At 41.0% G+C, this 144,179-nt stretch overlaps 2 protein-coding genes, 2 long non-coding RNA genes and 1 pseudogene across 9 annotated transcripts; 1 reads left to right on the top strand and 4 right to left on the bottom strand.

The window, feature by feature from the left end:
* Positions 1-2,233: 2,233 nt before the first annotated feature.
* On the bottom strand, positions 2,234-16,954 carry LOC147033211 (uncharacterized). The gene is made up of 3 exons (XM_085859238.1): positions 16,736-16,954; positions 16,368-16,589; positions 2,234-2,712 (listed from the first exon to the last, which is right to left on the bottom strand). The coding sequence occupies exons 1-3, from the start codon at positions 16,875-16,877 to the stop codon at positions 2,519-2,521; spliced, it is 558 nt and encodes a 185-aa protein (XP_085715364.1). The 5' UTR covers positions 16,878-16,954; the 3' UTR covers positions 2,234-2,518.
* A 17,027-nt stretch (positions 16,955-33,981) lies between these two features.
* On the bottom strand, positions 33,982-61,460 carry LOC147033212 (uncharacterized). Of its 6 annotated transcripts, none has more exons than XR_015055489.1 (8): positions 55,558-61,460; positions 55,216-55,442; positions 54,844-55,027; positions 54,563-54,758; positions 35,290-35,457; positions 34,948-35,174; positions 34,576-34,802; positions 33,982-34,480 (listed from the first exon to the last, which is right to left on the bottom strand). XR_015055489.1 is itself a non-coding variant. In XM_085871366.1 (8 exons), exons 2-4 carry the CDS (start codon positions 55,355-55,357, stop codon positions 54,565-54,567), a joined length of 414 nt encoding a protein of 137 aa, XP_085727492.1. In that variant the 5' UTR covers positions 55,358-55,442; positions 55,558-61,460; the 3' UTR covers positions 33,982-34,480; positions 34,576-34,802; positions 34,948-35,174; positions 35,290-35,457; positions 54,563-54,564. The 6 variants fall into 6 exon arrangements, 3 of the variants coding, with proteins under 3 accessions (XP_085727492.1, XP_085727494.1, XP_085727493.1); XR_015055488.1 differs by having other exon boundaries at positions 33,982-34,477; positions 54,844-55,070; XM_085871366.1 differs by having other exon boundaries at positions 54,844-54,921.
* A 307-nt stretch (positions 61,461-61,767) lies between these two features.
* LOC147033213 (uncharacterized) lies at positions 61,768-95,812 on the bottom strand. The gene is made up of 3 exons (XR_015055491.1): positions 95,622-95,812; positions 78,303-78,560; positions 61,768-65,523 (listed from the first exon to the last, which is right to left on the bottom strand). It is a non-coding gene; the product is annotated as an uncharacterized LOC147033213 (long non-coding RNA).
* An 18,811-nt stretch (positions 95,813-114,623) lies between these two features.
* Positions 114,624-115,433, bottom strand: LOC147033214 (uncharacterized; annotated as a pseudogene).
* A 17,720-nt stretch (positions 115,434-133,153) lies between these two features.
* Positions 133,154-141,430, top strand: LOC147033215 (uncharacterized). Its single transcript, XR_015052297.1, has 3 exons — positions 133,154-133,222; positions 135,107-135,158; positions 139,673-141,430. It is a non-coding gene; the product is annotated as an uncharacterized LOC147033215 (long non-coding RNA).
* The last annotated feature ends 2,749 nt before the right edge of the window (positions 141,431-144,179 follow it).

The raw sequence follows: 144,179 nt of genomic DNA on the forward strand, positions 1-144,179 counted from the left end.
AGGTTGAAAGGCCTCAAAACGTCGAAATTGATCCAAAGGGTGGAAAATAATCTGAAGTGTCTAAAGGGTGTAATTTAAGGTCTAAAGTCGGAATTATCTAGAGGAGTCTAAAGGGTCTTAAAACGTCTCAAAAGGGTCTAAGGTTCGAATGTGTCTACAAAATATTAATATATCTGAAAGGTGTGAAAGTCTAAAGGTTTAAAAGGGTGTAATGGGTGGAAAGGAGTCTAAAGGTCTTTGGGGTTTTAAATGGTCAAAGAGGATCTAAGGGTCTTAGAGGTCTTCAGGTTATAAAGGGTCTTCAGGGTCTTCGGGTTTAGGGGGTCTCAGGGGTCATTCGACCAAATGGAAAAAAATTATCTCACGTCCTCTAACCTTGAATGAGTCGAGTCAAAGGTGAGAAATTATCCCTCTGTCTCTCTGTGTGTCTTTATGTCTTTGTCTCTCTCCCTCTGTCTTTATCTCTGCCTCTGTGTGTGTGTTTGTGTGTGTATGTGTGTGTATATGTGTGTATGTGTGTGTGTGTGTGTGGATATGTGTGTGTATGTGTGTGTGTGTGTGTGTATGTGTGTGTGTGGGTATGTGTGTTTGTGTGTGTGTGTGTGTGTGTATATATATGTGTGTATATGTGTCTGTGTATATGTGTGTGCATGTGTGTATTTGTGTTTGTGCGTGTGTGTTTATATATGTGTGTGTGTGTGTTTGTGTGTGTGTGTGTGTTTGTCTGTGTGTGTGTGTGTGTGTGTGTGTGTGTGTGTGTGTGTGTGTGTGTGTGTGTGTGTGTGTGTGTGTGTGTGTGTGTGTGTGTGTGTGTGTGTGTGTCTGCCTTTGACTCATTATTATTATTATTATTATTATTATTATTTCAGTTTAAACACCTGTCAGAATGAACCAAACACACAACTTAATCTTCTGGAGGAATCTGACATGACACTATCTTCTGGAGGTAAATGTTATATTTATTGTTATATTAATATCAAAATATAATCATCTTCATATACCCTAATTGTTCTTCACTCTTTATTTTGAATAGAATATATTGATCGAGTTTCAAAACCAAAACAAACCATCAGACTCCTGCGAAAGAAGATTTTGTTCAATGTTGTTACTTTTGTTTAATTTTAAATGCTTTCCTTATACTTATCAGATTTTGAATTACAAGAAAATAATAAAGGAGATGGAAAAATAGGGGGGGGTAGGTGCACTCCCCCAACGACACACCACCCCCTCATCCCTCTCCCCTTCCCTCCATGTGTGTGTGTGTTGGAAGCGTGGTGGGTGGGATGAGGGGGGTGGTGGGTCAAAGGTGGGAGAGCACAGGTGGGTGGGGCTTGTGTGGGTGATTGGGGCTTGTGAAGGTTGGTGGAGCTTGTGTGGGTGGGTGGTTGGGGCTTCTGTGGGTTGGTGGAGCTTGTGTGGGTGGAGCTTGTGTGGGTGGAGCTTATGTGGGTGGAGCTTGTGTGGGTGGGGCTTATGTGGGTGGACCTTTGTGGGTGGAACTTGTGTGGGTGGGGCTTGTGTTGGTGGGTGGGGCTTGTGAGGGTGGGGCTTGTGAGGGTGGTTGGAACTTGTGTGGGTGGAGCTTGTGTGGGTGGGGCTTGTGTGGGTGTGGCTTGTGAGGGTGGGTGGAACTTGTGTGGGTGAGGATTGGGTGGGTGGGGCTTGTGTGGGTGGGTGGAGCTTGTGTGGGTGCGGCTTGTGTGGATGTGGCTTGTGTGGGTGGAGCAATTTTTTAAAATTACATAAACATGTGTGTGGGAACTAATAAAGTAATCACTAATTAGGCCTTAGTTATTTCATAACTTGGTTTATGCAGTTCTTCAGCGAAAATGTAGGGTCGGTGGGTCGAAATATAAATATAAATATAATTTCAATTTTTAGAAATTATATATTTTTATGATTTGTTTTTCGGATGTTCCATGGAAAAGTCAAGGGTAGGTGGGGGGAAAATAAATATAAATACCGGACCAGAAGGATCTAAGAAAACATTGAAGATGGAAGACCATTAAAATGCAGGATGCCCATGTTCACTGTATCATCTGATGTGAAAAACAATAAAGAAGGATTAAAACTTGTTTTTACAATATAGTCTGGCATGTTTTTCTTAGCGAAACCTGTTGGATCATCAAACAAATGGTAACAATGCTGAGAAAATTACCGTCCAAGTCGTAGACTGAAAGATCATTCTCGCAAAGCAAGATCTCATACAGGTTTTGTAAAAATTTGTCTGTTTTATTCAAAACAATGGCTATGAAAACACATCTTTAAGAAAAATCAGAAAAGCAGGAATGGTACCTCAAACACTAAAGACCACCAGGAATAACACATCCCGCTGCAATATAAAGCCATTGGCAAAAAAACAATTTGAAAAATAAAAATAAATTCAATATCTCATTGTTCATGTCGTCCAATCTTTCAAGTGTTCAACAACAGTTCACTGTGACATCAAGCACATGGGGATACTTCAATGACATCAGAACCCAGGCTGCTACACATAGCATCACCACAGTACATACCGTTATTTCTTGCGATTTTTCTGTCCATTGACCTTCCTCTGGTTTCGCACTTCTGGTTGTTTCCCTCTCGCCAAGCAAGCTGTACATATCGGCCACACAATACCATACTCCTGCAACTTCCTCATTTCATCACTGTCGTCAAGATCTTCGTCATCACCACAGTGATAGCAAACTGGATCAAACCTGCTGGTGATACCTGAAGTTGAAACAGCATCATTTAAAAAAGGAAGATTCACAAGACAAGGAATGGGCAGAATTATACATGAGTAGGGGAATATACTGGTTCTGGCTCACTTTTCCCCATGTAAATGAATGGGGGATTTTCAGCGATTCATTTTTTTTTCCCTAAAAATAAACCCCCTTTTTATCCCAAGGTATATTTATTTGTCTCCCCTTTTAACCTGGGGACACTTTTTTTTTCAAATAATCCATACAATAAGATAAAGATTTGTTCAAGTACTAAAGTGGTAATGTGATTTGTTAAAGGTGATTCTAAAGAAATATCTGAAACGTCTAAGCCTCGGGACACTCTTTATCAAATAACCGATGCATATTGTTTAGCTCACTCATTGAACCTATAAAGATTTGTTTATTCTCAAATTCCTTCAATAGTTTAATTTTCTTTGCACAATAATCCCCATCTAAAATATTGAAAGACAAAACATTTGAATCTTTATATTTTTTAAGATACCCCTTTTGTGCCATTACGAAATGATAAACTTCTCTTAATGCTCTTGTTTGACCACCGCCTGAGCCACATATCATTTTGAGATTATAGTAAATTGTTTTTTCATTGTTCAATTGATGACCATCAAAGTTTTCAGTCCATTCAAGGATATTCATTTTTTTCTTTACATCCTCTAACTTACTACTTTTTAAATTGATTCGCTTATTTGTTTTATTTACCTTTGTTTTAGTTATTTTTTCAATAAGACTTATTTGATATTTTTCACATTCATTATGTTTTCCATTTATATACCAAGACTGAGATTTTCTCCACTCTTTAGTTTGATTAATACTTAATTTGACCATTTATATATTGCAAAAAAACGCGGCGGTAGCCCTTAAAAAACCCTAACCCATCTTCCCATCGTTAAAACGCAATCTATTTTATTCACTCTATCATACAATATCCATATGGAACACAATCTATTCCATTATCTAAAATAAATCTCTTATCATCAAAGGCTCCTGATGCCTTTTTATTTACTTCTTCACTATATATGTTATGTTTATAACTTCTTATTGTATTCATTTTCCTATATTCTTCTTTCTTATTCATCAAACAATTATAATAATTTCTAAAAGTTATTGATTTCTTTATTCGTCTTTATTCCCTTTAACCTCTTATCAATCACCATACTTATAAGCATATGTCTTTGCTCTCAATCCAATAAACTCACTCATTACTTTTCCACCCAACTCATCCTTAAACTTACCAATAACCTTTTCATTCTTTTTGGAAAATTACTCACTCTTCTTGTTGAAATTACTTGTATCATATACTCCAATATTTTTCTTCATATCTTTATAAACATCATCAGTTTTTATATCGAGGATAAAACTATCAGTGTCCAGATGCAACAATGAAACATTTCACCATACTCTTTCTTTAAGTCATTATACAAATAATCATACATCAATATCTTTGATAAATCAAGAACTGCTGTTCTAATATAAATTGGTTTATCCATTACAATACTTTCCTTTTTCCATTACAATACTTTCCTTTCCTTTTTCATATGAATTGCAGAAAAGTTCTCTGAAAAAACCTCTTCTCTCTCAAAACTTGGTTTATTTATCAATCTCGAAGCTTCTTTCCAAGATGTTGCGAATCTAATGTTTTGCCTGTTTCTAACATTTTCCATAGTCTTTCCAAATACAGCATTATTCATTAATTTATAAAAGTCCCCTTCAATTTTTACTTTTGTATTTGCTCTCATATCTGTATTGAATTGAATATACTTTTTCACCCAAGGACTTTGTTTAAATTTTAAAACTATGAATTTTAGCTACTCTCAATCCTTTTCTCAAAAACTGTTTCAAGCTTCTCTGATGCAAAACATATCCCTCTTTATCATAGAATGTTGTTAATAACTTTTCTGTTGATTTGCCTTTAATATTAAAACTTTTATGATAATCACTGAACCATTCCTTCTTTGGGGTTTCTTTCTCACATGCAAAAGGAAGGTCTTTATGCTTCTTATGAAGATCACTCGGGTACCTCAAATCAACTTCAAAATAATAACCTTCTTCTTCGTCATTCAATTCCTCTTGAGAAGAAATAACAATATTCATCAAAGCCTTTTCATAATCCTTTTCTTCCACCCACTCTAATTTACCATAAGGCAGAGATTGAGACATTGCCCATCCATACAAATTATTAGCATCAAAATACATCAAATAATCACTATCGTTTTCACTATCATAATTTGGAAGATATTTATTATTTGCTTTAGCATATCTTTTTGAACATACTTGTGATATTCCACCTCACTTGGACTTCTCAATCATCAAAAGCATATCAACATCACTGATTAAATCTATATCTTGTTTTGTCATTTTCAACATTGTACTCCAAGCTAAACCAGGAGCTGTGAAATAGTGGGCAGGATCTAATCCTAACAATTTTTATTATGACAGAGTGATCTAAAAGCTTCAAACACATCAGCTAACAATAAAACATCTGTTTTTAGATATAAATCATGATATTCTCCAAGGTTCTTTATCTTAAATATTTTCCATATTTCTTGTGCGTGTTTATATTCCTTATCACTTATCTCTTCTTCATAAAGGTTATTGTAGAAACTTTCTTTTGAAGGAAGTTGTGTTTCTTTAAATCTCATAAATGAATCAATATAATCATAAGGATAAATTCCCTTACTTGTAAGAATGTTCTCTTTACTTTGAATTTCATTCCTTGTTTGAATTTCCTCTCTCGTGAGAATTCCTTCTTTTATCAGAATTTCATCTTTAATCAGAATTTCCTCTTTAGTTAGAATTTCATTCATTGTTCGAATTTTCTTTATAATTAGAATTTCATCTTCAGTTAGAATTTCTTCATTAATTTCCTCATTAATTAGAATTTCCTCTTTACTTTGAATTCTCTCTTTAATCTGAATTTCCTCTTTAGTGAGAATTTCCTCTTTTGGAAAGAATGAATTAAGATTTGGAAAAGAGTCCGTGGAGCTTAGATTTGATGCGAGGTAGGCGAGTGGTGTTCCCATAAACTTGTAAGAATCTAGAAACCTAATACGAGTTAAAGGTTTTGTGAATATCATTTTTGTAAATGAAATATACTTTTGACTTGTGTTTGTTATGGCAGAAATATTCCCTGGTGTTTTTGAAAGTTCATTTACAAATAGATGTGTATCATAGTTGGCGCTGTTGTGAAGAAAGACTGGAATAAAAGAAGGTAATTTATAATTAAGATTACAACAGGAATGAGCGGGACCTCTATATTTACCAGTAAGATGACAATGATCCCTAACTTTAGACTCCTTAATTTAATATGACAGATATTGTTCTTTCTAAATTCTAATTTTTCTTCTTTGGTTAATTTCATCGGTTCATTTGTTTCTTTCATTAATTTAGTGAGTCTTATACAATCCTTTTCTAATCGTTTTACAAACTCTTGTGAAGCTTTTTTTCCACTAATCGATTTGTTATTTGAGGAATAGAAAGATTATTCTTTTTTCTCAAATTTAGGAATATCTGTTAGTGGCATTGGGAATTTAAAATCTTTAATGTCCAAGGTATTCTCATATTTCATATATTGTTTTACTCTTTCTGAATTACATTTTGGTGGATGAAAGTGAGCAAGAACAGACCAGAGAAAACATTTATTATCATTGTTCTTAATATTAACAACTGCCTTCTTTAGTTTTATTTCTTTTGGTAATTCAATATAAGAAGAAGCTTTAAGAGGGTTTGATTTTAGAATGTGTATATCTAAAAAGATGATTTTTTAAAATATTGAATCCACTTCCTACCACTGTATTATCAACATCCTCCTATTGTTTTGATAGTTCTTCATAAACCCCACTATTTAAAAAATCTTGAAATGATGTTATAAAATGAAGATCTGTTCTCATATAAGGACTTTGTTCTTCATCTTGTCTTTTCATATTCATTTTCACTCCCATATAAAACTTTAAAGTTTTCATTTCTTTTAATGTCTTTTTAATAACTTTTTCAACATCAGGTTTCACTATTTCAATTGATTCAGCTATTGATGATGGACCGGGTTCTCCAAATTGAAAAATCCTTATTTTTATATACCCTTTAAATGCCCCATCAGTGTTTTCAATATAATAGTCTGCCTTTACTTTAAACTCATTTTCTTGTGTTTTTGTGATTGAAGATGTTTATTATAACTTCTCTTCAAAACATCCTTTGAACAGATATCACAATGTTTTCTTTCCAACTCAAGAGGAGATATTTTATGAAATAGATTAAATGTGTGTTTGTTGGTTCGGAGGTGTTTTCTATAATGTTTATATTTGTGATTACAAACATCGCAGTATGTTGTATTCACCATATTTATATAATAAATCTTTGCTTAAACTAAAATTTTCTTAATGAAAATTTCGTTGATTTTACAGGTGAATCTGTGCCTAAAACCATTTTATCCTCCAACTTTTTCACTTAATAAATACAATGTTTCAAGACACAAAGGACAAGTTTCAATCAATCTCTTCATTTGTTAAAGATACTGAGAAATATGTCAAGGATGTAAAATTGAACAAAGATAAATATAACAACTATTGGATAAAAACAATTATGGTAAATAATATGAGTTCTTCAATTTCCTTCAGTGGAAGGGCTTTTAGTATACCTGGTAGAACATCAATTAAAGTATCTCGAACAAAAGTTTCTCCTCTCCTTCTGGTAACATATTCAAAACTAGAAAAAGCAATGAAACAAGAAAAAGTATCAAAAAACAAAAACCTGATGGATGAAGCTTTAGAAAGAAAAGATAAGACCATCTGTAATATGCAAGGAGAAATTTGTATTTTTTTCAACAACCCTAAAGATGTAAATCCTGATGAAATAAAGGATGTTAATATATCAGGTGAAATGACATTTCGTTCAATGATAGTTAACGATCATTTTAAAATTACCTTTAATATAAAAAATGTTGTCGTTGAATCTGGTAATGAAAAAAAGTATATCGATATCGATGGTAATATTATGAAATATGAGTCAATATACAACAGAAAGTATAGATGAATTTCAGTTTAAGTAAAGTTTTACTTTATAAATATGCCAGACTTTCCTGATTCTCCATATGACAAATTTGAGAATTGTCCTGCGTGTGAAAGACGGGGATTAAACACAGAGTCAAAAGCCTATAAACAATGTATATTCTGTGATTATCTTCTAATTAATGATAATAAAAAATATAAAAAGGAAAATAATTCTTTTAGATTTGCACCAAAAATGAATTACTTTACAAGATTGATTAGAGAAATGAATGTAAAGTATGAGGGTGATAACACACCTTTCCTTACAAGGGAAGAAACTGAACGTATTCGAGAAATGTTCAAAGGATTGTTGTTATATATTATTCATGGATGTGATTTTCAGGGAAATATCAACACAAGATATTGTATAAATAAAATAATGGATTATCTTGAAATTAAACCTGAACTAAGGATATAATATAGAGTTTCCAAAAAAGCCAATAATAAATTAAATAACCTGTTTTCCAAATATATAAATGAATGATTTTTTACCCATTTGGGAAAAAAGATAAAATTTAACAACCATAAAAATCTCCCAAATTCATTAAGATGTCTCATAGTTGGTTCAAGTGGATGTGGAAAAACCTGCTTACTTTTTAAGATGCTCCTCACTCCCAACTTTTTAGATTATGATAATTTAATAATTTTCACAAAGTCGAGTTTTCAACCAGAGTATCAACTACTCTCACAAGGTTTTAATGCTGCTCTTCAAAAAGAAGATATAATCGGTTTATTTAAACATCAAAAAAACCTAAATGATTATAACATTGAAGATATAATTCAACTATTTTGTGATACACAGAGATGTAAAAAGAAATCAAATCTGATAACTTGTATTCTTAGTGATAATACGGATGATATACCGTCTCCCCAAGATTTGGATAAATCAAAAAAGAACCTCGTTATCTTTGATGATTGTGTTAATGAGAGAAACCAAACGGTAATGGACAGCTACTACACAAGATGGAGACATTCTTCTTGAAATTGTATTTATCTTAGTCAATCGTACTTTCAACTTCCTCGTCGTTCCATCAGAAACAATGCTAATACTTTTATTTAAAACAGAAGAGATGTTGAATAGAAGACTTAACTCAAAGAAACCACTCAGTGTATCATACCTCAAACGAAGATGTCAACACGTTAAACTCAACCAAACTACTTACACGTGGAATTTGGCTGTTCTGGAAGGAAAGCCACGATATCTGTGGATCATTTTTAAAAAGCCAGATGGTGATACTGCGACTGATAAGAATAATGCATTGAGTGATAATGCTAAGGTGAAAGAACTTCGCGTTTCTCTCGATGGAACATTTTATCCACGAGATAGATTGGAAATTAATTGGGAAAAAAATGATTTTGCTGAAGCATACAAGTCTTACCAAAAGGTGTGTGAAAGTAATGGAAATAAAGAACCTATTTTGGATATGACAGCATTTAAAAGTTTGTATACAATCTATGCGTTTGACCTGAGCGCTCAAAAGGAAACTATAAAGTCTAATCGAGTGGATACTTCCCTATACATTGAAAGAGGAGAGAGTGAAGAAGTTGATACATATTGTTTGCTTTTGGAAGAAACAGAATTACAGATTAATACAGATAATGGTGTGATGATTAGTCTCACATAATTTTTTGTTAAATAAATGAGTGGCAAAGTACCAACTGGGGTATATGTTAATCAAATCAATCTTCATAAACTATCATCTTGTGTTCAAAATCAAAAGCCTTGTACGATTAACGTTAATACAATTCAGAGAAAAGGAGCAGTAAGAATTGATGTTTTGCTCACAAGAGAACAGGTTAAAATCTTGAATGACACTGGCTCACTTAAAATTAAAATGACAAAACCAATGTTGAAAAATATTCAATAAGAGAGACGATTGGAGGATTTCTCCCATTTCTAATTCCTTTATTTGCTGGTTTAAGTGCGGTTGGAGCATTGACGGGTGGTATTTCAACAGCGGTGAAAACTGCCAACGAAAAGAAGGCTCCACTCCAGGCTCAAAAAGAATTGGAAAGACATAACAAAGAGTTGGAGAAACAAATTAGTGGAAGTGGTGTAATTGTAGATTTTGCTGAAAAACTTGAAGGTCTGCCTGATAAAGCGAGATTGTTAGTTGGAGATATGCTTTCTTCTATAGCACAAGCAGGTGTAAAATTAACGAAAAGAGGTAATGGATTATATCTTTCTCATAAATAAATGAGCATTGATGAGTGGTTTAAAGAATTTGGAAAGAATACAACATCAAATTTACAACTTGTCAAATATTGTAAGAAATTAAAAATTCATCATGTGGTTATTTGTATGAGAGATGAATTAACAAATGTGCCAAAACATACAAAGAATATTATTATGAACTTAGAAGATAATAATGGGAACGGTTCTCATTGGGTTTGTATTTTTAATAGTCAAGACAAATATTATTTTGATAGTTTTGGTCTTCCACCACCTGTTGAAGTCATAAAATTCTTACAGAATGGTGTTTATCAAACATTTCAAGTCCAAGAATTAAATTCCAAGTGTTGTGGTCAATTATGTCTATATGTGTTATTTCAACTCAACAAAAATAAAAATTTTTTATGATATTATTTTTAATCTAATATAAATGACTTATGTTGGTAAAGATGGTTCTATCTTTGGTGTATCCCAAGAACTGGACATTGATTTATCAAATTATTACACAAAGGCACAGGCTGAACGACATAAATATAATATAACCAAAAATATTAACATGAAAAATGCTAATAAATTAAAAAATTATCCAAGCCCGACTGACGCGAATGACTTGGTGAGATTAAGCGATTTATCACAATATATATCCTTAAATAAAACGGCCGTGTATTCCAAAGATACAGAAGTGTTGATATTATCTCCAGGTCATACAGAATTCACAGTTCGAATTAAAATAAATTTTTATAAAGAAGGGCGTATCATTTGTGTGAGAATAGAACAATGGGGGTATGATATGAATGATTTAGGGTATAATTGGTCATTTGAAATTAACCTCGAAGACCTGGAACAATTAAATCAGTCTCGTAAGGAAGAATATTATCCACTTGGTATCGAGAATGAGTTTTGTGGGGCCATGATTAGTAAACAACAAATAAAAGAATTTAATAAGGGTAAATATAATAATGGTTTTGCCCTTGCTTATACCATCAAAACAGAAAAAAACAGGATTATATATAATAAGTAAGCAAATACAAAATGATTTAACTATGGGAAGATGGGGAGGTGTTTCGTGCCATAATATTATTCTAACATATATTTCTAATACATAAATGACAGCAAGAAGGCTTCAAGAAAATTATCATTTCTGTGTCCAAGCATACCTTCAAGAAAAGGGTATTCGGTATTTTAATTAATATGTTCTACAACATAAGAATGAGGTATTTTCAATAAAAGATTGGCATGCTGATGTTGAGAAACCGACAACTTTAGATTTAATTAGAATGTTAAATAATGAAAAAATTATAAGATTAAGAAAAGGTAAGGCTCTTTTAGAAACTCAAAAGAAATTTTATTGGTTTCCTGTTGTAAAAAAAATTATTTTGGATCCAGGAATAACAAGAAATCCTGATGAATATATGTACGATATTCTATGGGGTGTAAGCGATTCAAGGATAATAAGGGATGAGGAAGGAGTTGAAGAAGAGAGGGAAGAGGAGGAAAAGGAGAATAGAGAGAAGGAGGAGAGGGAGAAGAGAGAGAAGGAGATGGAGGAGAGAGAGAAGGAGAAGGAGGAAAGAGCGAGACAAAATAAATATCAAAATATGGAAACCAGTGAGATTAAAAAAAGATTGGTGGTATTACAGAAAATTACTCAACCCACCGAGGAGGAAAACAAAGAATTGACAAGTCTATTTGAAATATTTTCTACAAGACTATTGACATCGACAAGATATTCATTTTAATTAAAGTTTTTCATTTTTTTTTTTTTTTAAATAAATGGAGGAGAGAGTGAAGGCATTTCTAAGGATTCTTTATGTTTTAAAAATTAAGATTCAAATGTGCATGTTGGAAACTAAAAAGGTTTTTGCACTCTGCAGGAATTTTTCACATAAATAAATGAGTTATTGTCTCAAATGTAAAAAGAAAACTAATACTAAAAATATTTCATATATTAAAAGTAAAAATAACAGGGTTATACAAAAAGGTATATGTTCGGTGTGTGGTTCCAAAAAAAAAAATTTATCTCCAAACACAAACGAGGAGGAGATATACAAAAGTTTTTATCAGGAAGTAAATTTACAACTACTGGAATACCAGGGGAATTACATCTTCCAGGGTATTCTTTCTGTGGTCCAGGCACAAACTTGGATAAAAGATTAGATGAGGCAGACAATCCTAAATCATGGAGTAAACCCATCAATAGAGTTGATGAAGTGTGCATGAGACACGATATTGATTATGGGAATACCACAATGTTGGAAGAAAAGCATGAAGCTGATAGAGAAATGTTGTATAAGTTGTCTCTGATACAAAATCCAACCTTGAGAGAAAAAGTTGATCGGTTCATTGTGAAGAAGATGATCAGTGCTAAAATGAAACTTGGACTTGGAAATTCAAAAAACTTCTAGGCTCTAATGATGTCATTAAGACTGAAGAGCAATTAGCTGATGAATTACATAAACCAATATTCACAAAGTTTCAGAGAAGGTAAGTTTATTCCAAGGAAGTAGATTATATCTGGTCTGCTGATTTGATTGAACTCAATAATGATAAGGGGTACAAGTATGCTTTAACCGTTATTGATTTGAGGAGTAGATACGCATGGGTTGTACCATTAAAAAACAAAACAGGTAATACTCTTATGTTAGCCTTTCAACAGATATTTAATAAAAGTAAGAGAAAACCTAAAAAATTGTGGACTGATGAGGGTAGAGTTTTATAACAAGACATTTATGAATTTTCTAAAAAATAACTGTATTACATTATACAGTACCTTTAATGAAGGGAAGGCAGTTGTTGTTGAACGTTTTAATCGTACCTTAAAAGAGAGATTATATAAAATATTCACACAACTCGGTTCACAACAATGGTCATCTTTTATTCAGGATATTGTGGATAAGTATAATGACACGGTTCACACGTCAACAAATATGAAACCATCAGAAACATTTACAAAATTAAAATATGAAAAAGAGATTAATGTCAGAAAACCTAAGTTCAAAGTTGGTGATATCGTAAGAATATATAGGTGGTAATCTCATTTTGAAAAGGGTTATATTAAACGATGGATGAACGAACTTTTTAAAATTGTTGATGTAATAGATACGGTTCCTTTGACTTATAAGATATATGATTTGGAAGGGGAAGAGATTTTAGGTTCATTTTATTCACAGGAATTACAAAAGACAAAGATAAATTGAAATTTTTGGACTCCGCCCCTTTTTGACTCCGCCCACACAAAACCCACCCACATAAACCCCACCCCACACAAGCTCCATACAAACCCCACCCCACACAAACCCCACACAAACCCCACCACACACGAACCCCCCACAAGCTCCACACAAAAACTCCACCCCACACAAGCTCCACACACACAAACCCCACACAAGCTCCACCCATATTCATCATATTCACATAATTAGTGATTAGTTAATTAGTTCCCCACACACAACTTGTTTATTTAATTAAAAAATTATCCACCCATCCACACAAGCTCCACTCATCCACCCATCCACCCATCCATTTATCCACACAAACCTCATCCACATAAGCCTCATCCACATTCACCCCTCCCACATAAACCCTGCCCACACAAGCCCCACCCACAGAAACCCTGCCCACATAAACCCCTCCCACACAAGCTCCACCCACATAAACCCTGCCCACACAAACCCCACCGAAGCCCACCCACATAAACCCCACCGAAGCCCCGCCCACACAAGCTCCACCCACCAACACAAGCCCCACCCACACAAGCCCCGCCCACACACGCCCCGCCCACACAAGCCCCCACCGAAGCCCCGCCCACATAAACCCCACCCACACAAGCCCCGCCCACACACGCCCCTCCCACACAGCCCCGCCGACACACGCCCCGCCCACACAAGCCCCGCCCACATAAACCCCACCCACACAAGCCCCACCCCTCATCCCCCTGTGCGCCCCCACCTTTGACCCACCACCTCCCTCATCCCACCCCCACCCTTCCCCACACACACACACATGGGGAGGGGAGGGTGGGATGAGGGGGTGATGGGTCATTGGGGGAGCGCACCTACCCCCCCTCCCTCCCTCTCCTTCCTGTCTTGATCCTTTTTTTGAAATTCAAAATCAAGTAATTGTAAACAAAACAAATATAATTAATCAAAATTGAAAATATTAAATATTCATTTGCGAGAATGTATAATCTTTCCCAGCAATCTTCTTCAGATGTCTTTTGATTTCGAAACTCAGACACCATATTCTGTTTTGAAACAAAAAGTGGATAATAATTAGGTTTTATAAAGATAATTACATGGTAATATGAGTAAGCCTGGTGTTGGTTCTAAGTTCAAGCCTCGTTGACCACTGAATTAACACACCAGGAGGCCGACTCAGCCTGTCATCCTTCCAAGGCCAATAAAATGAATTCCAGTGTACTGACAAAACTGCGTCCAAACTAATGATGCAACCAACATAAGGCGACATTCCAAAGAGAGAGTGATATTAATAAACAAATAACTAAATAATAAATCAGAAACATTTACCTCCAGAAAATCATGTGTTGTACCAGATTGCTTCAACAGCTTATGTTGTGTGATCGAGCTGAAAAAAAATAAAATAATGAGTCAAGGGTATAGATGGAGAGACAGACAGAGAGAGGTAGGTAGAAAGACAGACAGAGAGATACAAAGAGACAGACAGGCAGAGATAGAGAGAGACAAACAGACAGGGAAAGAGACACACACACACACACGCACGCACGCACGCACGCACTCACGCACGCACGCACGCACGCACGCACGCACGCACGCACGCACGCACACACACACACACACACACACACACACACACACACACACACACACACACACACGTGTCTCACCATTGGTTTAATTCATTCGAGATCAGAGGCCGTGATAAGACTTCGTACCAGTCATTATAAATGTTTTTCAATTCTCTTCTAAAATCATTGACCTCTTCAATCAGAGCATTCATTTGATGCACCTCATCGTGATATGTAAACTCCACTTCTTCCAAGGACCTGCCAGGAAAAAATATATATTTTCGCATTATCACGATTTAATTTATAATCAATTGCTTCATCGTTCAAAGAGGAAACCATACACAAACTTACCAACTTTGTAGTGAGCTGTTATCTTCATCGGAAGAGAGTGAGTCCATGTCTCAGTTTTTTTTTACCATTGGTACAAGATGGCAAAAAGATCAGAGGCCGTGATAAGACGTCATGTCAGTCATTAAAAATGTTTTTGAATTCTCTTCTAAGATGATTGACCTCTTCAATAAGAGCATTAATTTCATGCACCTCGTCGTGATATGTAAACTGCTCTTCTTCCAAGGACCTGCCAAGAACAAAAAAATATCAGAATTATCACGATTTAATTTATAATCAATTGCTTCATCGTTCAAAGAGGAACCTATACACAGGCTTACCAGCTTTGTGTTGAGCTGTTTTGTTCGCGGAAGAAAGATCGCTCATGTCTCAGTTGTAAAAATGAAAATCCCGTCTGGCAGAAACTTTGTCTGGCGAATCACTTATAAGGCAACGATGAGGAGATTGCTTAATCATTGGGTGTGGCCACAGGAAATGACGCTTCGAGCGAGACAGCTTGGAAAAAAACTGGGCGATATATTCTCAAATTGTATGAATCATTTTTAAAACATACTTAAAATGCCCTAAAATGATTTTGATTAAACTTATGTTTAAAAGCCTGTTCGTGTTCTGAGATAAAATATAAACACGAGGCTTTGTCTCACAGAATAGTTCCTATTTTTTCACAGCATGACTGTCCAAAAGCACTTCCTCTTTTTCACAGCATGACCGTGCCAAAAAAACACTTCCTCATTTTCATGGCACGAACTGAAAACATTTGAAACAAAACTTTTTTATGGCGTGGTTTATACACAAAAATGATTTGCAACCCAGGCGGTGGCCAGATGAGATCATTAAGAGAAGTTTATCATTTCGTAATGGCACAAAAGGGGTATCTTAAAAAATATAAAGATTCAAATGTTTTGTTTTTCAATATTTTAGATGGGGATTATTGTGCAAAGAAAATTAAACTATTGAAGGAATTTGAGAATGAACAAATCTTTATAGGTTCAATGAGTGAGCTAAACAATATGCATCGGTTATTTGATAAAGAGTGTCCCGAGGCTTAGACATTTCAGATATTTCTTTAGAATCACCTTTAACAAATCACATTACCACTTTAGTACTTGAACAAATCTTTATCTTATTGTATGGATTATTTGAAAAAAAAGTGTCCCCAGGTTAAAAGGGGAGACAAATAAATATACCTTGGGATAAAAAGGGGGTTTATTTTTAGGGAAAAAAATATGAATCGCTGAAATTCCCCCATTCATTTACATGGGGAAAAGTGAGCCAGAACCAGTATATTCACCCTACTTACATGATACAAAGAAACACACCAGCATAGTAAGCTGCTTCCATAGGAATTTCACAATTTTGAGCTTCCTTCACAATCATCTTGTGGTAACTTGAGTCTGGAGGGAACAGTGTGCCACAAGAGTATGAAAGTTCTTCCTTCAGGCACTGAAGGGCTCGCAGATCACCACCAGTAACTTTCTTTGGACTGTAAACCAACCTTCTGCGGCCACACTCACAGCAATTGATAGTTTTACGAACTTTGGCTGCAAAAGAAAAGCCCGAAATTTTATACAGCAGGCTTTGTTAAAAGTTGAACCAAACAGAAATAAAAGTATGTTGGGGCAGATTTGACAAATGCTGATACCACTGAACCAATAAAAAAAATCAAATACCATCATATTTACAATACCTGATATCAGAATGGCCTTGTTTTTCTTGTCATTTTCAGTCACTTGTGCTTTTCCCTTCAAAGATGGCCTTGAACTGTCATCAGTCGGTGTACCATACACTTCCACAAATGACATAAATTCTCCACTGTCTTTGTTCAACATAGGATCTGGCAGGAAATGAACTTCATTGAAGTCTGTCAGACTTCATGGAGCAGTAACCACAGTTGTCATCCGTGCATTTCTTCACCTGAAATGAGGAAGACAGGTTTAACTATTGGCTTACTCTGCTCTGCTTAAGAGAGGACAATATTTAAATGAGATTTTAATTTTTCAGCCTCACCCAAGTTTGAGATTATCCTGACCTGATAAGTGTAATATAATGTCTCTCCTGGCAATGTTGCTCCATGAATGCCACAATGTCCTTGGGGAGGTTCTTTTTGGCACCAAAACTGTTGAAGCCCTCACAGATTACATCCAACATCAAATGAAAAAGGTCGAGTTCTTCTTCAGAAGCTGGAGAGTGTGTTTTGATGATCTGGTGAGAGAAGGCGATGAAACTACTCCCTATATGAGAACAAACCCTCACTTTATCTTATCGTTTCAAGATTTTGTAAGATGTGATGTTTATGATGATTCCAGACAAGAACAAGATGTTGATAACACTGTAGTTGGTAGTGGATTTGCTATTAAAAATTTTTTTTTTCGATGTACACATCTTAAAATCAGATCCTCTTCAAGCTTCTTCTTATATTGATTTCCCAAAAGAAATAAAACCTAAGAAAGCGTTTGTTAATATTCAAAACAAAGATAATAAATGTTTTCTATGGTCTGTTCTTGCTCACTTACATCCTCCACAATGGAAACCTGAAAGGGGTGAACATTATAAGAAATACGAGAATACTTTAAATGTTAAAGATTTAAAGTTTCCAATGTCATTGAGAGCTATTCCTAAATTTGAGAAAATGAATAATCTATCTGTTAATGTATATGGATTAACGGATACAAACAAAGTTCAGATATTAAAAATTTCAAACAACTATAAAAATGATGAAACACACATTGACCTTTTCAACTTTAGTTCAAAGGAAAAATCACATGATGTTTTCATCAAAATTTATCAAGATTAACCAAATCACATCTATATAAGAAAAAATGTAAAACGTTTCCTTGTAAGAAATGTCTCAACTCCTTTAATACAAAAGAACGATTAAATCAACATTCGAAATATTGCAGTGATCATAAATCAACCGAAATCAATTTACCAAAAGCAGGTTCAAACATATCATTCAAAGATTTTAAAAATTCTATAAAACATCTGTTTGTGATACATGCTGATTTTGAAAGTATCCTTGAAAAGATAGATACTATTTCTCCAAATCCAAATAAATCATACACAGATAAATATTAAAAATATACTCCTTGTGGTTTCTGTTATTATATCAAATCATCTGTTGGTGATGAATTCAAAAAGTTAGAACTTTCTCGAGTGGAATATGCTCAATAGGAATTTGTAAGACGATTGGAAAAAGACTGTAGAAGACGAAGAGAAATAATGGTTAAAACCTACAAACCAATGTCATGAACAAAAGGAGAGAAAAAGGAATTTAGAATGAACAGTATCTGTCATATTTGTGAGGAGAACATTGAGGGAGAGGTCAAAGTTCGGGATCATTGTCATCTTCCTGGAAAATATAGAGGTCCAACTCATTCCCGTTGAAATCTTAATTACAAGCCCCCAAACTTTATTCCTGTCTTTCTTCACAACAACGCCCACTATGATACACATCTATTTATAAATGAACTTTCAAAGACATCTGGAGAGATTTCTGCCATTCCTAACACAGATCAAAAATACATCTCATTCACAAAAACAATTCATACATCCCCCATAACCCATATCAGATTTTTTTTACACATACAAGTTTATTGCAAGTCCATTATGTAACTTAGCATCAAATATTAAAAGCTTACCGAATCTGAAATCACATTTCTCAAATCAAGAAGAGATTGGTCTCTTATCACAAAAGGGGATATATCTGTATGACGAGATGGATTCATTTGAGAAGTTTAAAGAAACACAACTTCCTTCAAGGGAAAGTTTCTTTTGTAAGTTGAATAAAAGTCATATTTCCAATAGAGATTATACACAAGCTAAAAAGGTTTGGGAGAAGTTTAATATAAAGAATATTGGAGAATATCATGATTTGTTTCTTAAAACTGATGTATTGTTATTGGCTGATGTGTTTGAAACTGTTAGAACAGTCTGTCATAATAAAAATTCTCATTGATTAGACCCCGCTCACTATTATAACTTATTATAACTTAGAACAACCATAAATTACACAGCCCTGAGTTTGGCTTGGAGTGCTATGTTAAAAATGACAAAACAGAATTTGGAATTAATCATTGATACAGATATGCTTTTAATGATAGAGAAGGCTAAAAGAGGAGGAAAATCTCAAGAAGGTTCTTGGAGATATGCTAAAGCAAATAACAAATATCTTCCTGATTATAACAAGAATGAGGACAACTCTTACCGGATGTATTATGATAATAACAATTTGTATGGGTGGTCTGTGTCTCAATCTTTCCCTTATGGAAAACTTAAATGGGTTAAAGAAAAACATTATGAAAAAGTTTTACAAGACATTGTTGTCTCCTTTCAAAAATATTTGGATGCAGCTGAAATTGGATATTATTTTGAGGTTGATTTAAAATATCCAGAAGAACTTCATCACAAACATAAAGACCAACCTTATGCTCCTGATAAAGAAAGTCTAAGAAAAGAATGGTTGAGTGATTACCAACAGTCATTTCAAATAAAAGGTAAATCTACAAAAAACTACTTATTACATTAAATGATAAAGAAAGTAATGTTTTGCATCAAAGGATCTTGTGACAATATATATCTGCTGGATTGAGAGTGAGGAAAATTCATATGATTTTGAAATTTAAACAAAGTCATTGATTAAGGAAGTGTCTTGATTTTAATAGAAAAAGGAGAAGAGAAGCCAAAAGTTATTTTGAGAAGGACTTTTATAAATTAATGAAAAAATGCTGTATTTGGAAAGACTATGGAAAATGTTAGGAATCGACAAAGCATAAGACTTGCTTCATCTTGGAAACAGGCTTCAAAGTTAATTAATAGACCAATTTTTGAGCGAGTGGAGGTGTTTTCAGAGAACTTTTCTGCTATTCATTTGAAAAAAGAGAGTATTGAAATGGAAAAACCTATTTATATCGGAACATTAATTCTTCACTTGTCAAAGTCGTTAATGTATGACTATTACTATAATAATTTAAAATCAAAGTATAAGGATAATGTGTCATTGTTATGTATGGATTCAGATAGTTTTATATTAGAAACTAAGACAAGTGATGTATATGAGGATATGATTGATAATATTGATATATATATATATATATATATATATATATATATATATATATATATATATATATATATATATATATATATATATGACACAAGTAATTATAAGTCAGGTGATGTGTTGTTTTCATCAAAGAATAAAAAGGTTATTTGTAAGTTTAAAGATGAACTGGGTGGGAAGGTCATGAGTGAATTTATAGGATGGAGATCAAAGTCTTATGCTTTTACCTATATTGATAATAATAACTTTGAAAGGTGTGATAAGAAGCTAAAGGGAATAAAGAAAAATGTAACAAGGAAACAATAAACTTTAAACATTATAACAACTGTTTAACCTTAAAGAAAGAAGAGTACAGAAAAATGAACACAATAAGAAGTTATAAACATCATTTATTTACAGAAGAGATAAATAAGAAAGCATAAGGAGCTTTTGGTGATAAAAGATATATTTTAGAGAATGGAATCAAGAGTATCCCTTATGGTTATAAGTGTAAGTGTTAAGGGGTGTCTTTTTACTGATTTATAAATTATAGAACCAAGCAATAACCAAACCAAAGAGTGGAGATGTAATCAGCCTTGGTAATGAATGTGAGATGGGAAACATAAAGAATGTGAGAAATATCAAATAAATCTTATTGAAGAAATATCTGGGGTAAAAGTAGATAAAACAAATATACTGATAAATTTAATGACAAATAAGATGGAGGATGGAAAGAAAAAAAATTAATATCCTTGAATGGACTGAAAACTTTGATGGTTATCAATTGAACAATGGAAAAACAATTTACGACAATCTCAAAATGATATTTGGCTCAGGAGGTGGTCAAATACGAGCATTAAGAGAAGTTTATAATTTCATTTCTGCTCAACAAAGACACTTATCCCAAGAACCAAATTCCAAGTTATTCTTTGTGAATATACTCGATGGAAATGAATGTTATAAGAAAATTAAGTTATTCCCGAAAGTAGAACAGGTGCAAATATTCGTTGGTTCGCTCTTTGAGTGGAATGAAAATATGAAAGGGAAGAAGTGCTTTTATCAGTAATTCCCAATCTTTCATTGTCTCAATTTTACATTTGCTTGTATGGGAGGGAAGGGGATAGGTGGGGAGAAAATCAGTGTCCTATTTTGAGCTTTTGGGGCCTGAGTCAGAAAGTTTTTCCCTTTTCCCCCATTCATTTGAATGGGCGTCCCAGAACCTCCATTTATCATGTACTAACATGTGGACTGCAAAAGGAAAGGAAGTCTGCGAGCCATCGATGGTGATTGCCTTGGATAACATAGCAAGAAGTTTGGTGTGCAATGCAGGGTGCCAGATCATATCAAAAACACGTGATATGTCGAGGGAGATGGCACTGATCTCATGTCTGGCATTGAGGACATTTATCCATTGTTGGGAAAGCAGAAGCAGCATTTCCAAGGTAGAGTGACCAGGTCTGAATCCAAATTGATGATCAGAAATCAAGCCATTGGAGAATAGAAATGATTTGATGTCAGAAGTGATGATGGATTCCATGACCTTGCTGATGATTGGGAGCAGGCTTAGTGGTCTGCAGTTGTAGGGATCTGTTTTTGTACCTTTTTATGCAGAGCAGTAATGTTTTCTTATTTCCAAGCAGATGGCAGATGACCTTGAATAAATGAGAGTGTGAATAGAACAGAGAGGGTGAGCAAGAGCAGCGAGCAGGTTTTTCGGGCATGAGGACTGATGCTGTCTTGACCGGTTGCAGAATATGAGTTGAGGTTTGACGGCAAGCTCTCCACCTTGTCAGGAGAAAAGTACACAGAGTCCAGGAGCAGCTGAGAGTGACTGGGTCACGTGGGTCCAGAAATCCATGGGTTTGGGACTCTAGATTTTGAAGGAAACACAGAGTTTAGGCATTCAGCCTTTTCACGTGCAGTCAACTGTGCAGCCAGTTGAGGGAAGGGAGGGATGGAGGGGGAACATACACTAGAAATAGACTTAACACGATGCCATCAGGATTTGGAGGAGGGGGACAGATTTGAGAGTTCATACTTGAGATTGGAAAAATGTTGTTTCCTGGCTCTTCTTATGGTAGACATATACTTGTTCAGAGCTTTGTGGAAGGAAATGAGATTGCTTTCGGTAGGATTTGCCTTCCAAGAGGCAAAGGCAAGTTGTTTTAGGACTACTGCCTCGCACCATGCTGTTCATGGTCAAGGGGATCATCAACTGCATGATGGAGGACCACGATGTTTTTGTGAGGGTGACAAGCGATATGTCTAAGGATGAGTGGTTAGGAGCTTTGGTGTGTCATCTCCAATGAATAGTAAGAGAAGAAATATTTTCATTATAAAAGCAGTACAATGGGTGGGAGGAAGGGTAGGCCAACTGAAGATGAGATGGGATAAATCTGTGCATGAGAGGGAGCAAATTTTGTTGAAAAATTCCCAGGATTGGTTGATGTCAGAGAGAGTAGAAATGGGAGACCAGTCTAGAAATTTGATGGCTGCTTGAAGTCCCTGCCCATCGGCCTGAGAGAAATGCCAGACTCATTGGCACTGAGGTGGTTCTCTAATAATGGCTATAGACATGACCACTTTAACAAGGATATGGTCAGATGAACTGATTGGAGCAAAAGAAGAACAACAGAAATTTTCTTTGAAATTTGTCAAAATCAAATCCAGAAGAGATGCAGTACCATTGGCTGAGAACTGGGTCGGGAAGTTGACCGATTGTGTCAGTCCCCATGAGTCAAAGAAATCCTTTGCTGAAGTGCCATCGAAGGTGAGAGGGGTACTCATACCCAGCCAACTGGCATGATGGCAATTGAAGTCACCACATATGAGGAAGGGAGAGTTTGGATGAGTGTATAGAATTTGGTCCATGTTTTCAACGAGGGAGATGTAAATGGAGTCATCACGGTTTGGTGTATGGGACAACAAACATATAAACAAGAGGTGGGAGCAGAGGGGAAGCAGGAGCCAGAGGTATTCCTGGGGGTGTGGAGGAGTGAGGGTGGTGCATGTAGAGTGAGGTGTAGAGTTGTTGATAAAGAGGGCAACTCCACCACCAGAACCATGCTCAGGTCTATCACACTGGAGGATGGAGTAACCAGGGTGATAAACCATGGAATCAGAGATGCCTTGAAGGAGGAAAGTTTCTGTTAAGCAGATTATGTCTGCTTTGTAAGTGACAGCCTGGATGGAAAGATCACTCAAGTTAAAGTGAAGGCCTCGGATGTTTGAGGTCCACACTGTTAATGAAGAGAGAAGGGAGGCGGCTTTAGGTGCAGTGGAGGGGCGGGTGAGGGAAGGACAATGGAGGAGAGGTGGAGGTAGGGAGAGATGTTGACAGTTTGTTCAAGATTGCAGAAGAGGTAGGGGAGAGGGTCATATGAGGAAGAGGACAAAGGGCTAGGTGGTGAAGGGATGAGTCACAGTGTGGAGTAATAAGAGAGGGGGCAAAGGGAAGTAGGAGGATGTGGGAGAATGAGTTGGAAGAGAGAGGGTGGGGGAAGGAGGCAGCTTTGTGGATATAATCTGGGGCAGCTTTGAGAAGGGGGGGTGGAGAGGGCGAAGATTTGAAGGGTTGGGTGAGGGGGAGAATTGAAGGAGAAGGGACAAGGTGGAGCTTTTGAGAAGGGTGATGGGGGAAGGGAGGAAAGTAAGCACTGAAGAGGGAGCAGGTGGCTGATTTGAGAGAGAAGCGTTGAGGGAGAGGGGAAACGATGAGAGCAGGCAGGCCATGGGGGAGGAGGAGGAAGGGAGTGGTGGGAAGAGGGGAAGGAGAGGACTTGGTCGTGGTATGGTGAAGAAGGGAGTGGTCATGGGGAAGCACAAGATTTGAGTTTGGGAGAGAGGGGAGGTGTGATGAGATTTGACAAGTTGGGAAGAGGGTGATGCAGCTTTGAGAATGGGGAGTGATGGGGGAGATTAGAAAGTGAGTGGAGAGATTTTAAGGGGAGGGGTAAGGGGGGAGAACTGAGGGAGAAAGTTGTGGGGGAGCTTTTGAGAAAGGTGGGGGGTTGGGAAAGAGAGTGAAGATTGCCTTGAAGAGGGAGAAAGCAGCTGAATTGAGATGGAGGAATGAGAGGGAAGTTTTGAGAGGGAGCAAAGATGATAGCAGGCACCGTCATGGGGGAGGAGGGAGAAAGGAGGGGTGGAGAGAGGGGAATTACGCGGAGTAGAGATGTGGTAAAACTGGGAGCGGATGGGTTGAGGAACAAGTTTGGGGGGGTGGGAAGAGAGGGAGGTGTGATGAGAGGAAAGAGAGAGCATGTTTGAGATATTGAGGAATTTACTGAGTGACAGAGTGAGATACTTATTTGGTTGGAATGGAGTCCACAAATGTTTCAAAAACCATAGAGTTTGGAATATCAGAGGGGGAACTGTCATTAAAGGAGAGAACAATGGAGAGGAGTGAAAAGAGGATGTAAGGTGGGGAGCAAGAGGGATGGAGTAAGGAGGGGTAAAAAAATGGAGGAGTTCAGAGAAGGTAGATTTAAGGAGGTGGAATGGTAGATTTAAGGAGGTGGATTACTCAACATTCTGTGTTGTGCCTTTGTGTGTGCAGCTGTTCTAACATGAGTTTTTTTACATCCCGACAGGAGGTGACTTGTGCTTTCTACTTCGACCTTACAAAACTTACACATGTCTGCCATTTTATTAAACTGTGTGTGACTTGTATGAACTCCTAAACTGCTGAATGGGATGAGTAAAACTTGGTGTTTGTACGTGGGGTGTGCCAGGGAAGGTTTTTGGCACGAAAAAATTCAGTCATGTGGCTGAGGAGGTGGGGGGGGGGCGAGGTGGGAACACAACAAATTCTCTGTAAAAAGTGTCCCATATTATTCTTCATCGTGGTGGTTGGAGAGGTTTTTTCAAGTCAGCTTTGGAGATGACTTGCAATTTTACACTGTACATGTGGCATCGTGCAAGTGCTTAACTAACTTTGCCAGAGCGAGGGGTAATTACACTACCGGAGGGAACAGGTGTTCAGATGAAGTACAATTTTTGTGATACAATTAGAATATATAGGTGACATTACTTTTACAAAGCAAGAGTCGACCATGAAACTTTCATTATTGTCAGTAACAAAAAGCAAATTCGATTTTAGGATCTTTATAGTCCTGGATGGACAGGTTATTGAACATGATACTTCAATGATCAGTTCTTTTTCTGGAGCTTGAAAAAAACATAAGAATTACTGCTGCTGCTCTCAGCCAAAGTTGAAGCTTCAACCATTAAGATCCAAAAATGGTGTTTATCCTTTTTAGATTCTCGTCAGAGGATCTCTCAGTCTGACTCACGTTGTTGTTCTTGTTTTCTTCTTGTGGACTTTTTTGTTTCACAGCCTACAGTTTTCATCGAAACTTCTTGAAACTTGGCATATATATGTAAAAAGAAACTGCGCAGAGAGTAACCATCTTCGATTGTGAAAATTCATCCCAGAAAAAAAGTTATGACGTCATAATGTCTCCGCTTATGGAAATCGCCCTAAAAAATTATCTCTGAAACGATGAAAGCTTTTTGAATTCTGTTTACGAAAATGGAACGGGGTATTAGCAGAGATAATTTAACGCACAAATAATACATCATTATGACTTCATATCAGTTTTTATGACCTCATTCCTATTTTTCACATTTTTTATTTCACAGTCCAGAGTTTTCATCGGATCTTCGTCAAAAGTGGCATGTATATGCATACAGTCCATGCACAGACAGGAGCCATCTCCGATTTAGAAAATTCATCCTAGATAAAAATATTATGACGTCATAATATCACCGCTGATGGAAATCGTCTATAGCATTATCTCCGAAACTAGGGAAGCTTTTTGAATTCTGTTTGTGGGAATCAAACGGGGCATTTGCACATATGATTTATCGCAAATCTGATACATCACAATGACGTCATATTCGTTTTATGACGTCATCACTATTTTCTGAAATTTTTTGTTTCGCAACCAAGAGTTTTCATCAGAACATCTTGAAACTTGACATATTCATGCAGAAAGCTCGCACGCAGACAGTAACCATCTCAGATTGAGGAAATTCTTCCAAGAAAAAAGTTATGACGTCATAATATCGCAATGGAAATCGCATAAACAATTATCTCCGAAACAACGCAAGCTTTTTGAATACTTCAGATGGAATCGAATAGGGCATTAGAGATAATTTACCGCACACCTGAAACATAACTGATAACGATGACGTCATCACGAAGAAGACGAGGATCTTAGCTCATTTGAGCTTGTTAATCATAAGTTCAGTCGACTCAAGTTCAGTGGAATAATTTCTTCTTAAAGGTTATCTTGTTTTTCCCGAATTGCTAAAGGTCTGTGTGGGGCAGGGAATAATCTCTTTCGAAACTTGGTAAATCTTCAGAGATCAAACTTCATTTTTTAGAAGATTAGAACAAAATCTTGAATGCTATTGGCTTTAGACAAAACGAAACCAACAACATTTGAGACACCAAAACAGCGTCTTTACCATGTGATCAACAGTCCAGGACTCATTAAATTACCTTAAAATTATCAAATTATGCTGCAGCGCAACTCCGTATTCAATTCTTAATTGTTTTTGTGACTTCACAAACATGTAATGTCAAACTGACTCTGCAACACTATCTTTACATCATTTAAAGATGGTTTCTTCGCAATGTCAGCAAAGGTGGGTTCTCAGTCTCAGATGAACAAATTCTTCATTAAGGTAATTAAAGAGTCTTAAACTCCATGCAACAAGTGATCATCCAAGTATTGTGCCTGACCCTCCCTCACTGCCCAGCTTATTCCATTGTCCCAGGGCATTATACTTTTAGCTGCGAAATAATTCCCCTTGGACTTGAGTTTCATTTAAATAATGCAGAATAGGGCAGGTGTTGTATGCTCCACAGGCCGTGATTCCTCTATACTTTATCAAGTAAGTGAGAGAAAAAAGACTGGTCCATACATAATATTACCCACTTGTGCAAATTTGTTCGCTTTGTGTTTTGTTGTCTCCGGAGTTATGTTTATCAGTTGAATTTGTCTTGTTTGTAGAAGCAGTAATATGGTTTGTCTTCTTAATGTCTTTACACAATGCAGGTGATGTGTGTATATATGTATATATATATATATATATATATATATATATATATATATATATATATATATATATATATATGCACATACACATGCATATATTTAATTGTTCTACGAATATGATTATTGAAATTTTCCAACCTGGACAAATGCCGTAATATGACCATGACTTCGTGAATGTAAACCCAGAAGTGCCTCCAGCAGTGCAAATATGTCAAACCCAGAAGGGCCTTTTAACATCTTTGCACTGCTGAAGGCCCTACTGGGTTTGCAGTCATGATGTCATCACGACACTATCATCACGACGTTTGTCCAGGTCAGAGAACTACAATAATTATCGTTCACGAGGCGTTTTCCATCACAATCAATTTATTATTGTCCAGCAAGGCAAAGAATGGTTACGGTATGTCCCAAAATAATTTTCAGGTGTCTCGTGCCCCAGAAAACATAACTTTCTGGAAATTTATATTTTTGTTGCATTCTATTGCACAAAATCATTACAGTATGGTCCAGCAATGCCAAATATGGTTGCAGTACATCCCAATTTTTTTTTCCAAGTGTACAATGTGTTCCAGAACAAGTATCACTGTGGAAATAACACCACTTTGAATTGCCCACATAAGGTAGGCCGAGATGGGAATTCCCGCCCGGAGGGCCCGCATGACGGGATTGCCGATGTTAGTAAGGATTCATGGAGGATTGCCTTGCCAATCAAAGCAGTGGAAATAAAATTAGTAGTCTGTTAAAATATCAATTGAACTGACTTTACTCGAATAAACAAATAGACACAAAAATGATATGATGGATGGAACACAGTGGACAAGGTATTTCAATTTGAGAACAGAACGATACGTTTTTATCAACTAAAGGTTGCAAAGGTAGGCTAGCCATTCTGGAAAGCAAAGTCATGCTGCCATTTCAGCCATTTGCCCTTTTTTGAAGCAAGAGGGATTGGCTATAATGACATGCAAACAGACATAGTCGAGGGATAAGACTTGGTGTTGGTGTGGTTGCAACCACATCTCCCTCAACCAAATCTGATAATAAATGTTATGAAAATAAAGGTGATGATTCTGCACTGCAAAACAATAATTTGGATCTTTCTTTATTGAGCGAGCATGGCACAGACTGCAGTTAATTATGGATGTGATGAGGGTCTGTGAGGTTCCTTTGAGTGTTTCTCAAAAAAATGAATCTCTGACTTTATGACCCAAATGTTCATCGTTGTTCATGAATTTTGTATCATCTACAGACAAGTGCAATGCAGGCACACAAACACAGACACATCATTGTTTTCACAAGTCTGTTCCTACCAAATCCTATTGTTTTTTAAACACTTAATGGATATTCCAAGAGCATTATATTTACACTTAAAGGATGTTATAAAAATGATACCAGTTATACAACACTCCATACTTAACTTTATCGAAATGGCAACCCTCAAAATAGCTGTTTAGCTAAAATAAGAACCTTATTTACTTGTACACAATTAATAAATATTTACTCCCTCGATCACCAGCTGGGTTATATTGTTCATCGAGGTTTCTACCATTTCACAGCACAGAACCACTCTAATCTTTGGGTCCACAGCCTCGAATGAGAATCTACATTAGTAGAGGTATTCGCCCCAAGTGTTTCATAATTTGCTTTGCAAAGACTGACATTCAACTGAAGGTAACAGGAATCTGGAATTTAGCCAGGATGTCGGCAACAACTTGCAAACTCCTCCTGAATATGAACATGCGATTTTAAATGTCCATTGACAGACAGTGGCAGATGAGTGATCTGGCTTAACGTCCATCCAAGGGATGGAGCACACATTGATGCCTCCCCCTTCCTGCGAAACATGATAGTGACTGTTTATAGTTGGATTGAGATTCAAACTGAGGTGCGACACCTCAAAGGTGAGTGCCCACCCCTCCAAGGTATCCTGCCAACCCTGAAATCCAACAAAAATGTAATAAACAGGAAAAAAAAAAAAACAGGAAAAGAGAAGAGAAAGGAGGGGAGGAAAAACAGTAATCCAACTTCAGTATTAACATTGACAACTGTTAAATCAATGTTGCAGCAATCAAACTCTTCATGATTTGACTGAACCAATTTTGTTTCATGGATTTTAAATGTATCAATGACTTGTTTGATGTGTCACATTTTGGTGCAAATCACTGCAATTGCAGCAAAACCATAATGTTAGTCTGTAATTAACTTTACTGACTGTAACAAGATAATGTATCGAAACTTTTAAACAATAGATGGATTGTGTTTCAACAGAAATTATGAACCAAACAAGTCAAGGCTCTGTGCCACTAAAGGTCACGCTGGAAATCTCAGGCTTCTCAACAGACCAGGGTGGACAAGTTGTGGTCTTGATTTTTACGGTCATTTTGGGCATTTCTGTCTTTCTAAACTTTGGGGTCATTATGGCTTGTGCTTATAACAGATTTAGTACACCGATGTTGTTGTACATTGCTCTATCGTCACTCAGTGATACTTTTTGGGGAATTGCTGGTGTTTCTTGCCATTTCAAAAGGATAATAACACTCCGACAAGTAATATCGTTTAATGGGTGTTTAGTTCAAATGTTTATTATCTATTTCTCACTTTTTCTGCAGTTTCTTACCACATGGTTGATGTATGTTGACCGACATTGGGCTATTTTCCACCCTTACAGTTACATTGCTCTTATGTCCAACAGAGGTGGTGCTGTTAAGCTTGCGATTGCGGTTTCAATATTTGGATTGTTACTTAGTATCAGCTATGTTTTCATAACAACAAGGCTCATGTTTTGTAGCCTGTCCCTTGTGATTAAAGATGTATGTTGCACTGCTTCAGCGATTGCAAAGTCAGCTTGTGGAAATGTGTATTTTTCAATCTTATTTTCCTTGGCTGGTTCATATTTTGTTTATGGCTTAACAGGTTTAACTGCATTTTACTCCACCTATTGTATAGTCAGAAAATGTCGTAAATCTTCAACGGAGGCCAACGTGAAAGCGTTACACACCTGTTTCACTCAACTTTTTGCATCTCTGTCGCAGTTTCTTTCACTTGTTTTCATAGGTCTTCTGAAAAGATTTGTTCAACTTCCCACAGTCGATTTCTTTGCTGGTATGATTACTGTGGTTGCACCAGCTGTTATGAATCCACTGATATTCGGCCTCAGAATTCAGGAAATACGCCTGACAATCATTCGAGTCTTTCATGAACTGCATATGAAATGCCGCAAAAAGTGAAATTTTGTGTTAAACGATTTACTGACTGTACAAAAGTGATTTAAAGTTTTATTAAAAGTAAGTGACAACTCTATGCTTCAGCATGATGTGCTTGTGTAAAATATGCTGCAAAAGACGAAGTACATTTCTTGTGACTCCATTAAAACACGGGAATTTCGAGACGACTCACGAACACAAGTGAGGCCATTCATGCATGTGCTGTATTTGAGCTTTCATCGAGTCACTTCCACTGGCCGGGACAGTTTTAACTTCTCTTTGCTCTGGCAAAATTTGTAGGAGTAACTTTATTATGAGAATAGTATATATCAAATTTATGGAGAAATCACTGGTCATAAATGAGTGATATTGCGATGCTAATGCAAAAGTATTTCAGTGGGAAGCAGAGTTACTTCTCCGGACAGGATCTATATCCCGCCAGTCTCTACAAATGAGTTTTTTCCATAATATTAATTTCCCCTGGTATTTCCAAACACTGAATCGTTTTAGCGTGTGTGGGAGATGGGATTCAGGTGAGCACGTATTCTTAGTAAAAAAAGAAGGTTTATTCAAGAACAAGCCAACAAACACAGAGAATCTAAGATGAAAGGTAGATTGTAATAAATAATAAATAAATAAATACACATTTATTACAGGTATCATCGAGCAAAGGCACCACAGGCACTCACACAATCATATTGTATGAGTGCCCGTGGTGCCTTTGTCTCTTCATTCCTCTTTTTCCCTGCCTTTGGAACACATTTCCACATATTCTTCGATCCCACTCTTCCCTCAAAGTCTTCAAAACAGCTGTTAAACACCATCAACAACATCTCTTAAACAAAAACAACACTCTCTTATCTTCCCCCATCCAAAACCATGATTTTTTCTACCTCCGATAATCCACCCCAAACCAACCTCCATCAAATTTTCTGCTTTCCTTCCTGAAAGTCCCTGTCGTGTAAGGAGGACCTGAAAGTGCCTGCAGTGTTAATCTTGTTTACCCCATGTACCCTGCCCCATCCCTCTTAATTCCACAGATCTCCTCATGTTTCTATTCCACACTGTGTTTAAATTCCCTCTCCCGCTCCCCTTGTTGGGCATTCTGTGTGTTCGCTCTCATACGAGCCTCGACATTGCATTAAAAAAAATGCATGAAGGAGTGTCCAGGCAAGGACATGAGGATATGCAGTGGGCAGGGCTACAGTTCAGGCAACATGGGAGAAGATCTAATGAGGCAGGGAGTAAACTCTCCTACCACAAAAACTCTTTTCCACACAGACTCTTCCTAAACTCTTCAGTCATGACAACTCAAAAACAACAACTGTAAAGAGCAATCAGAGATTGCACACCCAAACCAGGACTTGGTTTGTGTGGTGTATTTTTTGTGGCAAATAAATGGAAGGATGGACTAAATGAAAGGTCATTGATTTCAAATGAAAGGTCAAAATGGTATCATTGTAAATGTTGAAAGGCCAAAGTCTGAAATGGTGGAAAGGTCAAATGATCTGAAAGTCCAAAGGTTGAAAGGCCTCAAAACGTCGAAATTGATCTAAAGGGTGGAAAATAATCTGAAGTGTCTAAAGGATTTAATTTAAGGTCTAAAGGTCGGAATTATCTGGAGGAGTCTAAAGGGTCTTAAAACGTCTCAAAAGGGTCTAAAGTTCAAATGTGTCTACAAAATATTAAAAGATCTGAAAGGTGTGAAAGTCTAAAGGTTTAAAAGGGTGTAATGGGTAGAAAGGAGTCCAAAGCTCTTTGGGGTTTTAAATGGTCAAAGAGGATCTAAGGGTCTTAGAGGTCTTCAGGTTATAAAGGGTCTACAGGGTCGTAGGGTTCAGGGGGTCTCAGGGGTCAAATGGAAAAAAAATTATCTCACGTCCTCTAACCTTGAATGAGTCGAGTCAAAGGTGAGAAATTATCCCTCTGTCTCTCTGTGTGTCTTTATGTCTTTGTCTCTCTCCCTCTGTCTTTATCTCTGCCTCCGTGTGTGTGTGTGGTGTGTGTGTGTATGTGTGTATATGTGTGTATATATGTTTATATATGTGTGTATATATGTGTGTATATATGTGTATATGTGTGTGCATGTGTGTATTTGTGTTTGTGCGTGTGTGTTTATGTGTGTGTGTGTGTGTGTGTGTGTGTGTGTGTGTGTGTGTGTGTGTGTGTGTGTGTGTGTGTGTGTCTGTGTGTGTGTGGGTGTGTGTGTCTGCCTTTGACTCATGATTATTATTTTTATTATTATTATTATTTCAGTTTGAACACCTGTCTGGATGAACCAAACACACAACTTAATCTTCTGGAGGAATCTGACATGACACTATCTTCTGGAGGTAAATGTTTATTTATTGTTATATTAATATCAAAATATAATCATCTTCATATCCCCTAATTGTTCTTCACTCTTTGTTTTGAACAGAATATATTGATCGAGTTTCAAAACCAAAACAAACCATCAGACTCAGGCGAATGAAGATTTTGTTCAATGTCATTACTTTTGTTTAATTATAAATGCTTTCCTTATAATTTTCAGATTTTGAATTACAAGAAAAGAATAAAGGAGATGTAAAAATAAGAGGGGGGGGTAGGTGCACTCCCCCAACGACCCACCACCCCCTCATCCCTCTCCCCTCCCCTCTCCGTGTGTGTGTGCTGGAAGGGTGGTGGGTGGGATGAGGGGGGTGGTGGGTCAAAGGTGGGAGAGCACAGGCAGGTGGGGCTTGTGTGGGAGATTGGGGCTTGTGTAGGTTGGTGGAGCTTGTGTGGGTGGGGTGGTTGGGGCTTCTGTGGGTTGGTGGAGCTTGTGTGGGTGGAGCTTGTGTGGGTGGGGCTTGTGTGGGTGGAGCTTGTGTGGGTGGAGCTTGTGTGGATGTGGGGCTTATGTGGGTGGACCTTTGTGGGTGGAACTTGTGTGGGTGGTGCTTGTGAGTGTGGGGCTTGTGAGGGTGGGTGGAACTTGTGTGGGTGAGGCTTGGGTGGGTGGAGCTTGTGTGGGTGGAGCTTGTGTGGGTGTGGCTTGTGAGGGTGGGTGGAACTTGTGTGGGTGAGGCTTGGGTGGGTGGAGCTTGTGTGGGTGGGGCTTGTGTGGGTGGGGCGTGGGTGGGTGTAGCTTGTATGGATGTGGTTTGTGTGGGTGGAGCAATTTTTTTAAAATTACATAAACATGTTGTGTGTGGGAACTAATAAAGTAATCACTAATTAGGCCTTAGTTATTTCATAACTTGGTTTATGCAGTTCTTCAGCGAAAATGTAGGGTCGGTGGGTCGAAATATAAATATAAATATAATTTCAATTTTTAGAAATTATATATTTTTATGATTTGTTTTTCGGATGTTCCATGGAAAAGACAAGGGTGGGTGGGGGGAAAATAAATATAAATCCCGGACCAGAAGGATCTGAGAAAACATTGAAGATGGAAGACCATTCAAATGCAGGATGCCCATGTTCACTGTATCATCTGACGTGAAAAACAATAAAGAAGGATTAAAACTTGTTTTTACAATATAGTCTGGCATGTTTTTCTTATCGAAACCTGTTGGATCATCAAACAAATGGTAACAATGCTGAGAAAATTACCGTCCAAGTCGTAGACTGAAAGATCATTCTCGCAGAGCAAAATCTCATACAGGTTTTGCAAAAATTTGTCTGTTTTATTAAAAACAATGGCTATGAAAACACATCTTTAAGAAAAATCAGAAAAGTAGTTATGGTACCTCAAACAGTAAAGACCACCAGGAATAACACATCCTGCTGCAATGTCAAGCCATTGGCAAAAAAAAAACAATTTGAAAAATAAAAATAAAGTTCAATATCTAATTGTTCATGTCGTCCAATCTTTCAAGTGTTCAACAACAGTTCACCGTCACATCAAGCACATTGGGATACTTCAATGGCATCAGAACCCAGGCTGCTACACATAGCATCACCACAGTACATACAGTTATTTCTTGCGTTATTTCTGTCCATTGACCTTCCTCTGGTTTCGCACTTCTGGTTGTTTCCCTCTCGCCAAGCAAGCTGTACATATTGGCCATACAATACCATACTCCTGCAACTTCCTCATTTCATCACTGTCGTCAAGATCGTCGTCATCACCACAGTGATAGCAAACTTGATCAAACCTGCTGGTGATACCGGAAGTGGAAACAGCATCATTTAAAAAAGGAAGATTAACAAGACAATGAATGGGCAGAATTATACATGAATCAAAGAAACACACCAGCATCGTAAGCTGCTTCCATTCGCATTTCACAATTTTGAGCTTCCTTCACAATCATCTTGTTGTGGTAACTTGAGTCTGGAGGAAACAGAGTGTGCCACAAGAGTATGAAAGTTCTTCCTTCAGGCACTGAAGGGCTCGCAGATCACCACCAGTAACTTTCTTTGTACTGTAAACCAACCTTCTGCGGCCACACTCACAGCAATTGATAGTTTTACGAACTTTGGCTGCAAAAGAAAAGCCCGAAATTTTATACAGCAGGCTTTGTTAAAAGTTGGACCAAACAGAAATAAAAGTATGTTGGGGCAGATTTGACAAATGCTGATACCACTGAACCAATAAAAAAATCAAATACCATTATTTTTACAATACCTGATATCAGAATGGCCTTGTTTTTCTTGTCATTTTCAGTCACTTGTGCTTTTCCCTTCAAAGATGGCCTTGAACTGTCATCAGTCGGTGTACCATACACTTCCACAAATGGCATAAATTCTCCACTGTCTTTGTTCAACATAGGATCCGGCAGGAAATGAACTTCATTGAAGTCTGTCAGACTTCATAAAGCAGTAACCACAGTTGTCATCCGTGCATTTCTTCACCTGAAATGAGGAAGACAGGTTTAACTATTGGCATACTCTGCTCTGCTTAAGAGAGGACAAGATTTAAATGAGATTTTAATTTTTCAGCCTCACCCAAGTTTGAGATCATCCTGACCTGATAAGTGTAATGTCTCTCCTGGCAATGTTGCTCCATGAATGCCACAATGTCCTTGGGGAGGTTCTTTTTGGCACCAAAACTGTTGAAGCCCTCACAGATAACATCCAACATCAAATGAAAAAGGTCGAGTTCTTCTTCAGAAGCTGGAGAGTGTGTTTTGATGAGCTGGTGAGAGAAGGTGATGAAACTACTCCCTATATGAGGACAAACCCTCACTTTATCTTATCGTTTCAAGATTTTGTAAGATGTGATGTTTATTATGATTCCAGACAAGAACAAGATGTTGATAACATTGTAGTTGGTAGTGGATTTGCTATTAAAATTTTTTTTTTTTCGATGTGCACATCTTAAAATCAGATCCTCTTCAAGCTTCTTCTTATATTGATTTCCCAAAAGAAATAAAACCTAAGAAAGCGTTTGTTAATATTCAAAACAAAGATAATAAATGTTTTCTATGGTCTGTTCTTGCTCACTTACATCCTCCACAATGGAAACCTGAAAGGGGTGAACATTATAAGAAATACGAGAATACTTTAAATGTTAAAGATTTAAAGTTTCCAATGTCATTGAGAGCTATTCCTAAATTTGAGAAAATGAATAATCTATCTGTTCATGTATATGGATTAACGGATACAAACAAAGGTCAGATATTAAAAATTTCAAACAACTACAAAAATGATGAGACACACATTGACCTTTTCAACTTTAGTTCAAAGGAAAAAATCACATGATGTTTTCATCAAAATTTATCAAGATTAACCAAATCACATCTATATAAGAAAAAATGTAAAACGTTTCCTTGTAAGAAATGTCTCAACTCCTTTAATACAAAAGAACGATTAAATCAACATTCGAAATATTGCAGTGATCATAAATCAACCGAAATAAATTTACCAAAAGCAGGTTCAAACATATCATTCAAAGATTTTAAAAATTCTATAAAACATCTGTTTGTGATACATGCTGATTTTGAAAGTATCCTTGAAAAGATAGATACTATTTCTCCAAATCCAAATAAATCATACACAAATAAATATTAAAAATATACTCCTTGTGGTTTCTGTTATTATATCACATCATCTGTTAGTGATGAATTCAAAAAGTTAGAACTTTCTCGAGTGGAATACGCTCAATAGGAGTTTGTAAGACGATTGGAAAAAGACTGTATAAGACGAAGAGAAATAATGGTTAAAACCTACAAACCAATGTCATGAACAAAGGGAGAGAAAAAGGAATTTCGAATGAACAGTATCTGTCATATTTGTGAGGAGAACATTGAGGGAGAGGTCAAAGTTCGGGATCATTGTCATCTTCCTGGAAAATATAGAGGTCCAACTCATTCCCGTTGAAATCTTAATTACAAGCCCCCAAACTTTATTCCTGTCTTTCTTCACAACAACGCTCACTATGATACACATCTATTTATAAATGAACTTTCAAAGACATCTGGAGATATTTCTGCCATTCCGAACACAGATCAAAAATACATCTCATTCACAAAAACAATTCATAAATCCCCCATAACCCATATCAGATTTTTTGACACATACAAGTTTATGGCAAGTCCATTATGTAACTTAGCATCAAATATTAAAAGCTTACCGAATCTGAAATCACATTTCTCAAATCAAGAAGAGATTGGTCTCTTATCACAAAAGGGGATATATCTGTATGATGAGATGGATTCATTTGAGAAGTTTAAAGAAACACAACTTCCTTCAAGGGAAAGTTTCTATTGTAAGTTGAATAAAAGTCATATTTCCAATAGAGATTATACACAAGCTAAAAAGGTTTTGGAGAAGTTGAATATAAAGAATATTGGAGAATATCATGATTTGTTTCTTAAGGCCCGGTCAGACCTTGACGTTTTAGCCAACGTATGCCGATTTTTGAATTTTTTTCTAAAACGCTGGCACACGTTGAATACGTTATGGGTAAGTTTTGATAACATTGAGAGCACGCTGAAAAACACTGCCATACGTCGTTGTACGTTGGCTTTAAACGTTGTACTTTTCGGTTGCCCTCAAATTTTTTCATGCTTGAAATGCTTTTTCATTCACGACGTATGCCGGCGTATGACTCACACGTTCCGCTATGCTGGCCACAAGTTGTATGCACGGTCTGCGATCGTTGACAGACGTCAACACATGCTACTTGTAAGTTAATCATAAGTTGAAACACGCCGAGGTAATGTTTAGCGTACCCGAAACTTATTTCTAACCTATGATTAACGTGTTGTTGGCACGTTACGCGATCGTTGCCACACATCGACAGACGTTACTTTTAAGTTACTCATAGGCTGAAAGACGTCGGTATAATGGATCGTCCTTGCGTCAGCGTCCACGGCCACGGCCAGGACACTTATTTGCAGCATTCTTCAAACTTTTTTCGGCATGACGAGGATGTTCACACTTCGATGTCGAGCTTGGCTATGATTCCAATTGTCCATCGGCAGCGTCTATTTAAAATAGTCGAGTTTGAGCGTTTTAACACGTTCAGAAGAAACGCTTCAAATTTCAAAACTCCAGCGTCAAAAAACAAAGGCGAGTGACAGCAATTTAAATCGTTCATTGTAAACAATGAAAATGGCTGAGTGGTACCGTTTAAAAGTCGTTGAGTGTAAAAAAAATCCAATTGTTGAGCGCAAGCGTCTACTTTCAATAGTGGGGTTTGAGTGATTTAGCACGTTCAATAGAAACGATTACAATTTCCGAGCGCCAGCGTCAAAAAACAAAGGCGAGTCACAGCAATTTAAATCGTTCATTGTAAACAATGAAAATGGCTGAGTGGTACCGTTTAAAAGTCGTTGAGTGTAAAAAAATCCAATTGTTGAGCGCAAGCGTCTACTTTCAATAGTGGAGATGCAGCCATTTAAATCGTTGAGTGGCAGCCTATGAACCTACCCGTGGACACGCGGACGCAAGGAGGATCCATCATAACCCACACCCTCCCCCTCACACTCAACTACTACTGCCAACATGAACAAACTACTACTAAAACTAATACTGATACTGATACTGATACTGATACTGATACTGCTGACATGGACATCGACTCAAAAAGGAACTCGAAAACACTGTTGGGTTCCCTTTTATGAGCAGCATTTTTATATACCAATTCCCAAAATCGCTGGGAACACGTCTTTATATGGCAGTTGTAACCTAGAAACACGTTCATTTTTTTTTTTTTTTGTCGACCGGAAGACGTCATTGGAATACGTCTACATACGTCGATGTGTGTTGGGACTACGTAAAGAATTGGCTCAAAGCACGTCAAACACAAGTTAGAAATAAGTTTCGCATAAAAAAGACATTACCGCGATGTGTTTCGACTTATGAGTAGCTTATAAGTAGCGTTTGTGGACGTGTGTTTTTGAACGTGTGTTTGTGGACGTGTGTTGACGTGTTTTACACACGATATGTGGACTCTTATAAGCGTCCACATATCGTGTGTAAAACTTATCCCCATCGCATGCGGAACGTGTGTCATACGCTGAGTACGTCGTAAAATTTTGAACATGTTTAAAATTTCTTGACGTACTCTACTTACTACGACGTATGATAGCGTACTTTAGCATTCTACTCACGTATACCAAACTTACTCATACCGTATTTGACGTGCCCCAACGTTTTAGACACATTTTTCTTAGGTCGGCATGCGCTGGCAAGATCGCCAAGGTGTGACCGCGATGTTGACACTTCCATTTCTACGGCAGTTATGATTCGAATCGTTGTGCGTCAGCCTTTTAATAGGCTACGTCATGACATCGTCGGCGATGTGTGCAACGCGCTATGCCGAAGTTAGACTATCGTTGGGCATCGGTTGTGTAGGCCGACAACAGGTCAGCATTCGTTGGTATAAGTTATCTATAATACAACGAAACGTTCTGTGTCCATTACTAATATGTTATGCATACGACCAACTCGTTATGAATACGTCCGAATCTTAAAAAAAAAACATCAAAAGTTCAACGTCAGCCAGCGTTTTACATACATTTTAATACGTTGCCATCGCTGGCTAAAACGTCAAGGTGTGACCGGGCCTTTAAAACTGATGTATTGTTATTGGCGGATGTGTTTGAAACTGTTAGAACAGTCTGTCATCATAAAAATTCTCATTGATTAGACCCCGCTCACTATTATAACTTATTATAACTTAGAACAACCATAAATTACACAGCCTCGAGTTTGGCTTGGAGTGCTATGTTAAAAATGACAAAACAGAATTTGGAATTAATCATTGATATAGATATGCTTTTAATGATAGAGAAGGCTAAAAGAGGAGGTAAATCTCAAGAAGGTTCTTGGAGGTATGCTAAAGCAAATAACAAATATCTTCCTGATTATAACAAGAATGAGGATAACTCTTACCTGATGTATTATGATAATAACAATTTGTATGGGTGGGCTATGTCTCAATCTTTCCCTTATGGAAAACTTAAATGGGTTAAAGAAAAACATTATGAAAAAGTTTTACAAGACATTGTTGTCTCCTTTCAAAAATATTTGGATGCAGCTGAAATTGGATATTATTTTGAGGTTGATTTAAAATATCCAGAAGAACTTCATCACAAACATAAAGACCAACCTTATGCTCCTGATAAAGAAAGTCTAAGAAAAGAATGGTTAAGTGATTACCAACAGTCATTTAATATAAAAGGTAAATCTACAGAAAACTACTTATTACATTAAATTATAAAGAAAGTTATGTTTTGCATCAAAGGATCTTGTGACAATATATATCTGCTGGGTTGAGAGTGAGGAAAATTCATATGATTTTGAAATTTAAACAGTCATTGATTAAGGAAGTGTCTTGATTTTAATAGAAAAAGGAGAACAGAAGCCAAAAGTTATTTTGAGAAGGACTTTTATAAATTAATGAAAAAATGCTGTATTTGGAAAGACTATGGAAAATGTTAGGAATCGACAAAGCATAAGACTTGCTTCATCTTGGAAACAGGCTTCAAAGTTAATTAATAGACCAATTTTTGAACGAGTGGAGGTGTTTTCAGAGATCTTTTCTGCCATTCATTTGAAAAAAGAGAGTATTGAAATGGAAAAACCTATTTATATCGGAACATTAATTCTTCACTTGTCAAAGTCGTTAATGTATGACTATTACTATAATAATTTAAAATCAAAGTATAAGGATAATGTGTCATTGTTATGTGTGGATTCAGATAGTTTTATATTAGAAACTAAGACAAGTGATGTATATGAGGATATGATTGATAATATTGATATATATGACACAAGTAATTATAAGTCAGGTGATGTGTTGTTTTCATCAAAGAATAAAAAGGTTATTTGTAAGTTTAAAGATGAACTGGGTGGGAAGGTCATGAGTGAATTTATAGGATTGAGATCAAAGTCTTATGCTTTTACCTATATTGATAATAATAACTTTGAAAGGTGTGATCAGCAAAAGGGAATAAAGAAAAATGCAACAAGGAACAATAAACTTTAAACATTATTACAACTGTTTAACCTTAAAGAAAGAAGAGTACAGAAAAATGAACACAATAAGAAGTTATAAACATCATTTATTTACAGAAGAGATAAATAAGAAAGTATAAGGAGCTTTTGGTGATAAAAGATATATTTTAGAGAATGGAATCAAGAGTATCCCTTATGGTTATAAGTGTAAGTGTTAAGGGGTGTCTTTTCACTGATTTATAAATTATAGAACCAAGCAATAACCAAACCAAAGAGTGGAGATGTAATCAGCCTTGGTAAAGAATGTGAGATGGGAAACATAAAGAATGTGAGAAATATCAAATAAATCTTATTGAAGAAATAACCGGGGTAAAAGTAGATAAAACAAATATGCTGATAAATTTAATGACAAATAAGTTGGAGGATGTAAAGAAAAAAAATTAATATCCTTGAATGGACTGAAAACTTTGATCGTTATCAATTGAACAATGGAAAAACAATTTACGACAATCTCAAAATGATATTTGGCTCAGGAGGTGGTCAAATACGAGCATTAAGAGAAGTTTATCATTTCATTTCTGCTCAACAAAGACACTTATCCCAAGAACCAAATTCCAAGTTATTCTTTGTGAATATACTCGATGGAAATGAATGTTATAAGAAAATTAAGTTATTCCCGAAAGTAGAACAGGTGCAAATATTCGTTGGTTCGCTCTTTGAGTGGAATGAAAATATGAAAGGGAAGAAGTGCTTTTATCACTAATTCCCAATCTTTCATTGTCTCAATTTTACATTTGCTTGTATGGGAGGGAAGGGGATAGGTGGGGAGAAAATCAGTGTCCTATTTTGAGCTTTTGGGGCCTGAGTCAGAAAGTTTTTCCCTTTTCCCCCATTCATTTGAATGGGCATCCCAGAACCCCCATTTATCATCTACTCACATGTTGACTGCAACAGAAAAGGAAGTCTGCGAGCCATCAATGGAGATTGCCTTGGATAACATACCAAGAAGTTTGGTGTGCAATGCGGGGTGCCAGATCATATCAAAAACACATAATATGTCGAGGGAGATGGCACTGATCTCATGTCTGGCATTGAGGACATTTATCCATTGTTTTGAAAGCAGAAGCAGCATTTCCATGGTAGAGTGACCAGGTCTGAATCCAAATTGATGATCAGAAATCAAGCCATTGGAGAATAGAAATGATTTGATGTCAGAAGTGATGATGGATTCCATGACCTTGCTGATGATTGGGAGCAGGCTTAGTGGTCTGCAGTTGTTGGGATCTGTTTTTGTACCTTTTTATGCAGAGCAGTAATCTTTTCTTATTTCCAAGCAGATGGCAGATGACCTTGAATAAATGAGAGTGTGAATAGAACAGAGAGGGTGAGCAAGAGCAGCGAGCAGGTTTTTCGGGCATGAGGACTGATGCTGTCTTGACCGGTTGCAGAATATGAGTTGAGGTTTGACGGCAAGCTCTCCACCTTGTCAGGAGAAAAGTACATAGAGTTCAGGAGCAGCTGGGAGTGACTGGGTCACGTGGGTCCAGGAAGCCATGGGTTTGGGACTCTAGATTTCGAAGGAAACACAGAGTTTAGGCATTCAGCTTTTTCATGTGCAGTCAACTGTGCAGCCAGTTGAGGGAAGGGAGGGATGGAGGGGGAACATACACCAGAAATAGACTTAACAAGATGCCATCAGGATTTGGAGGAGGCGGGCAGATTTGAGAGTTCATACTTGAGATTGGAAAAATGTTGTTTCCTGGCTCTTCTTATGGTAGACATATACTTGTTCAGAGCTTTGTGGAAGGAAATGAGATTGCTTTCGGGAGGATTTGCCTTCCAAGAGGCAAAGGCAAGTTGTTTTAGGACTACTGCCTCGCACCATGCTGTTCATAGTCAAGGGGATCATCAACTGCATGATGGAGGACCATGATGTTTTTGTGAGGGTGACAAGCGATATGTCTAAGGATGAGTGGTTAGGAGCTTTGGTGTGTCATCTCCAATGAATAGTAAGAGAAGAAATTTTTTCATTATAAAAGCAGTACCATGGGTGTGAGGAAGGGTAGGCCAACTGAAGATGAGATGGGATAAATCTGTGCATGAGAGGGAGCAAATTTTGTTGAAATGATTCCCAGGATTAGTTGATGTCAGAGAGAGTAGAAATGGGAGACCAGCCTAGAAATTTGATGGTTGCTTAAATCCCTACCCGTCGGCCTGAGTGAAATGCCAGACTCATTGGCACTGAGGTGGTTCTCTAATAATGGCTATAAACATGACCACTTTAACAAGGATATGGTAAGATGAACTGATTGGAGCAAAAGAAGAACAACATAAATTTTCTTTGAAATTTGTCAAAATCAAATCCAGAAGAGATGCAGTACCATTGGCTGAGAACTGGGTCGGGAAGTTGATCGATTGTGTCAGTCCCAATGAGTCACAGAAATCCTTTGCTGAAGTGACATGGAAGGTGAGAGGGGTGCTCACACCCAGCCAACTGGCATGATGGCAATTGAAGGCACCACATATGAGGAAGAGAGAGTTTGGATGAGAGTATTGAACTTGGTCCATGTTTTCAACGAGGGAGATGTAAATGGAGTCATCACGGTTTGGTGTATGGGACAACAAACATATAAACAAGAGGTGGGAGCAGAGGGGAAGCAGGAGCCAGAGGTATTCCTGGGGGGTGTGGAGGAGTGAGGGTGGTGCATGTAGAGTGAGGAATAGTTTTGTTGATAAAGAGGGCCACTCCACCACCAGAACAAGGCTCAGGTCCATCACACTGGAGGATGGAGTCACCAGGGTGATAAGCTATGGAATCAGAGATGCCTTGATGGAGGAAAGTTTCTTTTAAGCAGATTATGTCTGCTTTGTAAGTGACAGCCTGTATGGAAAGATCACTCAAGTTAAAGTGAAGGCCTCGGATGTTTGAGGTCCACACTGTTAATGAAGAGAGAGGGGAGGGGGCTTTAGGTGCAGTGGAGGGGCGGGTGAGGGAATGACAATGGAGGAGAGGTGGAGGTAGGGAGAGATGTTGACAGTTTGTTCAAGATCGCAGAAGAGGTAGGGGAGAGGGTCATATGAGGAAGAGGACAAAGGGCTAGGTGGTGAAGGGATGAGTCACAGTGTGGAGTAATAAGAGACGGGGCAAAGGGAAGTAGGAGGATGTGGGGGAATGAGTTGGAAGAGAGAGGGTGGGGGAAGGAGGAACCTTTGTGGATATAATCTGGGGCAGCTTTGAGAAGGGGGGGGAGAGGGCGAAGATTTGAAGGGTAGGGGGAGGAGGGAGAATTGAAGGAGAGGGGACAAGGTGGAGCTTTTGAGAAGGGTGATGGGGGAAGGGAGGAAAGTTTGCACTGAAGAGGGAGGAGGTGGCTGATTTGAGAGAGAAGGTTTGAGGGAGAGGGGAAACGATGAAAGCAGGCAGGCCATGGGGGAGGAGGAAGAAGGGAGAGGTGGAGAGAGGTGGGGAGAGGGGAAGGCTGGGACTTGGTAGTGGTATGGTGAAGAAGGGAGTGGTCATGGGGAAGCACAAGATTTGAGAGTTTGGGAAGAGGGGGAGGTGTGATGAGATTTGACGGGTTGGGAAGAGGGGGATGCAGCTTTGAGAATGGGGAGTGATGGGGGAGATTAGAAAGTGAGTGGAGAGATTTTAAGGGGATGGGTAAGGGGAGAGAACAGAGGGAGAAAGTTGTGGCGGAGCTTTTGAGAAAGGTGGGCGGTCGGGAAAGAGAGTGAAGTTTGCCTTGAAGAGGGAGAAAGCAGCTGAATTGAGATGGAGGAATGAGAGGGAAGTTTTCAGAGGGAGCAAAGATGATAGCAGGCACCGTGATGGGGGAGGAGGGAGAAAGGAGGGGTGGAGAGAGGGGAATTACGAGACGTTGTAGAGATGTGGTAAAGCTGGGAGCAGATGGGTTGAGGAACAAGATTTGCGGGGGGGGTGGGAAGAGAGGTAGGTGTGATGACAGGAAAGAGAGAGCATGTTTGAGATATTGAGGAGTGCACTGAGTGACAGTGAGATACTTGTGTTTGGTTGGAATGGAGCCCACAAATGTTTGAAAAACCATTCAGTTTGGAATATCAGAGGGGGAACTGTTATTAAAGCAGAGAACAATGGAGAGGAGTGAAAAGAGGAGGTAAGGTGGGGAGCAAGATGGATGGAGTAAGGAGGGGGTAAAACAATTGAGGAGTTCAGAGAAGGTAGATTTAAGGAGGTGGAATGGTAGATTTAAGGAGGTGGATTACTCAACATTCTGTGTTGTGCCTTTGTGTGTACAGCTGTTCTAACATGAGTTTTTTTACATCCCGACAGGAGGTGACTTGTGCTTTCTGCTTCTACCTTACAAAACTTACACATGTCCGCCATTTTATTAAACTGTGTGTGACTTGTATGAACTCCTAAACTGCTGAATGGGATGAGTAAAACTTGGTGTTTGTACGTGGGGTGTGCCAGGGAAGGTTTTCGGCACGAAAAATTCAGTCATGGGGCTGAGGCGGTGAGGTGGGGGTTGGGGTGGGAACACAACAAATTCTCTGTTAAAAGTGTCCCATATTATTCTTCATAGTGGTGGTTGGAGAGGGTATTTCAAGTCAGCTTTGGAGATGACTTGCAATTTTACACTGTACATGTGGCATAGTGCAAGTGCTTAACTAACTTTGCCAGAGCGAGGGGTAATTACACTCCCGGAGGGAACAGGTGTTCAGATGAAGTACAATTTTTGTGATACAATTAGAAGAAATAGGTGACATTACTTTTACAAAGCAAGAGTCGACCATGAAACTTTCATTATTGTCAGTAACAAAAATCAAATTCGATTTTAGCATCTTTATGGTCCTGGATGGACAGGTTATTGAACATGATACTTCAATGATCAGTTCTTTTTCTGGAGCTTGAAAAAAACATAAGAATTACTGCTGCTGCTCTCAGCCAAAGTTGAAGCTTCAACCATTAAGATCCAAAAATGGTGTTTATCTTTTTTAGATCCTTGTCAGAGGATCTCTCAGTCTTACTCACGTTGTTGTTCTTGTTCTTCTTCTTGTGGACTTTTTTGTTTCACAGCCTACAGTTTTCAACGAAACTTCCTGAAACTTGGCATCCATATGTAAAAAGACACTGCGCAGACAGTAACCATCTCCGATTGTGAAAATTCATCCAAGAAAAAAAGTTATGACGTCATAATATCTCCCCTCATGGAAATCGCCCAAAAAAATTATCTCTGAAACTCGGAAAGCTTTTTGAATTCTGTTTGCGGAAATGGAACGGGAATGGAAGTAGCAGAGATAATTTAACGCACAAATAATACATCATTATGACATCATATCCGTTTTTATGACGTCATTCCTATTTTTCACATTTTTTTTTTGTCACAGTCCAGAGTTTTCATCGGCTCTTCGTCAAAAGTGGCATGTATATGCATACAGTCCATGCACAGACAGTAACCATCTCCGATTTTGAAAATTCTTCCTAGAAAAAAAATGTTATGACATCATAACATCACCGCTGATGGAAATCGCCGATACCATTATCTCTGAAACTAGGGAAGCTTTTTGAATTCTGTTTGTGGGAATCAAACGGGGGCATTTGCACAGATGATTTATCGCAAATCTGATACATCACAATGACGTCATATTCGTTTTATGACGTCATCACTATTTTCTGAATTTTTTTTTTTTGCAACCAAGAGTTTTCATCAGAACATTTTGAAACTTGACATGTTCATGCAGAAAGCTCACACGCAGACAGTAACTATCTCAGATTGAGGAAATTCATCCAAGAAAAAAGTTATGACGTCATAATATCGCAATGGAAATCGCATAAACAATTATCTCCGAAACAACGCAAGCTTTTTGAATACTTCAGATGGAATCGAAGAGGGCATTAGAGATAATTTACCACACACACGATACATAACTGATAACTATGATGTCATCACTAAGAGGACGAGGATCTCAGCTCATTTGAGCTTGTTCATCATACGTTCATTCGACTCGAGTTCAATGGAATAATTTCTTCTTAAAGGTTATCTTGTTTTTCCCGAATTGCTAAAGGCCTGTGTGGGGCAGGGAATAATCTCTTTCGAAACTTGGTAAATCTTCAGAGATCAAACTTCATTTTTTAGAAGATTAGAACAAAATCTTGAATGCTATTACCTTGAGCCAAAATGAAACCAACAACATTTGAGACACCAAAACAGTGTCTTTACCATGTGATCAACAGTCCAGGACTCATTAAATTACCTTAAAATTATAAAATTATGCTGCAGCGCAACTCTGTATTCAATTTTTAATTGTTTTTGTGACTTCACAAACATTTCATGTCAAATTGACTCTGCAACACAATATTTACATCATTTAAAGATGGTTTCTTTGCAATGTCAGCAAAGGTGGGTTCTCAGTCTCAGATGAAGCAAATTCTTCATAAAGGTAATTAAAGAGTCTTAAACTCCATGCAACAAGTGATCATCCAAGCATTGTGCCCGACCCTCCCCAACTGCCCAGCTTATTCCATTGTCCCAGGGCATTATACATTTAGCTGCGAAATAATTCCCCTTGGACTTGAGTTTTATTTAAATAATGCAGAATAGGGCAGGTGTTGTATGCTCCACAGGCCGTGATTCCTCTATACTTTATCAAGTAAGTGAGAGAAAAAAGTCTGGTCCAGACATAATATTACCCACTTGTGCAAATTTGTTCGCTTTGTGTTTTGTTGTCTCTTCGGAGTTATGTTTCTGAGTTGAATTTGTCTTGTTTGTAGAAGCAGTAATATGGTTTGTCTTATTAATGTCTTAACACAATGGAGGTGATGCGTGTATATATATATATATATATATATATATATATATATATATATATATATATATATATATATATATATATATATATATATATATATATATATATATATATGCACATACACATGCATATATTTATTTGTTCAACGAATATGATTATTGAAATTTTCCAACCTGGACAAATGCCGTAATATTACCATGACATCGTGAATGTAAACCCAGAAGTGCCTCCAGCAGTGCAAATATGTCAAACCCAGAAGGGCCTTTTAACATCTTTGCACTGCTGAAGGCCCTCTCTGGGTTTGCAGTCATGATGTCATCACGACAGTATCATCACGACGTTTGTCCAGGTCAGAGAACTACAATAATTATTGTTCACTTGGCGTTTTCCATCACAATCAATTTATTGTGGTCCAGCAAGGCAAAGAATGGTTACGGTCTGTCCCAAAATAATTTTCAGGTGTATAGTGCCCCAGAAAACATAACTTTCTGGAAATTTATATTTTTGTTGCATTTTATAGCACAAAATCATTACAGTATGGTCCAGCAATGCCAAATATGGTAGCAGTACATCCCAATTTTTTTTCCAAGTGTACAATGTGTTCCAGAACAAGTATCACTGTGGAAATAACACCACTTTGAATTGCCCACATTAGGTAGGCCGAGATGGGAATTCCAGCCTGGAGGGCCCGCATGACGGGATTGCCGATGTCAGTAAGGATTCATGGAGGATTGCCTTGCCAATCAAAGCAGTGGAAATAAAATTAGTAGTCTGTTAAAATATCAATTGAACTGACTTTACTCGAATAAACAAATAGACACATAAATGATATGATGGATGGAACACAGTGGACAAGGTATTTCAATTTGAGAACAGAACGATACGTTTTTATCAACTAAGGGTTGCAAAGGTAGGCTAGCCTTGTGGAAAGCAAAGTAATGCTGCCATTTCAGCCATTTGCCTTTTTTGAAGCAAGAGGGATTGGGTATAATGACATGCAAACAGACACAGTCGAGGGATAAGACTTGGTGTTGGTGCGGTTGCAACCACATCTCCCTCAACCAAATCTGATAATAAATGTAATGAAAATAAAGGTGATGATTCTGCACTGCTCAACAATAATTTGGATCTTTAAATATTGAGCCAGCTTGACACAGACTACAGTTAATTATTGATGTGATGAGGGTCTGTGAGGTTCCTTTGAGTGTTTCTCAAAAAAAACGAATCTGACTTTATGACCCAAATGTTCATCGTTGTTCATGACCTTTGTATCTTCTAAAGACAAGTGCAATGCAGGCACACAAACACAGACGCATCATTTTTTCACAAGTCTGTTCCTACCAAATCCTATTGTTTTTTAAACACTTAATGGATATTCCAAGAGCATTATATTTACATTTAAAGGATGTTATAAAAAAAACCAGTTATAAAACACTCGATACTTAACTTTATCGAAATGGCAACCCTCAAAATAGCTGTTTAGCTAAAATAAGAACCTTATTTACTTGTACACAATTGATAAATATTTACTCCCTCGATCACCAGCTGGGTTATCTTGTTCATCGAGGTTTCTACCATTTCACAGCTCAGAACCACTAATCTTTGGGTCCACAGTCTCGAATGAGAATCTACATTAGTAGAGGTATTCGCCCCAAGTGTTTCATAATTTGCTTTGCAAAGACTGACATTCAACTGAAGGTAACAGGAATCTGGAATTTAGCCAGGATGTTGTCAACAACTTGCAAACTCCTCCTGAATATGAACATGCGATTTTAAATGTGCATTGACAGACAGTGGCAGATGAGTGATCTGGCTTAACGTCCTTCCAAGGGATGGAGCACACATTGATGCCTCCCCCTACCTGCGAAACATGATAGTGACTGTTTATAGCTGGATTGAGATTCAAACTGAGGTGCGACACCTCAAAGGTGAGTGCCCACCCCTCCAAGGTATCCTGCCAACCCTGAAATCCAACAAACATGTAATAAATAAGAACAAAAAAAGTTTTTTTTTCATTACTCATGGAAGAGCAAGTTGACGCAGTGTAAGAACTGACAGTGGGGCAGCAGATCAACAGTTGTACACAAGAAGTAAGAGAAAGGCCGAACAGGAAAAGAGAAGAGAAAGGAGGGGAGGAAAAACAGTAACCTAACTTCAGTATTCACACTGACAACAGTTAAATCAATATTGCAGCGATCAAACTCTTCATGATTTGACTGAACCAATTTTGTTGAATGGATTTTAAATGTATCATTGACTTGTTTGATGTGTCACATTTTGGTGCAAATCACTGCAATTGCAGCAAAACCATAATGTTAGTCTGTAATGAACTTTTCCTGACTGTCACAAGATAATGTATCGAAACTTTTAAACAATAGATGGATTGTGTTTCAACAGAAATTATGAACCAAACAGGTCAAGGCTCTTTGCCACAAAAGGTCACGCTGGAAATCTCAGGCTTCTCAACAGACCAGGGTGGACAAGTTGTGGTCTTGATTTTTACGGTCATTTTGGGCATTTCTGTCTTTCTTAACTTTGGGGTCATTATGGCTTGTTTGTATAACAGATTTAGTACACCAATGTTGTTGTACATTGCTCTATCGTCACTCAGTGATACTTTTTGGGGAATTGCTGGTGTGTCTTGCTATTTCGAAAGGATAATAACACTCCGACAAGTAATATCGTTTAATGGTTGTTTAGTTCAAATGTTTATTATCTATTTCTCACTTTTTCTGCAGTTTCTTACCACATGGTTGATGTATGTTGACCGACATTGGGCTATTTTCCACCCTTACAGTTACATTGCTCTTATGGCCAACAGAGGTGGTGCTGTTAAGCTCGCGATTGCGGTTTCAATATTTGGATTGTTACTTAGTATCAGCTATGTTTTCATAACAACAAGGCTCATGTTTTGTAGCCTGTCCCTTGTGATTAAAGATGTATGTTGCACCGCTTCAGTGATTGCAAAGTCAGCTTGTGGAAATGTGTATTTTTCAATCTTATTTTCCTTGGCTGGTTTATATTTTGTTTATGGCTTAACAGGTTTAACTGCATTTTACTCCACCTATTGTATTGTCAGAAAATGTCGTAAATCTTCAACGGAGGCCAACGTGAAAGCATTACACACCTGCTTCACTCAACTTTTTGCATCTCTGACGCAGTTTCTTTCACTTGTTTTCATAGGTCTTCTGAAAAGATTTGTTAAACTTCCCACAGTCGATTTCTTTGCTGGTATTATTGGTGTGGTTGCACCAGCTGTTATGAATCCACTGATATTCGGCCTCAGAATTCAGGAAATACGCCTGACAATCATTCGAGTCTTTCATGAACTGCATATGAAATGCCGCAAAAAGTGAAATTTTGTGCTAAACGATTTACTGACTGTACAAAAGTGATTTAAAGTTTTATTAAAAGTAAGTGACAACTCTATGCTTCAGTATGATGTGCTTGTGTAAAATATGCTGCAAAAGACGAAGTACATTTCTTGTGACTCCATTAAAACACGGGAATTTCGAGACGACACACGAACACAAGTGAGGCCATTCATGCATGTGCTGTATTTGAGCTTTCATCGAGTCACTTCCACTGGCCGGGACAGTTTTAACTTGTCTTTGCTCTGGCAAAATTTGTAGGTGTAACTTTATTATGAGAATAGTATATATCAAATTTATGGAGAAATCACTGGTCATAAATGAGTGATATTGCGATGCTAATGCAAAAGTTTTTTCAGTGGGAAGCAGAGTTACTCCTCCGGACAGGATCTATATCCCGCCAGTCTGTACAATTGAGTTTTTTCCATAATATTAATTTCCCCTGGTATTTCCAAACACTAAATCGTTTTAGCGTGTGTGGGAGATGGGATTCAGGTGAGCACGTATTCTTCGTTAAAAAAAAGAGAAGGTTTATTCAAGAACAAGACAACAAACACAGAGAGTCTACGATGAAAGGTAGATTGTAATAAATAATAAATAAATAAATACACATTTATTGCAGGTATCATCGAGCAAAGGCACCACAGGCACTCACACAATCATATTGTATGAGTGCCCGTGGTGCCTTTGTCTTTTCATTCCTCTTTTTCCCTGCGTTTGGAACAAATTTCAACACATTCTTCAATCCCACTCTTCCCTCAAAGTCTGCAAAACAGCTGTTAAACACCATCAACACCATCTCTTAAAAAAATAACACCATCTCTTATCTTCCCCCATCTAAATTTTTTCTACCTCCGCTTATCCACCCCAAACTAACCTCCATCAAATTCTCTGCTTTCCTTCCTGAAAGTCCCTGTCGTGTAAGGAGGACCTGAAAGTGCCTGCAGTGTTAATCTTGTTTACCCCGTGTACCCTGCCCCATCCCTCTTCCTTGCACAGATCTCCTCATGTTTCTATTCCACACTGTGTTTAAATTCCCTCTCCCACTCCCCTTGTTGGGCATTCTGTGTGTTCGCTCTCATACGAGCCTCGACGTTGGATAAAAAAAATGCATGAAGGAGTGGCCAGGCAAGGACATGAGGATATGCGGTGGGCAGGGCTACAGTTCAGGCAACATGGGAGAAGATCTAATGAGGCAGGGAGTAAACTCTCCTACCACAAAAACTCTTCCACACAGACTCTTCCTAAACTCTTCAGTAATGACAACTCAAAAACAACAACTGTAAAGAGCAATCAGAGATTGCACACCCTCACCAGGACTTGTTTTGTGTGGTGTATTTTTGTGGCAAATAAATGGAAGGATGGACTAAATGAAAGGTCATTGATTTCAAATGAAAGGTCAAAAATGGTATCATTGTAAATGTTGAAAGGCCAAAGTCTGAAATGGTGGAAAGGTCAAATGATCTGAAAGTCCTAAGGTTGAAAGGCCTCAAAACGTCGAAATTGATCTAAAGGATGGAAAATAATCTGAAGTGTCTAAAGGGTGTAATTTAAGGTCTAAAGTCGGAATTATCTGGAGGAGTCTAAAGGGTCTTAAAACGTCTCAAAAGAGTCTAAAGTTCAAATGTGTCTGCAAAATATTAAAAGATCTGAAAGGTGTGAAAGTTGAAAGGTTTAAAAGGGTGTAATGGGTAGAAAGGAGTCTAAAGGTCTTTGGGGTTTTAAATGGTAAAAGAGGATCTAAGGGTCTTAGAGGTCTACAGGGTCTTAGGGTTCAGGGGGTCTCAGGGGTCATTCGATCAAATGGAAAAAAATTATCTCACGTCCTCTAACCTTGAATGAGTCGAGTCAAAGGTGAGAAATTAACCCTCTGTCTCTTTGTGTGTCTTTATGTCTTTATCTGTGCCTCCGTGTGTGTGTGTGTGTGTGTGTGTGTGTGTGTGTGTGTGTGTGTGTGTGTGTGTGTGTGTGTGTGTGTGTGTGTGTGTGTCTGCCTTTGACTCATGATTATTATTATTATTTCAGTTTAAACACCTGTCTGGATGAACCAAACACACAACTTAATCTTCTGGAGGAATCTGACATGACACTATCTTCTGGAGGTAAATGTTATATTTATTGTTATATTACTATCAAAATATAATCATCTTCATATACCCTAATTGTTCTTCACTCTTTGTTTTGAACAGAATATGTTGATCGAGTTTCAAAACCAAAACAAACCATCAGACTCCTGCGAAGGAAGATTTTGTTTAAAGTTATTACTTTTGTTTAATTATAAATGCTTTCCTTATAATTATCAGATTTTGAATTACAAGAAAAGAATAAAGGAGATGTAAAAATAGGGGGGGGGTGGGGGTCGGTGCACTCCCCCAACGACCCACCACCCCCTCATCCCTCTCCCCTCCCCTCCCCGTGTGTGTGTGTGTTGGAAGGGTGGTGGGTGGGATGAGGGGGGTGGTGGGTCAAAGGTGGGAGAGCACAGGCGGGTGGGGCTTGTGTGGGTAGTTGGAGCTTGTGTAGGTTGGTGGAGCTTGTGTGGGTGGTTGGAGCTTGTGTGGGTGGGGCTTGTGTGGTTGGAGCTTGTGTGGGTGGAGCTTGTGTGGGTGGAGCTTGTGTGGGTGGGGCTTGTGTTGGTGGGTGGGGCTTGTGAGGGCGGGGGGTACTTGGGTGGGTGAGGCTTGGGCGGGTGGCGCTTGTGTTGGTGGAGCTTGTGTGGGTGGGGCTTGTGTGCGTGTGGCTTGTGAGGGTGGATGGAACTTGTGTGGTTGAGGCTTGGGTGGGTGGAGCTTGTGTGGGTGGGGCTTGTGTGGGTGGGTGGAGCTTGTGTGGGTGGGGCTTGTGTGGGTGGGGCTTGTGTGGGTGGGGCTTGGGTGGGTGGAGCAATTTTTTAAAATTACATAAACATGTTGTGTGTGGGAACTAATAAAGTAATCACTAATTAGGACTTAGTTATTTTATAACTTGGTTTATGCAGTTCTTTAGCGAAAATGTAGGGTCGGTGGGTCGAAATATAAATATAAATATAATTTCAATTTTCAGAAATTATATATTTTTATGATTTGTTTTTCGGATGTTCCATGGAAAAGACAAGGGTAGGTGGGGGGAAAATAAATATAAATCCCGGACCAGAAGGATCTAAGAAAACATTGAAGATGGAAGACCATTAAAATGCAGGATGCCCATGTTCACTGTATCATCTGATGTGAAAAACAAAAAAGAAGGATTAAAACTTGTTTTTACAATGTCTGGCATGTTTTTCTTATCAAAACCTGTTGGATCATCAAACAAATGGTAACAATGCTGAGAAAATTACCGTCCAAGTTGTAGACTGAAAGATCATTCTCGCAGAGCAAAATCTCATTCAGGTTTTGCAAAAATTTGTCTGTTTTATTAAAAACAATGGCTATGAAAACACATCTTTAAGAAAAATCAGAAAAGCAGTAATGGTACCTCAAACAGAAAAGACCATCAGGAATATCACATCCCGCTGCAATATAAAGCCATTGGCAAGAAAACAGTTTGAAAAATAAAAATAAAGTTCAATATCTAATTTTTCATGTAGTCCAATTTTTCAAGTGTTCAACAATAGTTCACTGTCACATCAAGCACATGGGGATACTTCAATGGCATCAGAACCCAGGCTGCTACACATAGCATCACCACAGTACATACAGTTATTTCTTGCGTTGTTTCTGTCCATTGACCTTCCTCTGGTTTCGCACTTCTGGTTGTTTCCCTCTCGCCAAGCAAGCTGTACATATCGGCCACACAATACCATACTCCTGCAACTTCCTCATTTCATCACTGTCGTCAAGATCTTCGTCATCACCACAGTGATAGCAAACTGGATCAAACCTGCTAGTGATACCTGAAGCGGAAACAGCATCATTTAAAAAAGGAAGATTCACAAGACAATGAATGGGCAGAATTATACATGATACAAAGAAACACACCAGCATAGTAAGCTGCTTCCATAGGCACTTCACAATTTTGAGCTTCCTTCACAATCATCTTGTTGTGGTAACTTGAGTCTGGAGGGAACAGAGTGTGCCACAAGAGTATGAAAGTTCTTCCTTCAGGCACTGAAGGGCTCGCAGATCACCACCAGTGACTTTCTTTGGACTGTAAACCAACCTTCTGTGGCCACACTCACAGCAAGTGATAGTTTTACGAACTTTGGCTGCAAAAGAAGCCCGAAATTTTATACAGCAGGCTTTGTTAAAAGTTGGACCAAACAGAAATAAAAGTATGTTGGGGCAGATTTGACAAATGCTGATACCACTGAACCAATAAAAAAAAATCAAATACTATCATATTTACAATACCTGATATCAGAATGGTCTTGTTTTTCTTGTCATTTTCAGTCACTTGTGCTTTTCCTTTCAAAGATGGCCTTGAACTGTCATCAGTCGGTGTACCATACACTTCCACAAATGGCATAAATTCTCCACTGTCTTTGTTCAACATAGGATCCGGCAGGAAATGAACTTCATTGAAGTCTGTCAGACTTCATAGAGCAGTAACCACAGTTGTCATCCGTGCATTTCTTCACCTGAAATGAGGAAGACAGGTTTAACTATTAGCATACTCTGCTCTGCTTAAGAGAGGACTACATTTAAATAAGATTTTAATTTTTTAGCCTCACCCAAGTTTGAGATTATCCCTACCTGATAAGTGTAATGTCTCTCCTGGCAATGTTGCTCCATGAATGCCACAATCTTCTTGGGGAGGTTCTTTTTGGCACCAAAACTGCTGAAGCCCTCACAGATAACATCCAACATCAAATGAAAAAGGTCGAGTTCATCTTCAGAAGCTGGAGAGTGTGTTTTCATGAGCTCTTCCTTGTACACCAGACGAGAAAATGCTCTGACAGAAGTTGCATGACCGGCTCAAGTGATGTCCCTTGGGCAGCTTTCAAGTTGGACTTCTTTTCTGCAGCCAAGCGAACAGCCTTCATTGTGCCTTGCTTTGACATCAGAGACTCCATGTCATCAGGCATTCTCTGGCGGCAGAGAGCCACATTCTGTAGGGCAATGTTGAGCACTGACATAATCCTTTCTGCAGGATTTAGATAACTTAGGCCTGGGGCAGTCCTTGCAGCAATGAGCAAATCCAAATCCAGGGCTTTGAAAATGGAGACAAATGACAGCTGGACAGAGATGTTCGTTGTACGATAATCAGGCCCACCATCCGAATAATGAATAATATAGGCCGATCCAAGTTCACTCCATCACTGCTGTTTTTCTCTTGAAGGATGGTGACAATGTCAGCCCCGTGTCTAAGAGCATGAGATGGCTGGAAGACCTTATCTTTCATTGTTACATGAACATCTCCACCATAACAACTGTCTTTACTATCTTCTGGGATATTGACTCTGAGCATTGCAGATGGTACTGCACCACAAATATGGAAGTCATGATCAAGGGTGGATAAACGAGGTCCATTTGCAGGTGCAAGAGATCCAAAATTAGATCTCACATTTGTTGAGGTTAGTTTTTCTGGCTTGCTAATGGGTACTGGCGCCTTATCATCAAGACAAATCATTATACTATCATCCCTGAACTTCACAGCCATTTCCCTCAACAATTTGAATTGGAAAGCTGCAAAGTGAGCATTCTCATGCTGTGCATGCAGCAGTCTTGACTGCACTGAAAACTTGACCTTGAACTTCCCTGTGTAGTGCATGGCATTTCTGTTGTGAGGATTTGATGGTCAAAAGTTTAATTTGATCCAGGACTATGATGGAATGGCACTGCCCGGTGGTAGACACTCTTCAAATTGACGACGAAGATCACGGAACGAAATGGCAAAGGGCAAAAACAAATGATCACCATGGCGTCTGTCATCTACGGCTGTATGTTCGTCAAGGTACTTTGCTAGTTCATCCCAAAAAGGATCAAATTTACCATCATTGGGCCGGCCATTCAGAGCACGCATATCATAGAACAAATCTGGGTCGTTTGAATTCAACAAAAATTCTGCCACACGTTCGTCAACTTCACCTTGCTCTCCAGTCTCTGGAGCAGAGGCATCATCTGTGAGGTATGAAGAAATACCACGCAGTATGGCAGGTTTAATGCCGACAGGTATGTAGCATTGCAAAAATTTGATGCATTGCATGGGTTGAGAACTTGGGTATCAACACCTTTGCCTTGAAGATAACCCCAACAGTTGCTTCATCAGACCGTTCAGACTCAGATACTGGAATCTTCCAAACAAAGGCAAGGTTTACCAAATAATTTCAAAGTCTGTGCACCAAAAATTTCATGGGAAACTTGGTAGCCAGATGATTCATCCACTTCTGTCTCTCAGTGCAATCTTCAGGTTGAAAATTGAGAAGTGGAATCGGACAGTAATCCCCGGCTTTTTCCGCCTCCGAATTAAGGGCCACATATTCTGGTTTCAGTTCGAACCGGGTGTGGTGAGTTCAATTGAGTTATCATTATTGAGTTCAATTAAGTCAGTGGACCAGATATAATCAACTTCTTTGGGATAAATCTTTCTTCTATTAAACTTTGTGATTATTGGTTTATGTAATTAATAAGCTGATTTCTCTTCAATCTTAATGATATCATTAGAGCCGATAAGTGTTTTGAATTTCCAAGGCCAAGTTTCAATTTAGCACTGATCATGTTCTTCACAATGAACCTATCAACTTTTTCTCTCAAGGTTGGATTTTGTATCAAAGACAAATTATACAACATTTCTCGATCCACTTCGTGTTTTTCTTCCAATGTCGTGCTATTTCCTAATCAATATCATGCTTCATACACACTTCATCAACTCTGTTTTTAGGTTTCGACGAAGGTTTGGGATTGCTTGCCTGATCTAATCTTTTGTCCAAGTTTGTTCCAGGATTACAGAAAGAATACCCTGGGTGATGTCATTCCCCTGGTATTCCAGTTGTAAATTTACTTTCTGATAAAAAAAAAACTTTTGCATATTTGCCCCCACGTTTTTGTTTGGAGATGAATTTACTTTTTTTTAGAGTCATACACCACACATATCCATTTTTGGATAACCCTATTATTTTTACTTTTAACGTACAAGGTATTTTAATCTTGGTTTTCTATTTACATTTGAGACAACTCATTTATTTATAAGAAAAATTCCGATGGAGTGCGAAAACCTTTTGAGTTTCCAACATGTTCATTTGAATCTGAATTTAAAAAAATTATAGAGTCCTTAGAAATGTATACACTCTCTCCATTTATTGAAGAAAAAAAATGTAAAACTTTAACCAAACTCAATTATACCAACATCATCAATAATATAATCTTTTCCTTCTTTGTCTTCTATATCTCCACTTTCTCATTAAAATCTTCTCCCTGAAATCACTGTTAATACTCTTGACCCATATATTTTTGCTCATCTTGTTAATTCTTTGTTTTCCTCCTCAGTGTGTTGAGATCGATTTATTTTCTGTATTACGTCAAATCGTTTTTTAAATCTCACTGGTTTCCCTATTTTTATATTTAGCCATTCTCTCTCTTTCCTCCATCACTCTCCTTCCTCTCTCTCTCTCTCTCTCTCTCTCTCTCTCTCTCTCTCTCTCTCTCTCTCTCTCTCTCTCTCTCTCTCTCTCTCTCTCTCTCTCTCTCCTTCCTTTCTCTCTTCTCCATTGCCTCCTTCTCTTGCTTCTCCTTTGCGTTGTCCTCTCTCTTCTCCCTTGCCTCCACCTCTCTTCTCCCTCTCCTCTTTCTCTCTTGCTTCATTTTCTTCAATTCCTTCCTCATCCCTTCCTAGCCTTGAACCACTTTCACCCCATAGAACATTCTACATATATTCATCTGCATTTCTTGATATTCTTGAATACAATTTTTTTTTTTTTTACAACAGGAAACCAAAAACATTTCTTCTGAATTTCTAAAAGAGCCTTGTATTTTCTCAACTTTAAAACCTTTTCATTATTTCACATTTTCATTAAATCCAAGCTTGTTGGTTTGGCAACATCATTATAAAGCCAATCTTTTCTTGAAGGCACCCCATTCTTATGTTGTAAAACACACTTATTAAAATACCGAATACCCTTTTCTTGCAGGTATGCTTGGACACCGAAATTATAATTTTATTGAAGCCTTCTTTCTGGCATTTATGCATCAGTAATGTATGATTAATATGATGACAGGCTATACCTCCCCAACTTCCTTTGGTTAAATCAGTTTATATTCCCTGACTTACTATATAAATTCCTGTTCTTTCTGTTTTCATGAGATAAACTAGGGCAAAAGCATGATTTATTTTAACCTTATTAAATTCTTTTATTTTTTGTTTGCAAAATCGTGCTTCCACAAATATCATTATCAGCACCAAGTGGAAAATATTCTTCCTTACGAGACTGATTTAATTCTATCAGGTCTTCTAGGTTTATTTTAAATGACCAATTCTACCCTAAAGCATGAGTCACATTTGCTCTACGGCTTGAATACGGCGGACGTACCCCCACCCCCCAATTGACAGAAACGTGCGCCGGCCGCAGAGTTTCTGAGGTGGCCTCAGGGTGGCCCTACACCGTATGGCTATCTTTTACAGGCCGTAGGGGTCTTCATGGAATTATAGTGCAGAGTTATAACTTTTTTCATTTCTAGGTTGGCTGCAGCAATTCGACAAGCCGTAGCCATGCCGTAGATGTGTTCCACGTCGACCGTACGTAGGGCATACGGTGGGCTTGCGTTATTCGTGCGGCTGCCATAGGTTCTTGTCAATGAAAAATGAATCTTGCCAACCCCCCAAAAAATTACGGCGGCTGCACTATTTCCACGGTCGCCGTAGGGTAGTCCGCAGGCATTCCTGTGTTCAACGTACGGTGGCCTTGCGGTCTGTGTGACTACCTGTGGGCAACGCAGGGTCAACGCATGGTTCCCCTATGCCCGCCATGCGTCCTACGTACAGCCTCCATGGCAGTCTGCGTCGACCGTGCGCTACCGCTAGAGATCCGAGTATAGGTGTTTGCCACCAGTGTTGGGCACAAAAGCGATAATCCGATAACAGATAATTATCGGTTTACTTTTTTTTTAAATCAGACTATTATCGGAAGTTAACTTCCATTTATCGTTATCGGACCACTTAACTTCTGATAACTCGATTATTTTAGTCCCATAATGTCCGTTAATTTTTTGTCTGATAACATTTTTATCGTTTCCGGGTCGCATTTTGCCGAACTATTTAATTATCAATGAGGAGAAAAATGTACATGATTATAGATTACTTGTTTTATAAGATAATGCTGAATCAGGCCGCCGCGTGAAGGAAAATGGAAGAAGAAGAAGAAGAAGAAGAGGAGGAGGAGGAAGAAGAAGAAGAAGAAGCCTTGCAATGGAGACTCCCTCAGCCATGCCGCTGCTCGGCTCTGCAGGTACTGGGTTCGGTCAAGGTTGGGAAAACCGAAAAATAAAAACATATGTGACTGCTACATCGTGTGACCATGGAAATACTGCGGCCGCCCTATAATTGCTAATGGCCGTAGATTTTTTAGACCCTACAGCCGCCGAGCCAATTGTGACTGAAGCATAAGTAATTCAAATCATATCACCAATGTTCTATTCCCATACAAACGATATGGCCTTCTTTATAAAATATTATTTCAATTGGAACTGTGAATTCTGCATGACCCGGACATAAAATCAACACTTCTGTATCTTGGAATACACAGCCGTTTTATTTAAGGATAAATCACTTATCTCACTAAGTCATTTGCCTCAGTCGGGATTGGATAATTTATTGATTTATAAGCATTTTTCAAAGTAATATTTTTTTAGGTCATCTCGTTAAAACTAGTCTCGATGTCCGTCTGTCCGTCCGTCCGTCCGTACGTATGTACGCCCCCATTTTTTTCTTCCGATTTTCTTTATATTTGGTGCCTGGGTATATGTCGATGAGGGATGTACGACAGTATGATCTTTGACCTGATTGAAGGTCAAGGTAAAGGTCAAGGCCATTCACAATTTGCGAAATCGTCCATTTTCAAACTCTATCTCATCTACTGCTTGTTATACGATCTTCGAAATTTCTTCGGATTCTGATAACATGGAACAATGTCTAAATTTGGTCAGGCCAGTTTTTCAAAATTCGTCCTGGTTATCGAGTCACGTGTCTTCAAAGTTGGAAAAATCGTCGATGTGATACGGTCAAAACAAATTCGCCCGATCTTGATGAAACTTGGTATGTAGGTAGGGGTCGATGAGTGATGCACGACGGAATGACTTTAGTCCAGGTCACCGATGCTGTAAACTTATGAAATCATCCATTGTCAAAATATCATCTGCCATTTATGACTCAGAAATGCGGTTTGATTTCTGAGGTCCGGTTTCTATCCTTTTGAAGACACATTGATCATAAATGTTCCAAATCAACCATTTTCAAAATCTATCTCCGGATAACTGAGAAATGTAGTTTGATTTCTGAGGTTTTCTATCCTTTTTAGTCCCAGGCTTTCGTCTGTATGTTGAACCAAAAGAGGACGATATTGAAGCCATTCTAAGCCGATCAGAGATCCACATCTGCAGAGCTTCAGAGATGACCGTCACCCCCAACTGGGGGTAATTTTTATTGTTATACTATATTTCTGTCATTCAGCCTGTATCTTTGTGTAATAATTTTAGTAATAAATATCCAGTTCTTGGGATACACCAAAGGTAGAACCATCTTTTCCAACATGTCATTTATATTACATTAAAAATAACATCATAAAAATTATTATTTTTGTAGAGTTGAAACAACACATACAGACATAATTGACCACAACACTTGGAATTTAAACCTTGAACTTGAAATGTTTGATAAACACCATTCTGAAATAATTTTATGACTTCAACAGGTGGTGGAAGACCAAAACTATCAAAATAATATTTAACCTGATTATTATCAATGCAAACCCAATGAGAACCATTTTAATTTGATCTAAATTAATAATATTCTTTGTATATTTGGATAAGTTTGTTGATTAATCTCTCATACAAATAACCACATTATCAATTTTTAATTTCTCACAGTATTTGACAAGTTCTCTATTTGATGTTTTATTCTTTCCAAATTCTTTACACCAGTCATCAATGCTCATTTATTCATGAGAAATATATAATCCATTACCCCCTTTAAGTTAATTTTGCACTTGCTTGTGCGATAGAAGAAGCAGATCTCCAACTAACAATCTCGCTTTATCAGGAAGGCTTTCAAGTTTTTCAGCAAAATCTACAATTACACCACTTCCACTAATTTGTTTCTCCAACTCTTTGTTCTGTCTTTCCAACTCTTTTTGAGCCTGGAATTGAGCCTTCCTTTCATTGGCAGTTTTCACCGCTGCTGAAATACCACCCGTCAATGCTCCAGCCTCATTTAAACCAGCAAATAAAGGAATTAGAAATGGGAGAAATCCTCCACTCATCTCTCTTATTGAATATCTCTTCAACATTGGTTTTGACATTTTAATTTTAATTGAGCCAGTATCGTTCAAGATTTTCACCTGGTCTCTTGTGAGCAAAACATCAATTCTAACGAACCCGAACAGCTTGCTTACCATAAAATGCACGTTATTCACCACGAAAAGCCATTCAATCTGGGTGTGATTTCCGCTTCTGAGAATGATAACTGAAAGGGAAAAGTTAAAATCATGGAGTACAGTCATGCTCCATATGCAGTGATGACTTGAGAATATAATGGCCATCCCATTAAATGTGTACAAAATGGTATGTTGAAAAGCTCCTGTGGAGTGAAGTCATATGCCTTTAAAAGCCACACCTTTTATTCATGAATGAGTTCACAACAAGAAGGAAAAAAGATCACAGTATACATCGCTAACATACCAAATTGAGAGTTCGCAAAATCGACGAATTGTTCATCCCCAAAATTGTTGATAAATATCATCTAGCCCAGCACAACAAGAGCTGAAGCAATTACAATGATTCCAACAGACGGAAGTGACATTGTCTTTTCGGTAATGTATCCGTACGGTAACAAAAATGTTTTTTTGTTGTATTAAAAAAATAATACACTCACAATACTGTACACCTCTATGATGAATTGCAATGTGAATAATACTGTTGCAAATTCGCGCCCGCCAGCGTGTGAACGGCCACGTAACTCGAATAGCGGCACGTCGCCCACCGGATGGACAATTCTGTCGTGACCCTCTCGGAACAACGCCGGGAGCTAGTCACAGGTGGGGGTTTAACCTCACCACGATCGTGCCAATTGCCCACCCGCGCAGGATAGGGTTGCTCGCCAAATTCGATTTACCTAAGTACCTGCGTGAATGGTCGACCAGGCGATCGTACCACACCACAGGCCGACTCCGGACACGAACTGCTTAAGCGGTCCGTTCCGTGCTACAGTGATAACCGAGCGGTGTTATCGTCGGCCTTCACTGTTCCGATTAATTACCGGGATGTTGCACCCACTACGGACCCCTTACGTGATGCAAGATGGAGGGTCAATAAAAAAAGGAAAAGAGACGAAGCAGAGCGGGCACAGTTCAACATGCAAGCATTTTTATTCACACACACACACACACAGACAAGCACGTATCCACAGCCATACAGACAAAATGCACATAAAACAGTTAAAACAATAGAAGCAAATGCAGAGCTACAACCAACTACGACCGACACACGGCAACACTTATGCAGTTCTACTTGACAGACGGGGCCAGCACACACATTTATACAAAAAGCAAAGGAAGGAAAAGAAGTCGCGACTTCCCTTTTGTGGCTGATGAGTCCCTCTATCACGACCATCAGCATGGTTGCGCCTGGCCCCGACCTCTCTCGCGGCCGGAGAACCCTCTCCGGCACTCCCCGTCCGACGTGCAAGTCCACCTCACAACTGGCGCTGCCGCGTCTCCCGTCCATGCCTTCGTGACAGGGCCGCTCGCCAAGCCGCGGGCGCAGGACCTCGAAGACCAACTCTCGACAAAAACCAACCAACCGCAGACCAACTCTCGACAAAAACCCACCGAAGACCAACTCTCGACAAAAAACCAACCAACCGAAGACCAACTCTCGACAAAAACCCAACGAAGACAAACTCTCGACAAAAACCAATCCACAAGGTCCGTCCTGTCCGCCTTTTGTGGCGCGGGGCTCCACCCTTCGTTCCGCCCCGTTTTCGGCTTCACCTTCCTTCGAGAAGGTTCCCGAAAAGGGGCGTGCCCTCTCGTTCCCCCCTCCCCACGCCGTGCGGGGGGCGAGGAAAGTCAGTCTTGGCTCAGGGCCAGGGAATTATTCCCCCAAAAAGAGGCCCCCACCTTTTCTCACCTTTGACCCCTGGCTCAGATTGCATCTCCCACACCGAGTGCGGAGACTCAAATGGGAGAAACAGGCGGGGAAACCCACACATCCTCGCAGTTCCCTCCTTGGCGCCTTTGTTTGTCGTTCGAAAGCGGACGTAGTGGCGAAGATGTGGTAGCGCAGATGGTGAAGGTGGCGTGGTTGTAGTGTGGTTGGCGCTGTGATCGGGATGGCGTGGTTGTTGAGATGCTGTTTGTTTGAAATAAAAGATAGAAAAAGAAAAACGCCTAACTCAAAGCGTCGCATCCCGGATGGATCACATAAATTCCCTCCATACAACGGGTTTGGGCTAACCACACATGTACCTATGGAGATATCTCACATGAGGGCCCTTTATGGTGTAATGCGAATTTCCACAGCCGTAACAATACATTTCACATGATAGGTCTGTGCATATGTGAAATAAAGCGGTTTTGGTAGTGGTGGAATTTCTGGTGTAAGTGTGAGTCTTCCTGTCTTTTTAACAATCGAATGCACAGTAGATTGAACGATTCCATGTGTACATCCAACTTGCATTGTTCTTTCACCATGCTAATGTCTTTTAATTTTCGTAACATCTAACTTGGTGATTGGTATTGTATGAAAAGCATGTTTCAAGAACAAATGAAATGACGGTTCACGAAACTCCTTGTGGCAGGCACGATATCAGGTGAGACTACACTTGTTCATGCTGTCCTGATGTTTGATCCCATTTGCTGGCACAGGTCCAATGCAGTGTGCACCTGCTGATAATGCAATCAGTCACCTGGACCACAGGTATGATCAGGCCTCACACGGCACTATTATTACACAGTGAACGTCTCCACTATGCCACGACTATCAATACCAGATGCGCGACCGACAGCCACAGCAAGATATAATCAGGGTTTGTGCAAGTGTTTAGGTGCCGAAGCGAACCTTCAGATTCTCTCCCCTCCTTACCCTCACAATTACCTTTAGAAAAAGCATATTGTGCATTAGAATGAATAAAACTTTGCATTGATAAATTACAGATATATTTTACAAGGAAAAGGAGAAATGGCTTCTGATTGCACATTCTCACAGTTGTATACTTTTCACGTGATAGGTAACTCAAATAAATGCACATTATAATATGTAGTATGGCTCATGTGATGGAATACAAAAGATGGGTTCCTGCAACAAGGTTGATCATTGGAACTTAGAATATTTTTTTTTCCATGTGTTGATTTTATCAACTGTAGAAATAATTCCTTCAGGTCAATGTTTCATGTAATTCCATGTTCTCTTGACAAGGGGAGAGCGCAAAAAGTCTTTGTTGCACCAATGAAGAATGGATGTATGTTTTGATCAATTTGGAAAAGCTTCACTCAAAATCTTCCAACTTGCTTGCTGTTTGAACACAAAGAGAAACCATATCACACCAGCAGTAGAATAAGGGTTGTGAACTCAAACAAAATCTATACATCGCAAGATAAACAACAAACGTTTGTTCAACATTAAAATAAGATGAAAGGATGCCTCATGTTGTACTGCTACTAAGACATTCGTTGCAAGAGAAATAGTGTGTTGAACATTGTTGTTCTTGGATAATCTAGAACTTGTCTCCTTTCTGAACCAAACCTCAAATTTTCAATTCAATCAAAATATGTTTGATTTTTACTTTTACCAACGGCAGATTTCATAGAAAATCTCACCCCACACACTCATGAGAAAAGACGACACGGAGAGCGTCTACGAGTGGCAAACTTAATTGGTCCAGACGACGTAATATGCGGTAATATTTTGTCCAATTTCTGCAAAATGGAATGTTTTTGAAAGTACCATGATGGCGATTTTGTTCTTCAGAGTTCAAGTGTACAATTCAATCGAAATAACATTAAAATTTTAAAAGTTGAAGAAAAAACCTTTTTTTGGAAGTTTACTGCCGTTGATTATGCGACTTTCACACCACAGTCTTCAACGAGTTATTTTTTTTTCTGTATACCTTGGTCGAGGCTCGTATGAGAGCTAAGACACAACTCACAGCAAGGAGGCATGAGACAAGAGGGGCGGGAGTGGAAGGGACAAAACAGTGGGGAACAGACACATTAGGTGAACTGTGGAAGGGAGAGGGATTGGGATGGGACGGGGAACATGGCGAAGAGAAGATGGACATTACAGGGACTTTCAGGAAGGAAAGCAGGGGAATTGAAGGAAGTGGGCTTGGGTGGATTATCGGGGGTAGAAAAGATCGAGGATTTGGATGGGGGAAGATAAGAGGTGGTGGTGAACAGCTGTTTTGAAAGCCTGGAGGGAAGAATGGGAAAGAATAGAGTGAGGAAGTTTATTCCAAAGGCGGGAAAAAAGAGGAATGAAAGAGTGAAGATGAGCAGTGATTCGTGATTTTGGTAGTTTTACCAGAAGGGGGTTGTTGGCGGACCTTGAGCACCCTGTGGAAATGTGGTGGGGACAAATCTCAGAGAGAGCAGGGGGGGGCAAGGCTGGAGAGGAGTCAGTAGAAGACAGAAAGACCACCGACCAACCTGCGATGATTGAGTGAGAGGCCCAAACACAGCTTCATTGCGGGAGATGCCGATGATCTTAAATGCCCTGGTTTCGACAGCGTGAAGCCGAGAAAGGTGGGAGGCATGAGCACCAGCCCAGAGGGGAGAGCAGTACTCCATCAGGCTGCGGACAAAAGCTTTGTAAGTGGTAAGGAGCTCAAGAGGGCCAAGGAAGGACTTTGCACGACGGAGGATTCCCAGTCGGCGACTGGCTTTTGAGGCGAGGTTGGAAATGTGACTTTCCCAGGAAAGGTCATGGCAGATAGTGAGACCCAGAAGCTTGAAAGAAAAGACTTCTTACAGAGGATTGTTGAGAAAGTGGATGGGGGGGGGGGGTTCTAAACGGTCCTTTCGAAGAGACATAGTGAGAGTGTGAGATTTGTCTGGATTGAAAGACATGTTCCACGTGTTGGACCAGTTTGTGATTTTATCCAGATCTGCAGTGAGCGAAGAAGCTGCTGCTTGCCAGTCTGAGGGATGACAGATGGTACGGCAGAGGGGGGAGTCGTCGGCAAAGAGAAATAGAGGATTTTCCAGAGAGTCCGAGAGATCATTGATGAAAACCAGTAAAAGAACAGGGCCCAGAACGCTACCTTGAGGAACTCCAGCCTGCACAGGAAGAGGGGATGAAAGAACTCCATTTAGGGCCACACGTTGACTGCGACAGGAGAGGAAGTCTGCGAGCCATGAGTGGAGATGGCCTTGAATACCATGGGAAGAGAGTTTGGTGAGTAGTGCAGGGTGCCAGACTGTGTCAAAAGCACGTGATATGTCCAGGGATACGGCTCGGATTTCCTCTCTGGCATTGAGGACCTCCATCCATTGATGGGAGAGCAGAAGCTGCATATCCAGGGTAGAGTGACCTTGTCTGAAATCAAATTGATGATTGGAAATCAAGCCATTGGAGAAGAGGAAGGATTTCATGTCTGAAGCGATGATGGATTACATAACCTTGCTGATGATTGGGAGAAGGCTGATTGATATGTAGTTACAGGGATCTGTTTTTGCACCTTTTTATGCAGGGCAGTGATGTTAGCAGATTTCCAAGCAGATGGCAGATGACCTTGGGCAAATGAGAGGGTGAATAGAACAGAGAGAGGGTGAGCAAGAGCAGAAGAGCAGGCTTTGAGGACACGTGGGCTGATGCCGTCTGGACCGGTTGCAGAATCTGACTCGAGGTTTGAAAGCAAGCTCTCCACCTTGTCAGGAGAAAAGGATACAGAGTCCAGGGACAGTTGGGTGCGACTGGGTAAAGTGGGTAGAGATAGTGATGGGTTTGGGACACAAGATTTAGCTGCAAACACCGAGTTTAGACATTCAGCTTTATCACGTGTGGAATCAGCAGTGCGGCCATTTGAGGTAAGGGAGGGGATGGAGGGGGAACATACACCAGAAACAGATTTGATTAAACGCCACCAGGATTTTGAGGAGGGAGAGATGTTTGAGAGTTCAGACTTGAGATGAGAAAGATGTTGTTTTCTGGCTCTCCTGAGGGTAGATACACACTTGTTCCGAGCTTTGTGGAAAGAACTGAGATTGCCCTCAGTTGGGTTTGCTTTCCATGAGGCAAAGGCAAGTTGTTTCAGGACAACTGCCTCGCCACAAGCTTCAGTAAACCAAGGGCGGGAGGAAGGGTAAGACAACTGAACATGAGAGGGGATAAATCTGTGCATGAGGGAGAGCAAGTTTCTTTGAAAGAATTCCCAGGATGAGTTGATGTTTGAGAAAGTAGTGATAGGAGACCAGTCTGTAAGTTTGATGGCTGCTCGGAGACCCTGCCAGTCGGCTTGAGTGAAATGCTAGACTCGACGGCGGTGAGGTGGTTCTCTGATAACAGCCAGAGAGATGTCCACTTTAACAAGGACGTGGTCAGAAGAACCAATTGGAGCGAAGGAAGAGCAGCAGATATTGTCAGGGAAATTTGTCAAAATCAGATCCAGAAGAGATGGAGTACCATTGGTTGAGATCCGGGTCGGGAAGTTGACCGATTGAGTCAGTCTCAATGAGTCGCAGAAAGCTTTTGCTGAGGTGCCATGGCAGGTGAGAGAGGTACCCACACCTAGCCAACTGGCGTGATGACAATTGAAGTCACCACATAAGAGGAAGAGAGCGTTTGGATGAGAAGATAGAAGATGGTCCATGTTTTCGGATAGTGAGGTGTAAATGGAGTCATCACGGTTTGGTGTATGGGACAACAAACATATAAACAAGAGGTGGGAGCAGAGGGGAAGCAGGAGCCAGTGGTATTCCTGGGGGTGTGGGGGAGTGAGAGCATTGCATGGAGAGTGAGGAATAGAGTCTTTGATGAAGAGAGCAACACCTCCACCAGGACGAAGCTCAGGTCTGTCATACCGTAAGAGGGAGTAACCAGGGAGAGATACTTGGGAGTCAAACACGTCTTGGGAGAGGAAAGTTTCTGTTAGGCAGATAATGTCTGGTTTGTCAGTGGCAACCTGTATGGAAAGATCTGAAAGGTTTGAGCAAAGCCCCGGATATTTGAGGTCCACACCTTTAATGAAGAGGTAGGGGAGGAGGCTTTGGGTGCAGGAGGTGGAGGGGGAGGGGGAGGATAGGACAAGGGACGAGGGGGGAGGTAAGGAGGGTTGCTGAAAGAGTGTGGGGTATTGCAGAATAGCTCGGGGAGGGGGCCGAATGAGGAGGAGAAAAGGCTCTGTGGTGCTGGGGTAGAGGGGGACAAGAGACAAGGAAGAAGGCAGTTGAGGATTTGAGGAGGTGGAGTGAAGAGATGGAGGTGAGAGGGCAGTGGAAGGAGGAAGGTTGGTGGATGAGAGGGGGGGGAAACTTAGAGAAGGAAGAGTGAGGGGGATGAAAGTTGGGAGAAAGGTGAGGGGGGAATTTTTGAGAGAGGGGAGAGGGAGGCTTGGAGGGAGAAGAGTGGGATGGTTGCTTTGAGAGTGAGAGTGAGGGGTGAGGGGGGTGAGATGGCACTGAAGTTGGAAAAAAAGAATGGTTGATGGAAAGCGAGCATCCATGGCAAACTGTGGTTTTTAAAAGTTTTAGGTCAGAGATGCGATTTAACACAATTCTTGATGGATGCAATGAAGGCGAATTCAGAGAATGGAGAGAAGAAGCGCTGTAATAGTTGGATTTTTTAGGCAAGGAATGAAGGAGAGGTCGAAATGACAGCAGTCTGTTAAAATCGCAGAAGAGTGGTGCATTGTGAAACAGTAAAGAGTACCACATGTGTGAGAGAGGAAGATGAAGCATTAAAGATCGTTTTTGTTGTTAATATTAATGTATGAGAGAGTTCAACAGATTAGGTCATGGAAGTGTAGAAAAAAATCGAGGAAGAAGACGAGGAGGAAGTTAAGAGGAAGAAGAAGAAGCAGAATCGGGAGAAGATGAGCGTGTTGTTGTTGTTGTTGTTGTTGGGTATATATATTTTTTATTTTATTTTATTTTTTTTGAGATAAGAAAGAGATTAGTTGGGAGAATGGGGGATATTTGGAAAGTGGGGAGGATGAAAATTGAAGGTAATGGGGAGGATAGAAATTGAAGGTAATGGGGAGAAAAAACAAACAACAACAAAAAAAAAAACGATCGAACACCGAGTGGAACCGGTAGGCCTCAAGCCTAGGCCTAGGCCTCAAACACCAGGTAAGAACGTCGACAAAAATACTCACAAAATAGCACGATTTTTGAAACAAAACCGAACTAGGAACACACAGTAACATGTAGGTGAGAAAATTAAACAGTTAAAACGGGACAAATAACAACCGGAAACTTAACTTTGAGAACGTCAGCAGGGAGCCCCGAAGAAGACCTCTCGCCGCTCCAAAACCGGAACCAGAAGTCAAGTTATATTAGTTATTTGTGTCTGTTGTTTGTATCTTTTTTGACATCTTTAAAAACAGTAAGTTTTCTGTTTGGAATGATTTTCAATTAACTTTGATGGCCAGACAGACAGATAGTAAAAACAGTTATCCCCATCTGTGCACATGCTCGATTGGGGTGAATTATGAACCAAATTACTGCTAATTTCAGGTTCCTCTTCAGATTCACGTTCTGATTCGTCTTCAAAATTTAACATTCAATGGTAACCTCGATCATAAACCGATGTTTGTAGACAGCCAGACAGCACTAACTCCACTTTCTACTTCGTGTGAACAGGGTAATTATGATACGCAGAACAGTGCTTTCAGGTTTCAGCAGATACTTTAACGACATGAATGACAAAGACCACAGTAAATAAAGCACAATTCAATGCAATTTCTCGAATTTGAACTTGAGATTCTGGTATAATGTGATAAATGCACATAAAACAGGTCAAACTGATTTAACTTTAATGTTAAATTCCAATGTCATGTCTCATGGATTATTGTAACCCTGAGTAGTAGATTAATGGGGCTTCTGAGACATCCATGCAAATGAATGGGGAAAATTGGGAAAACTCTATGAATTGAACCTCGAAAAACCCTAAACAGGAGACTGATTCCACCCCCTCCCATACAAATGAATGGGAAACCTTTCTGACTCAAGGCCCATCAGGTCAAAAGAGGACAATGATTTTCTCTCCCCCCTCTGACTCTCTGACTCCCGGTCCATGGGGTCAAAAGAAGAGATAGATCTCTGCCCCATGACTTACTGATTTCCTTTTATATTATCATTCCACTCAAAGAGTGAGCCAATGAATATTTGATCACGTTCTGCTTCCGGTAATAAATTAATTTTCCTATTACATTCATCACCATTGAGTATTTTCACAAATACTATTTTAGAACTTAGTTCTTGGTCTAAATATCTTTGTTGAGCAGAAATAAAATGATAAACTTCTCTCAATGTTCTTGTTTGACCACCTCCTGAGCCACAGATTATTTTTAATATGCCACGCTCACTTTTTCATAAGCCACGCCCACTTTTCAAAAACCCCGCCCACATTTACTAATCCCCACCCTCTTTTGTGAGGACCACCAACTCTTTCATCATTTTCAGTTAATCTCTGACTCACAAACAATTCATTAGCAAATTCTAGAATGTTATATTTTTGAAAATTTCTGGATGAACGCCTAGGCTTGCCCAGGAAATTTCCAAAGGAAACCACACCGACCAGTCTTTCGATATAAAGGCTTGAAACCCAGACTGAATTTAAACATATTTTTACTTTTACTGAGAATGGACTGCTGTGCTGAGCTTGAGTGGGATGACTTTGGAGTTCCTTGGAGTTCGACTACTTGTATGGAACTAAACCTTCAAGTTGATGAACTGGATTCAAACCTCTTATCTATTGAGGTAATATTTTATTTTCCTATTTACAGAGTTTGCATCAAGCATATAATCATTTATTAATTAAATCACTTTATTAATACATTAATATTTTCTCTCACAGGAAATTGTATCAGAAATACGAAAGGAAAATACTGCTTTTGCCACAACTTGGGGCGAAATTGTTGGCTTGGTTGAAGACCTTGTGAGTGACCAAGACCCACAGAACGAGCTCAACCTTGATGACCCAACCAAAGCGTTATACCTTGGACACCAGCACAATTCTGAAAAAGAGTTTTACATCAATGGTACTCATTGCGAGTTATCAAGACAATACCCACTGAACAAGTTATACCTTGATGAACCAGAATATAAGTTTTAGCTCGGAGACTCACAAATTTTTAAAAAAATCAGTAAATGAGTTATCCTTGGTGGTTTTAAATATGAAACCTACCTCGGAGACTTCACAAATTTTGAAAAAAATCAGTAAATGAGTTCTGCCTTGATGGGTGAAATAACTACCTTGGAGACTCGGGAAAAGGGTTCTGCCAAGATGGTTCTAAATATGGAACCTACCTTGGAGACTCTCAAATTTAGAAAAAAATCAGTAAATGAGTTATCCTTGGTGATTTTAAATATGAAACCTACCTCGGAGACCTCACAAATTTTGGAAAAATCAGTAAATGAGTTATCCTTGGTGGTGTTAAATATGAAACCTACCTCGGAGACCTCACAAATTTTGGAAAAATCAGTAAATGAGTTCTGCCTTGATGGTTTAAATAACTACCTTGGAGACTCGGGAAAAGGGTTCTGCAAAGATGGTTCTAAATATGGAACCTACCTTGGAGACTCACAAATTTTGAAAAAAATCAGGAAATGAGTTATCCCTTGGAGACTTTGTAAGTTGGTTTTATTTTGGAGACTTGAAATGTGGGTTCTGGCTTGATAACTCACAATGTGATACATATCTTGGAAACTCAACAGGAATGTGGTTATACCTTTGAGACTTGGAAAGTTGGATTTATTTTGGAGACTTGAAATGTGGGTTCTGGCTTGATAACTCACAATGTGATACATATCTTGGAAACTCAACAGGAATGTGGTTATACCTTGGAGACTTGGAAAGTTGGGTTTATTTTGGAGACTTGAAATGTGGGTTCTGGCTTGATAACTCACAATGTGATACATATCTTGGAAACTCAACAGGAATGTGGTTATACCTTGGAGACTTGGAAAGTTGGGTTTATTTTGGAGACTTGAAATGTGGTTTCTACCAAGAAGACTCTTGCGGATCTAAACCTATCGATGTAGTTCTTTGTTGATCGTGCTTGATGAGAGCAAGATCAAGAAAGTTCTGGGAAGAAAGTGCAGGAAAGTTCTTACTCCCCATTTCTACTTCATCAAACTTGAAAGCCTTAAAAGACAGAATTGGAAGAAGAGAAAAAAAAAACATAAAAAAATATTGTTAGTTCTGGGAAGAAGATGTAGGAAGGTTCTTTCTCCCCCTTTCTACTTCATCAAACTTGAAAGCCTTAAAAGACAGAATTGGAAGAAGAGAAAAAAACAATTAAAAATATATATTGTTGAAATATGTATTTTAAAAAAGATATTGTGTTGTGCGGGGGTTGGGTTTGGGTTGAGAATTTGAATGTGAGGGTTAGGGCAGGTTTGCGTTGAAGTTGAGATTTTGAATGTGTGGGTTAGGGTGGATAAGGGCGGGTTAGGGTTGGGTTCAGGTTAGGGTTGATTATGCTCCCTGTTATATTATCACACACACACACACACACACACACACACACACACACACACACACACACACACACACACACACACACACACACACACACACACACACACACACACACAAAAGTTAAGCCTTGACTGACTATTCAGTTGAGGATTCTGTGTTTGGGGTTCACAGATCTAAGAACATCCCCCTTGACACACAATATCTATATATATATATATATATATATATATATATATATATATATATATATATATATATATATATATATATATATATATATATATATATATATATATATATATATATATATATATATTTTAATTTAACCCTCGGCAGATGCCATTCTTATACACACACACACACACACACACACACACACACACACACACACACACACACACACACACACACACACACACACACACACACACACACACACACACACACACAACCAAACAAAAGTTAAGCCTTGACTGACTATTCAGTTGAGGATTCTGTGTTTGGGGTTCACAGAACTAAGAACGTCCCCCATTGCACACACACCAACAAACAAAAGTTAAGCCTTGACTGACTATTCAGTTGAGGATTCTGTGTTTGGGGTTCACAGATCGAAGAACATCCCCCTTGACACACAATATATATATATATATATATATATATATATATATATATATATATATATATATATATATATATATATATATATATATATTTAATTTAACCCTCGGCAGATGCCATTCTTATACACCTCGGATTTGGTCCTCGAGTGTTCATAGATGTGTATAGTAGAGGGGAGTGAAGCGCCAACACTTTGCTCCCATGAGTATTATCTGCTTAGTTTTGTCTTTTGTAATACCTGTGAATAAAATGAACCTAAAATCTCTTCCCCCTTTAAATCATATACCTTATAAGTCCAAGGAACTGTATCTATCACATCAACAATTTAAAAAAGCTCATTTGTCCATCGTTTAGTATAACCTTTTTCAAAATGAGATTTCCATCTAAATGTTCTGGCTATATCACCAACTTTGAATTTAGGCTTTTTGACATTAATCTCTTTTTCATATTCTAATTTTGTCAATGTTTCTGATGGTTTCGTTTTCGTTGAGGTATGAATCATGTCGTTGGAGTTATTTACAATATCCTGAATAAAAGATGACCGATGTTGTGAACCGAGTTGTGTGAATTTTTTATATAGTCTCTCTTTTAAACTGCTATTAAAGTGCTCAATAACAACCGCTTTTCCTTCATTAAAGGTACTGTGTCATGTCATGCTGTTATTTTTTAGAAAATTCATAAATATCTTATTATAAAAGCCTTTTCCCTCATCAGTCCATAATTTTTTGGGTTTTTTCTTGCTTTTATTAAATATCTGTTGAAAGGCTTAGATAAGAGCATTACCTGTTTTGTTTTTTAAAGGGACAACCCATGCATATCTACTCCTCAAATCAATAACGGTTAAAGCATACTTGTACCCCTTATCATTATTGAGTTCAATCAAATCAGCGGACCAGATGGAATCAACTTCCTTGGAAAAAACCTTCCTTCTATGAAACTTTGTGATTATTGGTTGATGTAATTCATCAGCTAATTGTTCTTCAGTCTTAATGATATCATTAGAGCCAATAAGTTTTCTGAACTTCCAAGCCCAAGTTTCAATTTAGTGCTGATCATATTCTTCACAATGAACCTCTCAACTTTTTCTCTCAAGGTTGGATTTTGTATCAGAGACAAATTATGCATTTCTCTATCGGCTTCATGCTTTTCTTCCAAAGTTGTGGTATTCCCATTATCAATATCATGCCTCATGCACACTTCATCAACCCGATTGATGGGTTTACTCCATGGTTTAGGATTGTCTGCCTCATCAAATCTTTTATCCAAGTTTGTGCCTGGACCACAGAAAGAATACCCTGGTAGATGTAATTCCCCTGGTATTCCAGTAGTTGTAAATTTACTTCCTCATAAAAACTTTTGTATATCTCCTCCACTTTTGTGTTTGGAGATAAATTGACTTTTTTTGAACCACACACCGAACATGTACCTTTTTGTATAACCCTGATATTTTTACTTTTAAAATATGAGATATTTTTAGCATTAGTTTTCTTTTTACATTTGAGACAATAACTCATTTATTGATGAGAAAAATTCTGACAGAGTGCAAAAACCTTTTTAGTTTCCAACATGCACATTTGAATCTTAATTTTTAAAACATAAAGAATCCTCAGAAATGTCTTCACTCTCTCCTCCATTTAATTTAGAAAAAAATGAAAAGCTTTATTTTATGTCAATATCTTTGCCTTGAAAATGATGTCAATAGTCTTGACGAAAATATTTCTAATAGACTTGTCAATTCTTTGTTTTCCTCCTTGGTGCGTTGAGATTCATTAACCTCTGCCATCGAAGATGGATGGAGGTTACTGTTTTCACCCCTGTCTGTTTGTTTATTTGTTTGTGAACAGTATTATGGAAAAACTCCTGGACGGATTTCGACGAAACTTGGTGGGGGATTAGGTCTGGTCCAAGAATCATGCCATTACATTTTGGACTTGGTCCAAAAAAAAACTTCGAAAATTTTGCAACTTTTTTCAAAAAAATTTCGATTTTATTTGAGAAATATTTGATTTTTTTTTTTGCATTTCTACATGTTTTAAGTGATTTCCAACCCCCCAAAAAAAATTGTTAGAGAGAAAAAAAAAATTTTGCAACTTTTTTTCAAAAAAATTTCGATTTTTTTTTGGGCATTTCTACATGCGCGTTGATGTAGTTTAGTTTATTTAATCGTGGTTCAGTACAGTCTGACCATTTTGACCTACGATGAATAGGATATCAGGTTCACTTAAGTGACCCAGTAGAATTGGCGGCGGAGGTTTTGCACTCTACCGAGTGCTCCCCCTCTAGTTTATTTTCTGTAATACCAGCAGTATTTTTTTAATCTCACTGATTTCCATATATTTATGTTTATTTATTCTCTCTCTTTCCTCCCTCTTCTCTCTTTCCTCCTTCTCTCTCTTCTCCCTCTCATCCTCCTCTCTCTTCTCTCTTTCCTCCTTCTCTCTCTTCTCCCTCTACTCCTTCTCTCTTCTCCTTTTCCTCCTCTTCTTCTGTCTCAGTTTCTTCAACTCCTTCCTCGTCCCTTTCTATCCTTGAATCACTTACACCCCATAGAATATCATACATATATTCATCAGGATTTCTTGTTATTCCTGTATCCAAAATAATTTTTTTACAACAGGAAAGCAATAAAATTTCTTCTGAATTTCTAAAAGAGCCTTACGTTTTCTTAAATTTATAATTTTTTCATTATTTAACATTTTAATTAAATCCAAAGTTGTCGGTTCATCAACTTCAGTATAAAGCCGATCTTTCACTGAAAATACCTCATTCTTATGTTGGAGAACATATTTATTAAAATACCGAATACCCTTTTCTTGTACGTATGCTTGGACACAGAAATGATAATTTTCTTGAAGTCTTCTTGCTGTCATTTATGTATGAGAAATATCTTCTTCTTCTTCTTCTTTCGGCTGCTCCCGTTAGGAGTCGCCACAGCGGATCATCCGTATGATCCGCATAGTGATTTGGCACATGTTTTACGCCGGATGCCCTTCCTGACGCAACCCTGGTCGCCTCTTATGACACAGGGATATGGTACACCTATTTTAACCGGGGTATACACCGGCCCAGTATACTGGTATTCATTTCACCGACCTCGGAAGGATGACAGGCTGAGTCAACCCCCTGGTGTATTAATTCAGTGGCCCAACGGGACTTGAACTCAGGATCTTTTGGATCCCAAGCCGCTGCCCTAACCACTGTGCCAACACCAGGCTGTATGTATTCGAAATATATGACAGAATAATAGTATGACACAAAACACCTCCCCATCTTCCCAGAGTTAAATCATTTTGTATTTCCCTACTTTTTATATATAATCCTGTTTTTTCTGTTTTCATGATATAAACTGGGGCAAAACCATTATTATATTTACCCTTATTAAATTCATTTATTTGTTGTTTACTAATCGTGCTTCCACAAAACTCATTCTCTGTACCAAGCGGATAATATTCTTCCTTGCAAGACTGATTTAATTGTCCCAGGTCTTCTAGGTCAATTTTAAATGACCAATTATACCCTAAATCATTCATATTGTTATGTGCGTGTGGCCGCGTACCTCTAATGGCAGCGGTGTCGCCCACCGGTCGGACAATTCTGTGGTGACCCTCCTTGGAACTCCCCCCAGGAGCCAGTCACAGGTAGGGGTCTAACCTCACCACGATCATGCCAAATGCCTACCTGCACAAGATAGCAGAAATCTACCTCTTCATGACACATTCATGATGCATGATTTTACGCCATTTTTAATTTCCACATGAACGAAAATCACCATTTGTGCATGCGATAGATAGCCGTTAGCTCAATGGAGACTCATTGTATTCCCTTTCCATCAAGATACATTGGCTTGGAAAAAGACGATTTATTTGCACATAATATTTTGATTATCATTTTCACTTTGGACGTACGGGACATTTGATTCATGGAACACACCACGGACTTTTCCTGAATGTTTCATTTTGACGGTCGAGCATGGCTGTGGTCTCGGAGAATTTACCTTAGGCGTCCACATTATTCCATTGACGTTCGACACCCACCTTTTTCCGTCAGGTCAGATCGACACCCGGTTCAGCAGCTCAGGTCAGGTCAGGTCTGGTATGGGAGCATGCGCTGAAGCTACTCATCACTGCGTCCACTTTCCACTGGTACTCCAGGGGCCTCCGTCGGGCCATCCCCCAGGAAGAAGCCGAGCTCATCCCCATCTCCTTGAGATGCTGATCAACCTGCTGCAACCACGAGGCACGTGAAAGGCCCATTGGCCTCCTCCACTCACGAGGCTCCCTTGCCGAGAGAATCTGATAAACAGGATCAGTGACAGGAAATGAGTAACATGTCCATACAGCCGCACCTGATGCTTACAGACTATGTGGGTAACAAATCTCATTTGAGTCTCACACAGCAACTGAACGTTGGACACAAAGTCCGATCAGCGATAGCCAAGGATTCTCTGTCGAGGCCTGGTCCCAAAGGAATTAAATTGCCATCTCAGATCCCTGGTCAGAGTCCAAGTCTCACTTCTGCAGTGAAAGACTGGAAGCATCTTGGTCCTGAAGACTTGGACTTTTGTCCTCCCGCACAGGTACCGGCAGTGCCACACCCCATGGTCCAGTGAATCCATGACTCCACAGCCAGACGCAGACGTCTCTCGACGTCATTATTTGTTTTCGACTCAATCTTCCTTTAATATCATCCTCCATCACTTTAGAAGAGTGTGTGTGACGAAAAATTTTGCCAAAGCATCAATGGTCGTTTGAATATTGTGTTCTCAATTTAGTTTTGGTACCTGAACTTTATCAATGACCTCGTGCCATTCAGGTCGTTTCTAATACAAGTTATGGGACTGCATCCGACATGGCAAGTGACCCGGATTTCATGGGTTTGACCCGTTCATTGTGTGAATACCTACAGACCCGTATTGTTTGTGAATACCTGCAGACCCGTATTAATTTCGTCAAAACCCGTATTAGATGGAAAGTTCGATCCATTCCCAAACGCAATGTTTCGCTTCCATTCCACCCGCTTGGTTTGACCCATACTGTGAGACCTGGGATGCATTCAGTTGCCAAGTTTCTTATGGAGTGCACGCAAAGAGGCTGAAGCCCTCATGCAAGCATTCCATCATTCGACACTGTTAATAAGGAACGGCTGGCTTGGCAACCTATAGCAAGCTTATTGATCATGGAGCATACCCGTGGTGTGTTCAGTTGCCAAGCATTAAGTGTTTCGTTGGGGGTGCTTGCTTGATTGCTTAAGCCACTTGGCAAGGGCTGTACAAGTTGATTGTTAATGGAAAACACACACCACTGGAGCGACCTGCAGCCGATACATAATGTATTCCTCAAAGTCAATTGGCTGTGTTACGTCAAGAGGTTTCTCTCACTGAAAGGCAGTCACCATCCTCCAGGATTCCACATGAAGAATCACCTCTGATCATGTCTAATAAATAAATAACCTGGTTTTGATTCCCACCAACCCGTTTTTTGTCACCTCCAACTTTCCATTTGTGCTCCATATGGAATTTGAACCTTGGTTTCAAGCATTATTCACCACTGCTTCAGAAGAGAGTACTCAATGGAGTTTTCTTTAAGTTTCTCCTGCATTTAACAAATCAACAATCCAAGAAGAAAGTCCCAATTTGGCCAAACGCTCAAAGACTCCCTCAGGCCCAATGACTCTCTTTGGAATTGTGCTTTGAGTGCATATAATGGGGAATCTGACACAACATACTCGTGAAGACCGAAAGCTTCTGGACACGATACAAGTAAGTGATTGTGTATATAAAGTAGAATGCATCTCATCGTGGAGTTCGATCGATCGATTGCATCTCATAAAATATTATATAGTACGAGCAGGGGCAAACACAGCGCTGCCTTGCATTTTTTTTTTGGGGGGGGGGGAGTGAGATACCTGTTATTACCTGGCTGGGTGAGCTTTTATCGCTTGTGTGACGTGTTGAATAACGTGTTGGACACAGAAAGAATAACGTACAAACTCTTGAACATTGATTATGTCGTGTTGTTTTCTGGATAAACAAGATGTGTGTGTGTGTGTGTGTGTGTGTGTGTGTGTGTGTGTGTGTGTGTGTGTGTGTGTGTGTGTGTGTGTGTGTGTGTGTGTGTGTGTGTGTGTATGTGTGTGTGTATGATTAGGATAGTAGTGCACGAAGTAAATAGGTCGGAATTCTGGAATCGTGCACAACCGACATGTCATTGTAACAGATCCATGTGTTTTCGCTCATTTCGCTTAATTTAACATATTATACCCATTAATACAGGAAAGTACTTACGACGTGATTACATATTTGAGAATGCTGAAAATGTATGAGGTTGAAATGTTTCAGCGAGATTTGTGTGTTGCATCGATTTTAATTTTCGTAACGTCTCACTTGGTGCTTGGTATTGCATGAAAACCATGTTTCAGGAACAAATGAAATGACTTTTCAGGAGAATCCTTTTGTCAGGAACGACATCAGGTTACACTGTCTGCACTTGTTCATGCTATCCTGATGTTTGATCCCATTTCCTGGCACAGATTCAATGCAGTGTGAACCGGCTGAGCATGTGATCAGTCATCTGGACCACAAGTATGATCAGGCATCGCACGGCACCATTATTAATCAGTGCACGTCTGCCCCATGCCAGGACTATCAATACCAGACGCACGACCGACAGCCACGGCCCTGAATGATCAGGGGTTGTGCAAGTGTTTAGGTGCCCGAGGCGAACATTCAGATTCTCTCCCCTCCCCACCCCCACCCACTCACCCTCACAATTACCTTTCCAAAATGCATATTGTGCATTAGTATGAATAAAAGTTCTGCATTTATAAATTACAGATATATTTTACAAGGAAAAGGAGAAAATGCTTCTGATTGTACGTTCTCACAGTTGTGTACTTTTCACATGATAGGTACTCAAATAAATGCACATCATAATGTGTAGTGTGACTCACGTGATGGAATACAAGAGATGGGTTCCTGCAACATGGATGGTCATGTAAATTTAGAATATTTTTTTAAATGTTTTGATTTTATGAAATGCAGAAATAAGTTCCTTCAGGTCAATATTTTGTGTAATTCCGTGTTCTTTTGACAAGGGGATAGCCCAAGAAGTCTTGATTGCACCAATGAAGAATGGATGTGTTTTGAAAAACTTGCTAAAGTTTCCCTCTCAAAAGCTCCGAACATGCTTGCTGTTTGAACACAAAGAGTAGCCATATCACACCAGCGGTAGAATAAGGGTTGTAAACTCCAAAAAAATCTACACATGGCAAGATAAAGAACAAACGCTTGGTCATTGTGAAAATAAGATGAAAGGATAGCTCATGTTGCATTGCTACTTCAACATTCATTGTAAGAGAAATAGTTTGTTGAGTTTTGTTGTTCTTGGAAAATCTAGATATTATTTGCTTCCTGAGGCAAACGTACAAATTTTCATTTCAATCAAAATGCTTGATTTTTACTTTTACCAACAACAGAGTTCGTAGAACATCTCACCCCACACACTCATGAGAAAATCCGACACGGGGAGCGTCTGCGAGTGTCAAATTTGATTGGTCCAGATTACTTAAAATGCCATAATATTTTGTTCAAGTTCTACCAAACAGAAGGGTTTTGAAAGTACCATGATGGCGATTTTGTTCTACAGAGTTCAAGTATATAATTCAATCGAAATAAAATAAAGATTTCAAAAGTTGTAGAAAAAACTTAATTTTTTTGGATGTTTAGTGCCATTGATTATGCGACTTTCACAGCACCGGATTTAACGAGTAAAATGAGTTATTTGTGTCTGTTGTTTGTATCTTTTCTGACATCTTTAAAAACAGTAAGTCTTCTGTTTGGAATGATTTTCAATAATCTTTGATGGCCAGACAGACAGACAGTAAAAGCAGTTGTCCCCAACTGTGCGCATGCTCGATTGGGGTGAATTATGAACCAAATTACTGCTGTTTCAGGTTCGTGTTCAGATTCACGTTCTGATTCGTGTTCAAAATTTAACATTCAATGGCAAATAAATTGTTCCTCGATCTAAACCGATGTTTGTGGACAGAAATATAGACAGAGTGAAACAGTTGCACATATATAATGTGCAGTTGCACATAAATATAGACAGAGTGAATTAGTGAAACACTAATTCCACTTTCTGCTTCGTGTGAACAGGGTAATTATGATAGGCAGAACAGAGCTTTCGGGTTTCAGCAAATACTTTAACATGAATTACAAAGACCACAGTAAATATAGCACAATTCAACAAAATATATTGAGATAATTTAAACACACAATATCGTTGGGAAAATCATAGAGGATTTGAACTTGAGATTCCGGCATGACGAGTTAAATTTACATACAACAGGACAAACTGATTTAACTTTTATGTTAAATTCCAATGTCATGTCTCATGGATTATTGTAACCCTGTTTTTTATTCTAAATCACGATTCTAATGCAGAAACGCATGTTTTTCATCAAATAGTTTGGATTTTAGCTTGCAGTTACAAAGCAAAAATTTTACACAACAAACCTTGTTCCTGCAAATATGGTCAAATTTGCGTTATGCAAGCGTTTTTAACAACACATCATCTTGCTCACCAAACATACTGTTACGAATTTGGAAGCTTCCTGCACACAACAGCCAGGTCCTATAGAGCAGCTATATCAGTAAGTATGTGTTTCTAGTTAGGGTCCCGTCCTCTCTTTCATGGGTGATTAATTGTACATGCGCTGTGGGTTATTTTGATAGTTTGGATTTAAATTACCAACAAGAACAACAATGACACCTGCCCTCGCTTCCTTCCACCATCATCCGCCGGCAGCATTGCTCACCTGCATGTCAGCACGTACATAGGCGGAGTCTAGTGTGCTTGGTGGGGTTTCTCTGGACGTTGGTGTGCTGGCATTGCCCCAAATATGGGCCCAAGCTTTACGCTCTGGCTTCGCCCCAAATATGGGCACAAGCATTACGCTCTGGCTTCACCCCAAATATGGGCACAAGCATTGCACTCTGGCTTCGCCCCAAATATGGGCACAAGCATTGCGCTTTGGCTTCGCCCCAAATATGGGCACAAGCGTGCACTCTGGCTTCGCCCCAAATATGGGCACAAGCGTTAAGCTCTGGCTTCGCCCCAAATATGGGCAAAAGCGTTGCACTCTGGCTTCGCCCCAAATATGGGCACAAGCGCTGCACTCTGGCTTCGCCCCAAATATGGGCACAAGCATTGCGCTTTAGCTTCGCCCCAAATATTGGCACAAGCGTTTCTTTCTGGCTTGGCTCCAAATATGGGCATAGAGCGTTGTCTCTGCCCAATGAGGGAGTGTGAGCGTGGGATAAGAGAAGCACGCGTGGGCCAAACGTGAGAGAGTTGAGTGGTTGTCTTCTGGTCTTCGAAAGAGAGTTGAGTGGTTGTCTTCTCGTCTTCGAAAGAGACTTGAGTGGTTGTCTTCTGTTCTTCGAAAGAGTAGAGTGGTTGTCTTCTCGTCTTCAGAAGTCTGGTGGTCTTCTGAAGCCAGTCGTCGCCTTCCTGGGGTCCCGCCAACAGAGCGTCTTCTCTTGTGGCCTGTGTGCCTGTGAGCCTGTCCCACGAGGATCGCCTGCCTGGGCTTGGAGCGGAATTGTGTGGCGGGTTTGAGTCCTGCCACACCGGATCGTCGAAGACCGCACGAGGCGGAAAGGTCCAAGAATAGGCTCTGACATCCAGCTCGCCTTTCCTCGAGCTGGAGGCCACAAATAAAGACCTGACGGGTCCGTTTCTTTTTGGGTGTACATGTGTGTGTGTTTCTGGCACCAGTCTGTTAAGTAAACCTGCATAAGTGCTTGTACATAAATTGCTATTCCTTCATTATTCGGTTAACTCTGCCTTCTTGCGTGCTCCCCTGCCCCATTATAAATAAATATCCCTTTTGTTAAATGTTCCAGCTCGTTTCTGTGTTTCTTTCATTGGCTTGGTACTGTGTATATTGAGTAATAGCGAGGCCGTTCGGGCCGGTAAATTGTTCATTTGGTCCGACAGGCTTTGGTATTCTCCGCTCAGGAAACACACGGTTCGGGCTCGGTTACGGCTCATTCCGCTCGAGGTCCGTTGAGGGTGTGAATTCCCCGGAAGCTTTGTCCACGTGGGTAATTAGGTATATTGAAGTTTGGCAATTGACGCTACCCCACGCGGTCGAATTATTACCAATTCATGGTCCAGTAAAGGACCCGTGCCTTTCGGACTTATCCAAAAGGCACAACCTTAATTCCGGCGTGTTTGGTGGAGCCGACTCTACTGCTCCCTCTCGCGGACGTTCTCGCCACTGATACCTGGCCCCGGAACAATACATCCTCTGCATACTGTACATGGCTAACATATTAAATTGTATGACATGTATGGATATTTAATAAAGTGAATGTTTCATTGTAATCATCATTGTGACCTTGACAAAACAAAAGTTACAACAATTTTAATTGTGTTTTTACAGGAGACATGAACACAAACGTTGTGGGATATTTTCCTCACACGGTCACACTGGATGTGTCGGATATTCCTTTGGATGACAGTGGACGAGTTATCATGTCGGTTTTCACGTTTGCAATGTGTATTTCAATCCCTCTCAACGCAGCAATCATCGCGGCTTGTTTTCCTCGTTGGTTACATTCACCCATGCTCTTGTACATTGCCTTATCATCGCTCGCTGACACTTCATGGGGAGTCGTGGTAATATCATGCTTTTTCAGTAGAATAATTGCAAGACGTGAAATAATATCGTTTAATGAGTGTTTGTTTCAGTTGTTTAGTATACATTTCACAGTGTTTCAGCAGTTTCTCACCACCTGGTTGATGTACATTGACCGACATTGGGCTATTTTTTGGCCGTACAGTTATGTGGCTCTGATGGTGAACAAAGGTGGTGCTGTGAAACTTGTCATTGTAGTTTTGACAATCGGATTGTTGTTGAGTGTAAGCTTTGTTGTAGTACCAACAACAATGGTGTACTGCAACTACTCTGTGGTAGTCCGTGATGTAGTCTGTGTTTCTTCTCCTGTTGCAAGATCAGCTTGTGGAAATGTTAATCCTTCACTCATTCATTCTCTATTTTGTCAGTATCTTGTGTATGGTTTAACCGGTTTTACAGCACTGTACTCGACTTGGTGTATTGTTCGTAAATGTAGTAAATCATCCACAGAGGCAAATATAAAAGCCTTGCACACATGTTTTACACAATTGTTTGCATCTCTAGCGCAGTTTATACTACTTATTGTCGTGATGGCGTTGAAAAGATTTGTAAGACTTCCCACGTTTGGTTTTGTCTTGAACCTTTTAAGTGCAGTCACACCGGCCTTTGTTAATCCTTTAATATTTGGGTTCAGAATGCAGGAGATTCGCTCAACTATCGTTCTTGTTTACCGTAAAATGTTTGTAATTCACCATAAAAAGGTATTCAATCAGGGTGTGATTGCCGTTTCTGAAAATGATAACCTTGAAAGGAAAAAGTTTAAATCATGGAACATGGTCATACTCCATAGGTCGGAATTCCATGGGAATAAAATGGCCACCCCATAAAATGTGTATCAAATGATATTCTGAAAAGCGAACGTAGAAAGAAGTCAAATGCCTTCAATAGAAATACCTTTTGTTCTCGAATGTGTTCCGAACTAAGAAGAATGAAAATCAAGTGCAGGAGCATGCAAAGGACACCGGCCCATGCAAAATAAGAAAAACAACAAATTCTCCAGTATGTGACATTGCAGGGGCATGTTCTGCACCCGCCTTGCCGCCGTACTGCAGGTGGAGATGGAATTGTTAGGGAGCGGTGAACTTCTGAGGTAAACATGTGCAAATGATAGTTAATCATTAAAATGTACTTCTGAGGGAAATGTGTTCAAATTTTTGGGTTTTTTTAATGTTCGTGTTTTTTTTGGTTTCGGACCAGGTCACTCCACCCTGGATATGCTGCTTCTGCTCTCACAACAATGGCTGGTGGTCTTCATGCAAAGACACGAAATCAGAGCCATCTCCTGAGACAAATCACATGCTTTTGACATGGTCTGGCACCCTGCCCTGCTCATCAAACTCTCTTCCCATGGTATTCATGGCCATCTCCACTCATGGCTCGCAGATTTCCTGTCCTGTGGCAACCAACGTGTGGCCTTAAATAGAGTTCTCTCATCACCTCTTCCTGTCCAGGCTCGAGTTCCTCAAGGTAGCATTCTGGGCCCTCTTCTTTTTCTGGTTTTCATCAATGATCTCTCAGACTCTCTGAAAAATCCTCTTTATTTCTTTGCTGATTACTCCACCCTCTGTCATACCATCTGCCATCCCTCAGACTGGCAAGCAGCAGCTTCTTCGCACTCTGCAGATCTGGGTAATATCACAAACTGGTCCAACACGTGGAACATGTCTTTCAATCCGGACAAATCTCACACTCTCACTTCGTCTCTCTGAAAGGACAGTTTGGAAAGCCCCCCATCTAGTTTTTCAAAAATCTGCTGGAAGAAGTCCTTTCATTCAAGCTTCTCAGTCTCACTATCTGCCATGATATTTTTTGGGAAAGCCACATTTCCAACCTGGCATCCAAAGCCAGTTGCCAACTGGGAATCCTCCGTCGTGCAAAGTCCTTCCTCTGCCCACCCGAGCTCCTGACCACATACAAAGCTTTTGAGTGCAACCTGATGGAGTACTGCTCTCTCCTCTGGGCTGGTGCTCCTGCCTCTGACGTTTCTCCACTTCATGCTGTGGAAACCAAGGCATTTAGGATTATTGGTATCTCCCGAATTGAGTCTGAGTGTTTCGGCCTCTCACTCTCTCACTGCAGGCAGGTTGGTGGTCTTTCTGTCTTCTCCTATATCCTCTCCGGTCTCGCCCCCCCCCACCCTGCACTGTCTGCGATATGTCCCACCCCACCATATTTCCACAGAGCGCTCAAGGTCTGCTAGCAGCCCCCTTCTGGTAAAACTACAAAAATCACCGCTCACCTTCACTCTTTTATTCCTCTTTTTCCCCAACTCTGTAATAAACACACTCTCTCTTCAATCCCATTTTCCCTCCAGGTCTTCCAAACAGCTGTTCACCACCACTTCTTATCTTCCCCAAACAAAACCTTGATCTTTTCTACCCCCGTTAATCCACCCCAATTCCACCTCCTTCAAATTCCCTGCTTTCCTTCCTGAAAGTCCCTGTAATGTCCATCTTGTATAGCCTGTGTTCCCTGCCCCATCTCTCTGCCTTCCACATATCTCCTAATATCTCTGTTTTTTGTTTTGTCCTTCCCTCTCCCGCCCCTCATGTCTCATTCCCCCCTTCCGGTGCATTGTGTGTTAACTCTCATATGAGCCTCGACAGTGTATACAAAAAACAAATAATAATAACACGAGTTTATGTGAACAAAAGTAATTCTCAGGTACTGTAAATGTGTAAAAATGATTCTGACTCGCCTTGCAGCATATGGAGACGGATTTGGGGAGGAGTCTTGTGCAATTATTGATTGATTAATTGATTCTTTCCATTATTAAAATTAATGTTAATTGTAAACTAATTGATTCTACATCAATTGTGTCATAGCATACCTAAATCACCCCTGTTTCATCCGAATCTGTAATTTTTTTAAATTAAATAATAAATGGAAAAATGAATAATTAATCGATTAACGGAATTATCACTATAACAAAAATACTCTTTATAGGCAAATCACTCATTCACTGTCGTGTCCAAATATTGGTTTCCGAGCTCAATAAGTGCCTGATATATTGCCCAAATGAAAAAGAAAATAAATAAGTCAAAAATAAATAGATAATAGTTAAGTAATTAATTGATGTCAAAACAAAAAAAAACATCCAGTTTTTGCAAAATAACAACGTCGCTTTTGTCCTCAAATTTAAGTTTCCAAGCTCAAAGTATGGTTGAGATATCACCCACACAAACAAAGAAGAAAAGGAGTGAAAACGGAGTACTTCCTTCCTTTGGTGCCTGATGATGATGTCATGTATCGTCTGGATATGGAATAGGAAAATAGTGGTGTGCAATATGCCAGAATTCATCGGTAAAGTATCAAATTGAGAGCTCACTAATTCTATGAATTGTTCACCCCCCAAATTGTTTATAAATTTCATCTGGCCTCGTACAATTTAGGCTGAAGCAATTACAATGATTCCAATGGAAGGAAGCGACATTGTCTCTTGAGTTATACTAATACCATTACAATTTTTTTTTAATCTCAATTGCAAAATAATACCAGCACAATACTGTACGCATTTGTGATGGATTGTGATGCTGCATCTGCACCTGCGTGAACCATACATTTGCCATGATCGGTGTGTGCATGTGCGCCATAAAGTGGTTTTGGTAATGGCAGAATTTCTGGTGTATGTATGAGTCTTTTTCGGACACCTATCTCGTTCTGGGAGAAGTAAACTTCTGGCGGCGAGGGTATACTATTTTGCCTTGGAGACAAATTTATTTATTTTGGAGAATCATGGCCACGTTTGGCATTATAAGAGTTCAAATCCATAGAGGGAGGAAGAGTGGTCGCTTTGTGGGGAGCGGATTCAGCACTAGTTCGCAGCTAATGACATTAAGAGTGTGGATCAGCAACGATAGATACTGCTGAGTGTTTGCAGTGTGCCAACCTACACGATCATATCAAGCTTTTTCAAAATGTGGAAGCTGGGGGACATCCCTTTCTCAGAGTTGATTTCCATTGTTGAACAACATTGGAATCTGAAGCCATCAATGACAGTGCAGCACGATAAGCTGAATATATTTAGGCAGGAAAGCAGTGAGGCCATTTCGGATTATGTAGCAGCCTCACATAAATTGGCTGAACGGTGTGAATGAGGAAATAATTTCGAGGAAATTCTGCGTGATCGCTTCGTCTGTGAAAATGCGAACAAACACATCAAACTCAGATGGCTGTGAGAAGAATCATTGGATTTTGACAAGGCCATACATATATCTTCTTCCATGGAATTGACAGAAAAACACACACATTTGGATCTCCGTAAACACGATGTATTAGGGTAGGAGGTAGCAGTAAACAAAATGACAAGTTTGTGTGGTGAAAGAGCAGAAAGTGTGGAGAAAACAATAAAATTGCCTCTGCGCAAAATGAGTGGTCTCTTGCACACTCATTTGTTGCGATTTCAAACACTGGCTGAGATGCCCATGAACAGGAAGCTCAATACACATATAAACACAGTTGTACCAATCAACACCATGATGGAGCATAAACAACTGTCGTAAAAGTTAGCTCATGATTCGCGGCCAATTCAGGAATTTGATATTTGACAACACATTCCACTTTGCAATTACAACTCTGGCTATAAATGGGTGCCGGCAACATTAATTATCAAACTAGAAGGGCATCGATAGAGGGCATACCTCTGCCACGTAATGCATAATCCACAAGAACATATCAGGCCCAATACAATTTTGAAACATTAGGCAAGACATTGTTTTCAGCCCGATCTCACAATGGTGAAGAATCACTGAAAAATTATCATGTCGAGATCCGCATTCGGATTTTCACCAAAATTGAATCAGTTCTTCCTATTCAAACACCCAACGTGACCAGCAAGTTTCGTCAGAATCCATCCACAAGTCCTTGAGATACCCTGCACACAGACAAACAAAGAAACCAGCCGGTAGGCGGACATGGGTAGTCGACTACCCAATAGAACCTGACACGATGGGCCCGTTCGATGGGGAATTACCTGAGGATTAAGCACAAGAAAATTCATGATTCTCACTTCAAGGGTTAATGCTGCAGATTGTTTTTCGTTAAAATACCCCCACATTTTGAGGTTTTTCGGCCGTTGCTAGGCAACGGAGGATTCCATAACAATGCTTCTTTCTCACACATAACTAGGATATACCATGAACCTCCCTTACCAGTTTCATGTATAAATGACTCATAGTCTCTGAGATATAACGAACTTCGTTTTTTATTGTTTTCGACCAGGGTTCATTCAAAGTCTATCTTCTCCGACAGTTTTCATAGGATCGGGCTGGAAATTTTTGACAATATGGCTGAATGTACTGCCCACAGTCTCTCGTGGCCCGATTTTTGATTTTCAAAAAAACAATTTTTTTTATGATTATTCAAAAAATTCAAAGTCCCGTTGCTAGGCAACGGTGGTGTCCATAGCAATGGTTCTCATTTGTACACAACTAGGTCATGGTATGAACCTACCAACCAAGTTTCATCAAAATCGCCATTGTATTACCGGAGCACTGGACCGAACAGAGGGACAGACAGACTGACAGAGAAGCCGGTAGGTTTCATGGCTGCTCGCTCGAGATGGAAAGCTGGCCGACGTGACGAGCCGAGATTCATGTACATGCTATCAATCAATTTCATTCTTTGACAATCGAATGGCCACGGTGCTATGATCAGAGTACAAATTAGCGAAAGTTTGAGTATGCATGTATCGGAGATTGTAGCAGCTAGCTCATCAGTGATTAACGGAGAAACTAAAAGATATAGATCTGGAGATGCAGCGAAGGAAATGTAGATAAAGACCTCAAGATTAAGCACAACAAATATGATTATCACAGTCTCTTCGTTTGTGCCCAGAAACCTGCCTTGTGAAATTTCAGGCATGTTTCCAAAGTGACTCTAACAAATGGCAGCCCTGGTAATTGCATTTATCTATTCGCTAAAGATTTTATTTTTTTATGATGCTGTAAGACATTCTCCTTGGGCACAAAAAAAATCAGGTCCCTCGGAGGTCCAGTTTCGGATTATTGATTTTTTTGTACAGTCCACAATAAGTGTAGGAGGTATGATGAAGTATTTTAGCTGTTGCGAAGCAACTGAGGTGTGCATCGCAACCATTCATTTTTGTGTACATGCCAGCCAAGTTGTACACATTACACCCAAGTTTCATCAAAGTCATACACTTTCTCTTAGAGATATTCGCAATTAACCGTTTCTGAAATGTTCGACATGTACTCTCCTAAAACCTATCTCCTCCTAGAAATATTTTTTGTTAGGGCTGTAAAACGGCATGAAGGGAGCAAGATAGATTGTGCACAGAACTCTAAGCTTCGATTTTTCGATTGTTTAATTTTTTTATTTTGTTCGATTTTTCGACCACTTTAAAGGACCATTGCGAGGGCCGGGGATCCCATATTCGAAAGCACACGATTGCCAGAAATATTGGTCCTACCGACCAAATTTCATTGGAATCGGTTGAGTGGTTCAGCCCCAAGGCTTCACCAAACTTTCGTGGACAGACAGACAGATGGAAATGTCCAGAATAAGGGTGCAATTGTTTTCATGTGCAATAAGGGTGCAATTTCACAATTGTTTTCATCTCCAGCACAGTTTATTATACTTATTGTGATGATGGCGTTGAAACGATTTGAAAGCCTTCTTACGTTTGCTTTTATCTTGGACCTTTTCAGTGCAGTCACACCGACCTTTGTTCACACATTAATATCTGGGTTCAGAATGCAGGAGATTCTCTCAACGATCATTCTTGCTTTCTGCAAAGTGTATGTAATTCACCATCAAAAGCCATTCAATCAGGGAGTGATTGACATTACTGAGAATGATAACCTTGAGAGGAGAAAAGTTAAAATCATGGAACAAGGACAAACTCCATAGGTCAGGATTGCATGGAAATAAAATGGCCACCCCATAAAATGTGTACAAAATGATTTGCTGAAAAGATACTGCAGATTGTAGTCAAAAGCCTTTCATAGCAATACCTTTTATTCTCGAATGTGTTCCTCCCGAAGAAGAACGAAAAACAAGTACAGGTGCATACAAAGGACACCGGCCCATAAGAAAGAAATACTCCAGCACGCACCATTACTGGGGTGCCAGAAGCGTTGCAATTCTGAGGTAAATATGTGTAAATGATAGTTTTATGGATAAAATGTACTTCTGAGGTAAATGTGTACAAATAATCCTGACACCTTGCAGCAAATGGAGACAAATTTGGGGAGGAGCGGTGCACAATAATTGATTGATTAATTGTTTACTTACATGATAAAAACAAATAGTAATTGTAAACTAATTGATTTCTTAAACAATGGTCTCAGAGCATAACTAATACATTCACCACTGTTTGATTTACCACAGAGCATTCAGCACTGTTTCATTCGAATCTGTAACTTTTTGTAAATTAAATATTTCATCGAAAAATGAATAATTAATCGATTAACTGATTAATTATTAAACCAAAAATACCCTTTATAGCCAAATCACTTGTTCACTGTCGTGTCCAAATATCCCCTTCAGAGCTCAAAAAATGCCTGAAATATTGTTACGAATCTGGAAGCTTTCTGCACACAGACAGACAGAAGTCCCGAAGCTGAGTTATTTTGATGTGTGTGTTTATAGTTAGGGCCCCCTACCTGTGTATAATAGGAATTACATGTGTGCGCTGCAAATTACTTTATTAGTCAAGGTTTTCTTTTATTTTTACATCAACGATAACAACAACATGCCTTCTCCTCGCTTCCTCGACCCGACACCATTACACAAGTGGCCAGAGGTGAGGAGCTTGGCGGAGGGAGCCACAAATGCCTCTGCTCGGGACTCCGCCCAGAAGAGTGAGAGTTGCCCCGCCTGCCGTGGGCCTGTCCAATGGAGGACGGCCAAGGAATCGCGGGATGAGTCCGACCAATGAGGAGGCGAGTGGCCAGAGAGAAGAGGCCCCTCCTGCCTGTGAAGAAAGTGTGTTGGTCAGGATGAGCGAGAAGAGAGATAGACGGGACGGCATGGTGTCTGCGGCTGCTGGTCTCGTGTCGCTGCTTCTGGTCCTCTGGTCTCGTCCTGTTGCTGCCTCTGAATTCATCTCGTTGCTGGCGTGGCCTGGTTCTCTGGTCTGCTCGACGCTGGTCTGGTCTGCTCGACGCTGGACTGGCCTCATCTCGTCGCTGGCGCTAGTCTGCGCCTGGCTGCCGTGGTCCGTCTTCTGGCGACCGGAGCACCAGGAGGGGGTCGACATCCAGCCGCACACTCGCGGCCAGGTAGCCAGCCGTCCTGACTCCCAGCCGAACTATACTCCATGGCTGGAGAGCCGAATAATGACCATTGAGGTCCATTTCTTTTTTGTATGCGTGTATGTGTCCTGTGGGATGGTCTTTAAGTATCAACTGGTTAAGTGCTTTGCTGTACATTATTTGCATCCTTTATAGTCGGTTTAACTCTGCCCTTCATGTGTTCCTTCCCCACCTATTGTAAATAAATACTCCTATTGTTGAATGTTTCAGCTCGTCTTTGTCCTTTCCTTCATTGGTTTAGCACGGTGCGTGTTGGGATATTAAAAGGGCTGTTGCCACTGTAGTTGTACATTTGGTCTGGTGCGGCTCTGTTAACTCCGCTCGGTTACGCCAGATCCGAGCCATTCTCGCGACTCCGATCGGAAAAAGTCGGCCGAGGGTGTGGTTTCACCAGAAGTTGGATGGCGTGAGTACTTAGGTAAATTGGAGTGAGACAAGTGGACCCTACCTCACGCCGCCAAAATATTGGCGACAACGGACTGTAAGGGACCCGTGTCTTTCGTAGTTATCCGAGGGTAGCGGTCTGAATTCCGGGTGTTTGGTGGAGTCGACTCTGCTGCTCCAACTAGAGGATGTACTCGCAGCTGAAACCCGGCCCAAAACAATATTGCCCAAATGAGAAAGAAAATAAATAAGTAATAAATAAATCAACAAGCCGGTAGGCAGACATGGGTAGTCGACTCCCCAATAAAACCTGACGCGATGGGCCCGTTCGATGGGGAATGACCTGAGGATTAAGCACAATAAAATTCATGATTCTAGCTTCAAGGGTTTATGCTGCAGATTGTTTTTTTGTAAAAATACCCCCACATTTAGAGGTTTTTCGGCCGTTGCTAGGCAACAGAAGGGTCCATAGCAACGGTTCTTTCTCACACATAACTAGGACATACCATGAACCTACCACACCAGTTTCATGTATATCTGACTCATAGTCTCTGAGATATAACGAACTTCGTTTTTTTATTGTTTTCGACCAGGGTTCATTCAAAATCTATCTTCTCCGACAGTTTTCATAGATCCGGCTGGAGATTTTTGACAATATGGCTGAATGTACTGCCCACAATCGCTCATGGCCCGATTTTTGATTTTCAAAAAAAATTAATTTTTGAGATTTTTTTGAAAATTTTAAAGGTCCCTTGCTCGGCTACGGTGGTGTCCATAGCAATGGTTCTCATTTGCACACAACTTGGTCATGGTATGAACCTACCAACCAAGTTTCATCGAAATCGCCATTGTATTAACTGAAATCGCCATTTTAAATACTGATAATAAGGGAAGAACAAAAAAATTCTCAAAAAAAAAATTTTTTGAGATTTTTTTTTCGACTACATCAACTACCCAATAATTAATGAAGTATCTATTCAACTCATTGATAAATCCAAAAAAGAAAGAGAAATACCGTATTTTTGAAAAAAACACCGTCTTCACTATTGTACCAAAATTTCAGCTTCCAAGCTTAAAGAATGGCTGAAATATGGCCCAGACAAACGAACAAGAAAAAGGGGTGAACACTGAGCACAACCTTCCCTTGCTGCCTGGTGATGATTTCATGCATCACCTGGATGGGGAATAGGAAAGGAGTGGTGTACAATATGACAGAATACATCGGTAAAGTATCAAATTGAAAGTTCGCAAAATCGATGAATTCTTCATCCCCTAAATTGTTGGTACATGTCCTCCAGCCGAGCACAATAACGACTGAAGCAAATGCAATGATTCCAATGTGAAGAAGTGAAATTGACTCTTGGGTATTGCACTCATACCATAACAACAACAAAAAATTCAATCGGATTTGCAAAATAATACAACTACAATACTGAACACCTTTGTGATGTATTGTGATGCACATGCGTGAATAACACTTGTGGATTTCAGATTCAGATCCGAGGAATGCAAACACAACATCCATGTTCTCAGACAGTTATTTCCATAAATGCATGTTCAGAATATCCCCATCGCCTTGTCTGGTGGGATTCTATCTCTAATGTGTTGGAGAATGGTAGAGAACAGATTCCCTTTCTTTCTTCTGGGATTACCTTTTCCTCTTTATGATTCATTCATGATGTATGATTTTACACCAGTTTTAGTTTCCGCATGAACGAAATTCACCATTTGTGTATGCGATAGATAGACGTTCGCCCAATGGTGACTCATTCTATTCCCTTTCCATAAAGATACATTGGCTTGGAAAAAGACGATTTATTTACACATTATTTTGATTATCATTTTCACTTTGGACGTGCGGGACATGTGATTCATCAAACACACCACGGACTTTTCCTGAACGTTTCATTTTGACGGTCGGGCATGGCTGTGGTCTCGGATAATTTACCTTCGGCATCCACAATTTTTCCATTGACGTTCGAAACCCACCTTTTTCCGTCGGGATCGACACCCAGTTCAGCAGCTCAGGTCAGGTCAGGTCAGGTATGGGAGCATGCGCTGGAGATACTCGGCACTGCGTCCACTTTCCACTGGTACTCCATGGGCCTCCGTCTGGCCATCCCCAGGAAGAAGCCGAGCCCATCCCCATTTCCTTGAAATGCTGCTCAACCTGTTGCCACCACACCCCATGGTCCTGTGAATCCATGACTCCCCAGCCAGACCCAGACGTCTGCTGACCTCTGATATGACTCATGGCCAGCAGAGACACGAACATCACTGTCAAGGTAAGTGAATCTCTCCATGAACGCAACATCCTCGCCACAAACAGGTACAGACAAGATAGCAGCATTTAAGATGTCATTGAAAGCCTGGATCTTCAGGTACCTTCCAACAGTAAGTTATGAATAGACGTATGTGCGTGTGAAGTCAGGGTGCAACTGAACTTTATCAATGGCCTGTTGCTATTCAGGTCGTTTCTCATCCAAGTAATGCGACTGCATCAGACATGGCAAGGGACGCGGATTTCAAGGATTTGACCCGTTCAGTTTGTGAATACCTGCAGACCCATATTGTTTGTGAATACCTGCAGTCCCGTATTAGTTTCGTCAAAACCCGTATTGGATGGAAAGTTCGATCCATTCTAAAAACGCAATGTTTCGCTTCCATTCCACTCGCAAGGTTTGACCCATACTATGAGACCTGGGATGCGTTCAGTTGCCAAGTTTCTTTTGGAGTGCTCGCCAAGAGGCTTAAGCACTCAAGCAAGCATTCCATCATTCGACACTTTTAATAAGGAACGGCTGGCTTGGCAAGCTATAGCAAGCTTATTGATCATGGAGCACACCCGTGGTGTGTTCAGTTACCAAGCAGCAAGTGTTTCGTTGGGGTGCTTGCTTAATTGCTTAAGCCACATGGCAAGGGCTGTACAAGTTGATTGTTCATGGAACACACACACCCCTGGAGCGACCTGCAGCCGATACACAATGCATTCCTCAAAGTCAATTGGCTGTGTGACGTCATGAGGTTTCTCTCACTGAAATGCACGTCACCATCCTCCAGGATTCCACATGAAGAATCACCTCCGATCATGTCTAACAAATAAATAACCTGGTTTTGATTCACACCAACCCGTTTTTTGTCACCTCCAACTTTCCATGTGTGCTCCATATGGAATTTGAACCTTGGTTTCAAGCATCATGCACCACTGCTTCAGATGAGAGTACTCAATGGAGTTTTCTTTATGTTTCTCCTTTATTTAACAAATCAACCATCCAAGAAGAAAGTCCCAATTTGGCCAAACGCTCAAAGACTCCCTCAGGCCCAATGACTCTCTTTGGAATTGTGCTTTGAGTGAATAAAATGGGGAATCCAATACAACATACTTGTTAAGACCGAAAGCTTCTGAACACGATACAAGTAAGTGATTGTGTATATAAAGTAGAATGCATCTCATCGTGGAGTTCGATCGATCGAGTTCATCTCATAAAATATTATATAGGACTAGCAGGGGCAAACACAGCGCTGATTTGGATTTTTTTTATTGGGGGGGGGGGGGTGAGATACCTGTTATTACCTGGCTGGGTGAGCTTTTATCGCTTGTGTGACGTGTTGAATAACGTGTTGGACACAGAGAGAATAACGTACAAACTCTTGAAAATTTATTATGTCGTGTTGTTTTCTGGATAAACAAGATGTATGTGTGTGTGCGTTTGTGTGTGTGTGTGTGTGTGTGTGTGTGTGTGTGTGTGTGTGTGTGTGTGTGTGTGTGTGTGTGTGTGTGTGTGTGTGTGTGTGTGTGTGTGTGTGTGTGTGTGTGTGTGTTTAGGATAGCAGTACACCAAGTAAATGGGTCGGAATTCTGGAATCGTGCACAACCGACATGTCATTGTAACAGATCCATGTGTTTTCGCTCATTTCGCTTAATTTAACATATTATACCCATTAATACAGGAAAGTACTAACGACGTGATTACATATTTGAGAATGCTGAAAATGTATGGGATTGAAATGTTTCAGCGAGATTTGTGTGTTGCATCGATTTTAATTTTCGTAACGTCGAACTTGGTGATTGGTGTTGCATGAAAACCATGTTTCAGGAACAAATGAAATGACGTTTCAGGAGAATCCTTTTGTCAGGAACGACATCAGGTTACACTGTCTGCACTTGTTCATGCTGTCCTGATGTTTGATCCCATTTCCTGGCACAGATTCAATGCAGTGTCCACCGGCTGAGCATGTGATCAGTCATCTGGACCACAGGTATGATCAGCCATCGCACGGCACCATTATTACACAGTGCACGTCTCCACCATGCCTCGACTATCAATACCAGACGCACGACCGACAGCCACGACACTGAATGATCAGGGGTTGTGCAAATGTTTAGGTACCCGAGGCGAACATTCAGATTCTCTCCCATCCCCACCGCTACCCCTCACCATCACAATTACCTTTCCAAAATGCAGATTGTGCATTCGTATGAATAAAAGTTCTGCATTTATAAATTACAGATATATTTTACAAGGAAAAGGAGAAAATGCTTCTGATTGAACATTCTAACAGTTGTATACTTTTCACATGATCGGTAACTCAAATAATTGCACATTATAATGTGTAGTGTGACTCACGTGATGGAATACAAGAGATGGGTTCCTGCAACATGGTTGATCATGTAAATTTAGAATATTTTTTTCCATGTTTTGATTTTATCAAATGCAGAAATAAGTTCCTTCATGTCAATATTTTGTGTAATTACGTGTTCTTTTGACAAGGGGATAGCCCAAGAAGTCTTGATTGCACCAATGAAGAATGGATGTGTTTTGAACAACCTGCAAAAGTTTCCCTCTCAAAAGCTCCGAACATGCTTGCTGTTTGAACACAAAGATTAGCCATATCACACCAGCGTTAGAATAAGGGTTGTAAACTCCAAAAAAATCTATACATGGCAAGATAAAGAACAAACGCTTGGTCATCGTGAAAATAAAATGAAAGGATAGCTCATGTTGTACTGCTACTTCAACATTCATTGTAAGAGAAATAGTGTGTTGAGTTTTGTTGTTCTTGGAAAATCGAGAACTTGTTTGCTTCCTGGGGAAAACCTACAAATTTTCATTTCAATCAAAATGCTTGATTTTTACTTTTACCAACAACAGAGTTCGTAGAACATCTCACCCCACACACTCATGAGAAAATACGACACGGGGATCGTCTGCGAGTGTCAAATTTGATTGGTCCAGATTACTTAAAATGCCATAATATTTTGTTCAAGTTCTACCAAACAGAAGGGTTTTGAAAGTACCATGATGGCGATTTTGTTCTGCAGAGTTCAAGTATGTAATTCAATCGAAATAAAATAAAGATTTCAAAAGTTGGAGAAAAAACTTGATTTTTTTGGAAGTTTAGTGCTATTGATTATGTGACTTTCACAGCACCGGATTTAACGAGTAAAATGAGTTATTTGTGTCTGTTGTTTGTATCTTTTCTGACATCTTTAAAAACAGTAAGTCTTCTGTTTGGAATGATTTTCAATTATCTTTGATGGCCAGACAGACAGTAAAAGCAGTTGTCCCCAACTGTGCGCATGCTCGATTGGGGTGAATTATGTCCCAAATTACTGCTAAGTTTCAGGTTCGTGTTCAGATTCACGTTCTGATTCGTGTTAAAAATTTAACATTCAATGGCAAATAAGTTGTTCCTCGATCTAAACCGATGTTTGTGGACAGAAATATAGACAGAGTGAAACAGTTGCACTAATTCCACTTTCTGCTTCGTGTGAACAGGGTAATTATGATATGCAGACAAGAGCTTTCGGGTTTCAGCAAATACTTTAACATGAATTACAAAGACCACAGTAAATAGAGGACAATTCAACAAAATATATTGAGATAATTTACACACACAATATCGTTAGGAAAATCATAGAGGATTTGAACTTGAGATTCTGGCATGATAAGTTAAATGCACATACAACAGGACAAACTGATTTGACTTTTATGTTAAATTCCAATGTCATGTCTCATGGATTATTGTAACCCTGTTTTTTGTTCCAAATCACGATTCTAATGCAGAAACGCATGTTTTTCATCAAATCGTGTGGATTTTAGCTTGCATAAAACAAAACAAAAATTTTACACAACAAACCTTGTTCCTGCAAATATGGTCTAATTTGCTTTATGCAAGCATTTTTAACAACACATCATCTTGCTCACCAAACATTATACTGTTGCGAATTTGGAAGCTTCCTGCACACAACAGCCAGGTCCTATAGAGCAGCTATATCAGTAAGTATGTGTTTCTAGTTAGGGTCCCGTCCTCTCTTTCATGGGTGATTAATTGTCCATGCACTGTGGGTTATTTTGATAGTTTGGATTTAAATTACCAACAAGAACAACAATGACACCTGCCCTCGCTTCCTTCCACCATCATCCGCCGCACCATTGCTCACGTGCATGTCAGCACGTACATAGGCGGAGTCCAGTGTGTAGGTGGGGTTTCTCTGGACGTTGGTGTGCTGGCCTTGCCCCAAATATGGGCTCAAGCTTTATGCTCTGGCTTCGCCCCAAATATTGTCACAAGCGTTACGCTCTGGCTTCGCCCCAAATATGGGCACAAGCGTTGCACTCTGGCTTCGCCCCAAATATGGGCACAAGCGTTGCGCTTTGGCTTCGCTCCAAATATTTGCACATGCGTTTCTTTCTGGCTTGGCTCCAAATATGGGCATAGAGCGTTCTCTCTGCCCAATGAGGGAGTGAGAGGTGGGATAAGAGAAGCACGCGTGGGCCAAATGTGTGAGAGTTGAGTTGTTGTCTTCTGGTCTTCGAAAGAGAGTTGAGTGGTTGTCTTCTAGTCTTCGAAAGAGACTTGAGTGGTTGTCTTCTGTTCTTCGAAAGAGAGTAGAGTGGTTGTCTTCTCGTCTTCAGAAGTCTGGTGGTCGTCTGAATCCAGTCGTCGCCTTCCTGGGGTCCCGCCAACAGAGCGTCTTCTCTTGTGGCCTGTTCGCCTGCGAGCCTGTCCCGCGAGGATTGCCTACCTGGGCTTGGAGCGGAATTGTGTTGCTGGATTGAGTCCTGCCACACCGGATCGTCGAAGACCGCACGAGGCGGAAAGGTCCAAGAATAGGTTGCACATCCAGCTCGCCTTTCCTCGAGCTGGAGGCCACAAATAAAGACCTGACGGGTCCGTTTCTTTTTGGGTGTACGTGTGTGTGTGTTTCTGGCGCCAGTCTGTTAAGTAAACCTGCATAAGTGCTTGTAGATAAATTGCTATTCCTTCATTATTCGGTTAACTCTGCTTTCTTGCATGCTCCCCTGCCCCATCATAAATAAATATACCTTTTGTTAAATGTTCCAGCTCGTTTCTGTGTTTCTTTCATTGGCTTGGCACTGTGTGTGTATTGAGTAATAGCGAGGCTGTTCGGGCCGGTAAATTGTTCATTTGGTCCGACGGGCTTTGATATTCTCGCTCGGGTAACACACGGTTCGGGCTCGGTTACGGCTCATTCCGCTCGAGGTCCGTTGAGGGTGTGAATTCCCCGGAAGCTTTGTCCACGTGGGTAATTAGGTATATTGAAGTTTGGAAATTGACGCTACCCCACGCGGTCGAATTATTACCAATTCATGGTCCAGTAAAGGACCCGTGACTTTCGGACTTATCCAAAAGGCATAACCTCAATTCCGGCGTGTTTGGTGGAGCCGACTCTACTGCTCCCTCTCGCGGTCGTGCTCGCCACTGATACCTGGCCCCGGAACAATACATCCTCTGCATACTGTACATGGCTGACATATTAAATTGTATGACATGAATGGATATTTAATAAAGTGAATGTTTTATTGTGATCATCATTGTGAACTTGACAAAACAAAAGTTACAACAATTTTCATTGTGTTTTTACAGGAGACATGAACACAAACGTTGTGGGATATTTTCCTCACGCGGTCACACTGGATGTGTCGGATATTCCTTTGGATGACAGTGGACGAGTTATCATGTCGGTTTTAACGTTTATAATGTGTATTTCAATCCCTCTCAACGCAGCAATCATCGCGGCTTGTTTTCATCGTTGGTTACATTCACCCATGCTCTTGTACATTGCCTTATCATCGCTCGCTGACACTTCATGGGGAGTCGTGGTAATATCAAGCTATTTCAGTCGAATAATTGCAAGACGTGAAATAATATCGTTTAATGAGTGTTTGTTTCAGTTGTTTAGTATGCATTTCACATTGTTTCAGCAGTTTCTCACCACATGGTTAATGTACGTTGACCGACATTGGGCTATTTTTTGGCCGTACAGTTATGTGGCTCTGATGGTGAACAAAGGTGGTGCTGTGAAACTTGTCATTGTAGTTTTGACAATCGGATTGTTGTTGAGTGTAAGCTTTGTTGTAGTACCAACAACAATGGTGTACTGCAACTACTCTGTTGTAGTTCGTGATGTCGTCTGTGCTTCTTCTCCTGTTGCAAGATCAGCTTGTGGAAATGTTAACCCTTCACTCATTCATTCTCTATTTTGTCAGTATCTTGTGTATGGTTTAACCGGTTTTACAGCAATGTACTCGACATGGCGTATTGTTCGGAAATGCAGGAAATCATCCACAGAGGCAAATATAAAAGCCTTGCACACATGTTTTACACAATTGTTTGCGTCTCTAGCACAGTTTATTCTACTTATTGTCATGATGGCGTTGAAACGATTTGTAAGTCTTCCCACGTTTGGTTTTATCTTGGACCTTTTAAGTGCAGTCACACCGGCCTTTGTGAATCCATTAATATTTGGGTTAAGAATGCAGGAGATTCGCTCAACGATCGTTCTTGTTTACCGTAAAATGTTTGTAATTCACCATAAAAAGGTATTCAATCAGGGTGTGATTGCCGTTTCTGAGAATGATAACCTTGAAAGGAAAAAAGTTAAAATCATGGAACATGGTCATCCTCCCCACTTTCCAAACATCCCCCATTCTCCCAACTAATCTCTTTCTTATCTCAAAAAAAAAAAATAAATAAAAAAAAAAATAAAAAAATAAAAAACCCAACAACAACAACAACAACCTTCTCCCGATTCTGCTACTTCTTCTTCCTCTTAACTTCCTCCTCGTCTTCCTCGATTTCTTTTTTTTTTTTTTACACTTCCATGACCTAATCTGTTGAACTCTCTCATACATTAATATTAACAACAAAAACGATCTTATAATGCTTCATCTTCCTCTCTCACACATGTGGTACTCTTTACTGTTTCACAATGCACTACTCTTCTGCTATTTTAACAGACTGCTCTCATTTCGACCTCTCCTTCATTCCTTGCCTAAAAAATCCAACTATTACAGCGCTTCTTCTCTCCATGCTCTGAATTCTCCTTCATTGCATCCATCAAGAATTGTGTTAAATCGCATCTCTGACCTAAAACTTTTAAAAACCACAGTTTGCCATGGATGCTCGCTTTCCATCAACCATTCTTTTTTTCGAACTTCAGTGCCAACTCACCCCCTCACCCCTCACTCTCACTCTCAAAGCAACCATCCCACTCTTCTCCCTCCAAGCCTCCCTCTCACCTCTTTCAAAAATTCCCCCTCACCTTTCTCCCACCTTTCATCCCCCTCACTCTTCCTTCTCTAAGTTGCCCCCCTCTCATCCACCAACCTGCCTCCCTCCACTGCCCTCTCACCTCCATCTCTTCACTCCACCTTCTCAAATCCTCAACTGCCATCTTCCTTGTCTCTTGTCCCCCCTCTCTCACAGCACCACAGAGCCTTTTCTCCTCCTCATTCGGCCCCCTCCCCTCGCTATTCTGCAATACCCCACACTCCTTCAGCAACCCTCCTTACCTCCCCCCCCTCGTCCCTCGTCCGCCCCCCCCCCCCCCCCCCCCCCTCCTGCACCAAAAGCCTCCTCCCCTACCTCTTCATTAAAAGTGTGGACCTCAAATATCCGGGGCCTTCGCTCAAACCTTTCAGATCTTTCCATGCAGGTTGCCACTGACAAACCAGACATTATCTGCCGAACAGAAACTTTCCTCTCCCAAGACGTGTCTGACTCCCAAGTATCTCTCCCTGGTTACTCCCTCTTACGGTATGACAGACCTGAGCCTCGTCCTGGTGGAGGTGTTGCTCTCTTCATCAAAGACTCTATTCCTCACTCTCCCTGCACTGCTCTCACTCCCCCACACCCCCAGGAATACCTCTGGCTTCGGCTTCCCCTCCACTCCCACCTCATGTTTATATGTGTACTGTACCGTCCACCGAACAGTGATGACTCCATCTACACCTCACTCTCCGAAAACATGGACCATCTTCTATCTTCTCATCCAAACTCTCTCTTCCTCTTATGTGGCGACTTCAATTGTCATCACGCCAGTTGGCTAGGTGTGGGTACCTCTCTCACCTGCCATGGGACATCAGCAAAAGCTTTCTGTGACTCATTGGGACTGACTCAATCGGTCAACTTCCCGACCCGGATCTCAACCAATGGTACTCCATCTCTTCTGGATCTGATTTTGACAAATTTCCCTGACAATATCTGCTGCTCTTCCTTCGCTCCAATTGGTTCTTCTGACCACGTCCTTATTAAAGTGGACATCTCTCTGGCTGTTATCAGAGAACCACCTCACCGCCGTCGAGTCTGGCATTTCACTCAAGCCGACTGGCAGGGTCTCCGAGCAGCCATCAAACTTACAGACTGGTCTCCTATCACTACTTTCTCAAACATCAACTCATCCTGGGAATTCTTTCAAAGAAACTTGCTCTCCCTCATGCACAGATTTATCCCCTCTCGTGTTCAGTTGTCTTACCCTTCCTCCCGCCCTTGGTTTACTGAAGCTTGTGGCGAGGCAGTTGTCCTGAAACAACTTGCCTTTGCCTCATGGAAAGCAAACACAACTGAGGGCAATCTCAGTTCTTTCAACAAAGCTCGGAACAAGTGTGTAGCTACCCTCAGGAGAGCCAGAAAACAACATCTTTCTCATCTCAAGTCTGAACTCTCAAACCTCTCTCCCTCCTCAAAATCCTGGTGGCGTTTAATCAAATCTGTTTCTGGTGTATGTTCCCCCTCCATCCCCTCCCTTACCTCAAATGGCCGCACTGCTGATTCCACACGTGATAAAGCTGAATGTCTAAACTCGGTGTTTGCAGCTAAATCTTGTGTCCCAAACCCATCACTATCTCTACCCACTTTACCCAGTCGCACCCAACTGTCCCTGGACTCTGTATCCTTTTCTCCTGACAAGGTGGAGAGCTTGCTTTCAAACCTCAAGTCAGATTCTGCAACCGGTCCAGACGGCATCAGCCCACGTGTCCTCAAAGCCTGCTCTTCTGCTCTTGCTCACCCTCTCTCTGTTCTATTCACCCTCTCATTTTCCCAAGGTCATCTGCCATCTGCTTGGAAATCTGCTAACATCACTGCCCTGCATAAAAGGTGCAAAAACAGATCCCTGTAACTATAGACCAATCAGCCTTCTCCCAATCATCAGCAAGGTTATGGAATCCATCATCGCTTCAGACATGAAATCCTTCCTCTTCTCCAATGGCTTGATTTCCAATCATCAATTTGGTTTCAGACCAGGTCACTCTACCCTAGATATGCTGCTACTGCTCTCCCATCAATGGATGGAGGTCCTCAATGCCAGACAGGAAATCCGAGCCGTATCCCTGGACATATCACGTGCTTTTGACACAGTCTGGCACCCTGCCCTACTCACCAAACTCTCTGCCCATGGTATTCAAGGCCATCTCCACTCATGGCTCGCAGACTTCCTCTCCTGTCGCAGTCAACGTGTGGCCCTAAATGGAGTTCTTTCATCCCCTCTTCCTGTGCAGGCTGGAGTTCCTCAAGGTAGCGTTCTGGGCCCTGTTCTTTTTCTGGTTTTCATCAATGATCTCTCGGACTCTCTGGAAAATCCTCTATTTCTCTTTGCCGATGACTCAACCCTCTGCCGTACCATCTGTCATCCCTCAGCCCGGCAAGCAGCAGCTTCTTCACTCACTGCAGATCTAGATAAAATCACAAACTGGTCCAACACGTGGAACATGTCTTTCAATCCAGACAAATCTCACACTCTCACTATGTCTCTTCGAAAGGACCGTTTACAAAACCCCCCCATCCACTTTCTCAACAATCCTCTGGAAGAAGTCTTTTCTTTCAAGCTTCTGGGTCTCACTATCTGCCATGACCTTTCCTGGGAAAGTCACATTTCCAACCTTGCCTCAAAAGCCAGTCGCCGACTGGGAATCCTCCGTCGTGCAAAGTCCTTCCTCGGCCCTCTTGAGCACCTGACCACTTACAAAGCTTTTGTCCGTAGCCTGATGGAGTACTGCTCTCCCCTCTGGGCTGGTGCTCCTGCCTCCCACCTTTCTCGACTTCACGCTGTCGAAACCAGGGCTTTTAAGATCATTGGCATCTCCCGCAATGAAGCTGAGTCTTTGGGCCTCTCACTCAATCACCGCAGGTTGGTCGGTGGTCTTTCTGTCTTCTACCGACTCCTCTCCAGCCTTGCCCCCCTGCTCTCTCTGCGATTTGTCCCAACCACATTTCCACAGGGCGCTCAAGGTCCGCCAACAACCCCTTCTGGTAAAACTACCAAAATCACGAATCACTGCTCATCTTCACTCTTTCATTCCTCTTTTTTCCCGCCTTTGGAATAAACTTCCTCACTCTATTCTTTCCCATTCTTCCCTTCAGGCTTTCAAAACAGCTGTTCACCACCACCTCTTATCTTCCCCCATCCAAATCCTCGATCTTTTCTACCCCCGATAATCCACCCAAGCCCACTTCCTTCAATTCTCCTGCTTTCCTTCCTGAAAGTCCCTTTAATGTCCATCTTCCCCTCGCCATGTTCCCCGTCCCATCCCCATCCCTCTCCCTTCCACAGTTCACCTGTGTCTGTTCCCCAATGTTTTGTCCCTTCCACTCCCGCCCCTCTTGTCTCATGCCTCCTTGCTGTGAGTTGTGTGTTAGCTCTCATACGAGCCTCGACCAAGGTATACAAAAAAAAAAAATCACATGCTTTTGACATGGTCTGGCACCCTGCCCTGCTCATCAAACTCTCTTCCGATGGTATTCATGGCCATCTCCACTCATGGCTCGCTGATTTCCTGTCCTGTGGCAGCCAACGTGTGGCCTTAAATAGAGTTCTCTCATCCCCTCTTACTGTCCAGGCTCGAGTTCCTCAAGGTAGCATTCTGGGCCCTCTTCTTTTTCTGATTTTCATCAATGATCTCTCAGACTCTGGAAAATCCTCTTTATTTCTTTGCTGATTACTCCACCCTCTGTCGTACCATCTGCCATCCCTCAGACTGGCAAGCAGCAGCTTCTTCGCACTCTGCAGATCTGGGTATATCACAAACTGGTCCAACACGTGGAACATGTCTTTCAATCCGGACAAATCTCACACTCTCACTTTGTCTCTCTGAAAGGACAGTTTGGAAAGCCCCCCATCTAGTTTTTCAAAAATCTGCTGGAAGAAGTCCTTTCATTCAGGCTTCTCAGTCTCACTATCTGCCATGATATTTTTTGGGAAAGCCACATTTCCAACCTGGCCTCCAAAGCCAGTCGCCAACTGGGAATCCTCCATCATGCAAAGTCCTTCCTCTGCCCACCCGAGCTCCTGACCACATACAAAGCTTTTGAGTGCAACCTGATGTAGTACTGCTCTCTCCTCTGGGCTGGTGCTCCTGCCTCTGACGTTTCTCCACTTCATGCTGTGGAAACCAAGGCATTTAGGATTATTGGTATCTCCCGAATTGAGTCTGAGTGTTCGGGCCTCTCACTCTCTCACTGCAGGCAGGTTGGTGGTCTTTCTGTCTTCTCCTATATCCTCTCCGGTCTCGCCCCCCCCCCCCTGCACTGTCTGCGATATGTCCCACACCACCGTATTTCCACAGAGCGCTCAAGGTCTGCCAGCAGCCCCCTTCTGGTAAAACTATTAGAATCACGAATCACCGCTCACCTTCACTTTTTTATTCCTCTTTTTCCCCAACTTTGTAATAAACACACACTCTCTTCAATGCCATTCTTCCCTCCAGGTCTTCCAAACAGCTGCTCACCACCACCTCTTATCTTCCCCCAAACAAAACCTTGATCTTTTCTACCCCCGTTAATCCACCCCAATTCCACCTCCTTCAAATTCCCTGCTTTCCTTCCTGAAAGTCCCTGTAATGTCCATCTTGTATAGCCTGTGTTCCCCACCCCATCTCTCTGCCTTCCACATATCTCCTAATATCTCTGTTTTTTGTTTTGTCCTTCCCTCTCCCGTCCCTCAGGTCTCATGCCCCCCTTGCTGTGCATAGTGTGTTAACTCTCATTTGAGCCTTGACAGTGTATACAAAAAACTAATAATAATAACACGAGTTTATGTCAACAAAAGTAATTCTGAGGTACTGTAAATGTGTAAAAATGATTCTGACTCGCCTTGCAGCATATGCAGATGGATTTGGGGAGGAGCGTTGTACAATGATTGACTGATTAATTGATTATTTCCATAATTAAAATTAATGATACTTGTAAACGAATTGATTCTACATCAATTGTCTCATAGCATACCTGAATCACCCCTGTTTCATCAGAATCTTTAACTTTTTGAAAATGAAATAATAAACGGAAAAATGAATAATTAATCGATCAACTGATTTATTAATATAACAAAAATACACTTTATAGGCAAATCACTCGTTCACTGTCGTGTCCAAATATTGGTTTCCGAGCTCAATAGGTGCCTGATATATTGCCCAAATGAAAAAGAAAATAAATAAGTCATAAATTAATCGATAATAGTTAAGTAATTAATTGATAAGTCAAAACAAAAAAAAATCCTGTTTTTGCAAAATAACAGCGTCACTTTTGTCCTCAAATTTTAGCTTCCAAGCTCAAAGTATGGTTGAGATATCGCCCAGACAAACAAAGAAGAAAAAGGAGTGAAACTGGAGTACTTCCTTCCTTTGGTGCCTGACGATGATGTCATGTATCGTCTGGATATTGAATAGGAAAGTAGTGGTGTATTCTGCGATGGCAGAATTCATCGCTAAAGTATCAAATTGAGAGCTCACTAAATCTATGAATTGTTCACCCCCCAAATTGATTATAAATTTCATCTGGCCTCGTACAATTTAGGCTGAAGCAATTACAATGATTCCAATGGAAGGAAGCAACATTGTCTCTTGAGTTATACTAATACCATTACAATTTTTTTTTTAATCTCAATTGCAAAATAATACCAGCACAATACTGTACGCATTTGTGATGGATTGTGATGCTGCATCTGCACCTGCGTGAACCATACATTTGCCATGATCTGTGTGTGCATGTGCGCCATAAAGTGGTTTTGGTAATGGCAGAATTTCTGGTGTATGTATGAGTCTTTTTCGGACACCTATCTCGTTCTGGGAGAAGTAAACTTCTGGCGGCGAGGGTAAACTATTTTGCCTTGGAGACAAATTTATTTATTTTGGAGAATCATGGCCACGTTTGGCATTATAAGAGTTCAAATCCATAGAGGGAGGAAGAGTGGTCGCTTTGTGGTGAGCGGATTCAGCACTAGTTCGCAGCTAATGACATTAAGAGTGTGGATCAGCAACGATAGATACTGCTGAGTGTTTGCAGTGTGCCAACCTACACGATCATATCAAGCTTTTTCAAAATGTGGAAGCTGGGGGACATCCCTTTCTCAGAGTTGATTTCCATTGTTGAACAACATTGGAATCTGAAGCCATCAATGACAGTGCAGCACGACAAGCTGAATATATTCAGGCAGGAAAGCAGTCAGGCCATTTCGGATTATGTCGCAGCCTCACATAAATTGGCTGAACGGTGTGAATGAGGAAATAATTTCTAGGAAATTCTGCGTGATCGCTTAGTCTGTGAAAATGCGAACAAACACATCAAACTCAGGTTGTTGTGAGAAGAATCATTGGATTTTGACAAGGCCATACATATATCTTCTGCCATGGAATTGACAGAAAAACACACACATTTGGATCTCCGTGAACACGATGTATTAGGGTAGGAGGTAGCAGTAAACAAAATGACAAGTTTGTGTGGTGAAAGAGCAGAAAGTGTGGAGAAAACAATTAAATTGCCTCTGCGCAAAATGAGTGGTCTCTTGCACACTCATTTGTTCCGATTTCAAACACCGGCTGAGATGCCCATGAACAGGAAGCTCCATACACGTATAAACACCATGATGGAGCATAAACAACTGTCGTAAAAGTTAGCTCATGATTCGCGGCCAATTCAGGAATTTGATATTGGACAGTACATTCCACTTTGCAATTACAACTCTGGCTATAAATGGGTGCTGGCAACATTAATTATCAAACTAGAAGGGCATTGGTAGAGGGCATACCTCTGCCACGTAATGCCTAATCCACAAGAACATATCAGGCCCAATACAATTTTGAAACATTATGCAAGACTATGTTTTCAGCCCGATCTCACAATGGTGAAGAATCACTGAAAAAATTATCATATCGAGATCCGCATTTGGATTTTCACCAAAATTGAATCAGTTCTTCCTATTCAAACACCCACCGTGACCAGCAAGTTTCGTCAGAATCCATCCACAAGTCGTTGAGATGCCCTGCACACAGACAAACAAACAAACAAGCCGGTAGGTTGACATGGGTAGTCGACTACCCAATAGAACCTGACGCGATGGGCCCATTCGATGGGGACTGACCTGAGGATTAAGCACAAGAAAATTCATGATTCTAGCTTCAAGGCTGAATGCTGCAGATTTTTTTCTTTAAAATACCCCCACATTTTGAGGTTTTTCGGCCGTTGCTAGGCAACGGAGGGGTCCATAGCAATGCTTCTTTCTCACACATAACTAGGACATACCATGAACCTACCATACCAGTTTCATGTATATCGGACTCATAGTCTCTGAGATATACCGAACTTCGTTTTTTATTGTTTTCGACCAGGGTTCATTCAAAGTCTATCTTCTCCGACAGTTTTCATAGGATCCGGCTGGAAATTTTTGACAATATGGCTGAATGTACTGTCCACTGTCGCTCGTGGCCCGATTTTTGATTTTCGAAAAAATAAATTTTTTATGATTTTTCAAAAATTTCAAAGTCCCGTTGCTAGGCAACGGTGGTGTCCATAGCAACGGTTCTCATTTGCACACAACTACCTCATGGTATGAACCTATCAACGAAGTTTCATCGAAATCGCCATTGTATTAACGGAGCACTGGACCGAACAGAGGGACAGACAGACAGACAGACAGAGAAGCCGGAAGGTGAGATGGCTGCTTGCTCGAGATGGAAAGCTGGCCGACGTGACGAGCCGAGATTAATGTACATGCTCTCAATCAATTTCATTCTTTGACAATCGAATGGCCACGGTGCTATGATCCGAGTAGAAATTAGCGAAAGTTAGAGTATGCATGCATCGGAGATTGTAGTAGCAAGCTCATCAGTGATTAACGGAGAAACTAAAAGATATAGATTTGGAGATGCAGCGTAGGAAATGTAGGTAATGACCTCAAGATTAAGCACAAGAAATATGATTATCACAGCCCTCTTAGTTTGTGCCCAGAAACCTGCCTTGTGAAATTTCAGGCATGTTTCCAAAGAAACTCGAACAAATGGCAGCCCTGGTAATTCCATTTATCTATTCGCTAATGATTTTATTTTTTATATGATGCTGTAAGACATTCTCCTTGGGCACAAAAAATCAGGTCCCTCGGAGGTCCAGTTTCGGATTATTCATTTTTTTTGTATAGTCCACAATAAGTGTACGAGGTAGATAAAGTATTTTAGCTGTTGCTAAGCAACGAAGGTGTGCGTAGCAACCATTCATTTTTGTGTACATGCCAGCCACGTTGTACACATTTCACCCAAGTTTCATCAAAATCAGACTCTTTCTCTAAGAGATATTCGCAATTAAGCGTTTCTGAAATGTTCGACATGTACTCGCCCAAAACTTATCTGCTCCTACAAATATTTTTTGTTAGGGCTGCAAAACGGCATGAAGGGAGCAAGATAGATTGCGCACAGAACTCTAAGCTTCGATTTTTCGATTTTTTAAATTTTTTAATTTTTTTTCGATTTTTTGACCACTTTAAAGGGCCGTTGCTAGGGCCCGGGATCCCATATTCGAAAGCACACGATTGCCAGAAATATTGGTCCTACCTACCAAATTTCATTGGAATCGGTTGAGTGGTTCAGCCCCAAGGCTTGAGCAAAGTTTCTTGGACAGACAGACAGATGGAAATGTCCAGAATAAGGGTGCTCTTCAGAGCAGCCAACAAACATATCGATGGAAACACTGATAAGGGTAGAAAAAAAATATCAAAAAATTTTTTTTTGAGATTTTCTTTTTCGACTCGATCAACCACCCAACATATCCACGGAAATACTGATAATAAGGGGAGGGAATAAAAGCTCAAATTTTTTTTTCGAATTTTTTTTTTCGACTTGATCGACTACCCAACAAGAAGAAGATGTTGTGCAGAGCATGATACTTGCAAAATCCATAAAACAAATTTGACCTCAAAAATAATTGATGATTGAATGAAATGACCAAATGTGCAACTCCTCTCCAAATTTCAAGTCAATCGGATGAAAATTGAGGATTTTAGAAATACCACCTTAGTTGTTGACCTTAGGTCGATATTGACCTTTTGGTCCATGTTGACCTCTACAATAATTGGCTCGTTGAATTCAATGATCGGAAATAGAAATCCTCTTCAAATTGAAAGTCAATCGGGTGAAAATTGAGGATTTTAGAAATACCACCTTAGTTGTTGACCTTGGGTCGATATTGACCTTTTGGTCCATGTTTTTATCAAAAATAATTGGCTGATTGAATTTAGTGACCTGAACTATAAATCCTCTTCAAATTTCAAGTCATTCCGATGAAAATTGTGGATTTTAGACATCTAACCTGAGTTGTTGATCTTTGGCCTATGTTGACCTTTTGATCCATGACAACCATAAAAATAATTGCCTAATTGAATTCAGTGACCTGAAATATAAATCCTCTTCAAATTTCAAGTCAATCGGATGAAAATTGTTAGAAATCGCACGGAAGTTGTTGACATTTGGCCTATGTTGACCTTTTGACCTTCTGACGTCAAAACAATAGGCTTCTTCCTGATGGCAAACTCTACCATGTGGTTAAGGCTCTTGAAGATCGGTATAAGATTGTGACATAGGCGATAAACAGAAGCAAAGTGTGTGTGTGTATGTGTGTGTGTGTGTTTGTGAGTGTGTGTGTGTGTGTGTGTTTGGGTGTGTCAGTGTGTGTCAGTGTGTGTGTGTGTGTGTGTGTGTGTGTGTGTGTGTGTGTGTGTTTGGGTGTGTCAGTGTGTGTGTGTGTGTGTGTGTGTGTGTGTGTGTGTGTGTGTGTGTGTGTGTGTGTGTGTGTTTGTGTCAGGTCAAGTCAGGAATGGGAGCACGAGCCAGAGCAGCACATCACTGCATCCACTTTTTACCGGTACCCCAGGGGCATCGATCTGTCCATCCCCCAGGCAGATGCCTGGCCCATCCCTATCTCCTTGAGATGCCAATCAACCTGATGCAACCACGAGGCACGTGGATGGCCTGTTGGCCTACTCCACTCACGATGCTCCCTCGCTGAGAGAATCTGGTGAGCAGGATCAGCGCCAGGAAAACGAGCCGCATATCCATTTAGCTGCAGCTGACGCTCACGGATGATGCAGGTAACAAATCTCATTTGAGTCTCTCTCAGCAACTGCTCATTGGACACAAAGTCCGACCAGTGACAGCCAAGGATTCTCCGAACAGACATGGTACCAAAGGAATTAAGTATCCATCTAAAACCCCTGGTCAGAGTGCAAGTTTCACATCTGGCGAGCAAGACTGGAAGCACCAAGGACCTGAAGACTCAGTCTTTCATCCTCCCACACAGGTACCGGCAGCGCCACACCCCATGATCCAGTCAATCCATGACTCCTCAGGCCCAATCCAGACATCTGTTGTTGTACTTATCGTGTTGTTGAATTATCTCCAATGTCCTGAATTAAAGATAACCAAGGACGAGAACCGAGTTGAGTGAATTTTAGAAATAGTCTCAACTTTTATGTGCGATTAAAATGCTCAATAACAACCACTTTTCCTTCATTGAAGGTGCTGCATAATGTAATACCGTTATCTTTAAGAAAATTCATAAATGTTTTGTTGCAGAACTCTGTGACCTCATCATCCACAATTTTTATAGTGTTCTCTTGCTTTCAGTAAATATCTGTTTGAAGGCCAGCAAAAGAGTATTACCTCTTTTGTTTTTCAAAGGAACAATCCACACATATCTACTCCTCAAATCAATAAAGGTTAAAGTATACTTGTACCCCTTATCATTATTGAGTTCAATCAAGTCAGTGGACCAGATATAATGAACTTCTTTGGAATAAATCTTCCTTCTATTAAACTTTGTGATTATTGTTTTATGTAATTAATTCGATAATTTCTCTTCAATCTTTATGAGATCATAAGAGCCGATAAATGTTTATAATTTCCGAGGCCAAGTTTCAATTTAGCACTGATCATGTACTTCACGATGAATCTATCAAATGTATCTCTCAAGGTTGGATTTTGTATCAAAGACAAATTATACATTTCTCGATCCACTTCGTGTTCTTCTTTTTTAATTTACCCTTTTTGGAGCCATACACCACACATATTCCTTTTTGTATAACACTTATTTTTACTTTTTACATACCAGATATTTTAATCTTGGTTTCCTATTTACATTTGAGACAACTGATTTGTTTATAAGAAAAATTCCGATGGAGTGTGAAAACTTTTTTAGTTTCCAACTTGTACATTTGATTCTGAATTTTTAAAATATATAGAGTCCTTAGAAATGTATACACTCTCTGCATTTATTGAAGAAAAAAAATGTAAAACTTTAACCAAACTCAATTACACCAACATCATCAATAATATAATCTCTTCCTTCTTTCTCTTCGTTATCTCTACTTTCTTGTTAAAATCTTCTCACTGAAATCACTGTGAATACTCTTGACCCATATATTTTTGCTCAACTTGTTAATTCTTTGTTTTCCTCCTCAGTGTCTTAAGATTGATATATTTACTCGAATACCTCCAATTTTTTTTTTAAATTCTACTGGTTTCCATATTTTTACATTTAGTCATTCTCTCTCTTTCCTCCCTTTCTCTCCTTCCTCTCTCTCTCTCTCTCTCTCTCTCTCTCTCTCTCTCTCTCTCTCTCTCTCTCTCTCTCTCTCTCTCTCTCCCTCTCTCTCTCTCTCTCTCTCTCTCTCTCCCTCCCTCTCCTTCCTTTCTCTCCTTCCTCTCTCTCCTTCCTCTCTCTTTGCTTCCTTTCTCTCTTCTTCCTTGCTTCCTCTATCTTCGCCATTGCCTCCTTCTCTTGCTTCTCCTTTGCGGTGTCCTCTCTCTTCTCCCTTGCCTCCACCAATCTCTTCTCCCTCTCCTCCTTCTCTCTTGCCTCATTTTCTTCAACTCCTTCGTCATCTCTTCGTACCCTCGAACCACTTTCACCCCACAGAACATCATACAAATATTCATCTGCATTTCTTGATATTCTTGCATCCCAATTTATTTTTTTTACAACAGGAAACCAAAAACATTTCTTCTGGATTTCTAAAAGAGCCTTGTATTTTCTCAACTTTAAAACCTTTTCATTATTTAACATTTTAATTAAATCCAAACTTGTTGGTAAAGCAACATCAGTATAAAGCCAATCTTTTATTGAAAGCACCCCATTCTTATGTTGTAAAACACACTTATTAAAATATCGAATACCCTTTTCTTGTAGGTATGCTTGGACACCACAATGATAATTTTCTTGAAGCCTTCTTTCTCGCATTTATGTATCAGTAATATATGATTAATTTAATGACAGGCAAGACCTCCCCAACTTCCTTTGGTTAAATCAGTTTGTATTCCCTGACTAATTAATTCACCTCTCATACAAATAACCACATTAACAATTTTTCATTTCTCACAGTATTTGGCAAGTTCTCTATTTGATGTATTCTTTCCAAATTCTTTAAACCACTCATCAATGCTCATTTTTTTTATGAGAAAGATATACTCCATAACCCCTTTTAGTTAATTTTGCACTTGCTTGTGCGATAGAAGAAAGCAGGTCTCCAACTAACAATCTCAGTTTTTCAGGTAGGCTTTTAAGTTTTTCAGCAAAATCTACAATTACACCACTTCCACTAATTTGTTTCTCCAACTCTTTGTTACGTCTTTCCAACTCGTTTTGAGCTTGGAGTTGAGCCTTCCTTTTGTTGGCAGTTTTCACCGCTGCTGAAATGCCACCCGTCAATGTTCCAGCTGCACTTAAACCAGCAAATAATGGAATTAGAAATGGGAGAAATCCTCCGCTCATCTCTCTTATTGAATATCTCTTCAATATTGGTTTTGACATTTTAATCTTAATTGATCCAGTATCGTTCAAGATTTTCACCTGTTCTCTTGTGAGCAAAACATCAATTCTTACTAACCCGAACAGCTTGCTTTCCAAAAAATGCACGTAATTCACCACGATAAGCCATTCAATATGGGTGTTATTCCCGTTTCTGAGAATGATAAGCGAAAGGTAAAAAGTTAAAATCATGGAGTTCAGTCATGCTCAATATGTAGTGATGACTTAAGAATATAATGGCTATCCCATTAAATGTGTAAAAATATGTTTTTTTTAACATATTTTTGATATGTTGAAAAGCTCCTGAAGAGTGAAGTCATAGGCCTTTAAAAGCCGCACCTTTTATTCTTGAATGTGTTCACAACAAGAAGGAAAAAAGATGTCAGTATACATCGCTAACATACCAAATTGAGAGTTCGTAAAATCGATGAATTGTTTATCCCCAAAATTGTTGACAAATGTCATCGAGCCCAGCGCAACAAGAGCTGAAGCAATTACAATGATTCCAACAGAAGGAAGTGACATTTTCTTTATGGCAATGCATCCGTACTGTTACAAAAATGTTTTTTTGTTATATTAAAAAAAAAAAATTACAATACTGTTACCTCTATGATGTATTGCAATGTGGATCATACATTTCACATGATAGCTCTGTGCATTTGTGTAATAAAGCGATTTTGGTTATGGTGGAATTTCTGTTGTAAGTGTGAGTCTTCTTGTCTTTTTAACAATCGAATGCACAGTAGATTGAACGATTCTATGTGTACATCTAACTTGCGTTGTTCTTTCACCATGCAAATGTCTTTTAATTGTCGTAACATCTAACTTGGTGATTGGTATTGTATGAAAAGCATGGTTCAGGAACAAATGAAATGACAGTTCATGAAACTCCTTATGACAGGCACGATATCAGCTTACACTGCACTTGTTCATGCTGTCCTGATGCACTTGATCCCATTTGCTGGCACAGTTCCAATGCAGTGTGCACCGGTTGAGCATGCAATCAGTCATCCAGACATCAGGTGTCATCAGGCCTCGCACAGCACTATTTTTACACAGTGAACGTCTTCACCATGTTAGGAGATGCGCGACCGACAGCCACAGCAAGATATTGTTGCGGTATTCGCGCCCGCCGGCGTGCGAACGGCCACGTAACTCGAATCGCGGCACGTCGCCCACCGGACGGACAATCCAGTCGTGACCCTCTCGGACTAACGCCGGGAACCAGTCACGGGTGGACCTTTCGGTCTCACCGCGATCGAGCCAATCAGCCCCCGCGTGGGATAGGGTTGCTCGCCAAATTCGACCTACCTAAGTACCCACGCGGAGGGTAGACCGGGCGATCGCACCTCGCCGCAGGTCGACTTCGGACACGGGCCACTTAAGCGACCCGTTCCGTACTATCAGAATAACCGAGCGGTGTTATCGTCGACCTCGACGGTTCGATTAATTATCGGGCGTATTCAGCCCACTAACAACCCTTTACGTGAAGCAAGATGAGGGTTCAATGGGGGAAAAGACGAAGCGAAGCGGGAGAACAGTTCAACAATAAAGCACATTTATTCGCGGCACACGGGAAGCACACAAATACAATTCCACCAAAAGCACACAAAAAAAGAAAACACAATTCCATTTACACAAAAAGCAAATATAAAAGCGAAGACAATGCAGAGCTAATACCGACTACCGAGCACACGGCAACACTTATACAATTCTACTTCACAGACGGCGCCGACAACACATACCCAAAACCAAGGAAAAGAAATACCCTCAAGGATGAGGCGGGCCTGAGGCCGAGACCGGGTCGCGCCTACCCGTCTGGTGATGAGACGCGGAGCGGCGATGGCGCCTCACTCCGCGGGCCTCGCGGACAGTGTCAGGCAGGGGGTGGGAAAAGGGGCCCCTTGGTCGCACTATCTCAGCGCGGGGGGAAACAGGAGGGGTTGCTGATGCTCGGGGTATAGAGGATCTTTATTATCCCTGGTGTGCGTCTCCACCTCGGCCAGGTCGCGCTGCCGGCCTTCCTCGGGCGTGCAGCTCCCGGCACCGTCGCGAGCACCCCCTCGTCTGCCTTCGCCGCTGCCGCCTCTCCGCCTCTGGACTCTCCACCCTGGACTCTTCTTTGGGCTCTCCTCGTTCCGACTCGACTCTGACTCTCCTCGTTGGACTCTCCTCGTTGGACTCTCCGATCGACTCTCCTCAGCTTCTCCAGCTACTGCAGGCTTCGGGCTCCAGACTTCCACACTCGTCCCCTCCGTTCCGACTCCTTCTCCTCTGCTGACTGACGAACACCGTCCTTTTATCCCCCCGTAGCTTCGCCTTTGACCCCCTCCCTTTGACCTTTCACCTCGCTCCCCATTGGCCCGAGAAAAAGTGGGCGTGAAGGCTTTTTGATCCACAAATTTGCATATATGGATCGTTCTGGAGGCGGGGCCAAATCGCCCCTCGCTCACCGATTGGACGGCAAAAAGTGGGCGTGTGTCGTTTTTGATCCGTTTTTGAAGCACAAAATCCGTGATTTTGTACACGCTGTTCAACGTGCGCCCTGCACGAGTCCAACACCGGTACCCACAGCGGGGCAAGAACGGTGGCGATACTACGGTTGCGAGGTGTGACGTGAAGGTCGTGGCGGTTGTGGTGAAGCGGTGGTTGTGGTCGGTGGTTGATGTTGTGGTTGTGATCATGGCGGTTGGTCCAAAATAAAGATAGTAAAAGAAAAACGGCTATCCTGAAGTCGCAGCACGCATAAATGACATGTATTCCCACTAGACAACGGGTTTGGGCCTAACTACACATGCACTTACCGAGATACCTCACCTAAGGGACCTGAATGGTGGTTTGCGAATTTGGTAACCACAACACTACCCCCTCCCCTTTTTACAGACTCGTCCCGAGTCGTCAAATTTTCGTGTGCCATCATGTGTAGTTTTCCCCTAGTACATTTTACCTACGGATCCCTGAGTGCGACATTCATGGTATTCGTGTCCCCAAAATAAATAACCTGAGGGCTGCGTAACTATCTAAACAAACTCACTCACACGGACGACTTAAATAAAATTGCCGGCGCTAGGACAGACATGCCGGGGGCGCACTCATATTTACAGTACATCTTACCTTAACTTACAAATTTTACACTAAACCATGGCCCAGGATCATTGAACTCTGCAAAAAGAAAGCAGTTAGCAGGGAGCCAGGCTGCCCACATGCAGTCTCTGGCTCAAACAATGCAGGTGACAGGGAACGTGGCTGGCTGCTCACACGCAGTCCAAGGCCTTCCCTTTTGAACTGAACTCAGTGAACCACAACGGTGCTTGGGCTGCACAAACGCAGTCTCCGTGCCAGCTCAAGTGGCACACGCAATGAGCACAACGAATGGATGCATGAACGGTTTGAACTGAATGCAGTGAACCACAACGGTGCATGGGCTGCACAAACGCAGTCTCCGTGCCAGCTCAAGTGGCACACGCAATGAGCACAACGAATGGATGGATGAACACAAACACGGTGCACGGGCCGCCACTGCAGGCCCGTGTTGTAGCTGCCAACAGGGCAGTTCTCGCAGCTTGCAAACTGTTGCTTTTACGATCCTGGCGCACATGGAAACGAACAGGGGGGGGGGGGTAAAGCAAAAATTGAACGGGGGCTGGTGAACATGGGCAGTGGGCATGGCATGGCAAAGGCAGCAGGCAAACACAGCCCGCAGAAGAAGGCCGCTGCAGGCAAACTCAGCCCGCAGAACCAGGCCGGCACAGGCCTCGAAGAAAAACAGCCAGCAGATGAACTGGCCGGCACAGGCCTTGCAGTAACACAGCCAGCAGATGAAGCTGGCCAGCTTTTGCCGTCAGTGGAAGTTGGTGGAGGGAGTGCGGTGGTGCTGGCCACTTGGAAGGCGGGCTCGGACCTACCTTCCTGTCTCCCTCCCACCTATCGCCTTTGCCTGTCACTGTACATACCCACTCCCTTAATTTGTCAAACCCCAATTTAGCCCCAACTTATTTTATTTTATTTTATTTTTTTACTCCCCCACTATAAATCGTCCCCTAACCCCCTTTATCGTCCTTGGTCGGCTAACCTATTCTGTCACCTAGCCTACTCCCAACCCCTACGTTCCCTTCCCAGAGGGGAACAAGGGAGAGCTAACGTCCTGTGTCGAGGCCCAACGAAGCCTCAGAATGGCCTCCCCAGAGTTCGGCGATCTATAACCAAAGTGGGTCCAGCGGCCCACAACGACAGCGAGGGGATGGATGGTGCGGAGGGGTACACTTCCTAATCTACCCTAACCATTTAACTGTTAAACTACCCCGGGGCTTTCAACAAGCGCCTCTCGCTTAAACTATTGGTTCTAACAACCCAGATTCCCGTCGCCTGTGTTGGTGTCCTCACAATTTCGGGCCTCGCCCCCCAATTTTCTCTCCGTGCCCTCACACGGTCTCCTGGCTGGGACACGTGGCTCCCTTTGGCAGACACGCCCCTCTTCCGAATCCCCCGCTATGCCACCCCGCGCACTACACTGCCTCCGAGCCTACCAGCTCCCTAACACCGGGGAGTGCCCCCCCTGGCACCTCCCCTGAAACGCACACGTGGCAGGCCGGCCTCCCGGGCCCCTTTCCGAGGGTCACCCGTGCCCACAACACTGCCCACGCGGCTAATGGCGCCCCGGGCCCCCGCACCAAGCAGGCGCACCCGTGCCCACTACGCTATCCCGGCCCCCCATGGGCCCTTGGCCTACCACGGCCGACTAGCCTGGTGCCCGGGGTACCCACTCAGCGATACTCACCTTTCGCAGCCACGCTCCCAAGCCCGTCAACAGGGCTCCTGCACCCCTCCAAACGGGTTTCGAGCCTACACACCCATCAACAACAAAACGACCTCCATTTTTCAATTTGACTAACCCAGCTAACTCACTCTACACTGACCCCGGGGTCCCTTGGGCGGGAGTCACTCCTCCCCCCAATCACTCATCGCACCATGCATTCCCCATTCGCTCCACACACACACAGACCCGCTGGCCTCACTCACTCACCAAGCACATGCTTCCACTTCACTCACCAACTCTTCAACACACTCACCACTGAACTCTGCCATCCTTCTAACTACCTCCCCTAACTAACTCGTGCTCCCACGTCATCCCTTACACTAAAGCACGTTCCTTTTAACACTACGTAGCTAAGCTACGTCCCCGCTACACATCCAAAGTCTGTCTCTGTCTCCAAACTCAAAAATTCATTTTATTTCCCAACCTAAAGCTCACTAAATCCCTCTAACTAATCCATTCCACGGACTCCATGAGGACTTACCCCTGCCCCATGAAGTCGGTCTAACTAAGCTAACCCTTCCCCCTAACTAGTTTCCATCCTGTGCCCCGGATCAAGGGGGTCTTTCACCCCTTGCCCAGGAATCCTGTACACCCGAAAGTGAGGCTTGCTTTTTTTTTTTTTTTTTTTCATGCGCAGCACCTGCGCGGCAACTCAGAGCTCGCGCACTTTACACCTGCCCGTGACGTCATGCAGCTGCACGTGTTCCTCGTCCCTCCTTGGACGGGACCATCCGGCAGAGATACCCCTCCTGCCGGATTCCAACCCCACGTGCAGCCATGACGTCACCGTGCGCATAAAAAAACAAGCCCCACGTCTCGAGGGGTTCCCCACGCGAACACATGTGCTTTGCCCGTTGGAGCTTAACACACACGATCGCGTGGAGAACCCGTCCGGTCCAAATCCGTTTACCTGCCTAAACTTTGTCCGTCCGCGGGATCGGCAAATCCACCGCGTGCGTTTCCGGACCGGGACTTCACTCTCGCAAGCGAGCACGTGGCGGTCTCGTGCGTTGCACAGCACGAACCGCGTGCTCACTGCTGGGTGAACCCGGCACGGTCCACGAAATAGCTACAGCCGCTACTCGGCTTTCTTTCCTCTGTCGCCTTCGTCGTCTCCATTCCACCCACGCACACCTGCGTGTTACGACGCACACAGTCCACTCCATCATATTCACACGGGGAGACGCGGCTGCGTGCTCCCGCATGCCAACCGACATCTCCCTCACATACCGCTCTCTCACACACACGGTCTCCCTTGCACTCGGCCGTTCACTCACGCGTGCCTCACTACTCACACAAACCATACTATTTACACACGCGGGGGCACTCACCCGCGGTGCCTCATCCACACTGGCCGTTTCACTCACACACACGGCCTCTTCCACACACGGTGCCTCATTCACACACCGTCCCTCACTCACACACGCGGGGGCACTTAACCGCGGTGCCTCATCCACACACCGTGTGCTGGGAAGCACACACTCCGGCACACTCGCCACTACACCACTCACACGTGGTGCCTCACTCATACTGGCCGTTTCACTCACACACACGGCCTCACTCACACACGGTGCCTCATCCACACACGGCGTGCTGGGAAGCACGTACTCCGGCACCATCGCCACCACACCACTCACACACGGGGTCGCTTCCACACACGGGGACGCAATCACGCCTTGCACCACACACACAGGGACAACTACACTTGGGATTCGTGTCCCCACAAGGGTCTCCGGGGCCTCTATACCCCCCAAGCTTTCCGTGCACCCGTTCGCAGCACTCGCCCCCTCAACCTCGCAAAGCACGACCGAACTCACCTGGTCGTGACTCGCCTCAAGGGGGCATACTCCCTCCCCTCGTTCCTGGAGGAGGCCATCCAGGTGCTCGCACTGGGTCTCTACCCAGTCCGCCAGCTCACCCCCATTGTCCTCCACTACCTCCGTGTGTGTGTGTGCGTCACTTACCCCGTCTTCATCGTGCAGTCTCTCCTCTATTTTGTCTGTCTCCCGTGTCTCTATACATTTTCTCTCCTGGTTCCTTTTTTCTGTCTCTTCCTGGTTCCTTTTCCTTTCCCATCTGAGTCGTTCTTTCTCTCTGAGCCCCATTAGCTGTTCGTTCTCCCTCCGTTTTAGTTGTTCAATTTCACACTCATAGAGTTGTTGTTTTCTTTCCCACTGTTCCTCCTGCTCTTTGTTTTCCAATCTCATCGTTTCTTTCAATTGGCTCATTTCCTTCCTGTGTTTCATTCGCTGTTCTCTCACGACTCTTCCTCGTTTCCTCTCCTTCCTTCTCCAGTTTCATGGTTTGCTTCATTTGGTTAATCTCCTTTTTGTGTTTCATTTGCTGCTGTCTCATTACTCTTCCTCGTTTCCTCTCCTGTCCTTCCTTCTCCAGTTTCATGGTTTTCTTCATTTGGTTAATCTCCTGTTTGTGTTTCATTCGCTGTTCTTTGTCTATCTCGTACTCCAGCCTCAGCTTTTCTTCCAATTGGTCAACCTCAGATTCATGTTCTTTTTGTTTTCTATTCCATTGTTCCTCTCGTTCTTCCCTCTCCAATCTCGTTGTGTCCTTCAATCTCCTGATTTCTCCTTCCTGCTTCATTCCTTGCTCCTTTACTTTCTCCTTGTATTCAAACCTATTTTTTCCTTTTGTCGTTCAGTTTCAAATTCATACTCTTTCAGTTTTCTATTCCACTGTCTTTCTTGTTCCTCCTTCTGCAATCTCGTCATTTCTTTCAACTGACTGATTTCTTTCTCCTGTCTCATTCGTTCTTCCTTCATTACTCTTTCTTTGTCCTCATTCTTTAGTCTGGCCTTCGCTTCCAGCTGTTCGATCTGTACAGTGTGGTTTCTTAAAGTTTCATTTTCCGTTCTCTTCCTTTCCTCTTTTAACACTCTCAGTTCGTTTTGTAGTTCCCTCTCTTTGTTTTGGTGTTTCTGTAACTCAGAAACTTTCTTTTCCAATTCCTTTCTCATCTCCGCACACTCAGACTTTGCTTTGGCTTCTAACTGTTCTTCCGGCTTGCGCTTGTGGTTTTCTACCCGTCTTCCCAGTTCCTCTGTCTCCGTTTTTCCCTCCAGTCCCAGCTTATCAACTCTCTTCATGTCTTGAAGTCTTTTCTCACACTCCACCGTTTCGACCTTCAATCCCTCCTCTGTCTCCTCCTGGCTTTCTTTTAATTTTTCTAATACCTTCTTTACCTCGTGTCTCGTCTTACACGTCTCCCGAATTATTTTCTCGCCCGCCCCGACCGCGGGCCTGACAGCCGTTGCACTCCCCCAGCTCGTTCGTCCCAGCACGTGGCAGCGCCATTTTCTCGCCCGTGGTCCGCGTTTCGCTCCTCGCCATTGCCATAATGCCTGCCTGCAGGCCTATGCCCATGCTCTGCATCTCACCCCGCATTTCTTTCATTTGGTTTTTCGCTTCGAGTGCGTTTCCATCCATTTTTTTATTTTCCATTTGTTGCGTATTTCTCTTCATTTCGTTGTTCCTTTCTTTCATTTCGGCATTCCTGTAATCCAGTTTGTCATTTATGCTCTGCACGAGTTCCATAACGTGCTGTATTGTCACCTGCCCTGGCCACTCCCACTGACTACATTTAGCGGTGGGGTTATAATAAAAAAACCGACCAGATGAACTGCATCGATGCCTTTCCCAACCTTCTGGTACGGGTTTCTCTTGCACGGTGATCTCGTCCTGAGCCATGGATTCTACATTACTATTACACATACCAAATACCCCCGGCTCCCGCTCGCCTTGAGACGCCATCTTGCTTCTCGTGAAGGGTTAATTTCGCTCGCTCGTAATTTGGAGGGAATCGGGGGTCGCTTCTCACCCCTGGACCGATTCCCGTGAATTTAGCCGGAGACAGGAGAGCCTGTTTTCCTGTTCTCCGATACCAGTGCCGTGAGGAGGGCGATGAATTTGTATCGCACGACCTGACACCAGTGTTGCGGTATTCGCGCCCGCCGGCGTGCGAACGGCCACGTAACTCGAATCGCGGCACGTCGCCCACCGGACGGACAATCCAGTCGTGACCCTCTCGGACTAACGCCGGGAACCAGTCACGGGTGGACCTTTCGGTCTCACCGCGATCGAGCCAATCAGCCCCCGCGTGGGATAGGGTTGCTCGCCAAATTCGACCTACCTAAGTACCCACGCGGAGGGTAGACCGGGCGATCGCACCTCGCCGCAGGTCGACTTCGGACACGGGCCACTTAAGCGACCCGTTCCGTACTATCAGAATAACCGAGCGGTGTTATCGTCGACCTCGACGGTTCGATTAATTATCGGGCGTATTCAGCCCACTACCAACCCTTTACGTGAAGCAAGATGAGGGTTCAATGGGGGAAAAGACGAAGCGAAGCGGGAGAACAGTTCAACAATAAAGCACATTTATTCGCGGCACACGGGAAGCACACAAATACAATTCCACCAAAAGCACACAAAAAAAAGAAAACACAATTCCATTTACACAAAAAGCAAATATAAAAGCGAAGACAATGCAGAGCTAATACCGACTACTGAGCACACGGCAACACTTATACAATTCTACTTCACAGACGGCGCCGACAACACATACCCAAAACCAAGGAAAAGAAATACCCTCAAGGATGAGGCGGGCCTGAGGCCGAGACCGGGTCGCGCCTACCCGTCTGGTGATGAGACGCGGAGCGGCGATGGCGCCTCACTCCGCGGGCCTCGCGGACAGTGTCAGGCAGGGGGTGGGAAAAGGGGCCCCCTTGGTCGCACTATCTCAGCGCGGGGGGAAACAGGAGGGGGTTGCTGATGCTCGGGGTATAGAGGATCTTTATTATCCCTGGTGTGCGTCTCCACCTCGGCCAGGTCGCGCTGCCGGCCTTCCTCGGGCGTGCAGCTCCCGGCACCGTCGCGAGCACCCCCTCGTCTGCCTTCGCCGCTGCCGCCTCTCCGCCTCTGGACTCTCCACCCTGGACTCTTCTTTGGGCTCTCCTCGTTCCGACTCGACTCTGACTCTCCTCGTTGGACTCTCCTCGTTGGACTCTCCGATCGACTCTCCTCAGCTTCTCCAGCTACTGCAGGCTTCGGGCTCCAGACTTCCACACTCGTCCCCTCCGTTCCGACTCCTTCTCCTCTGCTGACTGACGAACACCGTCCTTTTATCCCCCCGGAGCTTCGCCTTTGACCCCCTCCCTTTGACCTTTCACCTCGCTCCCCATTGGCCCGAGAAAAAGTGGGCGTGAAGGCTTTTTGATCCACAAATTTGCATATATCGATCGTTCTGGAGGCGGGGCCAAATCGCCCCTCGCTCACCGATTGGACGGCAAAAAGTGGGCGTGTGTCGTTTTTGATCCGTTTTTGAAGCACAAAATCCGTGATTTTGTACACGCTGTTCAACGTGCGCCCTGCACGAGTCCAACACCGGTACCCACAGTGGGGCAAGAACGGTGGCGATGCTACGGTTGCGAGGTGTGACGTGAAGGTCGTGGCGGTTGTGGTGAAGCGGTGGTTGTGGTCGGTGGTTGATGTTGTGGTTGTGATCATGGCGGTTGGTCCAAAATAAAGATAGTAAAAGAAAAACGGCTATCCTGAAGAGTCGCAGCACGCATAAATGACATGTATTCCCACTAGACAACGGGTTTGGGCCTAACTACACATGCACTTACCGAGATACCTCACCTAAGGGACCTGAATGGTGGTTTGCGAATTTGGTAACCACAACAATATGATCAGGGTTTGTGCAAGTGTTTCGCTGCTGAAGCGAACCTTCAGATTCTCTCCCCTCCTCACCCGTACAATTACCTTTCGAAAAAGCATATTGTGCATTAGTATGAATAAAACCTTGCATTGATACATTACAGATATATTTTACAAGGAAAAGGAGAATCGGCTTCTGATTGCACATTCTCACAGTTGTATATTTTCACGTGATAGGTAACTTAAATAAATGCACATTGTAATGTGTGTTATGGCTCATGTGATGGAATACAATTGATGGGTTCCTGCAACATGGTTGATCAATGGAATTTAGAAAAAAAAATTTCCATGTTTTGATTTTATCAAATGTAGAAATAATTCCTTCAGGTCAATGTTTCATGTAATTCCATGTTCTCTTGACAAGGGGAGAGCACAAAAAGTCTTTGTTGCACCAATGAAGAATGGATGTATGTTTTGATCAACTTGAAAAAGCTTCACTCTCAAAAGCTTCTAACTTGCTTGCTATTTGAACACAAAGAGGAGCCATATCACACCAGCAGTAGAATAAGGGTTGTGAACTCAAACAAAATCTATACATAGCAAGATAAACAACAAACGTTTGTTCAACATAAAATAAGATGAAAGGATGCCTCAGGTTGTACTGCTACTTCGACATTCGTTGTAAAAGAAATAGTGTGTTGAATATTATTGTTCTTGGATAATCTAGAACTTGTTTCCTTCCTGAGCCAAACCTCAAATTTTCAAATCACTCAAAATATGTTTGACTTTTACTTTTACCAATGACAGAGTTCATAGAACATCTCACCCCACATACTCAAGAGAAAAGACGACACGGGGAGGGTCTACGAGTGGCAAATTTAATTTGTCCAGATGACGTAATATGCGCAAATATTTTTTCCAAGTTCTGCAAAACAGAATGTTTTTGAAAGTACCATGATGGCGATTTTTTTCTACAGAGTTCAAGTATATAATTCAATGGAAATAAAATAAAAATTTTAAAAGTTGTGGAAAAAACCTATTTTTCGAAGTTTACTGCCGTTGATTATGCGATTTTCACACCACCATCTTCAACGAGTTATTTTTGTCATTTGTTTGTTGTTTGTATCTTTTCTGAAATCTTTAAAAATAGTAAGTTTTCTGTTTGGAATGATTTTCAATTATCTTTGATGGCCAGACAGAGAGACAGTAAAAACAGTTATCCCCGTCTGTGCACATGCTCGAATGGGGTGAATTATAAACCAAATTACTGCTAAGTTTCAGGTTCTTGTTCAGATTCACGTTCTGATTCGTGTTCATAATTTAACATTCAATGGTAACCTCGATCATAATCCGATGTTTGTAGACAGCCAGACAGCACTAACTCCACTTTTTTCTTCGTGTGAGCAGGTTAATTATGACACGCAGAACACCGCTTTCAGGTTACATCAGCAGATACTTTAATAACATGAATTACAAAGACCACAGTAAAGAAAGCACAATTCAATGCAATATCTCGAATTTGAACTTGAGATTCCGGCATAATGAGATAAACGCACAAAAAAAAAACAGGACAAACTGATTTAACTTCAATGTTAGGGTTGTACATGGCTATCATATTATATTGTGAGATATGTACTGATATTTAATGAAGTGAATGTTTCATTGTAATCATCATTATGAACTTGACTAAACACAAGTTATTATGTTAATTTTCATGTTCATTATGTGTATGTCTATATCTCTCAATGCAGTAATCACAGCGGCTTGTTTTTATCGTAGATTCAATTCACCCATTCTCTTGTACATTGCTTTATCATCGCTCGCTGACACTCTATTTGGAGTCGTGGTAATATCATGCTATTTCAGTGGATTAATTGCAAGATGTGAATTAATATCGTTTAATGAGTGTTTGTTTCAGTTGTTTAGTGCACATTTCACATTGTTTCAGCAGTTTCTCACCACCTGGTTAATGTATGTTTACCGACATTGGGCTATTTTCTGGCCAATGGTGAACATGGCTCTACTGGTGAACAAAGGTGATGTTCTGAAACTTGTGATGGTAGTTTTGACAAACGGGTTGTTGTTCAGTGTAAGCTATGTTGTAGTACCAACAACCTTGGTGTGGTGCAACAACTCTGTGTTAGTTTGTGACGGCATCTGTATTTCTTCACCTGTTGCAAGATCAGCTTGTGAAAATGTTAATCCTTCACTCTTTCATTCTCTATTTTTTCAGTATCTTGTGTATGGCTTCACTGGATTGACAGCACTGTACTCTATTTGGTGTATTGTTTGTAAATGTCACACATCATCGACCGAGGCAAATATAAATGCGTTGCACACATGTTTTACACAATTGTTTTCATCTCCAGCACAGTTTATTCTCCTTATTGTCATGATGGCGTTGCAACGATTTGAAAGCCTTCTTCCGTTTGCTTTTGTCTTTGATCTATTCAGTGCAGTCACACCGACCTTTGTTAATCCATTAATATCTGGGTTCAGAATGCAGGAGATTCTCTCAACGATCATTCTTGCTTTCTGCAAAGTGTATGTAATTCACCATCAAAAGCCATTCAATCAGGGCATGATTTACATTACTGAGAATGATAACCTTGAGAGGAGAAAAGTTAAAATCATGGAACAAGGACGAACTCCATAGGTCAGGATTGCATGGAAATAAAATGGCCACCCCATAAAATGTGTACAAAATGATATGCTGAAAAGATACTGCAGATTGAAGTCAAAAGCCTTTAACAGCAATACCTTTTATTCTCGAATGTGTTCCTCCCGAAGAAGAACGAAAAACTAGTACAGGTGCATACAAAGGACACCGCCCATAAGAAAGAAATACTCCAGCACGCACCATTGCTCGGGTGCCAGAAGCGTTGCAATTCTGAGGTAAATATGTGTAAATGATAGTTTTATGGATAAAATGTACTTCTGAGGTAAATGTGTACAAATAATCCTGACACCTTGCAGCAAATGGAGACAGATTTGGGGAGGAGCGGTGCACAATAATTGATTGATTAATTGTTTACTTACATGATAAAAACAAATAGTAATTGTAAACTAATTGATTTCTTAAACAATGGTCTCAGAGCATAACTAATACATTCACCACTGTTTGATTTACCACAGAGCATTCACCACTGTTTCATTCGAATCTGTAACTTTTTGTAAATTAAATATTTAATCGAAAAATGAATAATTAATCGATTAACTGATTAATTATTAAACCAAAAATACCCTTTATAGCCAAATCACTTGTTCACTGTCGTGTCCAAATATCCCCTTCGGAGCTCAAAAAATGCCTGAAATATTGTTACGAATCTGGAAGCCTTCTGAACACAGACAGACAGAAGTCCCGAAGCTGAGTTATTTTGATGTGTGTGTTTATAGTTAGGGCCCCCTTCCTGTGTATAATAGGAATTACATGTGTGCGCTGCAAATTACTTTATTAGTCAAGGTTTTCTTTTATTTTTACATCAACGATAACAACAACATGCCTTCTCCTCGCTTCCTCGACCCGACACCATTACACAAGTGGCCAGAGGTGAGGAGCTTGGCGGAGCCACAAATGCCTCTGCTCGGGACTCCGCCCGGAAGAGTGAGAGTTGCCCCGCCTGCCGTGGGCCTGTCCAATGGAGGACGGCCAAGGAATCGCGGGATGAGTCCGACCAATGAGGAGGCGAGTGGCCAGAGAGAAGAGGCCCTTCCTGCCTGAGAAGAAAGTGTGGTGGTCTGGACGAGCGAGAAGAGAGATAGACGGGATGGCATGGTGTCTGCGGCTGCTGGTCTCGTGTCGCTGCTTCTGGTCCTCTGGTCTCGTCCTGTCGCTGCCTCTGAACTTATCTCGTTGCTGGCGTGGCCTGGTTCTCTGGTCTGCTCGACGCTGGTCTGGTCTGCTCGACGCTGGTCTGGTCTGCTCGATGCTGGTCTGGCCTCATCACCTCGCTGGCGCTGGTCTGCGTCTGGCTGCCGTGGTCCGTCTTCTGGCGACCAGAGCACCAGGACGGGGTCGATGTCCAGCTGCACGCTCGCGGCCAGGTAGCCAGCCGTCCTGACTCCCAGCCAAACTATCCTCCATGGCTGGAGAGCCGAATAATGACCATTGAGGTCCATTTCTTTTGCGTGTGTATCCTGTGGGCTGGTCTTTAAGTAGCAACTGGTTAAGTGCTTTGCTGTACATTATTTGCATCATTTATAGTCGGTTTAACTCTGCCCTTGATGTGTTCCTTCCCCACCTATTGGAAATAAATACTCCTATTGTTGAATGTTTCAGCTCGTCTTTGTCCTTTCCTTCATTGGTTTAGCATGGTGCGTGTTGGGATATTAAAAAGGCTGTTGCCACTGTAGTTGTACATTTGGTCCGGCGCGGCTCTGTTAACTCCGCTCGGTTACAACAGATCCGAGCCATTCCCGAGACTCCGATCGGACAGAGTCGGCCGAGGGTATGGTTTCCCCAGAAGTTGGATGGCATGAGTTCTTAGGTAAATTGTAGTGAGACAAGTGGACCCAACCTCACGCCGCCAAAATATTGGCAACCACAGACTGTAAGGGACCAGTGCCTTTAGGAGTTATCCGAGGGTAACGGTCTGAATTCCGGGTGTTTGGTGGAGTCTACTCTGCTGCTCCAACTAGAGGTTGTACTCGCAGCTGAAACCCGGCCCACAACAATATTGCCCAAATGAGAAAGAAAATAAATAAGTAATAAATAAATCAACAAGCCGGTAGGCGGACATGGGTAGTCGACTCCCCAACAGAACCTGAGGCGATGGGCCCATTCGATGGGGAATGACCTGAGGATTAAGCACAATAAAATTAATTATTCTAGCTTCAAGGGTTTATGCTGCAGATTGTTTTTTCGTTAAAATACCCCCACATTTAGAGGTTTTTCGGCCGTTGCTAGGCAACGGAAGGGTCCATAGCAACGGTTCTTTCTCACACATAACTAGGACATACCATGAACCTCCCATACCAGTTTCATGTATATTTGACTCATAGTCTCTGAGATATAACGAACTTCGTTTTTTTTCTTGTTTTCGACCAGGGTTCATTCAAAGTCTATCTTCTCTGACAGTTTTCATCGGATTAGGCTGGAAATTTTTGACAATATGGCTGAATGTACTGCCCACAGTCGCACATGGCCCGATTTTTGATTTTCGAAAAAAATTAATTTTTGAGATTTTTTTGAAAATTTTAAAGGTCCCTTGCTCGGCAACGGTGGTGTCCATAGCAACGGTTCTCATTTGCACACAACTTGGTCATGGTATGAACCTACCAACCAAGTTTCATCGAAATCGCCATTGTATTAACTGAAATCGCCATTTTAAATACTGATAAAAAGGGGAGAACAAAAAAAATCTCAAATAAAAAATTTTTGAGATTTTTTTTTTTGACTACATCGACGACCCAATAATTAATGAAGGAACTATTCAACTCATTGATAAATCCAAAAAAGAAAAAAATACCGTATTTTTGAAAAAAACCATCCACTTTTGTACCAAAATTTCAGCTTCCAAGCTTAAAGGATGGCTGAAATATGGCCCTGACAAACGAACAAGAAAAAGGAGTGAACACCGAGCACAACCTTCCCTTGGTGCCCGGCGATGATTTCATGCATCACTTGGATCGGGAATAGGAAAGGAGTGGTGTAGAATATGCCAGAATACATCGGTAAAGTATCAAATTGAGAGTTCGCAAAATCGATGAATTCTTCATCCCCCAAATTGTTGGTACATGTCCTCCAGCCGAGCACAATAACGGCTGAAGCAATTACAATGATTCCAATGTGAAGAAGCGACATTCTCTCTTGGGTATTCTACTCATACCACAACAACAACAAAAAAATTCAATCGGATTTGCAAAATAATACAACTACAATACTGAACACCTTTGTGATGTATTGTGATGCATATGCATGAATAACACTTGTGGATTTCTGATTTGGATCCGAGGAATGCACACAACATCCATGTTCTCAGACATTTATTTCCATAAATGCATGTTCAGAATTTCCCCATCCCCTTGTCTGGTGGGATTCCATCTCTTTAATGTGTTGGAGAATGGTAGAGAACAGATTCCCTTTCTTTCTTCTGGATTACCTTTTCCTCTTCATGACACATTCATGATGTATGATTTTACGCCAGTTTTAATTTCCGCATGAATGAAATTCACCATTTGTGCATGCGATAAATAGCCGTTAGTCCAATGGAGACTCATTCTATTCCTTTGCATCAAGATACATTGGCTTGGAAAAAGACGATTTATTTACACATATTATTTTGATTATCATTTTCACTTTGGACGTGCGGGACATTTGATTCATCAAACACACCACGGACTTTTCCTGAACGTTTCATTTTGACGGTCGGGCATGGCTGTGGTCTCGGATAATTTACCTTAGGCATCCACAATTTTTCCATTGACGTTCGAAGCCCACCTTTTTCCGTCGGAATCGACACCCAGTTCAGCAGCTCAGGTCAGGTCAGGTCAGGTATGGGAGCATGCGCTGGAGCTACTCGGCACTGCGTCCACTTTCCACCGGTACTCCATGGGCCTCCGTCTGGCCATCCCCAGGAAGAAGCCGAGCCCATCCCCATCTCCTTGAAATGCTGCTCAACCTGTTGCAACCACACCCCATGGTTCTGTGAATCCATGACTCCCCAGCCAGACCCAGACGTCTGCTGACCTCTGACTCACGGCCAGCAGAGACACGAACATCACTGTCAAGGTAAGTGAATCTCTCCATGACCTCAACATCCTCGCCACAACAGGTATAGACAAGATAGCAGCATTAAAGATGTCATTGAAAGCCTGGATCTTCAGGTACCTTTCAATAGTAAGTAAGGAATAGACGTATTTGTGTGTGAAGTCAGGGTACAACTGAACTTTATCAATGGCCTCTTGCCATTCAGGTCGTTTCTAATCCAAGTAATGCGACTGCATCAGACATGGCAAGGGACGCGGATTTCATGGGTTTGACCCGTTCAGTTTGTGAATACCTGCAGACCCGTATTGTTTGTGAATACCTGCAGTCCCGTATTAGTTTCGTCAAAACCCGTATTGGATGGAAAGTTCGATCCATTCTAAAAACGCAATGTTTCGCTTCCATTCCACTCGCAAGGTTTGACCCATACTGTGAGACCTGGGATGCGTTCAGTTGCCAAGTTTCTTTTGGAGTGCTCGCCAAGAGGCTTAAGCACTCAAGCAAGCATTCCATCATTCGACACTTTTAATAAGGAACGGCTGGCTTGGCAACCTATAGCAAGCTTATTGATCATGGAGCACACCCGTGGTGTGTTCAGTGACCAAGCAGCAAGTGTTTCGTTGGGGTGCTTGCTTGATTGCTTAAGCCACATGGCAAGGACTGTACAAGTTGATTGTTCATGGAACACACACACCCCTGGAGCGACCTGCAGCCGATACACAATGCATTCCTCAAAGTCAATTGGCTGTGTGACGTTATGAGGTCTCTCTCACTGAAAGGCACATCACCATCCTCCAGGATTCCACATGAAGAATCACCTCCGATCATGTCTAATAAATAAATAACCTGGTTTTGATTCACACCAACCCGTTTTTTGTCACCTCCAACTTTCCATGTGTGCTCCATATGGAATTTGAACCTTGGTTTCAAGCTTCATGCACCACTGCTTCAGATGAGAGCACTCAATGGAGTTTTCTTTATGTTTCTCCTTTATTTAACAAATCAACCATCCAAGAAGAAAGTCCCAATTTGGCCAAACGCCCAAAGACTCCCTCAGGCCCAATGACTCTCTTTGGAATTGTGCTTTGAGTGTATATAATGGGGAATCCAATACAACATACTTGTTAAGACCGAAAGCTTCTGGACACGATACAAGTAAGTGATTGTGTATATAAAGTCGAATGCATCTCATCGTGGAGTTCGATCGATCGAGTTCATCTCATAAAATATTATATAGGACTAGCAGGGGCCAACACAACGCTCCCTTGGATTTTTTTATTGGGGGGGGGGGGTGAGATACCTGTTATTACCTGGCTGGGTGAGCTTTTATCGCTTGTGTGACGTGTTGAATAACGTGTTGGACACAGAGAGAATAACGTACAAACTCTTGAAAATTTATTATGTCGTGTTGTTTTCTGGATAAACAAGATGTGTGTGTGTGTGTGTGTGTGTGTGTGTGTGTGTGTGTGTGTGTGTGTGTGTGTGTGTGTGTGTGTGTGTGTGTGTGTGTGTGTGTGTGTGTTTAGGATAGCAGTACACCAAGTAAATGGGTCGGAATTCTGGAATCGTGCACAACCGACATGTCATTGTAACAGATCCATGTGTTTTCGCTCATTTCGCTTAATTTAACATATTATACCCATTAATACAGGAAAGTACTAACGACGTGATTACATATTTGAGAATGCTGAAAATGTATGAGATTGAAATGTTTCAGCGAGATTTGTGTGTTGCATCGATTTTAATTTTCGTAACGTCGAACTTGGTGATTGGTATTGCATGAAAACCATGTTTCAGGAACAAATGAAATGACGTTTCAGGAGAATCCTTTTGTCAGGAACGACATCAGGTTACACTGTCTGCACTTGTTCATGCTGTTCTGATGTTTGATCCCATTTCCTGGCACAGATTCAATACAGTGTCCACCGGCTGAGCATGTGATCAGTCATCTGGACCACAGGTATGATCAGCCATCACACGGCACCATTATTACACAGTGCACGTCTCCACCATGCCACGACTATCAATACCAGACGCACGACCAACAGCCACGACACTGAATGATCAGGGGTTGTGCAAATGTATAGGTACATGAGGCGAACATTCAGATTCTCTCCCCTCCCCACCGCTACCCACTCACCATCACAATTACCTTTCCAAAATGCAGATTGTGCATTCGTATGAATAAAACTTCTGCATTTATAAATTACAGATATATTTTACAAGGAAAAGGAGAAAATGCTTCTGATTGAACATTCTCACAGTTGTATACTTTTCACATGATCGGTAACTCAAATAATTGCACATTATAATGTGTAGTGTGACTCACGTGATGGAATACAAGAGATGGGTTCCTGCAACATGGTTGATCATGTAAATTTAGAATATTTTTTTTCCATGTTTTGATTTTATCAAATGCAGAAATAAGTTCCTTCAGGTCAATATTTTGTGTAATTACGTGTTCTTTTGACAAGGGGATAGCCCAAGAAGTCTTGATTGCACCAATGAAGAGTGGATGTGTTTTGAACAACTTGCAAAAGTTTCCCTCTCAAAAGCTCCGAACATGCTTGCTGTTTGAACACAAAGATTAGCCATATCACACCAGCGTTAGAATAAGGGTTGTAAACTCGAAAAAAATCTATACATGGCAAGATTAAGAACAAACGCTTGGTCATCGTGAAAATAAAATGAAAGGATAGCTCATGTTGTTCTGCTACTTCAACATTCATTGTAAGAGAAATAGTGTGTTGAGTTTTGTTGTTCTTGGAAAATCGAGAACTTGTTTGCTTCCTGAGGCAAACCTACAAATTTTCATTTCAATCAAAATGCTTGATTTTTACTTTTACCAACAACAGAGTTCGTAGAATATCTCACCCCACACACTCATGAGAAAAGACGACACGGGAAGGGTCTGTGAGTGTCAAATTTGATTGGTCCAGATTACTTAAAATGCCATAATATTTTGTTCAAGTTCTACCAAACAGAAGGGTTTTGAAAGTACCATGATGGCGATTTTGTTCTGCAGAGTTCAAGTATATAATTCAATTGAAATAAAATAAAGATATCAAAAGTTGAAGAAAAAACTTGACTTTTTGGAAGTTTAGTGCTATTGATTATGTGACTTTCACAGCACCGGATTTAACGAGTAAAATGAGTTATTTGTGTCTGTTGTTTGTATCTTTTCGGACATCTTTAAAAACAGTAATTCTTCTGTTTGGAATGATTTTCAATTATCTTTGATGGCCAGACAGACAGACAGTAAAAGCAGTTGTCCCCAACTGTGCGCACACTCGATTGGGGTGAATTATGTACCAAATTACTGCTAAGTTTCAGGTTCGTGTTCAGATTCACGTTCTGATTCGTGTTAAAAATTTAACATTCAATGGCAAATAAGTTGTTCCTTGATCTAAACCGATGTTTGTGGACAGAAATATAGACAGAGTGAAACAGTTGCACTAATTCCACTTTCTGCTTCGTGTGAACAGAGTAATTATGATACGCAGAACAGAGCTTTTGGGTTTCAGCAAATACTTTAACATGAATTACAAAGACCACAGTAAATAGAGCACAATTCAACAAAATATATTGAGATAATTTACACACACACAATATCGTTAGGAAAATCATAGAGGATTTGAACTTGAGATTCTGGCATGATGAGTTAAATGTACATACAACAGGACAAACTGATCTAACTTTTATGTTAAATTCCAATGTCATGTCTCATGGATTATTGTAACCCTGTTTTTTTGTTCCAAATCACGATTCTAATGCAGAAACGCATGTTTTTCATCAAATCGTGTGGATTTTAGCTTGCATTAAACAAAACAAAAATTTTACACAACAAACCTTGTTCCTGCAAATATGGTGTAATTTGCTTTATGCAAGCATTTTTAACAACACTTCATCTTGCTCACCAAACATTATACTGTTGCGAATTTGGAAGCTTCCTGCACACAACAGCCAGGTCCTAGAGCAGCTATATCAGTAAGTATGTGTTTCTAGTTAGCTTCCCGTCCTCTGTTTCATGGGTGATTAATTGTACATGCACTGTGGGTTATTTTGATAGTTTGGATTTAAATTACCAACAAGAACAACAATGACACCTGCCCTCGCTTCCTTCCACCATCATCCGCCGGCACCATTGCTCACGTGCATGTCAGCACGTACATAGGCGGAGTCCAGTGTGCTCGGTGGGGTTTCTCTGGACGTTGGTGTGCTGGCCTTGCCCCAAATATGGGCTCAAGCTTTATGCTCTGGCTTCGCCCCAAATATGGGCACAAGCGTTACGCTCTGGCTTCGCCCCAAATATGGGCACAAGCGTTGCACTCTGGCTTCGCCCCAAATATGGGCACAAGCGTTGCGCTTTGGCTTCGCTCCAAATATTTGCACAAGCGTTTCTTTCTTATTATTAGGAGGACCTTGAGGAGGATTATTAGGAGGACCTCCTAGGAGGACGTTTTCCTGACTCTGATCCTGCTCACCAGATTCTCTCAGCGAGGGAGTCTCATGAGTGGAGGAGGCCAGTGGGTCGACCACATGCCTCATGGTTGCAACAGGTTGACCATCATCTCAAGGAGATGGGGATGGGCCTGGCATCTGCCTGGGGGATGGCCAGACGGAGGCCCCTGGAGTACCGGTGGAAAGTGGACGCAGCGACGTGCTGTTCTGGCACATGCTCCCATACCTGACCTGACCTGTTTCTTTCTGGCTTGGCTCCAAATATGGGCATAGAGTGTTCTCTCTGCCCAATGAGGGAGTGTGAGCATGGGATAAGAGAAGCACGCGTGGGCCAAATGTGAGAGAGTTGAGTTGTTGTCTTCTGGTCTTCGAAAGAGAGTTGAGTGGTTGTCTTCTAGTCTTCGAAAGAGACTTGAGTGGTTGTCTTCTGTTCTTCGAAAGAGAGTAGAGTGGTTGTCTTCTCGTCTTCAGAAGTCTGGTGGTCTTCTGAAGCCAGTCGTCGCCTTCCTGGGGTCCCGCCAACAGAGCGTCTTCTCTTGTGGCCTGTTCGCCTGTGAGCCTGTCCCGCGAGGATTGCCTACCTGGGCTTGGAGCGGAATTGTGTTGCGGGATTGAGTCCTGCCACACCGGATCGTCGAAGACCGCACGAGGCGGAAAGGTCCAAGAATAGGCTGTCACATCCAGCTCGCCTTTCCTCGAGCTGGAGGCCACAAATAAAGACCTGACGGGTCCGTTTCTTTTTGGGTGTACGTGTGTGTGTTTCTGGCGCCAGTCTGTTAAGTAAACCTGCACAAGTGCTTGTAGATAAATTGCTATTCCTTCATTGTTCGGTTAACTCTGCTTTCTTACATGCTCCCCTGCCCCATCATAAATAAATATCCCTTTTGTTAAATGTTCCAGCTCGTTTCTGTGTTTCTTTCATTGGCTTGGCACTGTGTGTATTGAGTAATAGCGAGGCCGTTCGGGCCGGTAAATTGTTCATTTGGTCCGACAGGCTTTGGTATTCTCGCTCGGGTAACACACGGTTCGGGCTCGGTTACGGCTCATTCCGCTCGAGGTCCGTTGGGGGTGTGAATTCCCCGGAAGCTTTGTCCACGTGGGTAATTAGGTATTTTGAAGTTTGGCAATTGACGCTACCCCACGCGGTCGAATTATTACCAATTCATGGTCCAGTAAAGGACCCGTGCCTTTCGGACTTATCCAAAAGGCATAACCTCACCGCAGGTTGGTCGGTGGTCTTTCTGTCTTCTACCGACTCCTCTCCAGCCTTGCCCCCCCTGCTCTCTCTGCGATTTGTCCCCACCACATTTCCACAGGGTGCTCAAGGTCCGCCAACAACCCCCTTCTGGTAAAACTACCAAAATCACGAATCACTGCCCATCTTCACTCTTTCATTCCTCTTTTTTCCCGCCTTTGGAATAAACTTCCTCACTCTATTCTTTCCCATTCTTCCCTCCAGGCTTTCAAAACAGCTGTTCACCACCACCTCGTATCTTCCCCCATCCAAATCCTCGATCTTTTCTACCCCCGATAATCCACCCAAGCCCACTTCCTTCATTTCTCCTGATTTCCTTCCTGAAAGTCCCTGAAATGTCCATCTTCTATTCGCCATGTTCCCCGTCCCATCCCCATCCCTCTCCCTTCCACAGTTCACCTAAAATGTGTCTGTTCCCCACTGTTTTGTCCCTTCCACTCCCGCCCCTCTTGTCTCATGCCTCCTTGCTGTGAGTTGTGTGTTGGCTCTCATACGAGCCTCGACCAAGGTATACAAAAAAAAAAAAAAAACCTCAATTCCGGCGTGTTTGGTGGAGCCGACTCTACTGCTCCCTCTCGCGGTCGTGCTCGCCACTGATACCTGGCCCCGGAACAATACATCCTCTGCATACTGTACATGGCTAACATATTAAATTATATGACATGAATGGATATTTAATAAAGTGAATGTTTCATTGTAATCATCATTGTGAACTTGACAAAACAAAAGTTAGAACAATTTTCATTGTGTTTTTACAGGAGACATGAACACAAACGTTGAAGGATATTTGCCTCACACGGTCAGACTGGATGTGTCGGATATTCCTTTGGATGACAGTGGACGAGTTATCATGTCGGTTTTCACGTTTATAATGTGTATTTCAATCCCTCTCAACGCAGCAATCATCGCGGCTTGTTTTCATCGTTGGTTACATTCACCCATGCTCTTGTACATTGCCTTATCATCGCTCGCTGACACTTCATGGGGAGTCGTGGTAATATCAAGCTATTTCAGTCGAATAATTGCAAGACGTGAAATAATATCGTTTAATGAGTGTTTGTTTCATTTGTTTAGTTTACATTTCACAGTGTTTCAGCAGTTTCTCACCACCTGGTTAATGTACGTTGACCGACATTGGGCTATTTTTTGGCCGTACAGTTATGTGGCTCTGATGGTGAACAAAGGTGGTGCTGTGAAACTTGTCATTGTAGTTTTGACAATCGGGTTGTTGTTGAGTGTAAGCTATGTTGTAGTACCAACAACAATGGTGTACTGCAACTACTCTGTTGTAGTTCGTGATGTAGTCTGTGTTTCTTCACCTGTTGCAAGATCAGCTTGTGGAAATGTTAACCCTTCACTCATTCATTCTCTATTTTGTCAGTATCTTGTGTATGGTTTAACCGGTTTTACAGCAATGTACTCGACATGGTGTATTGTTCGGAAATGTAGTAAATCATCCACAGAGGCAAATATAAAAGCCTTGCACACATGTTTTACACAATTGTTTGCATCTCTAGCACAGTTTATTCTACTTATTGTCATGATGGCGTTGAAACGATTTGTTAGACTTCCCACGTTTGGTTTTATCTTGGACCTTTTAAGTGCAGTCACACCGGCCTTTGTTAATCCATTAATATTTGGGTTCAGAATGCAGGAGATTCGCTCAACGATCGTTCTTGCTTTCCGTAAAATGTTTGTAATTCACCATAAAAAGGTATTCAATCAGGAGGTGATTGCAGTTTCTGAGAATGATAACCTTGAAAGGAAAAAAGTTAAAATCATGGAACATGGTCGTACTACATAGGTCGGAATTCCATGGGAATAAAATGGCCACCCCATAAAATGTGTATAAAATGATATTCTGAAAAGCGAACGTAGAAAGAAGTCAAATGCCTTCAATAGAAATATCTTTTGTTCTCGAATGTGTTCCGAACTAAGAAGAATGAAAATCAAGTGCAGGTGCATGCAAAGGACACCGGCCCATGCAAAATAAGAAAAACAACAAATTCTCCAGTATGGGACATTGCAGGGGCACGTTCTGCACCCGCCTTGCCGCCGTACTGCAGGTGGAGATGGAATTGTTCGGGAGCGGTGAACTTCTGAGATAAACATGTGCAAATGATAGTTAATCATTAGAATGTACTTCTGAGGGAAATGTGTTCAAATTTTTGGTTTTTTTTAATGTTCGTGTTTTTTTTTGGTTTCGGACCAGGTCACTCTACCCTGGATATGCTACTTCTGCTCTCACAACAATGGCTGGTGGTTCTCATGCAAAGACACGAAATCAGAGCCATATCCTGAGACAAATCACATGCTTTTGACATGGTCTGGCTCCCTGCCCTGCTCATCAAACTCTCTTCCGATGGTATTCATGGCCATCTCCACTCATGGCTCGCAGATTTCCTGTCCTGTGGCAGCCAACGTGTGGCCTTAAATAGAGTTCTCCTTCCCCTCTTACTGTCCAGGCTCGAGTTCCTCAAGATAGCATTCTGGGCCCTCTTCTTTTTTCTGATTTTCATCAATGATCTCTCAGACTCTCTGGAAAATCCTCTTTATTTCTTTGCTGATTACTCCACCCTCTGTCGTACCATCTGCCATCCCTCAGACTGGCAAGCAGCAGCTTCTTCACACTCTGCAGATCTAGGTAATATCACAAACTGGTTTCACACGTGGAACATGTCTTTCAATCCGGACAAATCTCACACTCTCACTTTGTCTTTCTGAAAGGACAGTTTGGAAAGCCCCCCATCTAGTTTTTCAAAAATCTGCTGGAAGAAGTCCTTTCATTCAGGCTTCTCAGTCTCACTATCTGCCATGATATTTTTTGGGAAAACCACATTTCCAACCTGGCCTCCAAAGCCAGTCGCCAACTGGGAATCCTCCGTCGTGCAAAGTCCTTCCTCTGCCCACCCGAGCTCCTGACCACATACAAAGCTTTTGAGTGCAACCTGATGGAGTACTGCTCTCTCCTCTGGGCTGGTGCTCCTGCCTCTGACGTTTCTCCACTTCATGCTGTGGAAACCAAGGCATTTAGGATTATTGGTATCTCCCGAATTGAGTCTGAGTGTTTCGGCCTCTCACTCTCTCACTGCAGGCAGGTTGGTGGTCTTTCTGTCTTCTCCTATATCCTCTCCGGTCTCGCCCCCCCTGCACTGTCTGCGATATGTCCCACCCCACCGTATTTCCACAGAGCGCTGAAGGTCTGCCAGCAGCCCCCTTCTGGTAAAACTATTAGAATCGCGAATCATGGCTCACCTTCACTCTTTTATTCCTCTTTTTCCCCAACTTTGTAATAAACACACACTCTCTTCAATGCCATTCTTCCCTCCAGGTCTTCCAAACAGCTGCTCACCACCACCTCTTATCTTCCCCCAAACAAAACCTTGATCTTTTCTACCCCCGTTAATCCACTCCAATTCCACCTCCTTCAAATTCCCTGCTTTCCTTCCTGAAAGTCCCTGTAATGTCCATCTTGTATAGCCTGTGTTCCCCACCACATCTCTCTGCCTTCCACATATCTCCTAATATCTCTGTCTTTTGTTTTGTCCTTCCCTCTCCCGCCCCTCATGTCTCATGCCCCCCTTGCTGTGCATTGTGTGTTAACTCTCATATGAGCCTTGACAGTGTATACAAAAAACTAATAATAATAACACGAGTTTATGTGAACAAAATTAATTCTGAGGTACTGTAAATGTGTAAAAATGATTCTGACTCGCCTTGCAGCATATGGAGATGGATTTTGGAAGGAGCATTGTACAATGATTGACTGATTAATTCATTATTTCCAGAATTAAAATTAATGATACTTGTAAACGAATTGATTCTCCATCAATTGTCTCATAGCATACCTGAATCACCCCTGTTTCATCCGAATCTGTAACTTTTTGAAAATTAAATAATAAATGAAAAAATGAATAATTAATCGATCAACTGATTTATTAGTATAACAAAAATACTCTTTATAGGCAAATCACTCGTTCACTGTCGTGTCCAAATATTGGTTTCCGAGCTCAATAGGTGCCTGATATATTTCCCAAATGAAAAAGAAAATAAATAAGTCATAAATAAATCGATAATAGTTAAGTAATTAATTGATAAGTCAAAACAAAAAAAACATCCAGTTTTTGCAAAATAACAACGTCACTTTTGTCCTCAAATTTTAGCTTCCAAGCTCAAAGTATGGTTGAGATATCGCCCAGACAAACAAAGAAGAAAAAGGAGTGAAATTGGAGTACTTCCTTCCTTTGGTGCCTGACGATGATGTCATGTATCGTCTGGATATTGAATAGGAAAGTAGTGGTGTACAATATGGCAGAATTCATCGCTAAAGTATCAAATTGAGAGCTCACTAAATCTATGAATTGTTCACCCCCCAAATTGTTTATAAATTTCATCTGGCCTCGTACAATTTAGGCTGAAGCAATTACAATGATTCCAATGGAAGGAAGCAACATTGTCTCTTGAGTTATACGAATACCATTACAATTTTTTTTTAATCTCAATTGCAAAATAATACCACCACAATACTGTACGCATTTGTGATGGATTGTGATGCTGCATCTGCACTTGCGTGAACCATACATTTGCCATGATCGGTGTGTGCATGTGCGCCATAAAGTGGTTTTGGTAATGGCAGAATTTCTGGTGTATGTATGAGTCTTTTTCGGACACCTATCTCGTTCTGGGAGAAGTAAACTTCTGGCGGCGAGGGTAAACTATTTTGCCTTGGAGACAAATTTATTTATTTTGGAGAATCATGGCCACGTTTGGCATTATAAGAGTTCAAATCCATAGAGGGAGGAAGAGTGGTCGCTTTGTGGGGAGCAGATTCAGCAATAGTTCGCAGCTCATGACATTAAGAGTGTGGATCAGCAACGATAGATACTGCTGAGTGTTTGCAGTGTGCCAACCTACATGATCATATCAAGCTTTTTCAAAATGTGGAAGCTGGGGGACATCCCTTTCTCAGAGTTGATATGCATTGTTGAACAACATTGGAATCTGAAGCCATCAATGACATTGCAGCACGACAAGCTGAATATATTCAGGCAAGAAAGCAGTGAGGCCATTTTGGATTATGTCGCAGCCTCACATAAATTGGCTGAACGGTGTGAATGAGGAAATATTTTCGAGGAAATTCTGCGTGATCGCTTAGTCTGTGAAAATGCGAACAAACACATCAAACTCAGATTGCTGTGAGAAGAATAATTGGATTTTGACAAGGCCATACATATATCTTCTGCCATGGAATTGACAGAAAAACAC

Source organism: Eptatretus burgeri, chromosome 2 (assembly GCF_056783735.1).
Source record: "Eptatretus burgeri isolate ZD-2024b chromosome 2, Ebu_testis_v1, whole genome shotgun sequence".
Lineage (NCBI taxonomy): Eukaryota > Metazoa > Chordata > Myxini > Myxiniformes > Myxinidae > Eptatretus > Eptatretus burgeri.

Bases quoted from the DNA above. Each gene is read 5' to 3' on its own strand.
- LOC147033212 (XM_085871366.1), bottom strand. From the start codon at position 55,357: ATGTTGAACAAAGACAGTGGAGAATTTATGCCATTTGTGGAAGTGTAT. The intron at 54,922-55,215 runs GTATTGTAAATA...TGTTCCCTCCAG, and splicing joins CAAGACCATTCTGATATCAG to ACTCAAGTTACCACAACAAG. The intron at 54,759-54,843 runs GTGTGTTTCTTT...TTTCCGCTTCAG, and splicing joins GGAAGCAGCTTACTATGCTG to GTATCACTAGCAGGTTTGAT.
- LOC147033211 (XM_085859238.1), bottom strand. From the start codon at position 16,877: ATGTTGAACAAAGACAGTGGAGAATTTATGTCATTTGTGGAAGTGTAT. The intron at 16,590-16,735 runs GTATTGTAAATA...TTTCTTTTGCAG, and splicing joins CAAGGCCATTCTGATATCAG to CCAAAGTTCGTAAAACTATC. The intron at 2,713-16,367 runs GTGTGTTTCTTT...TTTCAACTTCAG, and splicing joins GGAAGCAGCTTACTATGCTG to GTATCACCAGCAGGTTTGAT.